Source organism: Suricata suricatta, chromosome 5 (genome assembly GCF_006229205.1).
Source record: "Suricata suricatta isolate VVHF042 chromosome 5, meerkat_22Aug2017_6uvM2_HiC, whole genome shotgun sequence".
NCBI classification, from domain to species: Eukaryota; Metazoa; Chordata; class Mammalia; order Carnivora; family Herpestidae; genus Suricata; species Suricata suricatta.
In genome coordinates this window covers 96,677,018-96,802,603 of record NC_043704.1, presented here as the reverse complement: position 1 = coordinate 96,802,603, position 125,586 = coordinate 96,677,018, and the positions used below count along the sequence as shown (strand labels likewise).

Here is a 125,586-nt window from a genome sequence, read left to right as displayed (position 1 = left end):
AAGATCATTCACTGTAACATTTTCTGTAATTTTGCTAAATATTGACAACCACTTGAATGCCCAAGCATTGCAGATTGATTGGATAAAACGAAGTACCTCTCACACAATGGAATGCAAGGCCACAACAAAGAGAGAGAGAGAGAGAGAGAGAGAGAGAGAGAGAGAGAGAAATCTTTATGAACTTACACTGAGTGACTTCAGGCCATGTTAAGTGAAAAAGCAGAGAGAGAGAGAGAGAGAGAGAGAGAGAGAGAGAGAGAGAGAGAGGGAATCTTTATGAACTTACACACAGTGACTTCAGGCCATGTTAAGTGAAAAAGCAAAGTCCGTAAGAGCATATGTGAAATAGCTAATAAGCAAATAAAAAGATGCTCAACTTTGTCATTAGGGAAATGCAAATTTAAACATGAAATACCACTTTGAATCTATAAGAACATCTGTGATAAAAAATTAGTCATTAACAAATGGTGGTGAAGATGTGGAGAAACGGGAACCCTCTTACATTGCTGGTGGGAATGTAAAATGGTACAACCACTTAGAAAACAGTATGCTGGTTTCTTAAAAGTTAAATATAAATTAATCACACACCCAGCAAATTCTACTCTCAGGTATTTACCCCAATGAAAACCAAAGACAACAAAAAGACTGGCACATGATCTCGGCAGCACTTATGCATCAGGCCCAAAAAGGAAGAAACTCAAATGTCCATTAACTATTAAAAGAATAAACAAAACTTGAGTCCATAGAATCGAATACTACTTAGCAGTAAGAACACGGATAGAAATGCTGACATACGCAATGACATGGATGAACGTAAAAACATGATGCTAATTAAAAGAAAGCCAGACTTAGGATAGTTTAGGGTTCTACTTACATGAAATGTCCAGGAAAGGAAAATCTAGACAAAGAAAGTAGCTAGGGGTAGCCTGGAACAGGAAAGGAGGCACAGTGTGGTGGGAATGGAGTAACTGTAACCAGGCATGATAAAGCTTCTTAGAATGATGAAAATGTTCTAAAACTGAAGTTTGGTCAAGTTGCACAATTCTTTAAAATGAGTTAATTTTGTGACATTATACCTCAACAAAGTTGTTAACAATACATACGTGAATTTTAGAATATGTAAGGTATGCATCAATGAGTTTTTTGGTTTGTTTTCTTTTTTAGAGCCAGTAAACAGAGTGGTCAGCCTTCCCAGTTTGCCTGACTCTCCCAGTTTCAGCCCTGCAAGTCCTGTGTACCCGGAAAGTTCATCTCGGGCCACAGGGCTCGTCTCTATATGTGCATGTTGAGGTAAGAAAGGGGGGGGGGGCAGGGGTAAGAAAACACATTTGTAATTTTTCTTCATAAAAAGAACCATGGGGGGAAAGCAGTGAAGCTGGATACTCATGAAGGGGCTGGAGAATGGGGCAGAAGGGATGTGAGAGAATAATACGTCTCAGTATCCCTTTGGTATAGTTCTTCTGGAAGCATGTTAATGTTTCATGTATTTTAAAAGTCAAATCAACAAGGATATGAAGTATGTGTGCATATGATTGGGGGACCTTAAACCTGGAAAAACCTGAAACAAATGGATCCAATTTATTTCAAACAAATGACATCATCACAGTGAGAGGGAAAAATGAATTAATCTAAGTAATTTATGAACACAGAATGTAATTATATATCCTTATTATTGGGCAGAGTACAAGTGGGGAGAGAACTGCAAACAAGCTTTTACGTGTTTCTGACACCGACGTGGGCAGAACAATTCTACGTACTCTTTTAGATGGACTGCAGGTTTGACCAAGTGAATAGGAGGACTTTTTGGAGTGCCTGGATGCTGAAGAAAACAGAGACCGAGAAATATGGAATGGAGAAAGCAAGGACCTGAGGACAGCCTGGAACAGGAATTATCAGAGTGAACTCATGATTCCTGAAGTCAAACACGATGTGTACATACACCCCTGTGGAAGGTTCGTGGTGCCTTCGTATTCATGCTTACATATGTACACGCACATTTCCTATTTCCTGTCTGCTGAATAGGCCTAGAAACAGATGACACCCAGCAACTAGATTAGGTGTCTAATATCACTCCCCAGGGGTTTCTTAAAGAAATTACTAATTTCTGGAACATCTTTAAGAAAATGTGCTAAAAAAATTAAAACGTTTGCCACAAGGACATAGGAGCCAGATTAAAGGATCTCCCACTTAGCAAATTTAAAACAATTTAAGCACCAAAGTAAGTAATGAATTTTAAGCCACTGAAAAAATAGACAACCAGGAGTCCAGTTTAGTAAACCTAAAACTGCACGCAGATAAGCGTGGCTGAATGACCGGATGGCTGGGGGACAGAGGAAGCTCCTGCTTGTGGTAGAGGGCAGAAGGCTGGAGTTGGAAATCACCAAAGGCTGCTAAATCCTGGTGGAAAATGGTGATGTTAGCATGGACTTAAAAAGAGTCTCCCTCAGATTGTTTACTAGACACAAGGTAAAAAATAGCAACTATATATTGGAGAAACTGAAAAACACCTGACCAGGTGGCCAAACCTGACATCACCAACGGCAGACGGACACTCCTGAGACTAGCTGGATGGATACTCTGACGACTGGGTTCCAACGATGGAGTTTTCTGAGAGCACATAGCCGGAATCTAATGGGGAAAACTCAAATGAGGAACTTTCTATGAAGGTAGGGGTGGGGGGCAAAGGACTGCGTTCTTCAAAAACACGTCATACCAATGTCGTAAAGACAAAGGCACACACGGAAATGATCTAACGGGGACCTGAGGGCAAATGAACAACCATATGACAAAAAACGCTAAGCTCTAAATAACAGGTGAGTCTGGATAAAAGATGTATTGGTGTTCTTTGTATTATTCTAAGTCTTGCCAATTTTTGGTAAATTGAAAATCCCTTCCACATAGAAAGATAATTAAAAATAACAATTAGAAGGGATTGTGATCCTGGGTTGTGAACTTCATGTTTTGCTAATAAGGTTATTTAAACTGCAATCACTTAAAACAAAACAAAACCTACGATCTACTATTGTATCATTGTGTTTGAAAAGTGTGAAGAGGGGCCATTTTAAACCTCTAAAACATAGCAGTAAAAAAAAAAAAAAAAAAAAGAATGGCCCTATAAAATGCAGAAATTGAAGTTTAAAACTTCTCACACTGTCTCAAGTTCTCTCATTTCCCTGTGGAGGAACAGTGCTTTGTCAGGTGGTGTTAGGGAATTCATATTCTAAACCAGATGGGTTTTCAGCAATGAATGAAGTACAGATCAGTGGAAAGATCATGGAGGCAAACACTGAACTCAAACCCCTGCGCCAGCAGTGACTGGCTCTGTAATTTTAAGTTCCCTTCATCAGTTTTCTTAACTGCAAGGCAGACAGCTAGGTCACAGGACTGTTAAGAAAATTAAATTATGAATGTATCTAGAATAGTGCTTGGCAAAGAGATGGGTCCTCAACAAATGTCTTCTCCTCCTTTTTTTCCTGTTCTCTGGAGCTGAATCTGGGACCATACTGGGGCTTTCCTCACTGACCCAAACACAGCCCCATTAGGATCAACGTATGAAACTGCACTATCCTGAGAACAAACCTCCCTCTGAGCAATCGTCCTGGTAAACTTCACGTAAATGGAAGCTAGAGATATTGGACAGTGAGATGGAAAGACAGATGGCTTATAAAACAGATGATTTAGGGAATGGCTGGTAACTGGTGAGTTCTGTTAAAGAGGTCACGACAACTGGAAGGAATATAGTATTAGTTTATGTTACAAAAGTCTGCTGCTCAGAAAAAGATAAAGCGGTGTATTTTTTCTTCATATATTTACAAGTCTATTTTGCAAGCAACCATCTGTCTACTTCTGAGAGTGAATAACTGATATCAAAAATAAATAGTATTAAAATCACCAATTCCATTTCTTTTACTATGAACTTTTGGAAAAAAAAAAAACAATTCAGTAAAATGTCCATAAATTAAGAGATTTCATCCAATTGTCTATATTTTTTTTGCTTCTTTCCATAGATTTCCTGTTATCTAATAGGACAATTTCCTCTTATGTTGCCAAAGATAGCAATTCTTTAAAAATCTATTTTTAGAAAAGAAAAGTTAAAAAAAACTAAATTGCATTATAGCGAAGAAATTTATATTGCCAAACAAATTTAGCTTAACATTTAAAATCTTTATAAAAGATAAACAAATCCTGAGTTTGCCTTTATCATAACTGAAAAATTAAATCACTTAATATGATCACCTGATACAGAATTTCCGTAAAACTTCTCTATGATGAAACAAAGCTCTATATATTTAAAAAGTGTGTATAACATTTATAACTCATGACAATTGCAAACCAACTAGCATTGGTTTAGCTTCAAATTACTATTAGTTGTGGCTGTTTTTGGAAGAAAAGGATACAAAGCTTATTAGGGCCCAGCATACCGGAAAAACTTAATTTTACATTGTCACAGAGTTCAAGAAATGACATTACAGTGTGAAGACACTATAAACTGCCATTTCTTTCTCATATGTTTCTTAAAACAGGCTGCAAAAATATTCAGTACCTCTATATAATAACTAACAAAAATATCTCTATTGACTACCATTTTCCTAGAGTGATTAAGGACCAAAAAATAGAATTCTTGTTGCTTTATTATCTGATAAACTACTAGTAAGCTCCCGTTAGAAGTTCTTTAGACATTACACCAAGTTGTCTTGGTCTTCTGATCATATATATATATATATGTTCATATATATATATGTATTTTTTCAAGTAAAGAAATGTTTAACAGATGTAAACTATTTATTGAATATTTGCCACCAAATATTGTTAAATACATTATCTTGCAGCATATCGCTTTCAAGTTAAAATGTCAAACAAACACCAATATTTACAATTCTTTTAAGGAATGTTATATAATGACACATTAAGGCGTAAATTCTTTTGGCTTATAATTCTTAAAAGAATGATAATAGCAAAAGTGATGCAAAATCTTCAGTGTGAGATTATGATTAAGCTACATTTTACAAAAATATGGTGTAAGATGGCAATAATCCCATTCAACATCCTGGATTAGATCCCTTCAGGAGGGACTGATAATTTATACAGTCAAACTTTAAAATTTACAGATAAAGGCAGTTCAATACTGCCACTGAGAAGTACATCTTTTAACATATACAACTTTCAGGCCACAGTTTTGAAGGTCTGAAGTATCAAGTTGGTTTGATGAATTAGTCGGTTGGCACTTATGAACACATTTATTGCCCTGTTTAGGAAAAAAAAAAAAAAAGCATTAATTTTATAAAAAAAATGATCCTTTAAAAATATTTATACTTGATACCATCTACTAACAATAGCAACAAAATAAATTTAGGGGAAAAAAAGAAAGGCAAGTTAGTCCTGAGGCTCCTATCCTTTATACCAGTTGGTACTGAATGGTCTTGCATCATTTGAAACTCTCCTAGGAATTAGTGCCCCCTAGTGGTTCTGGCTGGCAATAAAGTCTTGGGCTGCTAGTGACAGGTGGCGCCTCCACAACCAGATCTCATGGCGAGGCTGAACAAACAACTGGCCAAACAGGACTCGGTGTAGTCTCCAGCTCTGATTTCATGTAAGTTACTGAAATAAAATCTCCTCAAATGCTCTATGTCAATGGACATGATACTTAAGAAAAAAAGTTAATTACTTCAAATCTGATTTATCCCAATCTCTCTTACCTTCTTACCAAAAAAAAAAAAAAAAATTATGAGACTTCTAAACTACTTTTGGAATAAATCTACTTTTAAAATAATCATGTGGTGGGGTGCCGAGGTGGCTCAGTCGGTTAAGTGTCCAACTTAAGCTCAGGTCATAATCTTGGGGTTCATGTGTTCGAGCCCCGTACTGGGCTCTGTGCTGACAGCTCAGAGCCTGAAGCCTGCTTCTATTCTGTGTTTCCCTCTCTCTGTGCTCCTTCCCCGCTTCGTGTTCTCTCTCTCAAAAATAAATAAACATTAAAAAAAATAAAACAATCATGTGGTTTCAGTATTTGAAAGCTGACAATATGTAAATATATGTTCTTAGGAGTTACTTTGTGCCACACACATTTCTCCTATGTGAATGGGACAAAGAACGGAGGCCCTGGTCCCACTGTGTGGTCTTGTCAGTTCCTCAGTATCAGAGCTAAAACTTACATCTTCATCCTAGACATTTCTCAAAAAAGATGGACCAGGAAGAATTCATGGAATTACTGTGAATACATCCCCTCTATTGGAAGATGGCTCAAAGATCAAGTTCTATTAACAGTTTTCAGTTTTGAGAAAACAGGTACAAAACTTATGGCACATTATTCATACACAAATAATTGTAATTTACAGAAGCTACTGAATGGAGAAAAAGTAGGAGCAGGGGGCCTGAGTAATCCATATGCAGAGTGCATAACTTCAGATTAATGAAAATTAGGCTTTAAAGGAATCTCAACCTTTCAATGTGCTTATTTCATGATAGTTCTTAATTAGAATCAGAAATAATGATCCCATCATGTAAATTATTCTTTTAATGTGTTTTGGTTATTTGGGCTTAGCAGTGGAGACCAAGGAAAAACAGATGTAAGGTTATTTTCAGAACACACCTGCAAGCTTATTAAACTAAGTCATCAAGGAACATTTTCCCTAGACTCTCTAAACAGCGGTATGGAGTAACACAAAACCATTAATAAAATGTAGTTCAATATCTTCATAATATAAATGTAAAGATTTCAACGTATTTGAACTGCTAAAAAATAACTGAAAATTAACAGACCATTCTAATGTATTTTTTTTAAATATTACTATAATGATATTGTAATGGTTTGATCTGGCTTTTAGGGATCTTTAAATTTCAAACGGTAGGATAAAATGTTAGAGATCCCTGCCAGTTATAAATGAAATAATCACTATTTAAATGATTTTTCTGACTTTAAGCACTGTCAGAAAGTGGTCTTGTCCATAGAATTTCTAGTATGCTGCCTGAGGTACAAAGAAATCATGATGAGGTGCGATGCTGCAGATGACATAACCTCCCTGCTTATATATTATACGTGTGTGTAAAATACCTACATCTTCCTAGTGTTCTGGAGTGTTCCATAGACAATTGTATATAAATTTAAAAACAATGTCCAATTTACCTTTTTAGTATACTACTCATAGAACAAGTGCTCTTCCATGACAGTGAGTCCCAACCTTTGCAGCACTTTTAAATCACCTGGAATACTTTTTTTGTTTTTAAGTTTAATTATTTTGAGAGGGAGAGAGAGTGGAAGGGACACACAGAGAGAGAGGGAGAAAGAGAGAATCCCAGGTAGGCTCCGCACCGTCCGCACGGAGCCCAACACGGGACTCGATCTCACAAACTGTGAGATCACGACCTGAGCTGAAATAGAGTCAGAACACTTCACTAAGCCACCCAGGTGCCCCCTGGAATACTTTTTAAAAAGACTTACACTCTGGTCCCATTCCAAGCTAACTGAATCAGAACTTCTGAAATTGGAACCAAGGCACTGGAGTTTTCAAAAACCGAACCCAAGTGCTTCTAACATGCAAAGTGGATTAAGAACCACTGCTTTAACTTTAGTTCTCAAAAGACCTGGCAACATCAGTATCATCTGGAAACTTCTTAGAAATGCAAATTCTTCGGTGTGCTCCAGACCTACAGAGTGGACAATCTGTTCTTTAATGAGCCCTCCAGGTGATTCTGAGGCTACTAAAATTTAAGAACCACAGCTTCAGGGGCTGATAAAGTGGGCTAGTAAGCCAATCTCACTCCCCAGGCCGTCAAGCTAAGATTACTTTTATATTTTTAAATGGTTAAAAAAAAAGAAGAATATTATGTACAGGTGCAAATTATACAAAAGCCAAATTTCAGAGTCAGTAAATACAGTTTTATCAGAACCTGGCCATAATGCCACATGCTTCCACTGCTTCTGCACCACCACTACGGGGGGTGAAGCGGGTGGTTCTGACGAGCCCACCAGGCCAAAGTACTTGCCATGTGGCCTATTTCCGAAAAAGCCTGCCACCTGCTCTCAACTAGTTATGGCTGGATTGTCAACCGCACACTCCCTATTTTATAAACAGTCTATCTTTGTTACTAGTTAATTTGAGTATTAACAACATAGTAAAAGGGCTTAATTTATATGGTTTTAGTATCATATAAAACTACATAATTTAACTTTAAAAGACAAGGATGATAAATCACACTACTTACTTGCCATCTTTAAAATAGGTTTTCAGAGTATCACTGAAACTTTTGGAGTATTTTACAAATTCTTTCTTTTGGTGTTCAAGTGCCTATAGACATTAAACATAGTAAGAAAAATATTAAATAAAAAAAGAGAAATAAAAGCCAAAATCAAAGACAGAAAGATTACACAGAATATGGGATGGACTTTATATTATGGATTAGAATTTTGAGATTTACTTAAATATATGTGACAGCATATTTTAATTCAATAACAAAACCAGTGGTTAATGATACAAAACTATTTCCAATAACCAGACCATCTTCATATTTAATTCAATAAAACAAGTAAGTGTAAAGCAACATCTAGGGTGGGAGCTTACAAGGCTTCTACTCCACTTACCCTGCGGTTCTGGTACTGGTACTTCTTGAAGACATTATTCACTGTATCAAGAAGTTCTTTTATTGCACTAGCTATATCCCTGTTGGGTAAGGGAAAAAGAATCTTCTTTAAATCAGTTATGTTTGGAAGAGGTTTGTCTGTGTGTGTGCTTACTGTATATAATATATACAAATATACACACGTTTTACGGATTACTAGTCACGCTGTTAATGACCACACTAATCCTGCATCATGTGCAAACATCCGACTGGTAGGTTGCATGGAGCTTCTAGCTCGTATCCTTCTGTGACCCTGACCTCTCTGCACTGCTGACCGCTTTGTCAAGGTTTGTTCTACAATTAACTTCAACCTTCCTAAATCAGTAACATTTCATTCAGCATTACTTACTCAAATTTTTAAGAATTGTCTCTGCTTCCCACCTTTTCCAGTTATGATTTTTCCTTTCTCTGGCTAATGTAGCTAAATTCAAGCTACCATATTCTCCACTTTTGCTATCTCATGAACAATTATATAAAATTTTTACTTCACATGCAATTCACTCCTTTATTTACCAGCACTTCAAGTCACATACCTAAAAGTTGAACGTTGAAAATGAAAAGCATTTCAGACATCTCTTAAGACACATTTACCTTCTACTTAACAACTGCCTATCTTCCTCTTCCAAAACCTTTGTTGTTATTATTTCCCTTGGAAAATATATTGAAATTTGAGAAAGGCAGTATCAGAGTATTTTTCTACCTTAACCTTTTCAGCAATCATCCTTGGACTATATATGCATCAACACCTTCCTCTACTTTTAAGGATATAAAGAAAACAGTAATTCTCATGAGCTGAATGTTCTTCTTATCCATAACCCATTTTTTTTCTAAACTCTTATCTTTTACATCTATGCCCTTTTCAATTTTCATCTTCTAACTTCATAGCAATGTATTTGGTCAAACTGAACTTAAACTTCTGCTGTGCAAATGCAAGAGTGAAGATATGAATTAGTAACACATAAATCTACACCATTCCAAACATAATCTTTTACTACTGACTTTTTAATCACAAATGTCAGATTTCAGGTATTTCATACCTAAAACATTTCAGCTTTTTACTGAAGAAAAAAAAACCAAAGCGCTCTATGTCCGTATTTTGTGTGTGTGCGTGTATGTGTATTTCATAACATTTCTCATAAATAAGCAAGTGGGATGTCTAAGAATTACAAGTATGCAGGATATTGATATAAAAGAAGTATTTGTCTATTCTGAAATAGTAAAATATTTTAACAAATATTACTTATTACCTCCTGTATGTCAAACATTGATATCAGGCTGAAACACTAAAATATTAAATATGCAAGTAGGACAATGAATTTTAGATACAAATGGAACCTGTCCACTCATTTTTCCCCTTTTACCTCTAGTTTAAGAACAGCAGTTTTAACTTATATTAATGGTTCCTTTCATCTATAGTTTCAAGTAAGCGGACTCCTGTATTGCTGTGATGTGCATAAATTCGTTACTGCTTATTAATAAAGTAGTATCAAATGACCATGACATGAGAAAAATTACGATTTAGCAAATAAATATTTGGAAGATACTTCAAGTCCATAACAAGCCCATTTAAAACAGAACATAATAGAGCAAATTACAGAGTAATCAAACAGGTGTTTATATGCAAAAAACTTTGTAGAATACTTTAATATCCTACTTTAAAAGGGGGATTAGGGGAATCTGGGTGGCTCAGTCAGTTAAATGTCCGACTTCGGCTCAGGTCATGATCTCACGGTTTGTGAATTCGAGCCTACTTCAGATTCTGTGTCTCCCTCTCTCTCTGCCCTGCCCCACTCTTGCTATCTCGAAAATAAATGAACATTAAAAAATAAATAAATAAAAGGGATTATAGGGGCACCTGAGTGGCTTAGCTGGTAAAGCATCAATCAAACTCTTGATTTCAGCTCCAGTCATGACCTCACAGTCATCAGATTGGAGCCCTGCATTGGGCTCTGCACTGAGCATGGAGCCTGCTTGGGATTCTCTCTCTCTCCCTCTCTCTTTGCCCCTCCTCTCTCATGTGCTTTCTCTCTCTTCTCAAAGTAAATAAATAAAGCGGTGCCTGGGTGGCTCAGTCGGCTAACCATCCGACTCTGCCTCAGGTCATGATCTCACAGTTTGTGGGTTTGAGCTCCGCGTCGGGCTCTGTGCTGACAGCTCAGAGCCTGGAGCCTGGTTTGGATTCTGTCTCTCGTCCTCTCTCTGCTCCCCTCTGCTCATGCTTTCTCTCGCTTTCAAAAATAAACATTAGAAAAATGTTTTAAAAACAAAGATTTTTAAAAATAAAAATAAAAAATAAAAAAGGGATTACAAGAATGTGCTTTCAGGGTCAATCTGCAAGATGAATATATGCTCTATATATAATGATAATGGCTAGATTGTATAGGTCAAAAGAATAGTGAGTTCTCATTCACTCGCCTCTTAGATAAAGCGAGGGTTTACTGAATAGCACCCCAGGCTGACTAATGAATATTGGGAAACTGTCTATATTTAAAAAAAAAAAAAACACCTAAAAAATAACCCCCCAGGTAATTTTACTGATGAACCAACTTTGGAAACCAGTCTTTGGGAATCTAGAGCCTAGAACTAAAGTTAGATCTATTACTGATCACAGAGCTTTGTAAAGAACTCTACTGAATGATCAAGGCTGTTTATCTGTAGGCCTGCCTTTCTTTAAAAATAATCTGTGGTTGGGGCGCCTGGGTGGTTCAGTCAGTTAAGCATGCGGCTTTGGCTCAGGTCATGGTCTCACAGTTTGTGGGTTTGAGCTCCGCTTTGGGCTCTGTGAGCCTAGAGCCTGCCTCGGATTCTATGTCTCCCTCTCTCTATGATCCTCTCCCACTCGCACTGTCTCCTTCTCAAAAATAATAAACATTTAAAAAAAATTAAAAACAATTTGTGGCAATTTATGTCAAACATTAGATCATCTGTATGTACACAGAACAGTTTTTTCAGTTAAGGCACTAAGGTTTGCACCAGGGAAGCTAAATTGTATTAGTAATTAAGTCTCCATTTCCTACAACAAAAAATAATCAGAACTTCAAAAAATACTTCAGACAATGTAACAGATCAAGAATTGGAGAAAACCTGAGGATAAAATAACTTCCGCATTATTAGTCTGGAGTGAAGTGATTCTGTGAAAAGGGCCATGTAGCACAGTTACAGTGGGAAGAAATTTTAGCAATTTGTAGCTTTTTGTGGGCAATTTTGGGGAAACATACACTTGAAAGAGAGGATAACAGGCATCAGATGAAATGTAAACATACATCCTATCCAAAACTTGCATGGAACAGTAGAGCTTTTAATCATGTCACCCAAATTTATATAACGTATGTTTATGTGAACACTTTAAAGGAAAAAAATTCCTATCTGTATGTTTAGTTTCATCTAGACTGGACAACTCTGGAAAAGCTATTCTGAAACCATCTGAAAAACCAAACTCATGAATTGAGCATATGATTATGCAAATGCAGACTATAAAGAGTAAATAGATAAATACATGGCTTTCTGCTTTAAGAAGATACAAGTCTCTACTAATCATTCATTAGAATATATCAGACTTAAAAAAAAACCCTATTAGTTAATTTTATTAAATATTTGTATAAGCTTAACTGTAGTCAAACAGAAACATTCATTAATCAAAAGAACTTTTACCATATTTGTTTGCCAGATCATTTTCCCTCATTAACTTCTTGGAGAAAAGGGGGGAAGCCCTTGTTTTACCATGCTGGTATGTGCCGTGTGTGCAAGCTTCTGTGTGAGGTACGTTATGTGTGTCATTTCTTCCAATTCTTGCAACTTTTACCCCCGTCTTCATAGGCAGAAACTAGAATGGCAGAAGCTACTAATATACCCGAGATCATACCTCTAAATACTGGAATGGAAATTCAAATCTTGGTCTGCTAACATATACGTATACAAAACTGCCTGGGTATTTGTTAGTGGACAGAAGTCTTTTTTCTACTTTAATATAACCCATGAAATCAGATGCAGTGCTTGATAAAGTATTTGATACATGTTTATTGAAAAATATTGCTAAAGTAAAGATAAAACTACCTTAAATATAAAAAAGTAAAATATTTCAAAGAAAAAACAGTAACTACACAATATGTTGTACCTGAAGGATAAGCCATTTTTTTATTTTGGTGCGTTTTTATCCATGAACCATGGGAATGATATGTCCCAAAATGTACCAATCTGTATCCGTGATACAAATAATTACACCTTCCCTATCTATGTTCATTCATACATGGTTGAATTTTGGTCTCAGAAATAATATACATTATCAACACAAACTTTACATGGCCAATTATGCTTCCTCAAATGGTTAAGAAATAAATTTGAATTGCCAATATTCTTAATTCAGTCATGCTGAGTGCACTCCAGAAAACATAACTGAAATATTACTATTGCCCCACAAATGAGAAACAAGCCCCTGATTTGGCCTCTGTGAAGGACTATGGACAAGACTCTTAGGCTCCTGACTTCAATTCCCTTATAATTAAAAAGTGGTTGGTTGTAAAGTGTTTTTCAAACCTCTCTCTCCACAGCCACGAAGGGTTTAGCAGGGATGCTTTGGGGACTCCAGAGGGGAAGACGGTGTCAAAGCAGCAGGATGAGGGCTCTGGGGCGATCGCGTCTCCCCAGCTTCACCCACAGCACTGTTCTCGCTCTTACCGACTGAAATTCTACATTAAGATGTCCTTTATCACACCTCTTCTGAATGGTAGAAACCATTTTTGGATCACCAGGTTAGATCAGCATAATGCATCTCTGGGAAGCAGCAGAGAAGACCCTGGAGCAAGTTTGCCTGGGTTCGAAGCCAGATCTACCAACTTAACCAGCTCTGTGACCTTAAAACATTACTTAATTTCTTCCCTTGTTATAGCAGTGTTATAATAAGTTAATATATACAAAGCACATGAGAAAGCACTGAGAACATTATTGGAATGAGGGACTATTATTATCAAGAGGACACTGATTCTATAAACTTCTCCTTCAGTGACCTGAGGCAAGATCTGCTAAAAATATTATTTTTAAAATGTCATATATTCATAGAAGTGTAGAATAGATCATAAGCAAATATATGATCAAGATAAATTAAAATCTTATTAAATTATTTGAAAATGCCAAAAATAAGTTGTTTAAATAACTGTGCTTCAGATCACTGGCTTCAGATCCTTTTATGAGCTAAACGTGTTTACTTTATATTAGACTAAAAATAAAAATTCATGCACAGTTGATCATCTTCCTTTTTTACATATTAAAAATAGTTAAAGGAAGTTGTGGCTTTCCTATAAGGGTAAAATATTTACCTCAGGATTTGTTCCTGTGACATGAAATTTAGCTAGGCAATGAAAAATCTCTCATACTTTCAGGTTCTCAATTAGAAGACCTAAAAGAGGGGCGTCTGGGTGGCTCAGTCCCTTGAAAGTCTGACTTCGGGTCAGGTCATGATCTCACGGTTACTGGGTTTCAGCCCTGTGTGGGGCTCTGTGCTGACAGCTCAGGGCCTGAAGTCTGCTTCCAGATTCTGTGTCTCCCTCTCTCTGCCCCTCCCCGCTTGTGTCCTATCTCACTGCCTCTCAAAAATAAAAAACGTTTTAAAAAAAAAAAAGGGGAAAAGAAGACCTAAAAAAAGAGGGGCGCTCCCTGAAAGCTGGATTCGGTGGCCATCACAAACCATTATTTTCTAAAATGGGGTACTCCTCCCCCATACCACTCAAAATAGGTGCCCAAACTAGCTAAAATAGCATTTTGTAATGCGAATTACCAAGAATACTATTTCTAAGAGATGAATGTTAGTATTTACTCCCAGTGAACATCTTTACATTCTTTAAAGATACAATGTATGATGATGCAGCCTCTTCCAGAATAAACAAACATCTGAAAAATTTTCCTTTTCAGCATTTTCTACTTGTGGTTTCACCAAAAGGTCGCACTACTAATGCCACTCTAGTTATTCCCAATTTTCTTCATTTTATATCCAGTGAGGCTGAAGGAAATCATGAGACTCTACTCATCCAGAAATTATGTTTGGAACTTCCCCCTCATGCTCCCACCCCCCCACCTCCAAGGAGAGCGCCCGGGGTTGAGGACCACTGCTCAAGGATGGGCCTTCTTGCTGCTGCTGCCGGACAGCCTGCCGGCCTCACGCATATTCTCGGTCTTACTTAACCCGTGTCCCAAAGGTAAGGATTTAGAGGTTTACAATTTGGCTAATATTAAAAAATGCTATTCAACCCTAAGAATACATTACTTACCTTAAGGACTTCTGCCATTTCTGAAACAAAATAATACTGGTATCCTCTGTTACCAATACTATAATTTACCCAGCTTCTCTATTCACTTTAATCTGACACTGACATTTTTCCCTTATTTTTTATAGTTCAAACTACCTTCCAGTTTATGTACATTTCATTCACTTTTTATATTAACATTCTTTTTATTTTTAATTTTTTTTATGTTTTTTAATTTATTTTTGAGAGACAAACAGAGACAGCCTAAGCAGGGGAGGGTCAGAGAGAGAAGGAGACCCAGAATCCAAAGCAGGCTCCAGGCTCTGAGCTAGCTGCCAGCACAGAGCCCGATGCGGGGCTCGAACCCACCAACCGTGAGATCATGACCTGAGCCGAAGCCGGACACTTAACTGGCTGAGCCACCCAAGAGCCCCTATATTAACATTCTAAAAAATGTTATAGTCTAATGTCAAATACCACAGATTAGACGTTACTAATCAAGATGCAGTATTTAAAAATTTCAAGTTTTATTTCAAGTTAACATTTCAATTTAATATTAATGTCATACCAAAATAAAACACCTAGAATTAGTGGTTCCTTTGAAGTACTTTCAAGGAAAGAAGAACCAAAGCCCAAAGCTGCTTACTTGATTGTCTGCAGAAACCTCACTCGGTCATTGATCTCATCTGGGATCTTACTGAGAATCTGTTTAAGTGCTCGTGCCTTTTCATTTAGGTCCTGGAATTCTGGCTCTGGTCGTTCAATCATATACTCTGATAAAATACACAATAAAAAGCATCATGCAATTCCTTGCCAAATTCAAATTCAAGAATTCCCAATATTGGGTAAAGAGGGGGGCCAGACGGGGAGAGAAAGGCCAGATGATTAGGAAAGACAAGATTGCAAAGCAGATTTCATTCAAGTTCAGCTTAGTTCGGAAATCGTATTAGGGCCTTCTCCCAGTGACATTATCAAAAGATGAAAGACCAAACATTTTCTAATTTGGGAAAAATTGAAATCCCATGAAATCTTAAAATAAACAAATAAACAAAAGTCTAATTCAAGTTTATCAGGCTTCTAAAGCTACAGTCCACAAAGAAACTTTAAAGTAATGACATTCATAACAAATATAATGGCAACATATATCTGTCAATGGGGAAGATGACTTTAATAAAAACCTCTATATTTAATATGTAATTGGCCCATTATATCAAAACCCAAACAACCTACTAATGTCTTCAGCACGTTCTTGAAATCTCACTTAAAACACAAACAGTTTACATAGATTTTGTCCCCACTATCGTCATAGTGATGATAACAGTAAGGAAAGGGAGAAGGCCCTTCGTCAAATAAAGATTTGGAGGAAATGCTTTTCAACAAAGTAAGAAAACTAAATAAGACTCTGACTACCTTCTACATCGTCAGCTGCCATTCGAAGAAGGGACTCTGTGAAGTTAACCTCTACACTTTTCTTCTCTAAAATTTTCATGATGATGTCTTGCGTAAGTCCGGGATTTTCTTTTTCAGCCTGTAAGGAAGAGAAAGCTAGTTTTAAAATACAGAAGCTCAATCAGCATTTTAAGCCAAAACTTAATCATTTAGAACCTGCTGGGAATTTCTTACAGTGATCAACTTATGAGGGAAGAAATCTTTGTTTTTTAAATTTTTTTATTTTTGAGAGACAAAGAGAGACAGTGTGAGCTGGGGAGGGTCAGAGTTAGAGGGAGACACAGAATCTGAAGACAGGCTCCAGGCTCTGAGCTAGCTGTCAGCACAGAGCCTGATGCGGGGCTTGACCCACGAAATCGCAAGATCATGACCTGAGCTGAAGCTGGACGCTTAACCGACTGAGCCACCCAGGCGCCCCGGGAGAAATCTTTGTAAAGTAGGTGTCATGATGGATGGCATTCACTTTCCTCAGAGCTTATGCATGAGGCTCTTCATTACAGCCATGGCCCCCTTTGCCATTTGAATGTATTTATCACTTCCTATTTCTCCTCTACGCTCACTTGCAATCAAACTGGTAACAAAAATAGAAATAAACTTTATATGTATTTTGGTAATCCATCAATTACTCTTTTCAGTAGCTTCATATATTAAGGATACTTAGCTTTCTTTTCATTAGCTAATATTTCAACTTGAGGGTCAAATAATAAGTTATGTTACCAGTACTTTGCAGACTCTTGGCATTTAAATGAATACAATATCAAGAAAAAGAAAAATGAAACAAAAAACCAGGATTCCCTTTGCAGGTTTTATTTAAGCTATATAATCCCTTAACTACTTTCACACATGACAATTTTCATTTCCGGTTTTATTTTTGTAGCAAGAATAATTTACACAACAGCATTTAATCCTCTTGCTACCTCCTGAGTTTGTCTAGCTTGTCTCACTAGTGAGTTTGCACTGGTTCTATGTTACTTACATTCACCAGGGCACTAAATCTTCTAGCCGTTTCAGGAATGAACATAAGAGTTCTGCATTTACCAATGTTAATTTTCAGATTTAGGGTTTCCCCAGTAATTCTGTCCCGTTTTACTGTTCTTAAAAATTTTGAAATGACATTCTAAGTGTTTGTTTTAGGATGCCTGTCAATTTTAATCATTATGCTGATGATTTCCTATCATTTTTGCCTAATATTAAACGGCAAATAGAAACACAATTTATGATAATTGGACAGCGATCTATTTGCCTCCTTATGTGTCAAGCACACTTAACCTCTGCCTTTTCAATTTCATTCTGGTATCTGCAGCTCTAGCTTTCTTCTGTTCCTACTGCTCTTTCCATTACAACATCTTGTTTTTCATTAGGTTTCAAATACCAAAAACTGGAAGGCTTTGGGATGGAATGGGAAAAGAAAATATACACATTTATCTTGATCCTGGACCATTTTAACTTACTGTCATATGCTATTTAAGGAAATCATTTTGATAGATGAGTAATAACAATAAAGTGTATCATATGAATTCCATTCCCTTTATAACTTGTTTTGCTTTTTTCCTTCCATGAATATATTTAAGATAGAATCTATTTTCAAAATACAACAGTTACCTTTCAAAGAAAAGTTGTTTAATTTGGGTTAAGATGGTGTCAACATTAATTTGGTGAACCGCCACAAAATTATATGCACTATTTAAATAAGCCAGTATTTGATAACAGTGGTTTATCTTCTTCCTCTAAGTAGCAGTAAATTACTTATATAATCCATTGTCTTATGAGGCAGAGCATTCTCCATCTGCTTACAAGAAATGCCAACAGGAAGACCATCTCTGAGTAAGTTATAACTAAATGCGAACTAAATGCTCACAGTCTGAGAATAAGGTTTCCAATACCAAGGTGGTCTGGAGCCCCAAACTGCCCAAATTGGAGCATTACAGAAATCTTGCAGAAGTATTGAACTTTCTCAGCTCACAGGTGTTCTTTTTTTTTTTAATTTTTTTTATTTATTTTTGAGAGACAGAGACAGTGCAAGTAGGGGAGGGTCAGAGAGAGAGGGAGACACAGAATCTGAAGCAGGCTCCAGGCTCTGAGCTAGCCGTCAGCACAGAGCCCGATGCGGGGCTTGAACCCACGAACTGTGAGATCATGACCTGAGCTGAAGCCAGACACTTAACCGACTGAGCCACCCAGGCGCCCCAGCACACAGGTGTTCGTAAGTGCTAAGAAATATACCTTTATAGTGCTATGTATTCAAACAACTTAGTAAGTACTTGTATCTTCTTACAATGTAGTAGTCTTTAAAAAATACAAAACTTGAAAGAAAGATTTTCTTTCTTTCTTAAATGACCAAGATTACTTGCTATTGAGATGCATGCACCTGCTGGGCACTGTACAATTCTCAAATGTTGGAATCAGACTGGATCCTGCCACCCTCATTTCCTGTTGTACACTGATTTTCTGGTGGTACTTCCTTTTTATCATAGCAATGGCAAAAATCCAACTTCACAAAGAGATGACATCATTGAAAGATATAAATATATATATATATCTCAATCTAGAATGTTGGAGTTGCAAATTACCTCAAGCTAGCGTAGTTCAGTGTCAAACAGATGTTTAGCAGCACTATGTTCCTTTAAATGTTTAAAACAACTCATGGCACCCATCTGAGTTTGCTTTGGGGATGCAGGGTGCCTATGCACATAGCCTGGAAATAAAAGTCTTAGTGTCTTCTGGCTGAAATCCTAATTAAGCTACTTACTTTTAATTTTAAAAGCCTTCAATCTATCCAATTATTCTGCCTGACAAAAATAAATAAATCCATGCTTAAACTGGTGACTTTATCTATCTATACCTTCAGGTCTGCCCCCAGAATACAACCTTGAATTCTATGGTTGTCCAATTTTTTTTAATGATTTTTAAAAATTTTATTATTTTTGAAAGAGAGAGAGAGAAAGAGAAAGCATGTGAGTGGGGAAAGGGCAGAGAGGGGAAGGGAGAGGATCTGAAGCAGATTCTGTGCTGATAGCAGAGAGCCCAATGCGGGGCTCAAACTCACGAACCGTGAGTTCACGACCTGAGGTGAAGTTGGAAGCTTAACTGACTGAGCCACCCAAGTGCCCTAGTTGTCCAATTTTTATAAAGAACCCAACTATGAGAGAAGATTATCCCCAAAGGCAGTAACATTCACTCTTTTGTGATTCAGGGATTCTCAACAGCAAAACCTATCTGAACTTTTCAAAGGGGAGAAGAACCAAGAACAGATATCTTAAGAGATAATATTCATTAGTATTTCATCTTGCGAAAAAGTATTTTAATCCTTTTTCTTGTGATAATAAATATTAAACCTTGATAAATGACACTGTGTTGTGGTCAAAGAACCGGAAACAGAGGCATATACATTATGGATATTAATAGGGATATGTGGGTGTGAGAGAAGCTTTTAATATCTTTTTCAGGGACACCTGGAGGGCTCAGTCGGTTAAGCATCTGACTCTTGATTTGGGCCCAGGTCACGGTCTCGCAATTTGTTAAGTTTGAGCCCTGCATGGGGCTCTGCACTGTCAGTGTGGAGCTTGCTTGGGATTCTCTCTCTCTCAAAAATATTTTGTCAAATAAGTTTTAGTTTTAAAAACTCAAAATCTTCATCTTTTGAATGCATGCCCTTTTAATTCCATTTGAAATTTTAAAAATTAGGGGCACGTTGGTGGCTCGGTTGATTGTGTCTGACTTCGGCTCAGGTCATGATCTCAAAGTTCATGAGTTCAAGCCCCACCTCGGGCTCTGAGCTGACAGCTCAAGTCTGGAGGCCTGTTTCAGATTCTGTGTCTCCCTCTCTCTGCCCCTTTCCCACTCACACTGCCTCTGTCTCTGTTTCTCTCTCAAAAATAAACATTAAAATAATTAACAAATTAAATGATAATAACAATAAAATCAATGCAAACTGACTAATTTGTTTTCCTCTCAAAATAACTTCCACTTTCCCAAATTAAGAATCTGTGCCATGGCTATTAAAATTTATCCATGTGCTAAACCAGATCTATCCTAACTATATACTTTAAACACAATTTGCTTTTAAATTGTACTATAGTTTTAAAACATCAGATTATATGTAAATATATCAAAAGAAAAAGCTTAATGAAATTCATTATTTTGTCTCTTTTATAAATAACATTGAGGACATCACCTACTACTTCAGACAGAGTCCTCTTTATGATGAGCAAGAGAAATCTCTGTTCCTGCTACCAGAAAAGCTGAAAAATTGACTTTTGCCTTACCAATATTATATTGTAAATAAGTTGTCTTTCCTTCTTTTCTTTGGCCACAATGAAAATAATAAGAAAGCTTAAAACAGCTTTGCCTCACTAATGACTGAATATGCTATTCTAAAACTGCAACAAAGCTCAAAAAAAAACAAACAAATTGATGGTGTTACTTCATTCATTCTTGTCATGAACCCAATGATTTTCAGAACATACTTTAATTAAGCTACTATGTATGCATACACAGGCAGTGGATTTTAGAGTATTAACCACGTCAAAACAGCTCTAATCAAATATATACAATGTAAATTCTTATGGTGAGGTAAGAGAGCTGTCTAGTGACATTATCTATACTACCAGTTAAGAGTGGCATCAATAAACTAATCTTTGCCATAAAAAAAAAAATCAAGCTAGATGGCTTTATGGTTTTATTCCAATAAAACTTAACTAGACATTTTTTTCTAGATTTAAACATTAAAATACTTTACCTGAAATAGAAGTTATTTTAGCTACTGATAGAAACACATACATACCAAGTAAATAAAAATTAAAGTTTTGGGCACCCTGATATATACTGGGAAAGGAAGGAGGATGAATAAAGTTTTATATGAAAGACTGTACCCAAATATAGAATAGGGCTGTCCAAAAGAAATGTAACTCAAGCAACAAATGTCATTCATTGTAATTTTAAATTTCCTAGTGGACACATTTAGAAATGTAAAAAGAAACACATAAAATCTTTTGGGGAGTACACCAAAATATTATCATTTTAACATGTAATTATTATAAAATACTTACTACTGAGTTATTTTACATTTTTAAATTTTTTTTGATGTTTACTTATTATTGAGACCGAGAGAAACAGAGCATGAATGCGGGAGGTGCAGAGAGAGAGAGGGAGACAGAGAATCCGAAGCAGGCTCCAGGCTCTGAGCTGTCAGCACAGAGTCCCACATGAGGCTTGAACCTACGAATGTAAGATCATGACCTGAGCCAAGCCGGAGGCTTAACCAACCGAGCCACCCAGGTGCTCCTACATTCTTTTTCTTGTACTAAAGTCTTGGCAATCTGGTGTATATTTTATTCCCAGAGTACAACTTAATTTGAACCAGCCATATTTTAAGTATTCAATAGCAACACACGGCTAGTAATTATCAAATAGGTCAGGTCTAAAGACAATGAAAAGGTTCACTCAAGGGACTCGGCCATATAGGTACCCTTAATCTGATGTACACACAGTTCTTACTTTCCCATCAAAAATACTGTTTTACACTTAGGTTCTGTAATTAAGCGCTATGAAAAATATGTGTTCAAATTATAATTTTACAAAAAGTTTTTATCAAGCCAAATAATAGAAAAGGAAATTCAAATACATACTCTAGAACTAAAGAGAAGAGACTCCAAAAAATTTAGCTTCAAAAGCATAAAATGATAAAAAGATGAATGCCAAGGAAACAGCATTTGTATCAATTCATTTTGGAAGCGTTTTAAGCTTTACAGAGTACACTAAAACAGACCTGAGATGGCTGAGAGGTTTTCACTACAAGGAAATAAAGTGGCAAGTATCACATGGTATTCAGATTTATACAGAATATACATTTTAACCATAATAAATTGCGTGCACCTCACCTTAATGAAAGCTGCTCTCAGTGTCTGAGCTGCAGACAGGTTTACTCGTTCTAGCTGCAATAAAAATTAAATCACTGTTAATATCAAGTTTGTTAGAAAAAGCACATTTCTGATATTCCATACTATAGTAGTCACGTTGATACATCCATCATTCGATTAACAAAAACACCTGCTAATTATTCTAAGTCACCATTAATTCTTCAAATACAAAGGCTATCTAAAATTTTCATTAGAGACCATGAGAAATTAAGAAATGTATAGGAGTTCTTCATTTTAAAAAACAACAAAACAAAACAAAACACACTTGGGGCACCTGGGTGGCTCAGTTGGTTGAACTTCTGACTCTTGACTTTGGCTCAGGTCATGAAATCAAGCCCAGTGTAGGGCTCCTTGTTGGGCATGGAGCCTGCTTAGGATTCTTTTTCCCTCTCCCTGCTCTCTCTCAAAATAATAAAAACAAAAAACAAAAAGCAAAAATATAAAGACACACTCCACTCTACCTTAAAAGTAGATTTGAAAAAATAAGCATATAATACAAAATAGTATTAAGTCCCTATAGAAAGAATAAACATATTTACTTCAATTATTGAAAATAGGATTCAAGATCAATTCTCAATGCTCTGTTGCAAGTAGATGGCAAGTTGGGTGTGCACTGAATAGAAAATGACCAATACCAAGAAAACATTTATTATTTAAGATTCTTCGTATTTTACTCCTTTTTAATTATTTTACAATCCCTCAGCCAGGAATTAAGCTGATGTTAGTCTATTAACTAGCAAATAGCACTGATAAAAGGTTTGATTTAAGTAAAGACTGTGGATTATCTGTCCTCTAAAAAAGGTTACCTAAAATACTGAATCAAAAGTTCAATTCCAAAGCTTTAATTTTTAGTATCAAATATGTGAGGTTTACAATCGTGAAAGATAAGTGTCCTTATTATACACTTTATAGAATTCATTTTCCAGTGAGCCAAGAAAGACATAAAATTTTTTTAAATGCTATTTGTTAAGACTTATTAACTGCTAGGCTTAAAATTACTACCTTCGGTTAAACTCATATTCCATTGGTCCCCTTTTCAGTCCTTTGGGCCAATTAACTCAGTAAAACTCAATGACTGTGTTTGTGTATGTATATACTTATACATACACACGCATACATATGTGTATTTTTTAAGCTTTATGTTTAAAAAAATTTTTTTAATGTTTATTTCGGAGACAGAGTACAAATGGGGGAGAGGCAGACAGAGGGGGGACAGAAGAACTGAAGCGTCTCCACGACGACAGAAAACAGCCCAATGTAGGACTCAAACTCATGATCTAAGACAATACCTGAGCTGAAGTCAGATGAAATCAACTGACTAAGCCACCCAGATGCTCCAAAGTATATATATTTTTTACTGGGGACAATATTAAATGTTCAAAAACAATGCAACTTTGTAGATTTTTATGCAAGTGGAGCATTTTTACAAAAACTTTATGAACACATCATATCTTGCAGTAAATATTCCTTCCAATCCCTGAAGGCAATAAAATGTAACTTTTTCCTTTATAAACAATATATACATATATACATATGCATATATTTAAGAAATGGCCTATACTTTAAATTATTTTCTAAATAAGACAGAAATGCCAAGAACCTTATCTCCCTACAAGTTACGCACCTTAAACATAAGGCAAGGGCAACAAACTCTGCCAAGATAAACACTTTATCTCCAAAAATAAATAACAGACCATTTAATTCAGTATTTAGCTTGGCTTCCACAAATCCTGTAAAATCTAACATTGCCTTAGTAGGTAAAAGGGAAGACACAAGGGAACCACATAGGCAAATACAACAAAGAAGCAACTAAGCAATTTAAGATTAAAATAACAATACAGCTCTGCTCATCTCAAGTTCTAGTGTAAGGGAGGGAGAGGCAGACACACAGGATGAATGTTTCCATTCTGATAGGAACCATTTCCTTATTTGGGTTTAACCGCACTCTGACCTCTTTCAACAAGTCAAAGGTCTGAGTCAGATGTGTAGCTTCAAGTATCAGCACTATTATCTAGTTCTGTGCTGGCTGTTATGTGAAAGGGTCAAGGCAAGTAAAAGAGGCCCAGAAAAGTCAGCGAAGAAGTAACAAAATAAAGGTGCCAAGACAGACATCAGCATCTCCAGATTTCTAGATTAAGTTTACGAAAGTGCTACCTTAGAAAAGAAAAGGAAAAATCAGTCAAGCATATACTAAATCAAATCTGTGAGCTGTGAGGCACCTCACCAGAACTCTGCTGGGAGTCATCTCAGGATACATTACATACCCACATTCTTGTAATAAACCCACCAGGCTTTATTACTCATACGATAGCCACATTGCCCCGGAGTGCCAGGCATGCAGGCACATATATATTTTTTGAATTGAACTTAATCTCTCATCCATAAATTTATCTAAACTGTTCTTCAATCTATTTATAATTTCAGTCTATAATACTCAGGCAGCAAGATATGTTTTTATCTTCCCTAATAAAAAGTGCTTCCCGTTTAGAGCTTTCACTTTTGATAGAGGATTTGATTATAAAATCATGTTCATCTTACCTTTCAGGACACTGGAAGGTACTGTTGTATCCTAAGTTATCATTTACTTAGCACCTGTAATGAACTTTGCTATATAGAGTATGTTTATAGAGAGTATCTCATCCTCACAGTCTGTAGCTAGGGATCATCATCTCTATTTTAAAAGGCAGAAATTCGGGGCGCCTGGGTGGCTCAGTCAGTTAAGCCTCCGGCTTCGGCTCAGGTCAGATCTCACGTTTGTGGGTTCGAGCCCCGCGTCAGGCTCTGTGCTAACAGCTAGCTCAGAGCCTGGAGCTTGCTTCCAGTTCTGTGTCTCCTTCTCTCTCTGCCCCTCCCCCTCTCATGCTCTGTCTCTCTCTGTATTAAAAATAAATAAAACATTAAAAAAAAAATTTAAAAGGCAGAAATTCAGTTTGCATAAATTTACCCAATGTTCAGTAGCTAGTAAGTACAGAGGCAGAATTCATAACAGCTCTGTCTGGTTCCAAAACCTGTGCACAAGACACTAATGCTACCCTGCCTCCCTGAATTCACCCTTTCCAGACTAGCATCTGTCCTATGATTGAACCTCTTCAACTACCTAAAAACTAACAAATCCCTGAGTTTCTACCATGTGTAAGGAAGTCAGTGTGACAGATAAAAAGAAATAAATTATACTCCTGCAACCCCAGAAGATCAATTTAAGTAAGCCACTACATGAACCCTGATGGGATCACTGTCAGCTGAAGTAGGAAAAGATTTCTTTATGAAGGGGAGATCTGAACTGGTCCCTAAAGAGGGCATTCTCTTAAAATCATCTTTCTTGGCCATTCTCCCACTTCTGGATTTCTTCAGGGTTGGTAACACATAGGGGTATAAACATTTTATGTAAGTTTAGAGCAGTAAAGAATTTCCATTTTGTTTCTAATACTTGATTAATTAGCCCAACGGCTTTTTCTAGCTTTTGAGATAACAATTGTTGACTAGGGTATCTTTAATGAACCAACAACAATCATTTCTTAGCAGTAAATTGACAGCGCACAGACGATTTTTCAAATTCTAAGGAGGAGGAAGGAAAATATGATTACACCTAGATGAACAGATATCTGGAAAGGACTTTCCCTGGGCCTTCACCATCTAGGAATTCCGTATCACCAGCAGAAGTGTAAAAAAAGGGAACGAGCCCAAGAGAAAGGGGCACACAATATCTCATTTCACCAAAAACGTTAGGACAAGTGCCTCAAGTCCTACCTGAAGGGAAATGGTAGGCTGGGTGAACCTAAGAGCACGGCTCAGCTCACCAGCTCACGTCCTGCCTGCTCTCACTTCTGTGAGCTCCTCCCGGAACACATTTTTGATAGCAGAGCACTTACTACTAACTGCAAACTTTGCTCTAGAATGTTGATGAAAATATTTCAAAAGCTTACACATAATTTTGATTCCATAGAGAGCTCATTTATTACATTGGTCCCTCCAAAAGTTATTAGTTCTTTCCTATACTTCATTTTCTACTTATTAAGCCAGAATCTTACACCTATAATTAAAGGGAAAAAAAAAGAAAGAAAGAAAAAATCTGTTTAACCCTTTGGTTGCTCGAGTTTTACATGTCTTGCATAAAATTTTTTTTTTAATTTTGCTTCTTCAAAATCAGGCATGATTTCCCCATGCTGACATCTTTCTCCCTTCCCTACAAAGACTATTGATCCTATTCTTAAAGGAATCAAACAGGGCCAAGACACCAGAATAAAAGGTACATTTCTTATGATTCAAATGAGAATGAGGTCAATCAGGTTAAAAAAAAACATACCAAAACACAAAAAAAACCCTAGAACAAAAGTAGACAGAATCAAGAGGGCACCTATTAATTTTGTGCTGCCACAGAAAAGATAAATGCAATCATGTGTTTTATACATAATGAGTGCAGTTAACTGTTTCTGAATGAAACCATTCCTGGGGTTGCCAAGTTGTCCAGCAAAAAAAGTAAGCAGAGCCACCTTTTACAAAAATGTTTCATTAAAAATTGTCTACAGAAAATTACATGAAAGATTCCTGAATAACAGCTAATACTTTACTACATGCTTAGTACTATTAAATATATTCAGTCATTCATTTCACAAAGTTGTGAGAAATAAGTATATTACTGTTTATCATTATCTTATAAATAAGAAAGAAAGAAAAGATTATATAGCCCAGAGTAAGGGGCAGAGCAGTAATTCTTAGGCAAGACAGTAAGTATGATCACCTCTGGATGGTGGGATTTCAGGTAAAACTTGGGTCTTCACTGTGGACAAGTATGTTTACTATCCTCAAATTTGGAAGTCTGATTTTTTTCCCTTTCAATTAAAAAAAAGGGATAGTTAGGTATTCCCAGGTTTTGTCTGCTTATTGGAAAAAATTAAGAATTGCATATTCTGCTGAGTTGGCAGAAATAGTGAATCAGATGCTTCAGAATAGAATATTAATTATTTATTCAGAAGTGTCATATTTGCATGATTTATAAACAAACATATAAATCCTTGGTGATCTAAAATTCATACGTGGATGTAAAACTGTTTATTCCTGTCTCAAATACATATTTCTTCCAAAGTTATACTTCACCTTAAAACAATTCCTCTAAAAAGTCACAGGAAAAAACAATACGTGGTGCATCTTCTCCTGGAATGAGGAACTGAACCATACCTCTCTCCTCCTCCATACACAAAAAATCAGTACAGTACATGAGGCTCCAAGACTTGTCATGAGGCTTCTATAAACTCATTATTCCTAATGTAACCAGGAGACTGATTACACAGTACATTTACAACACATGCGATATACGTGGGACTCTGAACTCTGTAGCAGCTGATTAAATAAGAAGCCTACTCCTTTCTCAGCGGTCTTGGCATAGCTTCATTAAGTTTAGCAAGAATCAAACTCCCAGAATACCATAAATAACTTTGCTCTGTGAGCTGAAGTAATAGTATTAAAAATTCCCAGGTGTACGGATATCCTACTATCTAAAAATCTGTTCTACAAGATGACTTCCAGATTACCATTGTCACTACTATGGATGTCATGTCAAGGTGAGAATGTATCCATTTCTACACTTACAATACATTGTGTACAAAATTAGGTGCAGCTTTTAGCTTCAGAGGAAAACATTCATCCCTACTCTGATACTATTTTCTGTAAGATTACTTTGACAATCATTTTATCTTTAAATCCTCATAGCACAGAAAAACAGAGCCAAACTGAATTCTAATTTTCCCATTAGTAGACTATTGGAAAAAAAAATCTATGTTTGAACTACAGTTAAATATTAATGTTTAACTGATTCAGTATCTTATTTAAGATGTTACATTAATATACTGGAATGTCGGAGACCAATGCTAGTATTTTATTCTTTCCAACCAAACACTGTACACTTAATGGCACAATTATTTTATGCCATTCCTAAATCAAGCCCCAGATTTCATATCCCTCTCAGAGAAGAGACCTACTACCACTATTTCTAAAAGCCTTTATTTCTGAATACTTGTTTTTAAATAACACGACCAATAATTTTTATAAAAAGCTTGATACCATGGTGTAAGATCATAAATTCAAGAACTAGACCCTGACAATTTGATATAGTATCTCTCAGTCGGCTACATCTAGCCATTTCACTTTCAAATTCAGTTCTAACAATTAACTCTTGAACCAACTATGAATCATTTGTCAACATGTTCTAATTCTGGGCCCATTAACCCACATATTTTTCAGATATCATCTGGCAAGAATCACTGCCTTTATTTCTGGAAAAGATTTACCAGTCCATTCATAGCCATTTCTTTTTCATTCAAATTAATTTTTCTTACACATGAATAAATTAGAAAAGATAGATCAGTATTAATCCCAATAGTGCATGTTACCAGAATTTCGTATCTTATGTAACTATTTTCCAAAGTCAAGATTCAAATAAAATCCATTTTCCATATGTAGGAAAAGATCACTCTAATTGTTAGGAAAAAAAGCTTCTCTCATTCCTCTTCACTAACTGGAGGATGACACAGAAGCTCTACAATGCAAATTGCCCTTCCTTCAAGTAAAGACTCAAAATACTGCATGAATACAGAAATGTCCCAAAACAACTTGAGCCAATAGCCTACAGGGGTAGCTATACAGACCGGAAAAGAAGGAGCACCTCTGGGTAGAACTGTCATACTGGTTCTTGAAGTACCTGAGAAACTAAAACACTAGGCATCAATAAGGTTACTCAATAGCTTTCAGTGGCTTTTTATCTCCTACATGATACAAGGATAATGAAATAATGTATTTGCTTAAACATCTGTGTTCCCCACAATTCTTGAGAAGAGATATATTGCCTTTTTCTTCTCCACATCTCCAGGCCCAAGCAGACTACTTAGCAAATAAATGGTTGGCATTTAGTAAATATTTACAAAACAGAAATGAAGCATTTGCTTCTAACAATAGTCTTGTAATGAATGGATACTATTAGAACAAAATGGTGGAATTAATTACTAGAGTGTTGGCTATACCTGCAGAGATGGGTATAACAAAACCTAAAAAAGTGTCCTGAATGCTACCATGATATCAGTATAATAGGGACAGGTTTTTCAAAAGATGCCTCCTATTGTTTTCTCTTTAGTAATGAAGCTTCTAAATTTCCCAATATCCTCTGCAGCTAGGTGTGGTCATAAGACTAAGTCCTGCCAATGAGACATAAATGGAAATCTTGAAAAAGAATTTCAAAAAATTACTCTAAGGAAGCTGAATCAGCTGGAAGAAACACCCCACCTCCTGCTCCATTTTTTTGTACCTTCCAGACAATTTAGAACATGATGAATGGAGAATCGGCAGCCATCCCAATCCTGAGGTGACCTTGATAATGGAAAGCAAGCACTACGCTACTGAGTCATAATCATACTAGCACTGGACCACTTACTGCCACAGTTTTTTATGCAAGAGAAGTAACTTTTATCCAAGCCACTCTTTTTGCATTTTCTTTTATGTCACTGAACATAACACTATTTGAGAGCTAGCACCTGTAGTTCCAAAATGTAGGTCTGAAATGGCAACTAAGTCTATGGTTTCCAAGTTGAAGAGGATGAATCATTCTCTATTATTGCCAACACTTAAGACCATAAATGCATCAAATACATTATCATTAAACCTAATAATATGGGAGAAATGGCTCTGAAACGCAGAATCTTACTCTAATATAAATACTTTACAACAAGAAATAAAAAGTCCACGGAAATGGTTAGAGTTTCCAGGTTACAGTAGCAACAATAAAGTGAATGGTGTTGATAGCTTTATTAGTAATTAAAAGCAAAAACAAAAAAACAAAAACAAAAACAAAACACCCAAAAACAACAAAAAAAATCCCAAACACTAATAAATGGTCAGAAAGGCTGAAGCCACTGAAATTAGTCCCAGGTAATTTCAGAAACACAATGGTATGTATTAGGAACTTGGTTTACTATTAAAAAGAGGGCTGATTAAATTATCTCTAAGGAACTTCCAGCTCTATAATTCTCTAAAATCTTTACCATACTAATACTAAATTAAAAAAAAGTGAAAATGTACTATTATTAAGTTCTAGAAAATTCCTCAAATAAAAAAGCATCTTCCCTAGATACTAAGGCAATGGTATCTTCCATTTACTGGTAAAATGGAAGTAGTTCTGTAACTACTAACTAGAATTCATTAGGATATTTTTGTGCCTGCTCTTCTGCTACCTAAAATGTGCTTATCCCCAACTTTCCCGTTGTCTGACCCGTTACCTCTCTTCTTTCAAAGCGTATGCATCTCATCTTCACTAAGGCTGGTCCTGACCCTAAAGCAGGCCCCACCTGCTAGCAAACAGTTTTGTTTTTGTTTTTAACCTTCATAGCGCTTACTTACAACTTGCCATTTACTTAATTACTTGCATTCTTTGTTCAGTGTTTGTCTTTCTCTCTAAAGTAAAACTTCCAGATGGGAAGCAATATATCTAGGGTTTTTTCCCCCACTGTTTTTTAAAACAAATTTTCTTAATGTTTATTTTTGAGAGAGACAGAGCATGAGCACGGGAGGGGCAGAGAGTGGGGGAATAACAGAATTTGAAGCAGGCTCCAGGCAACTAGCTGTTAGCATAGAGCCCGATGCGAGGCTCAAACTCACAAACCGTGGGATCATAACCTGAGCTGAAGTCAGATGCGTAACTGACTGATCCACCCAGATGCCCCATTCCCTCTGTTTTATGTCTAGTGCTGGTACAATGTCTAACCCACAGATGAAATTCATTTATGTACTTGTCATATAAAAGAACAAATAAACGAATAAATGAAGCAGGCACTGAGAATTGCAAAGACCATATGAGGGAATGTTTACAGGCTTACCTCATTAAACACAGGATACATGACTGCATAGAGGGGCATAGAAACCATGGAAGTGGTCTCAGCTTCATTCTTCATCTCTTCCATTGTCATCCTCATTCAAAAGCCAACTACAGTAGAAACGGCAGTGCTAAAATGCAGAGGAATCTTCATTCACTGCAGTGTTTCTTCTCTTTTTTGTGACAAAAGAATAGGGCACAAAACATATACTGACCTGGTTAAAAGGGAAGAACGAATAGAGGTTTACTATATTAAGGGAAAATTAAAAACACCAGTAACTTTCTTTTCCAGTGTTCCTATCTTATGAACAACTGATTTGTTAATATATCTTACTTATGAAGGTACCCCGGATCTGTAAGACATCTCTTTTCCTCTTTAGACTCAAGAACTTGCCCTTTCTTACAACGAATTTCCCTTATTAAGCACTAATTCGCAAAGCTGTGATTCATGAACACACTCATCTTCAACTGAGAGACTGCTTTCTGAAGCACCATGGAATAATGATGTATCTAATTCCACTATAACAACCAAAAAGTTAACACAGAAAAGCATCTACAAAATGTATAACATTTATATGTAATATAAAACTATAACTATGAAATATATAAAGCATAAGTGTTTATAGAGAACCACATTAAAGAACTAAGAATAAAGAATTAAGGTGTTTAGATTAAAATATTTTTTTGCTAATAGTTCAAATTCATTGATTTTGTCACCTAAATATAACAAAGCACCAAAGATTTAAGACTAATTTTAAAAGTGGGAAAATCCTATCAAGTGCGGTCTCTTTGGGGGAAAAAAATGTTTATTTAATTTTGCCAGTGGTATTTTGCAAATCTTTGTCCAAATCTGGCACAAAAACTAAGTACAGAGATCCAGACACTGATAATTTGGAATTAAAATACTGAGGGGCTCCTGGGTGGCTCAGTCAGTTAAGTGTCTGACTTCAGCTTAGGTCATGATTTCACAGCTTGTGAGTTTGAGCCCTGTGTCAGGCTCTATGCTGACAGCTCATAGCCTGGTGCCTGCTTAGGATTCTGTTTCTCTCTCTCTCTCTGCTCCATCCCCATTCACGCTCTTGTGTGTCTCTCTCTTTCTCAAAAATAAACATTAAAAAATTAAAAAAAAATACTGAGAATTTGGGGTGCCTGAGTAGCTCAGTTGGTTGGGAGTCCAACTCTTGGTTTCAGCTCAGGTCAGATCTCATGGTTTCATGAGTGCAAGGCCTGCACTGGGCTCCATGCTGACAGCACGGAGCCTGCTTGGGATTCCCTGTCTCTCTCAAAATAAATAAAGAAAAACTTCTAAAAGAAATACTGAGAATTTAACAATATAACAGAGAAATATTGCCCTGAAGAGCTGAGAAATACATCGATTTTTAAGAGAAAGCAAGTGTATTTATTTCCTAGGCTACAAAATGAGCCTAATTATAAAGTGAAAGAGTAATATTAGTGACATACTTATATTTAAAACAATATATATTAATTTATGTATTTAAAAAAACATCAATTTTGAATAATTTCTACCATTTATACAGCATTTTTCAGATTATAAGACATTTTTCACATGATTTTAGTCCTCACAATGTAACTTACATTATGGCAACTGCCATTCTAATTTTACAGATGGAAAAGCCGTTTCTGAGATGGTAAATGACTTGACCAAGAACACACATACAGAGGCACAGACTGAACCATATTTAAAAAAATGTTTTTTAATGTTTTATTTATTTTTGAGAGAGAGAGACACAGCATTTGCAGGGGAGGGTCAGAGAGAGAGGGGGATACAGAATCCGAAGACAGGCTCTAGGCTCTGAGCTAGCTGTCAGCACAGAGCCCAAAGTGGGGCTCAAACCCACAAACTGCGAGATCAGGACCTGAGTCGAAGTTGGACACTCAACCACCTGAACCACCCACGCGCCCCAATGAATTGTAATACTTTCAATCCAGATCTGATAATTCCACATTAATAAAACTAAGTCTGGGCTGGAAACAAAGAACCTCAGTGCATCTACCCAGGAAAATATCCAGAAGTTATTCATTCACTGAAAAAATTCATTTATTTACACACTCTCTCAAAATAAACATTATAAAAATAAATTGTGAATATTGTTTGATATAAAACTTGGAAAAAAAAAGGGGCTGAAATGTATAAAATGTAGTGGGGAGTGATTAAGATGTGATCCTAATCATTAAAAACTTACCTGGGCCAGACTGTGGAAGACCTAAGCAGTTTGAAAACTAAAATCAAAGGCCTGGAGTATGTATAACTTCAAAAAGCTCTAATAATCTGTCCCATTTGAGAACTGCTTACTCTCTATCCCTCCATATCCCTACAGTGAAGGGATACACACACCTGTGTGTGAAGTGAAGTAGAACACAACACCTACTGAAACAGTTTAGTCCCATTTCTGCTAGTTCTAAATACAGAAGTTCTTTTGTTTTTGAGCTAAAGGCTGCTTCCCTGACCTCACAGAACCAAATAAATAAACAAAAATAAAAAGGCCAATTCTTAAGTTTTATTTCCTAGGGTAACAGAAAAACCATTAACTGATGAGATCATTTATTTAAGCAGACTGCTTTGGTCATACTAATAAGAATAGAATGGAGGAACACAAACTGAAGGGAAAAATTAAAAGACTAGCATATTTATATAGAAGACCAACCAGACCTGAGCAAGTAACAAGAGGAAGTAGGTAAATATCAATTGTGGCCCTGTTGTTTCTGTTTAACTAGGTAATTAGCCATCTGGTATTCTACTTTTCCACTTTAGAAATAAATTGTGGGGGTGCCTGGGTGGCTCAGTCAGTTAAGCTTCCGACTCCTGATTTTGGCTCAGGTCAAGATCTCACGGTTGGTGAGTTCAAACCCTGTGGTGGGCTCTGCGCTGACAGTGAGAAAAGCCTGCTGGCAATTATCTCTCTCCTTCTCTCCCTGACCCTCCCCCATTCTCACGCACACACTCTCTCAAAATAAACATTATAAAAATAAATTGTGAATACTGTTTGATATTAAACTTGGAAAAAAAAAGGGGCTGAAATGCAAGTAAAGTAGTCAAAATGAAAATGATGGATAGTGGATACATAATAATAATAAAAGACAGTAACTGAAGGCATCAGTATCAATGAAAAGGTCAAGTGACAAAGAGCAGAACAGGGCCAACAGCAGAACTTGGAGAGCTATCTTATTACCTATGCAGTATTAGACCTGGGACTAAATACAGAGCAGTGAACAAGACAGCCTCTGCCCTCATGGAGTTTACACTGCGAAAGGAAAGCCCGAAAACAAACAAGGGAGAAGTCAGGATGCTGTATTGCTATGGGAGAACTGAGGGAGAGAACCAGGATCACAGAAACCAGGTGTTTCAAAAAGGTGGTTAAAAGTTTTAAATGCTCCTGAGCATGGACAATAACAAAAAAAAATATTTTAAATTTTTTTAATGTTTATTTTCAAGAGAGAAAGAGAGTGCAAGTGGGGCGAGGAGCAGAGAGAGAGGGAGGCACAGAATCTGAAGCAGGCTCTAGGCTCTGAGCTGTCTCAGGACTCAAACTGACATGAGACCATGACCAGAGCTGAACTCAGACACTTAACTGACTGAGCCACACAGGTGCCCCAACATTATCTGATTTCTGGATGAGCGCACGAGTAACAAAGAATAGTGTCACTTGTATACTGGGGAACCACCTACAGGAGCGGACAGTGAGCTGGTGAGAAGAGTCGAATGATGTCAGTAAAAAGGAAGTGAAATACTAACGAAGGCTCAATTGGATCATTTTTCTTTTACTCTTTTGAACATACGTGTATCCCTGCATATATAAAGGCAGACAAAAGTGAAGGAATCAGTAATAGTGGCTAGAGTCACTTTCAGGATTCCTACTGGCATCCACCCATCCACCCCACTAAGCCTGTTCACTTAATTTTTTACCTTTTGTAAACAGCCACATTGATTTTTTTTTCATTGTGTTTAATCAGTAGTATTGTCCCATGTCGGGAAATTCTCACTTCAGATATTTATGATTCAAATTTAAGAAAACACAAACATGTATGTATATTTCTCACCTCTAAAACGGTGTGCTACCGTGGCTACTATTTATCGTCACAAAGAAAGTATTACAGCAATATTATAAGTTAAAGAGGTGACTAAAAATGAGGAACACACATTCATAACCTGGTGCCCCTCATGGTTTCATTAGTGTTTACATGAGATTAAAAGTCAACAATTTCAATAAGGCTTCTGAAATATTAAATTAAATTTTCTGCCATTTTTAGTTCAAGTTAAATAATGCTGTCGTTCCTTCTACATGCTTCTTTATTTGAAAACATTCAACGAACAACCTGCAATTCTCCTATCAACAAAGAGCCTGTTACCTAAATAGCTAAGGCACTAAGCTGATGCAGGGCCTGCCCCTTCGAGGATCCCTCCTTTCATGATGGGTGTGATCAGGCCCTAAGCAGCTGGGCAGCACAGGTAAGTTTCGACTCTCTAAGGGATACTGGTGTCTGAGGTGAGTGCTGATCACGCATGCACTGTCAACTGAAGATTAATACCTCCAAATCCCAAATCTGTAAAGGCCTTAAGAAGTTACCTCATCCACCATTAGGACAGCAGAAACCACAGTCCAAAAAAAAAATGATTTGGGATGTTTGCAATTGCTAACAATAAATAATTTATTGTGGGTATGCTGGCCACACAGCAACTGCTTTGTTTCCCACTTTGAATGTGTTGCGTTAGGGGAAAAGTTTTGATTTCCAAGTAAGCTTTGTTTCACAAGGAACTAGTATCTCACACACACACACAACAACAACAACAACAACAACCAAAAAAACAAGAACCAGAACTACAGAGACCAGTAATTTAAGACAAAAGGTATACTTTTTTAAAAAGTATATGCATTCATTTTGAGAGAGAGGTAAAGAGCACATAGGGGAGGGGCAGAGAGAGAGGGAGAGAGAGATCCCAAGCAGACTGCATGGAATCAGCACTGAGCCTAACGTGGGGCCCAATAATCACAAACCAGTGCGATTATGACCTGAGCTGAGACCAAGAGTTGGACACGTAACTGAGCCACTGAGGTGCCCCCGAAAGGTATACTTCTAAGCAAATTCTTCTTCAAAAATATCCTCTGTGATACAGGGATACTGATACAAACAGAATATAAGCAACCAATTCATTTATACTTTTCTCATTTCTTTGAGTGTTCAAAATAGCACTGCTAATCTCTAACACAAGATGAATACGTATTAAATATCTCCATACAGTTAAGAACATTATTATTTGTTAGAAGGGGAAAAAAAAATAAGTTCTTGTCCATTCCACTGCAGAACTCCTAGTCTTAGAGGAGCTTCTGCCCTATCCTGCCCAAAGCACCAACAGGAGTCTGTTCATTTAAAGAACTACACTCAGATAGATCTCCATGTTCAGAATCAGCAGTTCCTGAAAGAGCCTCATTTTACTCCATCTGGGGCTCGACTTAACTCTAGAGCTAAAGTATATATATATAAGGATTGAATAAATGGAAGTCCCTGGTACTGAAATACAAAGTTCTTAGGGAGAAAAAGAAGGTTCCTAAATAAATTCTACACTTAAGACATCTGTAAGCAGGGGGTGCCTGCGTGACTCTGTCAGTTGATTATCTGACTCTGAATTGATTTTGGCTCAAGTCATGATCCCAGGGTTGTGGGATACATCAAGCCCCACATCTGGGCTCTGTACTGAGCATGGAGCCTGCTTGAGATTCTGTCTCTCTCCCTGGCTTGCACTCTCTCTCTAAAATAAAATTAAAAAAAAAAAACAAAAACATTTGTAGGTAGGTCTATTTGCTTTGTGGTTCTCTACAGGCAATTCCAGGACTTAGTCCCGTCACCTGGTCTTAAATTCTTATAATTCCTGGGGCGCCTGGGTGGCTCGGTTGGTTAGGCATCCGACTTCAGCTCAGGTCATGATCTCACGGCTGGTGAGTTTGAGGCCCGCATCGGGCTCTATGCTGACAGCTCAGAGCTTGGAGCCTGCTTCGGATTCTGTGCCTGCCTCCCTCCCTCCCCCACCCGTGCTCTATCTTAGTCTCTCTCACAAGAATAAATAAACATTAAAAATAAATTTTAAAAAAATTAGGTAGGCATCTTGTTTAAAAGAATAAAAAAATAAATTCTTATAATTCCTTTAATTTCCCTCCTTAAAGAGGAAAAATTAATTTATTTTGCTTGGATCTCCAGTCTCCTCATTAACACCTAGCTCAAAGAAGTTTATTCATTCTAGCAAGAAGCAGAGTCATGTTTCTGTTACCATTTATATTTCTTTTTCCCAATACAGACCTTAGTTAGTGCAGCAGACACATCGCAGATACTAATAAATGTTTGTTGAATGAACAAAATAATGAGATAAGAGAGGGTCAATTTTATAAGTTAAATCAGCCTGGCTAATACTTTCCAAATATCAAGCCTAGCTAAACAAAAACATCAAAGAAATCTAATTAATTCTATTAGCAAAGATTTTCATTTACCAGTCACATTTACCAGTTTTCACTACTCCTCTCTATCCCGAGATCTTCCTCGTATAGTAAGCTATGAGAATATTAGCATCAGATGATTGCAACTAAAATCAGAATTCCAAAAGAAATTTACATGAAAATCAAACTAGAGAAACAAAACAGTTGCAGATTATAAATTCTAATGTCTCATTTTTGTTAAGGCTGAATGTCTTTTAGACCATGGAATGTAATTGGCAAGTAATTTAATAGTTCAAAAATTCACAAAGTGCAAGAATTTCCAACATAGATTAGCCTTGCTTAACATATGAGCAAGAACTGGTAGTTCCCAAATGTTGGACGACTTAAGCCATCGGTCACTTCAGTGCTTATAAAAAACATTCCCAAGATGACTCCATCAGACTCTCCAAGAAAGGGTCCAGGAGGCTGTTAGTAGACAACCCAGATGATTCCCACAAACAGGACAAGCTGGAAACCACTGGTATAGAAAGAACAGTGCCCAGAAAGTCAGAAAAACTAGTTGCCAAGGCCAGTGTCAGGGACACAGGTAAAACTAAGTACCTGAGACCAGGCTTCCTTTTGGTTCTGACTTTGTTTCACTTTGTCACTGGCTTGTTTTCCCAAGAGAAACAAAGGGGATAAAACTACATAATTTTAAAGGCTTTGAAGCTCCAATTTCAGTGATAATAAAATTTTATGACTGTGATCTACCAGAGGTTCAAAATTAATCTCATGGGAAACTAAAATTTTTTTTTATCAGATTATAAAAAGTATTTACGAATTCTAGTAAAGAGATCCTCCCCAATAGCTGACGGATTTCAATGGCTGGTTTCAAATACATGACTCTTTTGACTCTACTTTCTCTCAAGCACCTGGCAACATGAGTCATATCCATCAGGCTCCTGGAGAAACTAAATTTATTTTAAGCCTGTGTAGCTCAATCTGGCCATTTTGCACAGCTGAAAAGGTGAGTCTTTGATATCACAATCTACCTTTTAGGGCCCACTCATCTCAAAATGTTGTAACCACTTTTAAAGAAGAGACAAAAGGTTAGAGGAGAAAGCTAGGAAAAGGGGGGGCAGAGGAATAGGGGTAAGTAGATCCTACTTAGATAAAAATACACTTGAAGCCTTCAAGATAAACCTATATCTCTGTCCTTCCTTTGCAAATTATACTGTCTATAATTCACTCTCTTCCATATATAGAGTGCTTTTTAATAAGGTTACGTGGAACTCAACTTCTCTGAACATGTACTACGATCAGTTCAGTTTTTGCTGAATTTTGCATTTAGGGACATCTAGAAATAATCTCTTTTGTTTTGGTTTTTAATGTTTGTTTATTTTGAGAGTGAGAGAGCACATGTATGCTTGTGCACACATGCAGGGGAAGAGGCAGAGAGAGAATCCCAAGCAGGCTCTGTACTGAGAGTGTACTATTAGCACAGAGCCTGATGTGGGGCTCCATCTCACCAACCACCATGAGTGGAAATCAAAAGTCGTACACTTAACCAAGTGAGCCACCCTAGTGCCCCCAATCTCTTGTTAATGGTAAGTGTAACATATGGCACTTTGCCACCATATTTGTTTACATGTATCAATTATTTTTCTGGACATTTTCAAAATTTCAATGGAGAATTTGTTCATAGCTATGGGGAAAAAGTGTAAGTATTTTTTATTAATGTTTTTTATTTATTTTTGAGAGACAGAGAGAGACAGCATGAGCAGGGGAGGGTCAGAGAGAGAGGGAGTTACAGAATCTGAAGCAGGCTCCAGGCTCTGAGCTAGCTGTCAGCACAGAGCCCAACACGGGGCTCAATCCCACAAACCATAAGATCATGACCTGAGCCGAAGTCAGACGCTTAACCGACTGAGCCACCTAGGCACCCCAAAAGTGTAAGTATTAAAGTCTGAAAACAGGGGCTCAGATTCTGGTACTATTATAAACCATCTTAGCTCCAAGCAAGTCACTTTATAATCTCCATGCTTTAGTTTCTTCTTTAAAAACCTGAGCTGCACACTTGAAAGAGCTGTAGTTAGAATAAAGACAAAGTAATTTCTAAATCAAACCATAAATTCTCTAATATTAAATACCTGTAATGTACTAAATACTGTGTTTTTGCACTTTTAAGTAACTGTTCAAAGAAAGTACACATTCCACAATGAACTATCGCTTCAATCAAATTTTTAAAGGCACCCGCTCTATCATAACACAATTTCCAAATGTCTGATACCACTATCTAGATGAAGGACTCCAGCTACAGTTTTCTTAAAAATAAGATAAAAAAGATAAGTGTTCCATATCTCTGTAAACATGACTGACCAAACAAGCATTTGCTGAGCCATTAATTAAGAAGAGAGGTTCCAACTAAAACATCATCTGAAAGTGAAGAAGTCTTTGAAAACAGGTTAACACTGGCAAATTAGAATACAATGACCCCTGAAGGAAAAATGCAAAATGTGAAAGTGCTCCTAATTTAACTCTATTACCTTTATCATTCTTTGTTAATTTCCATATGTCTGTCACAGATAGGTATTCCTTAAGTAATAAGCAAACTTATTTCTAAACATACTTACAAATCAGTCACTTAAAACTTACAATTTATTTTTCTGTAGAGAATTAAGGTTCTAAGAAACACTTCAAAAGCCACAATGCTACCTAAAGAAAAATAGGAATAAGTCTGTTTCCATTATACTTAGGTGACATTAAGAGCACTGTCATTGGAAAGGGGAATAATAAGCATAGTGATTCTAGAACCAGACTCACCTAGATTCAATCCTGGATCTGCCACTTACTAGATGGAGTGAACTGGGGCCAGTTATCTAACTTCTCTGAGCTACGGTTTTCTCATCTATGAGATGGGAATAATATAATAGTCTCCTTCTTTTAAGGTAGATGTGAAGATTCAACAAGTTATTACAGATAACAGTGTTTAGAACAGTGCATGGCACATAGTAATTATTCAGTATTAGCTATTACGATTACATTTTTATCTCAGATGAAATAACAGATCTCTTTCTAGAAATCAGGTCTCTGCACAATCATCGAGCCGGGAGAATCAAGGACTCCTGAAAGCCAGATAGACAGTGAAGGATAAGTGATTCGAAGCCTCTTTAAAACAGCAGAACTGTTGTTTGTTTTTCAAATAAAGTATTTTACCGAGAGGTAAGACACACTAAACTGTTCATTCACCCAATAAATGTATGCGGTAACTACCTAGTTTCCTAGCCCCTCAGCCCCTCCCTCTCAGAGGAGCTCTCTAACAACTCTCCCACTGGAAAACCACTGCTCGAGGACTATCAGGACACAAGCATTATAAACCAGGCGTTATGAAGAACAAAGGGGAATGGTCCCAAAAGTAAGGGTTAAGTGTTGGCAAAAGCCTTTCTAGGTCCACAGTTTTCCATAATTCAGTTCTAGATCTCAAACCCTCACCAGTAAATTTACTCTTACTCATCATATGCTTATGCATTTAAGAAACTTAAACATTAAGACCCTCAAATTTTAAAGCAAAACCAGCCATTATATATTATCTAGTCCAATTTCCAAATTTTACAACTTAGAAAGAAATACACATCAAAATTAACATTAAGAAACAAAACAGTGACAGACATTTCAAACAAATCTGCCACTGGGCTACTCCAGCTTATTGTACAGGGCACGTTAGTCTGCCAAATGAACTACCTCTAGACTAACCTGCCCTGCTCCTTATGTCATCCATGGGTCAATCTGCTTACAGCCAAGACCCCCCAGACTCTGCGAAGAGTGTTTGAAGACTGAAGCCAGCAGGAATGGCACTCTGATTGAAAGTCGCTCTAAGTGGTACAAAGCAGCACAAATTTGTGGATCTTCAATTTGGCACTGCTGAGACCTCTGACTCACTCACCTTACAAGTTAACCGTGTCGTGTCAGTGAACGCACTGTGTAGATTTTGGAGCGGATTGTTTCTTTTGTGCGGGAAATACTGTTTCTTAATACAGAAATCTATACGGACAAGAATTAAATATTTCTATACACGGACAGTGTAGAGCAGTAGGCAAAGCTCTCAAATGCGAAACAAAGATCTGAGTTTCAATTTTTGTTCAGCTGGATGTTATTATTTAGTAATCTCTATATTCAGTGAGAAATTCATGAAAATACTGACTTTAGTACTCGGCTTACTGGTTATTAAGAGTAAAAATGCATCAGGAAGCACTTAATACAGTAGCTGACACACAACATGCATTCAATTCATACTGTTATTGATATCTTAGATAAAATTCCATGCACTTAACATGGCATCTGGACTGGAACTAAGGTGAAGCAAACTATGTACATAAGAGCACAAAATTTAGCTCTGACTTGCATGATAGAGTAAGTGCCTCAAATTTTATACCCTAGGCCCCTCCTTTACCTCAGCCTAATCTACACCTGCATAATACACACAGTGACAACCTCATATTGGTATCACAATTTATATAGCCTACTTTACATAGCATATTTTTAAAACTTTTTCTCCCCCATTTGCCAAAATAGAGACATAAATTACTTGGATCACCAGAAAAAAAGTTACACATCACCAAAAGCAAGTTACAGTTTTAGAACACTTAAAAGAATTTGGTCAATAAATAAATTTTAAAATTACTTGTGAAGCCTACATTAAAACTACTACTTATTCTCTCAATGTAAATAGATCAACTTAATAAAGAAAACTGTTGCCCAGAAGCAGTCTGGGTAACGGAGTAAAATCAAGATGTAGTCAAAGACTTCAGGATAATGAATAACTGACAACAAAATCAAAGGGCTCGTTACCTCTGAGTTACCTGATGGGAAATGGGAACAACAGAAATAGCGACAACTGGCTTCTAAGATATTTCTGCACAACTAATTAGGGAGAAAAAATACACATCTTTTTAGCTGTGACAATCCTCAATTTTTTTCCTACTGCACTGCCTAAGTTTTTCTTAAATCCTGGTCTGAACAAAATTTAAATGAATCATTTGTTATAGGACAGGAAACAAAGTTGTCCCCTTGAATATGTTTATCTTTTGCTTATAAAGCTCTTAACCTAGTGTCTCATCAATCAAATAATGCCTGAGAAGCCATCAAGTGTCCAAGGGACATCTTTCTATTTTCCTTTTTATTAATATTTGTGATCTCCTGTTTTAATTTCTCCATTATGTTAAAGCTTTCCTTTAAAATACCTTACAAATTGAACTAAACTCAAAGGCTCACACTGTTCCAATGTTCTCTTTGCTTAAAGGTACAATTTAAGGAGTCTGCACCACATGAGTTAGGCCTACCAGCTCTGTATCACTTATAATCTTAGTTATCTATGATTTATCTTAAAGACTCTTAATTGCCTAAGGTCCTCTACCAAATGCATTGTGTATTTTCTTTGCCTTACCTCACAAAACTTGTTTTTACCAAAGCACTGCCACAAGGCACTCAAAAGTTGATAAAATTGTTAGCTCCAGATAAGAAACTGAGTGGGTCATTTGCTTAAAACTAGGTGCTAATAAAGACAAAGTTCTATCTTGATAGCAGTTAACATCACTTTTAGCTCCTAACTGATCTCAAATACAAATGCCATGCATGAGTCACAAAAAGAAATGGCGGGATTTGCTAATATATATACTTCCTCTTGTGCCTTTCCTTTGCTAACTGTAATTAATCTTTTAAGGAGGGACACCAAAATTAATGTAGGACCTCAGAAATCTGGTGTTTTGACAACACTGCCAAAATGCCAATTTTATTATGGATAAAGAAGATATCCAGAAAGCATATATATTTCTGAACAAAAAGATCACAGCAAAATTCCAAGTTCTTTAGGATTAAATTAAACCTTGCAACAACGTGAACTAGTATGGGGAGCAGTTGCAGCCTAGAGGCCAGGTCTGACTCATTTGTCATTCCCAACTGGCTTTTGTTGTAACAACCTTATATAAGTCTAAGGACGCAGCTGGGGTGTGACATCTTAGGGTTTGGTCATTCCTTAACTCCCATTGCCACTGGAGTTCCGGTTCATCCAGAACCCAGGGTGGCTGAATAAGGCAGTAAGGCACATTTCAGTTACCTAGGACCAAATGGCAAAGTTAGAGAAACTGTAGTATTTTCCCCCTTTCTATCAGCTCTGACCCCAAATTTCCAAATGAATGGATGCATTCAAAAAGTACATAATAAAAGGAGTAAAAGAGGTCAAAGACAAAAAGGAAAAATTAGAAAAAAAAAATTAGAAAGACTAAATGCTCATCTAACAGTCTTTCCATCCCCTTCCCCTAAAGAGAAGTTTTATTCCTTTCTCAGTCATAGCAGCTAGTACAGTAGCTGGCATAGTCAGGCTACGTCAGCAAGTGTTAGTGGGATATGTGGTGATGAAGTCAGAAAGGTCCGTGTCCTTGAGGGTGCTGCAGTATGGCAGGGAAGAGGAACAACAAAGAAATACAACCTCATGTGAGGCTGTGCTCTGCATACCTCCGTGAGCATCCCTGCCTCACGTTATACAGATACTCACCGAGCAAGTTCAACACCACATGCTTAACATTTTTTGAAGACAATAAAGAAATGTAACTATTGAAATACATAGATGTTCATAATTCCATTCCAGGCACATAAGCCCCCGAAGGAAAGACAGAACAGACATGGATCATGCTATTCCCCCCGCCAGACTCCCAGACACACTGCCTTTCACAATGAGCAGCGCACCACACTGCGTGTGATTCCTGTATTATATGTACTACTTTCCCAACATGGCTCTGAGTAACAATCAAAAAACGTCACCTACTACTCAAAGGCAAAGTAATTCTATTCCAGTGCTAAAGAAAACAGGCTGGGTTAAAGTTATGTTAGTCTCCAAGGTGGTAACTCACTAAGAGATTTTTTTTAGAGTAAGTTTGAATGTAAGTAATTTTTGCCTGCTATACTGACTGACCTTACCATCTAATATAAAAAGTTCTCTGTGACTGCAACTCTAAATCTAACTGCCCTCCAACAGGGCTCAATCATTAACATAATTTTTATGACAATGATTTAAAATATGGTCTCTTGAGTGAGGCAGCCTGGATTCAAATCCTAATTCCAAGCAATTACTGGTTGTATAACCTTGGGCACGTTGCTTAACCTCACTGTACTTTAATTTTCTCATTTAAATTGGGGATAATAGTGCTCCTACCTCTACTGTCGCAAGGATTATATGACATCATGTGAAATGCTTAGTGTGAAGCCTGGCACTGAGTTACTGCTCAATAAATTCTGGCTATCAGATTATATGGCAGTTTATTCTAAACACTTACGGCAATTTCACATATAATATATATTCAATAAATATTTGATAAATGAATGAACCAAAGTATTATTGTGTAATCTATACTTACTTCTGGTAAACTTATTTCCAAGGGACTGGCCTCAGCAAACAATAGTGACTACCCTTTAACACGTTCCATTGCTGTTGCCAAGTAATTCACAAGCTTGCTGATAAAATCCCCTTTTTTCTTTTAAATAGTAATACTTCATTCTAAGCAACTACAGTAAGGAGTGAGATTGAGACTGAATAGATTCAACTCACTTTTTGGATAGTTAAAGAAAAAAGTTACTCAAACCAAAAATATGAATGATCTTGAAAAATAAGATTGTAACATTATATTATACCGAAGATGCAATTAATTTTATGGCTAAAATTACAAAAACTGAATTTTTCATCTTCCGACAGACAAAAATGGGCCATCAACTACATTATTTACCTTTCTGCAAATAATTTCTACTTGCTGTAATAAAAGTGCTTCCATTGGTTACACTGTGTATGCACACTAAAAGTACAGTATCTAAGACTGCAACTTTCAATAACATTTCAAATGAATATACACTAACAATTACACTTTTTAACTTCTGAATCTCTTTTACAGTTTATTTACAATGAAATTAGCTTAATAATCTTTAAAAAAACTTTTTTAAGTCTGTTTATTGAGACAGAGACAGTCTGACTGGGAAAGGGACAGAGAGAGAGAGGGAGAGAGCAAATCCCAAGCAGGCTCCCTGCTGCCAGTGCAGAGTAGGACATGGGGCCCGAACTCAACCAAACTGAGTCAAAACCAAGAGTCAGATGCTTAACCGAGTCACCCACCCAAGTACCCTTAGCTTAATATTCTTCCTAATGTTACCTATTATGACCTTACTAATCTTAAAACATGTAAGAAGCAGTACTTCAGACTTACCCTCCACATATTGGTTATGCTAGGTAAATATGAATTTCTTTTAAATCCAAGATTCGAATAACATAAAAATTGACTTTTTAAAAAGTAAGTTTAGGACTTATCAAAGACTTGTACTTATTTATAAAAACTGAGAGCATTATCAAATTTTAAAGCCAAATATCAGCAATTAGTTTTTGGCAATATGTTGGAGGACAGGGAATTGGCAAATTCATGAAAGCATATAAGGTTACAGCAACTCAGAGCTGTTCAATGTATTCTGAGCGATTAGAACAGTACTGAAAGGGTTAGGGAACTTGTTTTCACAACCAAAACCTAACACAAATTTATCCCTGAAATTTACTTTGCATGTTTTTAAAGTAATGATCTTTTTACTCCCTTAAGTATCTAGGTTTAAAGTAAATAAGATATTACCTTAAGACCCAGTGAAATATGAAAATTTTCAAGAAGCTTTGAAACAAGCACTACTCATTTTTACAAAGTCACCTTGTCTAAAGCAGGTGATATTAAAAGTAAAATTCAAAAGAAGATATCATGGTTAAAAAAACCAAATGAAACAACAAAGGAAAAGGCAGCATGCATTCTGCTGAGTATAAAATGAGATCACATTAGGGAAGCATAGAATCCACTAAAAGTTAGTTTCCTCCACATCTGTATTTTGTTATAATGAATGTTGCTTGCAAAAACCAGGACAGTGATAAGGTCTCCAAAATGCTCTGTTGTACAGAAAGTATACTGTAACAGAATATGACTCCTTTGTCATTTTGCTATAGATAGAAAACTACCTATTCTGAGGTTAGAGACCTCAAAAAAAATCCTTCTACGTTTATTTTTTTTATGTTTATTTATTTTTGAGGGAAGAAAGAGACAGAGCACGAGTGGAGGCAGGGCAGAAAGAAGGAGACACAGAATTCAAAGCAGGCTCCAGGTTCTGAGCTGTGAGCACAGAGGCTGATACAGGGCTCGAACTCACAAACTATGAGACGTGACCTGAGGGGAAGTCGTACACACTTAACCGACCGCGCCACTCACACAACCCTTTCTACAATTTATATTATAAAACTTCTGTCATAAGTCCTTTCATCTAAGGATAGAAAGCAAGTCTGTTTTACTTATTTCTATATTTCTGTCCCTAGTAGAGTGCTGGAGGCACTGTACATGAAGGCACTCCTCCATTCAATCATTTATTCATTCATTCACCGAGTCTTTATTGAAAACTGACTTTGTGCCAGATACTGTGTAAGTAGTAAGGTAAGGCACATGACAAACGACAGGGCCCTACCTAGGTACCTTATAATCTAATGAAGGAGACAAACATCTATGAAGTAAATTACAGAAATGATTAAGTTCCTACTGTGATGATGCTACAAAGGAGAAGTACAGAGTATGATGAAGATACAGTGGAAACTTACTATAGCGAAGTTCTAATTTTAGGAAGGAGGAGTCAAAGAAGGTCGGGAAAGGTTCCCCTGAGGAATGACTTTTAAACTGAGATCTGCAAATTAACCAGGAGTTGGCCAGATTTGGGAAGGGGAGGGAAAGCAGACCAGCAGGGAGAGGGCACAGGTATACAAAGGCTCCGGAGTCAGGAAGGAACTTAGGTAGGTAGTAAATGAAAGGTGCAATAAGTAAGAAAGGCTGGGAACAAGAATGGAGAGCTAGAAAGGAGGCAAAGAATAAACCTACAGCATTAAATAGAGTAAGAAGGCAAGAGTATTTGAATATTTAAGTAATTTTAAGTCTTTTTCTCACATAAAATAAATAATTTTAGGCACTGAGTCTTTATTCTATCATAGTAGGGGTCTACAATCAAAAGACCTGGATTAGGCCTTAGTCCCACCAGTCACTAGTTAAATGACCTTACACTTAACCAATGTGAATGTTTTCATTCTCTGTGTAAACAGGTACTCGATTATTTTACCTACTGGGACTACAATGATAATACAGAGTCCTGTTCTCATGACTTTGCATACTTAAAGATAGATGCACGTGGGACATAGCCTAAGTCCCGTAAGAGGTGATGTCCAAAAGTGGACTCTCAGGCTCCTGAAAAACCAAAAATGAGAACAAATGTGGATACTGGGGAACCGCAAACCACTATAAAAATAGAAGTAAACACGCGACTCTGTGAACCCTAAATTCTTCAATGTGCAGAGATCCCAAAGGACCACAGTACTCTAGCATGTGACTGAAAGATGATAAATGCAAGAAAAACATTATTCCATCACTGCAATATAGATGGAATACCAAAACTATAATGGACCTCAGAGAGGAAGAGTAACGATAGGACTGAAACAAGGAGAAAAACTAACACACATTGAACAACTGCATTACGTTAATTTTACTTATTTCCAAATTGTCCTGACTTTCAGGTCAAAAGCTCATTCCACAACCTCATAGTTGCATGCCGAAGTTAGAGAACTCACTTCACACTTCCACCAACAAAAACCAAGATCTACGTTGCCATCTAGAAAATATATTAATACTCTAGCTTTACTATCACTACTAACTCATGTTCAAAGTCTATGTAAACTGCCATATCTTTCCAAAATAGCATAGTTATCCTCACATATTTGTTCAGCTGATCTTCCTTCCTTTCCTGCATTACTCAGGGTGCTACGTTATTCCTCTACTTCCTACTTCATTCTCTAGTATCAAACCTCCATTTTATTTTAACGATTATTCTTAAATTCCAGACTATCTTAACTTAAATCATAGAGAACAATATTCTCTGATCCTACAAAGTGTTTTTGCTTTCAAAAGTATAAGTGTTGATAATATTTGCAGAGTACACTCAAAACCCAGCTATTTCAATGTTCAACTTATACAGTAGTAAACCATGATTAACTACTAGCTAGACACCTAAGTACTGTAAATAAACTCATCAAAAGAAATTCTGATGTCAAAAAACATACACCTAAAAGTCTATTAAAGAACTACCCAATAATTAATATTCACTACTAACAATTATAAAGGATAACTGTTATAAGCATACCTCTGTTTAGTATAAGATATAAATGTTCAATTTTCCCATTCTTTAACATAAAATAGTGAATTAAGCCGTAAACAATGCCAAGAAAAATAAAATACGTAAGAGCCTGACGTTTTTACACACATGCGGTGCACATACACACACCAGGGTCAAGAAAACACAAGGAAAAGTAGAGATCAACAAAAATGTGATGTTACTTCCAAAAAATGCAATGTATATTCTTTTCTAATGTGCACACTAAATTCTCTTGATGCTGTTATTATTTGAAAACAAGTGTAAAATGAGTTTTGTGAAAGAATTCCTACACTACTGTTGTCAGTTTTACAAAATGAGAGTAAAAACAATCAGTCCTACAGTAGGAAGGGAAAGGAAAACCTTGTAACTATAAGGATGTGATGTATTTTTTTTTTTTTTTACATTCTCCTATCTCATGATCTACTGTTTAAAATGGTGGTACAGGGGCACCTGGGTGGCTCAGGAGGTTAAGGGACAGACTCTTGGTTTCAGCTATGGTCATGATCTCAAGGTTCGTGGGTTCAAGCCTCACAGCTCAGTTTGCTTGGGATTCTGTCTCCCTCTCTCTGTGCCTCCCCCACTCACTTCTTTCTCTCAAAAATAAAATAAGTAAATATTGAAAAAAATAAAATGGTACAGCTCATCACTTAACATACTTCTTTCTAATAAGTCAGTCGGAACTCAATTCTTATTTTTCCAAAAAGTTAGACTGTGCCCTTCTTTAAATGAGAAATTTCTCCAACTCAAAAAACTCTTTACTTCACAAACGGCTTCTTAGAAATACATAAAATGCATTACTTTCCAATTTTCCCCACTCACTTCGAAAGACCACCAACCTCTCTACTCCTTTTCTTGCTGGTGCAGCAGCTGATTCAGAAACTGGATTACAACTGGATAGAATCAGATATGTCCCTATGTGTGTGACCTTGGGCACGTCATTTATCCCTTCAGTTTCTCATCAGCATCTCTGAAACGGTATCTTTGAAAACAGAACGAGTGTAAAAATACCTTAGGAATTATATCTAGGAAGGTTAAGGGTTTCTAATCAGAGGCAAAATTGCCTCCTTCGAAGGGCCACATCATGAAACTGGAACTAAATCGGTAGGTCTCTCTCAACATTTGACTCTTCCTGCTACAGTTCTCCTCTTCTAAGGGCATAACCTGAGTCACCTCAAGAGCAGACTCCCAAACGCCCCTTCCCTCCTCCACTCCTTCCCTATTCCTACTTCTAAAGCGGGGGGAGGGGGGGGGGGAATCAGCAGCCACATCTCCCCGCCCCAAGCCACACCTTCAGAGGACCCCACCCCAGACACATCCGCCTTCTCCCTTCTCCGGGGGCACCAAAGGCCAACCTCGCCCTTCCCCTCCCGCCCCCACCTAAAGGAGACTTCCTGGAGGCGTTCAGGCCCGAGTAGGGCAAGCAGCATTTACAGACCCGCTTTACGCCACTCGCGTAGGGTAACCTCGCTTACGCCCATAGGGCCCCGTTCCCAGCCCCGTCCGCTCCGCCTGCCAGAACCAAGCCCAAGTGCCTCAGCCACGGCCCCTGTGTGACCCCAGACGTCTTCTGTTCCGCTCGGGGCTACAGAGACTGGGACAGAACAGCCACACCTTACCGGCAACTGAGGCACTGACTTCACTTCCCACCTTTGGAGCCCTCTTCAACTCCCGGATCAATTCACTCCGGCGACGCCGGAAGGACCCGAGAGGAACCAGGCGTTGTCCGGAATCCTGCCCAGCCGGAGTCGCGCAGGGGCCTATGGGGACTCGTAGTCCTACTCGCCGGCGTCGTTTGCAATTCCTGCGCAAGTAAGACTACAACTCCCGGCAGGCCAAGCGGTAGAGCCTACGGCGATGGGTGGGAACACCTCTACCCAATAATAGAACAGTTCCCTGCCTTTGCGGGAGGAGGTGAGACGGATAGAGAGGGTGCTTGAAAGGAGGAGGAAGGGAGGGGTTAGCTCTCACCTGCGCCAATCAGGGTGCTGGGTCGGCCCTGCAAGCGACTCACCCATTGTGGGGGCGGGCTAGCGGAGCAGAGGAAGGAAGGGGGTTGGGGAGAGAGCTTGAGGAGGGGAACGAGGGGCGGCTGAGCTGTGGACACTGCATCTGGGGGAGGAAGCCACGGGGGGGGGGGGGGGGGGGGGGGGGGGGGGGGGGGGGGGGGGGGGGGGGGGGGGGGGGGGGGGGGGGGGGATCGCCGGCAGAGTGGGAGGGAACTCTGTGAGGATGCGCTCTGGCCGCAGGAGCAGCTTCCCCGAAAGCGGTAGAGTCCCAAGCACACCAGGCGGCCAGACTTGCGGGTCGCGGAGGGATAGAGCGAGCCTGGGCTCCTCGAGGAGGCTCCCGGGCTCGGGAGGCAGCTCCAGGTGTGAGGCCACTGACTGAGGAGAGAGGGGTCCCCAGGGGAAGGGAAGTGGCAGGACAGCGGCAGAAGCGCGGGGAGCGGGAAGGTACTAGAGCAGCAGCTTCCCGCCGCCACCAGCCGGGGCAGCAGCCGGAACAGCAGGGGGAGGAGCAACAGCTGCCGAATTCACCAACTAGAGGAGGGGGAGGCGGAGCTTGGGTCCCTGTAGCAGCCGGAGGCGCAGTCTGGACTGTAGTTTCCCGGGAGAGACGGGAGCAGGAACACGAGCGGAGCGGAGCGCAGTCCTCCGAGCATCAGCTCCAGCATCCCACCAGGGGTTGCAGGTGTGCGGGAGGTAAGCGTGGGTGCCTCTTCTGGGCGTCCTCACACTGCCCAGGAGAAAGCGTCTTCCAGTAGGAATTCTGGCAAGGCACAGCTAGAGTCTCTGTCTCGGGTTAGGGAACGGGTACGAACCCTTTTAGATGAAATACGTACATTTTGGACTTTGGAGGGGGGAAGAAAAGCAAAAGGTGGCTTGATTCTGGGTTTAAAGGGCGTGGTTAAGTGATTTTGGCATGAGTTACACCATCAAAACTGTTCTGGGAGATCTTAAGATTGAGGGAAATCCTGGTAATTGAGGATGAGACGGATGGTATCTGGATAGGTGCGTAGCTGGTAAAAAAAAAATGTCATTGATATAGAATTACTTCAGAACTCTTTCACTAGGAAAATAACTTTGCATTCTTCTTCAGTGTCTCCCGTTTATCAGATTGTCCTGCTACCGACCTGTTTTCCAGGGTGGTTTACTGCAGGTTCCTAAAATTGAAAGAGAACTGTATTGAAGCAAATGCAGGGAATAATAAAGATGACTAAACCTATGAGAAGTATAACTTTGCCAGCGATAAAGTAAAAATGTTTTAATGGATGGGTATTTAGCTTTCCTTCCAGTGGCTCTAGAATATTGGAACAAAGACCAAGACTCAGCCTACAGTGGAAACATATGGTGTATTTCATTGCTGCTCCTTATTCTCTCATTTGGGTCTGATAATATTTGTACATTAAAAAAAACTAAAGTACAGGAAAAGCTGTGTGAGGATCTTTTCTGTTAAGGGAGTATGTGCTAAATGATTATTACCCTTACTGTGTGTTGTGATGGGTTCAGGCTTAAAGCACATGTAATAGTATCATAAAAAAATATTTTATTCTTGGTGTTAAACCATGTGCAATTTCTTTGAATGTTATTAAATGCATGTAGATGGAAATATGTTTTAATACTAGGTAAAGGTGAAAGCTATGCCTACCTTTGTGCAGCTATGACAAAATTGCAGGCTTTCTTTTTAGAAAAGTATGTAAATAGCTGTTTTCCGAGTCATTTTCATTTTGTTTCCGAGGCTCTCCAGATTACATGGCTTTTAATCATAGTATCATATTGCAGCACGTTTTCCTTTGAAATGATTTCATTGTGACAGTTGTGTATTCCAGGGTCTTGGGTGAATAATCTGGATTTTTTGCTAACTAGGGTCAATACAATGGAATAATTGTCTTTTATTTTTTGGCTTTCATGCTTTCCTCATTTACTTAGGATTTTGGGATTTTGTTTTTGTAAAGCACACACAGTTCCTTTTTGAAGAGAAATGGCCAGAAGGAATTTTCTTTATAGATTAAAGTTCTGTACTATGGAGTGTTACTACTGATAAGCCTAAATGACTTATCAGTGTATTTACTCCTCCCCTCCAGCACCTCCTGCCACATTCTTACACACCAGAGAAATAAATATATGGACAGATCTTAGAAAAGCAGCTGTGTTTAGATTGTCCCCTAGCAGATCAGGTATTAGAAGCAGCAAAGAGCTTTGAAAAAAGAAAAAGCAACAGTGGCCACTAAACTTAGCAGTCATGGTAAGGATCTGAGTTTATCTTTGCTGTATCACAGGAGAGTCTATTAATCCATGTAGCTGATAAGATGCTATATAAATGATTTCAGGAGAAAAAAATGAGTACTAGGATATAGTGAGGATTGGAAGAGATTATATTTATCCTTGTTATTTGTCATTATGTGGATTGTTCTGAATCCGAGTCTTAGAACCTTTCTAAGACTGATTGATTTTGTGAAATTGAATACTTGCTGTCACTGATTTATTTACCCCATGTAATTATAACAATTAATAATAATACTGGCAATGAAGTTCTTTCAAAGCCTATATCAAAAGATCTTTTGAAAGAGTTTGGTTGGGAATCAGTTAATAATCAAGTAAACGGGATAGAAAAAAATATCAAAACAGTTGGAATTCAGATGTACTTTGAATCCCGACTATTTCTAGGTCTTCTGTGAGGTATCATAAAGGACAGAATGACTGAGTTTGTAGTATTAAAGTACTGGATTTTTCACCTGCTTCTAAGATTTGGATCCTTTTTATTATGTCAGTGAAGGAGATTGGGTTCCTATATCATTTGGAAGTAAGACCATGTTTTTATAAGGGAGAAAATCTTTAGCAATATGTAGTATTTAGGTATTTGTTACCTTGAACTTGTGTCAAGAGATTTTAAATTGGTGTTCACATTAAATCTCATATAATATGAAGTCTTCTTGACTGCATGTTACTGGTGTTGAGATGATTCTTTTCTGTCACAGTTTATAATTTTATGTGAAGCACTACCTAGGTAAAAAGCATATTATTTCTTCTACTCTTGATTTTTACTATTTGTGTATGGCTGTTAGTATATGATGGGAAAGAAAAACCAACAGAGTGAAGAATGTCTCTCTGGAATGGACAGTGCTCTGGAAATCACTGTATTTTTAGCCAAAAGACTTGGCAAATTTCAAATTGCAATATATTTTGAACCTTTTTTTAATACAAGATTCTGACTGTAAGTTTACTGAGTGAAGATAATTGAGTAGCATAGATTTCTCTTTCTAACAGGAGGATTCACTGATGCATGCAGCACAAAAGAGGGAGACTTAAAGGTTCAGGATCAAATGGTTTTGGTGTGTTGGGACGGTGATTTATAGAGGGGATAGATCTGAAAAATGCCATTTGATAAACAGCTTGAGACACTGCCCTTAGCAAGAGAGAAAAGAGATTTTATCTGTATTGTTAAATGCCTAGAAGTGATTTCATGGCCTTTTCTCTCCCCAGTCATCGCTGGAAGCCTGTACCCATAGGGAGAAACAGTACTTTCCTATATTGCATTTTAAGCTGGAGTCAGACTGACAATAATTCATTAGCTACTGAGTAATCATGGGTCATTAAAGCAAAGCAAAAAAGATCCACTGCATATACATTCACTTCTAAGTGAATGAATTATTTGAACAAATATTAAGAATAGTAAAAACCTAAAAGGTGTTTTCCTCTGAAAGATGAGCACCCTTCCCCCTTTTTACATCAAATTTCAAAGGTTAATTACTGCTTTGGGAGATCAGGATTAATTATAAAATGGTAAGGATTTGTTTTGTTTTGTTTTCAATCTAATGTTTTCAACATTTAGTCCTTAAAGTTTGGTAAGTGTGTTTTAACTAGAGTATTAGCTCCTAAAGACTACAGACTTTATCATCTGCTCATTCTGAGCATCTTGTGTCATTCTCAGCTTAAAGTGGCCCTGTAATCACCTACTGAATTAGAACAACTGGCTAAGACTTTTTTAATGTACACATGGAGACATTTTACATGTGTCCATGTGTACATTTTAATAGACAAGGGTTAAGTTGACCTCGGTATAATTACTATACATTAATTAGCGTTTCTGAGTATGTCTTTGTGCCGGTTGACCTTTGCAAAAGTGTTCATTGAGCCCAATTTCATTCACACTGTGTGGGCTGCAAAGACTGAGCTACAACTTTGTGTGGTAACATTTCTAAATTCATCCCAGAGATAGGGAATGTGGACGAGGGAAAAGGGCTCTCCCACTGGTGGCAACCAAAGTTGACATTTCCAGCCAGGGAAGCCTATGGATCAACACAATTTTACCTAAGTAAAATACCTTTGTCTAAGCTTATCCATGAAATGCACATTTCATTCTGTAAAACCTGAATTCTTCCATTTTTATAATCATTTGTTAAAAACAAAAGGTGAAGAAAGGAAGTCAGACTGTGTTTAAATATATGTGGAGTTGGGCATTTATTGTCTTTTGCATTCAACCTTCCAGAAACAGATTAATCTGATTAGTATTAGAATGAAGAATTCAAATGTGATTTTTCTTCTACTTTTCCAAAACCTGGAGAATTCAAGTTAGTTGAAAATAGTTCTTATGTAGTAAATTTAATAATAACAGATATTTAACTGCCTTTTCTTTCCATTTTAACATGGCTTTACTACCATGCAAATAGATACAAATTGCCTAGAAACAATGATTGATTAACCTTCCTTCGTCGTGTTCCTTTGGCATTACTCTTCATGCTTTGCATTGTGCCTTGTGTAGAATTAGCTGAGTTTGTAACTGTCTTCCTCACCAGATGCTGAGTAACTTCAGAACTGAATTTCATTCACCTTTTTATTTAAGAGTCTTATATAAAGTCTATACTTGGTAACGATTTATTTAAATATTTGATTACCTATAGTGAAATGTCATTTTACTTTTTTCACAGACAAATACAACTAAAAAAGTGAATGTTGCTTAGACTTCTGTTTTAGCACCAAATACAGCCCACTGCCCACAAGAGTTGCTTCTATCAAGCTAAATGTAAATATTGATGTCTAATGTTGACATTGTGAATGAACAGAGCGAGCATTGCTCTTAATTTCAACATTGCATAGGAGTGTACTTTAGATATAAATTTATTAATTGGATGCCTTTTGGAATTCTGTCTCTATTTGCTTCTAAGATTTGCTGACTTAAAGATGTACTTAACAGTCCCCACACATTCATACACACACTGTCTATGACTTTTTTTCTTGACACATAAAAATAGAGACTTAGAGAGAAACAGATAAATATAACATGAGGCTTTATCTTAACTGAAATTTAACTGGTCTTGAATGTTCAATTTTTAGTGAAATGGTTGCATTGGGAGGTCTTATTCAGGCTTATTAACCTAAATTATACAGGATTTTGTCATCTGTGAGCCAGAAAGGGAAGGGATGAATTTGGCATTCACAGTGCTCTGGGCTAGCCTTCTGTACATCATAGCTACTGAAGTGTTCATGGTACCTCCAGCCCCAGCCACTACTTCAAGACCCCTTCCGGTTCAGCCTAGGAAAGAAGCCTTCTGAGCTCCTCCCAGCTTCTAGTTTAGTGTGGGAAGGAAGGTATAGAGAATTTACTTTAATTTAATAATCTCCTTTTCCTAAGTATACTGTTTTTCCCAGATATATCTCATACCAGAGTTCTCAATAATGGTAACTGAAGGTTCACAGAGTGATTTCTGTGGCACAAACTAGCAATTCAATGACTACCTAACAACTTGAAATCCATTTCCCTCCCACCATATTGGCTTCTTTTGAATGTGACCACAACAGTTTCCTGGAATACTTTTGATATGTTACCCACATTGGATTGCTTCTGTCATTTTCTTTCTTTCTTTCTTTCTTTTTTTTATGTTTATTATTGAGACAGAGAGAAACAGAGCATGAATAGGGTAGGGACAGAGGGAGAGGAAGACACAGAATCCGAAGCAGGCTCCAGGCTCTGAGCTGTTAGCACAGAGCCTGATGTGGGACTCATGATCATGAGATCATGACCTGAGTGAAGCTGGATGCCACCCAGGTGCCCCACTTCTGTCATTTTCTTGATGACTTAAATTTTGCTTTGAAAAATTAGTTTTATTTGAGGTCTTTAGCCCTACGTAACTTGAAGTGTTAGTTAACTGTACTTTTTCCACCTTTAATGGTGTGCTATACACACTGTATTATGATGTATAATTTTGCCATTCATTTAATTGTGTACTTCAAAAAGCAATTGAAAATCATTGAAGCAATTAATGTTTTTTAGATACAGTCAGCCTTCTAGTTAAGAAAACTGTACAAAGTATCTTAAATTGCTTATGGATATGAAATCACTTGTTCTATGGTCAAAGTAGGTTAAACTGTATTTTATATCATAAATCATTTGACATCTCTTACTGGATAAAATTTTAATAATACCTGTAACCTGACATCCACATAACAATGGTATAATTTTTGTTTTTGCTAAGTCAAAGAACTTTTTAAAAATTATATTAAAAATAAAATGCTGGAGTGCCTGGGTGGCTCAGTCAGTTAAGCGTCCACCTTCAGCTCAGGTCATGATCTCACAACTTATGGGTTTGAGCTCCGCATCAGGCTGTGTGCTGGCAAATCAGAGCCTTGGAGCCTGGTTCAGATTCTCCATCTCCCTGCCTCTCTGCCCCTCCCCAACTTGTGCTCTGTCCCTCTCCCTCTCCCTCTCTCAAAAATAAACATTAAAAAAAAATAAAAATGCCAATAATCTAAAATTATAAAGGCCTAATAATAACTATTTATGTTTTATAAATATACAAAACAGATTTAGTTAATAATTACTAATATAAAGTTAAATATTTTGGAGAAAGAAATCTATCAAGATTATTAAAAAGCAAATTCTTACTCATATGGCCCAAAAGTAATTGACAATTTAAAAAATAGTTTTACAGTATGTATCAATTAGAAATGCTGTCAACTTCAAGTTTTATGTACAATTAACATAAAACAATAGAGATTTATTATTCTAGAACAAGAAGTCTAGAATTAGTTGTTTATTTTTTGTTTAGAAACTCAGTGTTGTCAAAATTTTGTGCTCATGCTTTTTCTCGCACTTGTTGCAAGATGGTTTTCCTCCTGATCCAGAAATCGTATTCTAGTTCAAGGCAAGAAGAATAAGGAATGGCTGTACCTATTGGGTCTTTCTCTTTTAGTCAGGAAATAAAAGCTTTCCCAACAACCTCTTCCTGCTAATGTCTACTGTGGACATACTGGCACATAACATGTGGATGCCCGTAGCTTTAAGGGAAGCTGAGGTATCACAGACTTTTGGCCTTCGTGGTGGATAAAGCAGGGAACAGTAGTTTGAGAATAATTTGGGGGTAACCAGTCAATAGTGGCAGCTGTAGTCTGATAATTAAGACCATATTAACTTTAAATTGTATTTCTTCTCATTCTAACTGACTCTGCCTCCTGTTTATTTGTTGTTTCCCCCAGGCTAGAAAAAGCTAACTTTCTTATACCAAGTTTTCACGTCTATAACTACTAAACTTCAAGTCTCTGGGCCAAGGCATTCCTCAGAGACTGATGGTATCTCTGGTTAAAAGGTCATCTGGCCCACACAAGATTTAATACTTGTCCTATACTTTTTATCACAGAAGTAATAACACCTGAAAATATGATTCTATTATAAATCTACTTTAAACTTCAAGGTATCAATGAACCTACATATAGACTGTAGTTGAGAATATAGGTATAATGCAAATGAAAGAACAATTGAATATTAGATCCTTTTTAAAGATTTGTTTAGCTGCCTGAAAAAAAGTAAAATAAGCCATTGTTTCATAGAGAGGAACTCACTCTGATTTTAACCCTGGGGGTGGCTGGGTGGCTCAATTGGTTAAGCCTCTGATTTCGGCTGGCCTAGGAATGTCATGATCTCGCATTCCCGAGTTCAAGCCCTGCGTTGGGCTCTGTGCTGAGCGCTCAGATCCTGAAGCCTGTTTCAGATTCTGTGTCTCCTTCTCTCTCTGCCCCTCTTCTCCTCATAATCTGTCCCTCTCTCTCTCTCTCAAAAATAAATAAACATTAGACATTTTTTTATAATAAAGATTTTAATCCTGGAGATGGTGTTATTACTCATTGCTAAAATGTGAAACATATCAAAATCCATATAGTAATTATTACCTAAATTTTAACTGGTTCTTACAATGACACATCTTTGACTTATGGTTTTGATAAACTGTGATTCCTTGAGGTTATGAAAGTCTGAGGAAAGAACTGAAACAGAAAATGGAAACAAATACATAGTTTTTCTACAGTAAAAAAAAAAAAAAACCCTCATAATTAAAGATGTTGACCACAGAGTCTTTATTATATAGCAGTTGTCTGAATTTCTATATCAACATCTTTTTCAGTTTTTACATTTCTATCATTTGATTTCAGGTGAGTAGGTTTATTGGGTCAAAATACTCCAGAAAGGAGCACCTGGGTGGCTCTGTCAGTTAAGCATCTGATTCTTGATTTCGTGTCAGGTCATGATCTCACAGTTCGTGGGAGTGAGCCCTGCCTGCACATCAAGCTCTGTTCTGATGTGAACCTGCTTGGGATTCTCTCTCCCTATCTCTCAGCCCCTCCCCACCAGTCATGCTCACTCTTTCTCTCTCTCAAAATAAATAAATATTTTTTAAAAACCTCTCTAGATATAGTCACATGTAAATTTCTAAACTACTTTTATAATCTGTAGTATTGGGTTTGTGCCTTAGAGAGATACAACAAAATGTATAAAGTCACTTTTTCCTTGGCATAATCTTTTGTCAATAAAGTTAACAAAAGAAGACATTGTGAAACATTTATATAAAACCAAAGATATGTGATGTAGGACTAGTATTACAACAGCTACTAAGTCTAGAAGAAATTGATCTAATGTGGCAATCAAGGAAGACTTTGAGAAACACATAGGGCAGTGTGTTTTGTTGGTTAAGAGCACAGGGTGGCACACCACAGCCTGTAGGCACTACTTTTTTGGTAAATCAAATTTTATTGAAACACAGCTATGCCCATCATTTACATATTGTGAGTATTGCTTTCTTACTACAACAGCAGAGTTGAGTCATGATATAGACTATATGGCCAACAGCCTAAACTATTTCCTGTCTGGCCCTTTAAAAAAAAAAAAAGGATTGTCAACCACTGGTTAAGAATGTGGGCTCTGCAGGGGTACCTTAGTGGCTCAGTTGATGGAGTGTCTGACTCTTGATTTCAGCTCAGGTCATGATCCCAGGATGGTGGGATCGAGCTACAGATCTGGCTCCATGCTAAGTGTGGAGCCTGCTTGAGATGCTCGCTCTCTCGCTCTCTCTGCCTCTGCCCCTTTCCCCTGCTCACTCTTCTTTCTAAAAAAAGAAAAAAAAGGACCCTCGGTCAAAACAGGGTTCAGATTTGGTTTTGTAATCTGTAACTTGAATTCAAGGATGTTTATGTTGATATAATGAGGTTTCACACAAAGTGCATTGCAGAATACCTGGCATGCCCATAAATGTTATTTTATCAAACGTTAGATTTATTTTGTTATGATATGTTATTTTAAGTGAACTATAACTTGTAATTAAATAAGAAGTAGAAACTCTAAATTTAAGTATTCCCTAATGCTAAAATACATGTGCAGGAAACTGGGAAGGATGTCATCTAATTGTAAAAAAATTTCAGGTATTGCACAAAATATTGTATGGAGACAATGAGATTGATATAGAACTGAAACAATCTCAATCCATGGAAAAGTAAAGCCCAGACTTTCAAATACAATTAAGACTGAAGAGCGTATTAAATATTGAAGGCAGCCATGTCAGTCAATTAAGAAAGAAGTTAAGATACTTGGGGCACCTGAATGGCTCAGTTGGTTAAGCGTCCAACTTCAGCTCAGGTCATGATTTCCCAGTCTGCGAGTTTGAGCCCCACATCAGGCTCTGTGCTGACAGCTCAGAGCCTGGAGCCTGCTTCAGATTCTGTTTCTCCCTCTCTCTCTGCTCCTCCCCTGCTTGTGCTCTTTCTTTCTGTCTAGCAAAAATAAAAATAAAACATTTTTTAAAAAGGTAAGATAGCTACTTAGAATTTAGAAGAAAATGAGACTTAAAAGTGAATATACTACAGAAGAGACATCACTACCAATCTTATAGAAATAAAAGATTATTATGGAATACTATGAACAATTACATGGTACAATTATATGGTACCAAAACACAAACTACCAAAACAGAAGAATAAATAGAAAATATGAATATATACTCAGAAATCCCTCACAGAATACTAGCAAATCAAATCTGGCAACAAATAAAAGTTATATACCATGATCAAGTGGGATTTATTCCAGGAATTCATTCCAGGTTGGTTTAACATGAAAATCAACCAGTATAATATACCATATTAATAGAATAAAAGGCACATGATCACCCAATAGATCATGTTGAAAATATTCAACAAACTAGGTAATAGAAAAGAATCTCCTAACCTGATAAAAGACATACAAAACCCCAACCCCTAACATCATACTTAATGGTGAAAGACTGAATATTTATTTCAATATCAGGAATAAGAAGAACGTTTGCCCTCACCTTCTATTCAACATTGTTCTAGAGGTTCTAGCCAGGGTAGTTAGGCAAGAAAGAGAAATAAAAAACATCCAGATTGGAACGGAAGAAGTAAATCTATCTTTATTCACAGATGAAATGATCTTGTATATAGTCAACCCTAAGAAGTACACATACACACCTAAAATGATTAGAACTAAAAAATAAGTTCATCAAGGTTGCATGATATAAGATCAAGATAAAGATCTCAATTGTATGTTTATATACTAGCAGTGAACATCCAAAAAAATTTTTTAAATAGTACAATTAAAATAGCATCAAAAAAATTTAGTGCTTAGGAAGTACAAGACTTGTACACCAAAAATGTAAAATGATGTACAAAATATCACTAAAGGATATTGAAGAAGATCTAAATAAATTGAAAGGTATCTCATGTTTATCGATTGAAACACTCATTGTTAAGATTATGCTTATTTCTTAAATTTATCTGCAGATCCAAAGCATTAAAATAGATCTTGGAAAAATTGGCAAGGTCATCTTAAAACTTATGTGGAAATGCAGTGTACCCAAACATATGTTTATCAGTGGAGTAGCATTGAGAGTCCAGAAACAAACTTACATTTGTGGCCCATTGATTTTTGACAAGAGAAAGGATAGTCTACAACAAATGGTGCTGAAACAAGTGGATGTCCGTATGCAAAAGAATGATATTGAACACTACCTCACACCATGTTCTGTGACACAAAATGGATCACAGACCTAAACATACAAGCTAAAATTATAAAATGCTTAGAAGAAAACATAGGAGGAAATTGTCATCACCTTGTATTAGTTTTCTTAGATATGACTAAAAGTACAAGTGACCAAAGAAAATATAAATTGGACTTCATCAAATTTAAAACTTTTGTGTTTCAAAGGACACAATCAAGAAAATGAGAACACAAACCACAGAAAGGGATTAAATATTTTCAAACCAAATATTTGGGAAGAGACTTCTAGCCAAGTGACATAAAGAGCTTTTTTAAAATTCAAAAATAAAAGACAGCCCAACTAAAATAAGCAAAGGAATTGACATTTATTTCTCCAAATAAGATATACAAATGCCCAATAAGTACATGAAAAGATACAAAACAGTGGGCACTGGAAAAAGGCAAATCAAAACCACAAATGAGGTACTACTTCGCATCCATTAGACAGCCAAAATAAAAGACAGACAATAACAAGTATTAGGATGTGGAAAAATGGAACCTTATAATGGTGGAATTATAAAGTAGTGCAGCCACTTTGAAAAATAATTTAGCTCGTACTCAAAATGTTAAACATATAATTAGCATATGACCTAGCAGTTCTACTCTAGCATTTGCCTAATAGAATTGAAAACAATATGTCCACACAAAAACTTGTACACAAATGTTCATAGCAGCATTATTTATAGTCAAAAAGCAGGGGTGCTTGGCTTGCTCCGTAGAGCACGCTACTGTTTATCTCAGGGTCATGAGTTCAAGCCCCACATTGGGTGTGGAGCCTTCTTTAAAAAAATTTGTCAAAAAGCAGAAACAGCCCACTGCCCCTCAATGAAGGAATAAAATGGATAGCCATACAATAGAGTATTATTTGACCATAAAAAGGATTGAAGAACCGATAAATGCTACAACATGAATGTCTCCTGAAAACAGTAGGCTAAACAGAAAAATCAAGACACAACACGGTATGTTTGTATAAAACATTCAGAATAGGCAAATCCATAAAGACAGAGAATAGGTTAGTGCCAAGAGACATGGGAAACGTAGAGTGATTTCTAATGGTTATGCGGTTTCTTCCTGAGATGATGAAGTGTTCTTAAATTAAATAGTAGTGAGGGTACAGCTTAATGAATACATTAAAAACCACTAAATTGTATACTTTAAAAGTGTACTTGTGAAAGTGTGAGTGAGTACAGTTGACCCTTGAACATAGCACCATAAGTCTATTTTCCTTATGATTTTCTTAATATTTTCTTTTCTCTAGCTTTATTGAATTGAGTATATATATTGTATATATATATATGTATATATATATATACACAAAATATGTATTAATTTACTTTCCTCTATTTTTGGTTTGAGTATTTGATGCAGAATATTTACTCTTTTCTACCACAGGTAGAATCTAATAAAAATTTTGACATCTTGTTTTAAAACAATAGCAGCAACTATATAACTGTCATTTGTTTCAGTATTTCATAGTCTCAATCCTGAATTCTTGATTGTCATTATGTTGCAAGTATGCATTTTTTGTTGTTGGAGGTGATGGTGGTGGTGGTGGTATGTGTGTCTGCCTTTACATGATTGAGAAGATTGTTGTTTTGTTTCTCGTAGGTACACTGAATCAGAGCTCGGCTGGATAAGCAGTTTTAGTCATAAGCTTATATACAATTCTGTATACATGTGTCTATTACCTTCCATTCATAATTATTAAGTGCTACAAAAAAGCAGCAAGGTTTTATCAGTAAGGCTTTCAGTCAGCAGTGGACTACTAGTTAGTAAATTTTAGAGGACTCAAAAGTTATATGCAGATTTTCAACTGCACCAAGGTCATAGCCCCTAACTCCCGCATTGTTCAAAGGTGAATTGTACATCATAAAATTGAAGAGAAAATAGGGAAGATTTGTGGAAGACTGAACAATAAGGAACCCAGAGTAGGAGATGAAATTGAAGGAAATATTCTCATTTTTTAATAATTTAGTCTCAGAATACCAGGCAAAATTAATGAACAGAGACCAAGATCTAGCCATATTTTGTTGAAGTTGTTGTTTCTTTTTATTTTATAATGAAGGGGAAAGAGAACCTAAAGGAACTACAAACAAAAATAAAGGGAGTGGAAACCAGCTTGTCATCAGACTTTTCTGCAAGACTGAATAGTGGAAGGTAATAGACTAATACATACAGAATTGTATATAAGTTCATGACTCAAAGCTGCTTATCCGGCTGAGCTCTGAGTCGGCGTGCGTGAGGAAGAAACCAGCCTTCTCAAAGTATGTGTATACAGAGTCCTACACACACACACACACCACCTCCACCATCACCTCCAACCACAAAAAATGCATACTTACTTGCAACATAATGACAATCAAGAATTCAAGATTGGGACTATGAAATAATGGAACAAATGACATTTAAATAGTTGTTGCTATTGTTTTAAAACAAGATGTTAAGAATTTTATTAGATTCTACCTATGGTAGAAAAAAGTTAATAATATTCTGCATCAAATACTCAAAACACTGAAGAAGCTGTGTAAGAAAGCATATTAAAATGCCTTATTGTATAAATCATGGATTCAAAAGATGTTTTGTTCTCCACATTCATAGAAAACATATGTTTCAGAACATAGGAAAGAAATGTGATCAATGAAGAAAAAAGATAAGCATGACAGAATGCTAAACAAATATATTACAATAACTAATAGATTTAGTCTTTTGTTGAAAGGTAGAAATTCCCATGCTGGGTGAAAAACAAAATCAAACCATTTAGTTTTTTAAAAAGGCAAAGCTAAACAATACAATACCAGTTTAAAGTAACAAGTTGGCAAAGCAATAATAAAAAATAATTTAAAATATAGGATGGCCATATTTTTAAGACAAAACAATTCAAGGCAAAGGCTTTAATCTGGTGAAAAAAGATAATTTATGTTGCTAAAGATGTAATCCATACTGAACATTTAACAGCCATGAGCCTATTTATACTGATTGTGTAGAATTAAAATACATAAAACAATCTGGAAAAGAGAATATGGCCTTGGTAGGGAAACAATAAACATACAAAGCGCTGAATAAAGAGAAAAAAATGGACTTGGGAAGAAGTAGAGACAGAGGCGATATGCTGGCTCAGAGGGTCAGTAATGATGATCTACATCAAATTTTCAAGGAAAATTTAGGGTACACAATTGACAATTTTTGTCACTGTGTTAGCTAAGGTAGAGTTTACAAAACAAGTCTGAAGTCAGCCCACAGGTAAGTTGTGTGTGTGTCTGTTTACTGTGTTTGAATACCGGTTTTCCACAATCCCCACCACTCTTTTTTTGTCTTCTGTGGAGCTTTACATTATGCCCCTGGCCTCTGTCAGCATTTCACTTTGTGACTCTGGCATGAGGTTAGGGAAATGGCTAAGGAAGAATGCCTATGAAAGTGGTGAGTCTGAGCAATAAGAGAATAATTATAGTTCAAAAAGTAATAATTGTATACACTTAAAAAGGTTAAGATGGAAAATTTTTAATATATTTTTTACCACATTAAAATATAAGGTTAGAAACCTAAAAAAGAAAAGCGTAAGAATTGTGAATCTACTGAAGCATTTAAATCTGTCTCAAGGGGACTGTATTCATCTGCGTTCAGTTTGGTTCATGTTATAAGCAATGGCTTATGGAGACATTTATACGTCACTATGTAAAAATTTCCTTTTGCTTTTAGAGTGAAGAAGTCAACTAATTAAAATACTGTCTCATTTCCTCTTTTCAGTCTTGAAATTTTTGTTATTGCTGTAGTTTATGCTGATATCACCTTCATTTTATGTTACCCTAATTTAGTTTTTGGTTAGTTACCTGCTTCTTAGGTGCTACAAAACATAATAATTATGTATTTTACCGTTATAGAAACATAACATTCAACTAGCTAACTAGCATGAATAATCCATCACTGAGAATCAGTAACCATATTTAACAAACCAGAGTAATTATTGTCTTGATACAAGCGAAGACAAGCATTTGATTGTAAGGCTGACGACTTAAAACCACAAGTTTGTTTCACTGTGTAGTATGATAGTACACCAGCTGACATGTTAAGAAATGTTTTCTCCTTTTTCCACTTTAGCGTAACTTGTAAATGAAAACCTTTAACAGGAAGATCTCATTTATCACATGGATCCAGAATTCCTACCAAAACACCAAACCTTAGAACCCAGGAAGTAAGCTTAACAAGTCAGCCGACTTCGTTGCTGTGAAAGTCACTTTATTTGTTAGGCCCTTATGCTCTATTCAGAGCCTGTTTACTTTTAATAAACTGTTTAATTGGCTGTTTGTTTACTATTTAATTTGTAAGTATAGATGAATCAAAAATAATTCAATGACATAAACCCTCTCTGATATAAATGAAAGGAAAAATATAAAACTAAAAAAAAAAAAAGCATAGCTGTGAGAAGGGCACATGCCTTGACAACTCAGTGAAGAGATTTCTCTTAAGCCAGACGGAAAATTGGAGATGTGTGAAATTGCAAGTGCCTTCCCTGCCGAATGTGCTTACCAGGAAACGGTGTTACTGGGGTTATCAACAGTCAGAACATGGTGATAGGTTGTCAATGGCATTTTCAGGCTGTCAGCTTGATTGTCAGGGTAGAACTAATTGGTAAATGGTATGTAGCATTAGTGTGTGTGATTTTTTAAAATACTTTCAGCTTATCTAAGGTAATAGAGGAGACTGTAATGTTAACAACAGATTACTTTTCACATGTGAAAGAGCAACATTTTAGTACTATGTGCTGTACCATAAATTAAATTTTGTTCTAAATTGTGTTGTGCTAGGCTGCACTTCATGAAACATGAAATTGCCAAGATTTGACTGTTTTTGATCTACCAAAAAAAAAAGAAAAAAAAGAAAAGACAAAAGAGAGAGAGAGAGACACTTCACATGATTCAGATGAATACATCAGCTCTTCCAGCCTACATAGTATTGTTCCAAACTGGGAAAGTGTTTTTCAACAGAAACTAAAATATAATTTTGTTTCTAAGTGAGTAATAAACATGCCTTGTGTCCCTTCTTTCTGCCAGGCCCACATGGACGATAATTTTCTCTATCCTCCCAAGTCTCACATGTATTAGAATTTCCTAGAGCTTGGCCATAGGCCATCTCCCCCAGACTCCCCAGAATCTCATCCATTTTGATAGTCTTAAATATGCTGACAATTCCCAATACATCTCTATCCCAGACCTGTACTTTGAACTCTAACCTTATTTATCTAACAGCTTCCTTAACTCCCGAAGTGGATGTCATGTAGGTATTGCAGATTTATCTATCCAAAGCAAAAGTCCTTATGACCTTCTCTTAGTCCTCTCTGTTTTTGATCCAAACTTATCTATCTAGACCACCTGCACCCACCCAGTTGGTCTAGGAGAACCCTGGAACTCATCCTTCTTTTCTGTTACCTATGTCTTATCCAGTCTCTTAATAAGCATGTCCAGAATCTGTCTGCTCCTTTCCTACCTACATCAATACAGCTACTATCTCCTTTCAGCCAGATTCACCTATTCATTATAATAACCACTCAATTTGTCCTTAGGCTTCTACTCTGCACTCCCTATAATCCATTCTGTAAACATCAGCTTCTTACACTGTTCTACATTGAGGAGAAAATACAGCATCCTTGCTGTCAATAAGATCCTATATGATCTGGCCCCTGCCTACTTAGGCCAGCCTCCTCTTTGCCTTTTGTTCATTGATTTCTGTTAATTCCTCATAGTCACAAAGCTCTTTACTGCCCTTGGGCTTTCACAAGTTGTTCCCTCTGTCTGGAATATACTTCCCTTTTCAACTCTTACTTAGCTTTCAGCCTTCAGCCTGAATGATCTTTGCCCAGAGAGGCCTTCCCTATCCCCTCTCCAATATGAAGTAGGCCCCCATGAATCTTTCCTACAGCACATTCTGTTTTATTCATTAACACAGTTTGCATTAGATATTTGCACATAAAGTTATTTGTTTGGTGTAAACTCCATGAGACAGGGCCCTTGTCTTCTGTGTTCACCAGTGTGAGGGCCCAGAATGTAGTAGATGCCACCTGCTTAAAGTGAAAAGCGGTCTATTTTGGGTGTTTTTGCTTGAAAACTAAAAACAAGATTGTTCAGACGAGGTCGTGATAGGGGAGTCCTCTGGAAATACGGTATACAGCACGTGGAAGATGGGTTGTTCCCAAACATCATCTTCATTTGATGTGAGTTCACCCAACTGTCCTGAGCCCCTAAATTGTAAGTTTCTGAAAGCAGATACTCTGTTTTGTTCACTGTTGTATCCCCAACACCTAGAAAAGTGCTTGGCAAAAATTAATAAATATTGATTGAATGAATGAACTGTTTCGTCTTTTGCAAAGTTCTTCTCTCATGACACAAAGATTGAGAATGAGGGGCAGTGAGGTGAGTGCATTAGGATAACTATGAGGCTTTTTTCAAACTACCTAAACTTCACTCTCCTCACCTCTACTACCTATTACAGAGTGGCTATTCTTGAATATATTCTGTTCCTCAGGTGTGCTGAAGCAAAGAGTAAGAAACACCTGTCTAGAACCAATGTCAGTGGAATAACAGCTGATAAATAAGGACTGTGTGTCAGAGACTGTTAATGTTGTTAGTCAAAAGTGGGGGGGAGGCAGGGGAACTACATCTATATGGAACCACATATATCTAAATGGCAATATATGGTACTTCTGTTGTCTTTCTGTTGGTGAGAAATACCAGAATGTGTGCTTGATAGAGTATACCTCTGGGTCTGTTACCTTGGATTTAATTCTAAAGACAGTTGCTAGCCCATAATTTTTTTTTAAAGGGAGGGTAGGGGGACAGGAAAGTAGATTTCTTTCTCTCTGAAATCATGTATTAACCTTACTTCGGGGTGCCGGGTGGCTCAGTTGGTTGAGCGTCCAGCTTCAGCTCAGGTCATGATCTCACGGTTCATGGGTTTGAGCCCCGCATCAGGCTCTGTGCTGACAGCTAGCTCAGAGCCTGGAGCCTGCTTCGGATTCAGTGTCTCCCTCTCTCTGACCCTCCCCTCCTCATGCTGTCTCTCTGTCTCTCAGAAATAAATAAAAAACATTAAAAAAAATTTAACCTTACTTCAAGCTCCTTTTTTAAGGGAACTATTTATACTTTCAATGACGGTGATCAGAAGAGACTCCATTATGCCATATTTACCTTTGTTTTATGTCAGTTTAAGCATTTGTGAGCTCTGCAATCATTTTTATATCACTTAATTAGGCATGAAATCCAGGCAGGAGAGAGGGATGAGGGTTAGAATCACCATAGCATGTCCACAAATCCCAGAAATTGGGGCAGTGGGAATTCATCAACGAACAGAACCACATACCCTGGCCAGACCACTACCTACGGAGACACAGCTTCAGCAATTGGAATAGATGAAAGTGCTTCTTAAAGCCCTCTACTAGTCTATAATTGTAAAATGTTTACGTGCATTTGGATTATTTATGCAATTGAAATATTTAAGCAATTCAAAGTGCACTACTTCTGTGGAGCATATATTTTCATAAGTTGCAGTTTCTAGCATAAATCTGTTCATTCCATAGTATATGGAGGCAGTTCAAATTGGAATATTTTAAATGTCAACGTAGAATAACATTGAGTTTTATGACCCGGCTTTAAGAAAATACACAGTTCAGGGCGCCTGGGTGGCTCAGTCGGTTATGCATCCGACTTTGGATCAGGTCATGATGTCATGGTTTGTGGGTTCGAGCCCTTCGTTGGAATCTGTGCTCACAGTGCAGAGCCTGGAGCCTGCTTCAGATTCTGTGTCTCTCTCTCTTTCTGCCCCTCCCCCACTCATGCTGTGTCTCTGTCTCTCAAAAATAAATAAGCTTTAATTTAAAAAATTAAAAATAAAAAAATCCATAGTGCAAAACTGAATTTACACATCTTTGGGACACACTGGGAGTGTCACTAACCAGATGAACTCAGAAGCCAAACTACTGCTAGAGCTGTACTCTATATAGAGATGCGAAGTTAATTGAACATACTCTTATGATCTGGCTTAGTTGTAGCAAGTTGTAGCATCTGTCATTTTCCTGCTGTGGCTCTATAGTGCTCCCAGATTTGAACAGCTAATTCCTTTCATTTCCTTCCACTTTAGGATTTCTCAGTCTTTCACTGCCTGTCTGCATGCCCACTCATGGATTCCGAGGTCAAACTGACCTTGTCCTGTCCCCAGCCTCCACCCCCAGACCCCAGGAGGTGTGTGCTTCGTGGATTCTCTCTAGCACTTCTTTCCCTGTGACTGACTACCTGACCTAGTTGGCCTTCCCGAGTTACTTCTCTTCCTTTCCTGCTGTCCACAAACATCTTTATAAGTTCCCTGCAGCTTCAGGCTGCACAGTGAGCCATTCTGTTGCCTGAGCTGATATTTCCAAAATATATTCCATCAGTAAATCTAATCCCTGATCCACTTTTACTTTAATCTTTCAAGTCCAGCAGGTTACTAGGTTATACCTCTCACTATGAGCATTACACATAGAACCCACATCTTTCATAAGTGTATCTGTAAAGGGGAAAATGATACATTTTAATCCCAGGTATGTTTCAGGACAGTAGTTTGGAAGCACTGAAAGAAAACACGTGGTATTGTGATGATACCACTAACCTCAACTCCTTTTGGAGTCAGTTAAGATTTTTTTTATCTACAGCACATCTTCACCTCTAATTTGGAGTAGGCAAGTAACCAAGGACTCATAGATGCAATATTTTAAAATCAATTTTCATGTGAACACAAGTTCTTTTTAGAAAATATCTAAAAAGTCTTTTTAGAAAATATCTTTTTTTTTAATTTTTTTAATGTTTTATTTATTTTTGAGAGAGAGAGACAGATCATGATACGGGCAGAGAGACAGGGCCTGAGACAGGCAGAGAGACAGGGAGTCACAGAATCCAAAGTAGGCTCCAGGCTCTGAGCTAGCTTTCAGCACAGAGCCCAACGTGGGGTTTGAACCCACAAACGTTGAGATCATGACCTGAGTCGAAGTCAGAGGCTTAACTGATTGAGCCACCCAGGTGCCCCAGAAATATCTTGGCCTTTATCTGTTTTTTACTTTTCTGTTCTGTAACCTCTGAGATTATAGTACCAGCCATTATTAGCTATTAAAGCAAGTAGTTGTTGCTGTTTTTCTGATTTTTTTAATGTTTGTTTATTTTTGTGAGAGTAAGAGGCAGAGCATGAGCAGGGGAGGGGCAGAGAGGGCAACAAAGAATTCAAAGCAGGCCTCAGGCTCTGAGCTGGCAGCACAGAGCCTGATGTGGGGCTCAAACCCATGAACTGCGATATCAGTGACCTGAGCCAAAATCAGATGGCTTAACTGAATGAGCTACTGAGGCGCCCCTCTAATTTTTTAAAACTTAAACATCCATATAAGTGTATCTGGTCATTAGTCATAAGATAAGGCATCTTTCTGATTTGGGAAGAGATAGATAAGCAAATACCCCGAATTAATATGGCAGTCAGAGCCATGAAAGCAATTTCTAGCCTACCACTATAATTATTTAGATTAGCTATTTGATTTCCATTAATCAAAAGAAGAAAACCAAGTAACCGCAATATGCAACCAACTGTCTGCCACTGACTTTAAAAATAATGTATTCTGAGTCTCCGCTGAGTCTTCATTATGTCACGAGTCTAAACCTCTGTGTGAAAAATAGAGTTCGGGGACTGTATGTAAATGGGGTTTTCACCCATAGGGGATCAGCTCTGTGAGATTCAGTAAGTATTTAAACAGCTACAAAGGATTTATTAAATAGAAAAGTGCATTTATTACTGATTTGGATATTTTCAGAGAAAGGCACATTAAACAGCAATTTTTAAATAATCAAGTTAGTGAATCACAGTAGAAAATGAATTTAATGCTGAAAAGAATCTTAAAGATCAAAGACTAACCCTCCCATTTTATAATGAAGCCGAAAGCTTTTTCTATGACCACCTGGAACATTTCAGCTTTTTGAAAAGACCTCAGTTCTACTGAACTCAAGGTCACTGTAGACAGTATTTAATTGTTGCTTATATCCATGGTGTTTGCACAGTGTTAGGGACGTATTAAACATTCAAAGTATAAGTCTGTGTGATGAATTAGTAAGTGATTTTATGAACAAACACAATCACCTGTCTGTTGCACAGTAATTTATGTTATACAAATCATAACTCAAGGTGGGCTTTAGCTGTTTTCAAGAAGTTCTCATCTGAGTAGCCTAAACTGGTGATAATCAATCGGTCTCTCATGCACCATAAGATATAGCTATTGAACTTTTAATTAATTTGTTTAGGTTTATTTATTTTTGAGAGAGAGCATAAATTGGGAGGGGCAGAGAGAGAGAGGGAGAAAGAATGTCAAGCAGGCTCTGCACCCCCAGCACAGAGTCTGATTCAGGGCTACAACTCACGAAAACATGAGATCATGACCTGAGCCGAAACTGAGTCAGACGCCGAACCGATTGAGCCACCCAGGTGTCCTGAAGTAATACTTCTTGCCAGCCTCTGTATAGTCAGATGAACCAGGTATACAAATGTCCCTAAACACCCTTCTTACCAGTTGCCAGATGGGTAAATCTTCAGCCAGAGGATAAATGTCAAGGGTATTCAGTACCCTGAACTTTTATATCCTTATAGGATTTTTGTCTTCATTTTTAGAACTGCTAGTGTCTGGATCACCGTGTCCTTGATACTCCAGGCATTTTTTTCCAGCTATACATTTTAATTTTTTCTCATATGCCACATCTCCAAACAGGCATTTCTTGAGCTAGATTGATTTTTGGCAAGGCATTGATTTGTGTGAGTTGAACCATCTAAAAAGGCCATAGCACATCCAGGACAATTCGAGAAGCAAAATAAATACTGATAGTAATGGACTATATAACCCATAAAATACAATAAATACCTATGGATCCATACTGATGCAAATAAATAATTTGAATAAATAAGTAAATGAGAGAAAAGTGATAGCTCCTTCTTGAAGTAGACTTCCTATTAATGAATGTACAAGGATAATGGAAGAAAAATCACCATTTGGCAAGCACTGTGCTAATTGCTACAGATAAGAATAATCAGTGGATTTTAGAATTAGTGACCATAACATGATGAGAAATAGGATGATATATCCACCCATAGATACTTTTTTTAAAAAACAGTGGAAAAGACTAAGGAGATATGACAACTAAATGCAGTGTGAAATCCTGGATATACTCAAGGACCAGGAAAATTGTGGAACAATTGGAAAAAAATTGAATAAAGTCTCTACATCAGCTAATAGTAATACATCAAAGTTATTTTCACAGTTTTGGTGATTGTGCATCAGTTATATGTAACATGGTAACATCCAGGATAACTATGTAAAGGGTATATGGGAACTCTGTTTTTTCAACATCCTTGCTAAGTCTAAAATTATTTCAAAATTAAAATTAAAAAATATTTTTAAGAATAAATTTTAAAAGGGCCACAGCACTTTCTGATATTTGAATGGCCCTTTATAAAAGAAGCCTAAGAGATGGGGAAGGTTTTTGATCCACACTTGACATAGAAAACAGATGGCAGCCATTGCAGAAATTTACCCAAGGCTACCCATTATGGGTCCAGGTGTTCTGTTAGATCCCATTTTTCTCACTTTAGCCCCTTTGTTCTCCTAACTACTTTACAAAGAATATGGAGAAGGCATTATTTTTCTCACTTAATAGAATTGGAAACAGCAAGAGTAAAAGATTTGCTGCTTAGTGAGCGGTGAAGTTAGAACTCAAGTTCAAGATTTCTCACCCTTCATCCAGTTTCTTTTCATTCATATTCCATAAATGTAACTATTTCTCTGTTACTGTCTTTCATTCAACAAACATTTGTTTAGAATCTTCTAGTCAAAACACTGAACTGAGAACCATACAAACAAATGTGGAAATAACTTTTGGGTGGATGACTTCACTGCAGTGAGTTATGAAAGAGAAATGGAAGTTAACCAGGTGGAAAGGGCTAGGAATATCCTTCTAAGCAGGAATGGTAGTAGCTCAGCCTCCAAAGATGGGAGCAAGGGCAATAGAATTGGCCTTGAAGTCCAGCATCCTTGAGGTCCTGTTTATTACTTCTCTGCAAACATTCAGTGCACATCCACCAGTGAAAGGCCACTTACAGACTGTTTAAAAGTAAACTTTTTGTGTGTGTGTTAACTGTGCTCTGGGGATTGTTTTAGAATCTACTTATATCCTGCTTCAACTGGCAAGCTTAAGTTAACCATGCTGCCGGAATACCCCTGTGGTCCAGCTGGCTAGCCTCACCAATTCCTCTGGGTGGTGCCCTCAGTCAGATCTTGCTAAAGTCATAATGGTTCTGGTAGGAGAAGGGGCAGCCACCAGCTAGATAACTGAAGTCAAGAGAAGATGCACCTACCTGGCTTCGGAACTCCACAAGCTATCCTGGCACCAGGGCAGTGGAAGGCAACTGGCCAGAGAAGAACCCAGGCCTCCAGTCCTCCCACACTGGGCCCCTGGGTTGAACATACCACTTCCGCTCAAATTCATAAGCTGGCAGCAGGAGATTCTTCAGTTCTGGTAGGCTTGCTCCAACTGGTGTAGGGTGTGTGTGTGTGTGTGTGTGTGTGTGTGTGTGTGTATGTGTGTGTGCGCACGCGCGCGTACGCTTGTATGCACACGTGTGGTCTTGACTGCTTTACAATCCTTAATCTGCTTAAAGTCTATGGATTATTAAAGTGGAACATCTCTTCTGAATTTATCTAATCTGAACAAAGATTACACAGTTCAAAGGATCTGAATCTGCCTTTCCTTCATTGGCTTCACACATGTGTTCTCAACAGCCTGTGTAGGGGGATGAGTCCCACATCATGATGATTTAAAGTTTTAACTCTTAAGTTTTATACATAACAATTCTGCAAATAACAGTGGCCAAGTCCAGGGAGAATAAGAGCAGATGATTATTCTCTGAATGTGGGTAGTCTTGAATCCTTAACTTTGGAATGCCATTGTTTTGGTAGCATTTGGGATATATGCATCTGTATTTGAGCAAGATTTAATAATAGTACAGTAGTTACTCCTGATATACAATTAGTGCAGATGAACCCTTTGCTTATACAAAAGCCCTCTTCAGCCTAACCTGGAGGGGGAGAAAACAATGCTGCTTAAATGGTTTACTCAGGTATGATATTATTGTTCCAAGCCTGACTTCAGATATTCGAAAAATAGACTTTTGGGATCACAGTTTTGTTATAAGTTTATTCATCACTTGCTTAGCGACTGAGTTGCAACACCTTTTTTTTTTCTTTAATGTTTACTTCGTTTTTGAGGGTGAGAATGAGCTGGGGAGGGCAAGGAGAGAGAGAGAGATGGAGGGTCTGAAGCAGGCTGTGTGCTGACACAGCACAAGAGAGCCCTGTGTGGGGTCAGACTCACGAACATGAGATCATGACCTGAGCCAAAGTCAGACACAACCAACTGAGCCACTCAGGTGCCCCAAGGATTTTAACATCTTTAAGTCTTAAAGAGCTGCAAGTTCAGTGGTAGCCATTTCAGTTTGTTAAACCATGCATTGGCCCCAGATTAAAGTCTTTGTGGGCCTCTACTTAATGGGGAGGAGTTTGCCCAGATTTTCAAAAAAAAAAATTAAGTTCCCAATTAAATTAGCTTCCAACTGTATCATCATTTGTATTAGTATAAAACCTCTAGGCCATGTTAGCCTTACAAATTAATTAACATGGTAGAGTGGAGGAGTGGTGAGTAATGCCTGTATTATCTGACTTATGTTTGTCTTTAAATAGTGCGCTTTCAGCCAAAATTACTTGATCTACATTAACCCTCTAACACTTATATATTCTACTGATGCCCTAATTTTATAAGACATTAGAGTGATTTCTGTTGCATCAATGATAGCTTTCATTGCTTATAAAATGTGCTTAGACACACTCAATAATGTTTTCTTCAAACTTGTATTGCATTGATTACATCTGGCAGTCCCATATGGTGAAAGTTAGTTACAACCCTTCCAATTAAATTACGGTTGGAAACCCACTTCTGGGGTGCAGCTCAGCGATCTACTAAATTCCTCAATGACATTCAGAACATGAAATAATTTTGAGAGAATAAATTTACAGTACAAGTGGGAGCAGAGAAGAAGGTTTTCAATGTGTATTAATTTATTTTTCAAAATTCATTACTTGCATAGTTTACTTTCCAAGCTAATTCTAACCAAAGATGAGTAACACTGCTTTGGCAAGGGTATGTGCGTAAAATATTTCCATATGTTTAAGCAGATAGACCAAGTGCAGTGCTTACATATGAGAAAACACAGTGAAAAATGTTCTGAAGGCAGGTTCTCTAGCACCTGTTCCCTGGCTTGTTCTTAGTTAATGATCTAGCATCCTATTTTGTGAAGAAAAGGGGACTCATTAAAAAATGTCCACAGTCTGGGCACCTGGATAGCTCAGTCAGTTATGCATCTGACTCTTGATCTCAGCTTGGTTCATGATCTCATGGTTTGTGGGATCTAGCTCTGCAATGGGCTCTGTCCTGACAGTGTGAAGTCTGCTTGGGATTCCCTCTCTCTCCTTCTCTTTCTACACCCTTCCCCCTTTTTCTCTCTCACATGCTCGCTCGCGCTCTGTCTCTATCTCTCAAAGTAAATAAATTTAAAAAACAACATTCCACAGCTCCTGCTACCACGGCTCCCCACCTGAAAGCATCTATACCACATACTTTGCCTTTTCTTCTGTGTCTATAGATGAATGATCTGGGCTTCTATGTTAGGCCACCCCTTCCTGTGCACAGTTCTCATCCTCTCTCCTCGCAATCTCTCACCCCTGCAATGCCCTCCCCTGAGTCATCAACCTCCCTTCTCTCAATGCATGGCTACTAGGAGACAAGCGTCCTGTTCTGTACCTCAAATAAGCAAGCAAACAAAGAAGACCCTCTCCTGACTACGGTCTCCATCCAGCTACTGCTAGATTTCTCTGTTCTTCAAAAGGGCTGTCTTTGCTTAGTTCCTGCACTGTCGTTTTCCATTCCTCCACTGCTCACTCTGCTTAGGCTTTCACCCACTCTCTTCTTGGCCCTCTCCATTCCGTCAGGGTCAGGGTCGGCTGATCTTGGGATTAAACAGACACACTCCTTCCTCAGGCATTGGCTCTTGCTAATCCCTGGCCTCTGGTTCCAGTCATCAGATGCATGGTTCTTCCTTAAAGCTTGTGTTCAGAAATCACCTATTCAGGAAAGCCTGCCTAATCTTTTTCATTCAAACTGCAATACTCTGTCGCACGTTCTCTCTCTTACCCCTTTTGCTGAGTGGTCCCCACCCTCCCTACCCCAGGATATTTACAAACGCCTCATGACAAAGTGGACTGTCTAGGGAAAGCAGCCTGGGCTCTGGCACCAGCCCTGAGTCTCTGCTCACAAACTGGGTGCTCTTCGGCTACCTGCCCTCTGCAAGTCTCAATTTGCTCATCTGTAAGCGCAGATAATATAAATCATTCATTAAGCAAATATAGAGGTCAGACAGGCCAAGCAATGTGCTAGGCCCAGATAGTCCTGAAGGAGACAGATATGATTCCGCCCTCACGGAGCTTGCAGTCTGGGGAACAGGTCAATAATATTCAGCAATCATCCTGGAAACAAACGTGAACATCACAGCCCACCACACTGAAAAGGGATAAATGAGCCAACTTGTGAGGTGCCTCATTTTAATTAGCACTCGCTCTATTTTCCTCCCCGTCCTCTCACACCACAACTGCATTATTTTTACCTCAGTTCTACCGACAGGCATATCCTAGTTGGTATCTACACTTGAGTACATCAAACAATCCCCCGAAAGATCTCTTAAAAACACTAGGGCCCAGGTCTGGAATTTCTTGATTCAAGAGGTTGGTGATGTGGCCCCTACGCTGTGTTCTCATCGTGTCCTAGGAAGTTCTGAAGCAGACGTCCCCAGACCTTACGCTGAGAAGTGCTGATTTAGGGAAATAGTTTTATTATTTTTTTTTAATATTAGGTTATAAAAACATTTTAAAGTCATGTCGTTCTGAATAAATTACACTTCCCAAGAAGCCATTTAGTCTGGGACTTTTGCCTCACATTAATGATATTAATGATCCTTAGAGGCTACACACACACTATCTAATCATACTAGATTCTCAGTCTTAAAGTAACTCGCCCCTCTGAGGACACTTTTTGTTGCCTAGTAACTTTATCATTAACAAATTGAGTTTTAAAATGCCATCCATGTTCGTTGTGAAGAACAGCAAAGAAAACCACAAGCAAAAAGAAAATTGACCAGAGAGCCTCCCTGCCTGAGACCCCGAGGAGAGCCGTCAACAGATGACGCTGACTGCCGCCACTACGCAGCCATGCAGATTCAAACATGACCCCGTAATTTCGCTTCATTAACATAATTACGTTACGGCAAGTAATTTTGAAATATGACCTGTTCCACAATAAGGTCATAAACCCACAAAGCTATTCCTTATGTAAGTAATTACAAGGTAAGTTAGGTATTATTCCATTCAGAATTATTGAAGCCTGGAAAAGCTGACTTGTGGGTAAAAAACAAAAGCACACCAATGAGAATTTATTATTTCTCGTTTAAACTAGAGTGGTATCACAGTTAGTTGTGTCCAAGGAGGGATATGCACAATTGAGTTTTCTAGACAAATAAAATGTATCTTGGTAAATATCCCAAGATTTTGTTTCTGATGGCTTATGGGTAGTTTATCTAACATATACCTCCCTCCATATGTACTGAACAGAGTAAAAATTATTTTTGAGATGGATGAAGGGCATCCATGAATATCTAACACTAGATGCTGTAGTGATGCCATGAGTCTCGTAGGAAATGTGCCTATAGTAAGTTGTCCTAAGCTTTAAGTCTTTGTATTAGATCTACATAGTTTTTCATTTGCTGTAGACCAACATTTTTTTGTGGCTTCTTCCTAAAGTCAATATGCCTGTCTCCAGCAAACCTTCTCTCTCTCTCTCTTTTTTTTTCTTGTAATTACTAAAGGTGAGAAACCAAATCAAAACAAAAATTTATGTTAGGACTGTATATAGAGTAAAAGTAAGCATTCTGAAGTAGGGACCTCCAAGTCAAGTGTACAAGTATTAATACAAAGTGTGTATCTTTATGGATTTTTATTTTTGACTATTTTTAAAAACTTAAAGACTTTATTTGCTCTAGTTTTTCCATGGCATTCTGGATTAGAGGGATCATCTGATGCTGTGACCTTTGCATAAGTGAGTTAGAACTATAACATAGGCTAAAGATTACAGGAATGTTCTGTAGCTTCTAGAAAGTTATTGCTTTTTTGCTCCAATCATTTTTTTCTACAAGTCAGATGGCCTTAAATAATTCTTAAATAATTAAGAATTTAGGCCTTAATATTACTTTTATCATTCTGATATGTAACTAATGGTACCTCAGTGTAGTTTTAATTAGTAATCATCAAAAGATTTGACCATATTCTTATGTGTTTAAGAGCTTTTTAAATATATTTTTAGTGAAAGATCTATTCATGTCCTTTGTCTAATTTTCTATAGGATTTTTGATTTTCTAGATTTATAGAGGTCTTGTATAAAGTAGGAAAATTATCCTTTTATCTGTAATTTAAGATTTTTCAGTTTGTCACTTCTCTTTGACTTCACTCTGTGATTTTTGCTGTACAGATTTTTTATTTCCCCTATAGTCATATTAATCATTTCTTTAATGGCTCCTGGGTCATTGTATGTTCCTAGGATTTCTCCCTGGAATTTTAAAGCTTCAATTTTCACTTTTAAAGTTTGACCCATCTAAGATTTATTTTGATTTAAAGTACAAAGTGCTCATCTTCTTTATTTTTTAATATATGGATATTCTGTTCTTAGCACGTACTGAATAATCTCTTACCTCACCGATTGGACATGCCAAATTTTATCATATACCAAATTATATTTCCCTCCACCCTCTTATAATTATTATATGTTGAAATGCATTTTAGTATTTCATCAGTATTATTTTTTCCCGATTTTTTTTCTTTTGCTATTTTTGCTTCGTTTTTTTTTCTATGTAAACTTTAGAATGGCTTGTCTAATTTTTAAAGGTTGCTATTTTTATTGAAATTACACTATTGGTAAGAAAAAAACTCAGATCAGAAAAAAAAGAAATTACACTAAATGTACAGAGTAGTATAGAGAGAACTGATATCTTTATGGTATTGAATATTCCTGTCTAAGAACAAGGTGTACATTTCCATTTATTTTAGGCATTTCCCCTATTGTCTCTTAATACCAGACGTCATTTTAAAGTTTGCTCATTTCAACCAGCGCCCAAACAAAGGTCAGGCATCCCAACCTATCGCTGTATCTCTCAAGAGTCTTCAAAGCCACTGGCTTCCTGCCTCCCCAACTCCGGCCTTTATTCCTGCATTTTATTTGTTGAAACTGAAAAAGTTGTCCTGTGGAGTTTCTCACGACCTGGATCTTGCTGACTGTACCCCTATGGTGTCATTCAACATGTTCATCTGTCCTTATTTTAGGAAGATGACATAGGAGATGAAACATTCTAGTCTTTTTGTGCCAACCTTTTAGCAATATTTCAACTTTTCTTCTGTATAGATTTTTTTTTAATTTTTTTAATGTTTTATTTATTTTTGATACGGAGAGAGACAGAGCATGAGAGGGGGAGGGGCAGAGAGAGAGAAGGAGACACAGAACCAGAAGCAGGCTCCAGGCTCTGAGCTAGCTGTCAGCACAGAGCCTGACGTGGGGCCTGAACCCACAAACGCGAGATCTGACCTGAGCCGAAGCTGGAGGCCCAACCGACTGAGCCACCCAGGCGCCCCTGTCTAGGTCTTTCTTATTTCTTTCTAAGTATATTCCTAGGGTTTTTAATGATGTAATTTCAATGGAGGGTGGTTAGGCAATATTTATCAAAATTACAAGTGCTTGGGTTTTTTGACCTAGTGAGTTAACTTCGAGGAACTTATCCTGCATTGCACACCTGTGAAATGATATATTTCTTACATTACTCCTTACCTCATTATTTGTAATAGCAAGAGATTGCAATAATCTAAATTCCCATTGGTAGGAGACTAATTTTTTATGGCATATCCATACAGTAAAATACTGTGAAGCTGCTAAAAAAAAAAAATGAGGAAGCCTTTTATGTAATGATAACAAATAGTTTCCAAGATGTGTTGCTGAATGAAAGAATGAGGTTCCAAATCAGCGTGTATAGGATGCATATTATGTTATTATTCCTATAAGAAAAGATGAAATGTATATGCTATACATATGTAAGGGATCTCTGGATGATAATATTGGTTGGTTCCACCCAGAGAAACTGGCTAACTAGGGGCTAGGAGATAGAAGATCTTCACTATAAACCTTTTCATATGTTTTGAATTTTGTTGTCTGTTAAGGTTTTACCAATACAGCTTTCTCTAGTTAAGAAAGTTGAATTATTATAATGTATAATATGTAGCATGTTAAGATACTAATCAATATTTTTTTACTTAAAGCCTATTGTATCATTATTTGGCAAACATAAGATCAGTATGTTAAAAGGAGTGAGATTTCACCTAAACTATGAGATACTTTCCCAGCATGGGATCCAATTAAAAACTGAGAGGTCCCTCCTCGCCCCTCCATACATATACATACACAAACACAAAGCTGATACACACACTCAAGGAATTTGAACAGAGTTGGTCTTGTGGAGTTCCTGCATTCAATACGAGAAGTGGACCAAGTGACCTCTAAGTCTTATCCAGCTGGGGCATGGGTAGTAAAAATAGCATGGGATTTGGAGCCTTCAGATGAAAGCTCAGATCCGCTTTTGACTCCTTAGTAAACCATGTGAACATGGTAAAAATATCTTAAACTCACTAACTTTCAGTTTCTGGGCTCACCTTCCAACTTATTTTGAGGATTAGCAATGATTTGTTATTATGTATAGATGAGTAGCCCATTACATTATTATTTTGGCTCTAGAATACCATGAGTTAATTGGTCTCTGGGGAGAAAACTGATGTCAGAGGATCTATTTTATAGGGAGAATTTCTCTTTTCATTTTGAAACTTAGATATTCCTGTCATATTCTTCAAGTTTATTAACAATTCCCTAGTCTTCAAGCTTCCCAGACACTCACATGTAGACTCTCAAGCAATGAGAACATTTCAACACTAGAAATGAGAAAATATGACAGCATATCCCATCCTATGTGAGTAGACTCTCTTGAGCATAACTCAAGTTGAGCTTTGACTCACATCCTTTTTCTTACTGGGAGTATAACTGTATATTTAAAATATAGATCTATAGATCTATTTCACTGTAAAATCTATGAGGCTGATACCATCCTGATGCCCATCATTCAGTCATTCTCTGCAGGGCCAATTATCTGTATGTATTTTTTAAAAAGTTAACTTGAGAGAACTATTTCATTTTATTCTAATTTATTTATAGGCAAGTCATTTGCAGGATAGATCCTAACACCTATCTTGGAGTCCTAAAAATATTCTCTGAAATTTCTCTGACACAACTAGCTTTATCTTAAATAATGCTTGGGACATGTAAGAAGCAGCCCCAAGTTAGGAAAATGAAAAACCAACATCCCTGCCTTCATTTCACCACGTCTCTTGTGCGATTTTTCAGTGGTTGACTGAGGAGAGCAACACACTCTCATGGTGTGCCAGGGCAGCGGGCACTGGTGCTCAATATAATATCCCTCCCATCTTACCTGCCCACCATGGGAAAGCCTTGAGCTGCTGTGTAAGAAGTTTGATAAGGGACCATTTCCTGTCAGAGCGAACTGTAAAACTTAGAAGACTCAGAAGAAAATAATTAAATTCATGTCTCTCCAGATCTATGGGGGTTGATTTTTATTTAGATTGCTTTAAACTCTGTCTTGTGGAGAAGTCCACTGACACCCCAAACTTCTTCTTCTTCCTCTCTCTCTTTTTTTGCCTATTCAACATTAACATTGGCTGATCTCCTAATCATCTTTCTACACACTTCCTACAGCTGTTACTATATTGTAAATGCGGTTCTGAAATTTACAGGGAAATGTAACCAGACTACTTTCATGGAGCCTTTTTATATCTACTTAATGTTTCACTTGTTTGCCCACACCATGCAATAAAAATTACTAGTTGCCTTTTCAGACACTGACAGTGATGAACAGGAAGAGGAAACCGAACTTCTTTTAGAAATGCCCCTGTTACAGTGCGTGCGGCAGGTTTATAAATAGAGATAACAGGTGGATATTTTCAGGCAGCATTAATGTATTAGTCAATATCAGGGTAATTTTGTATTTATAGTTTATAGGAGTATTAAAAAAACAAAGCAGTAAAATTAGTTTTTCACATTCTTTTTCACTTTCATTTTCCCCATGGTCTGTAGTCCTGGAAAAGACCGTCTAGAAAATAATGCCTGGAACTTAATTTCCCCAGGGTACAGTGAGTAAGCCACAAGTATTTTTTATTTGTTTGTTTTTTTCTTTTCATGAAAGAGCCACCTAATTTAGGTTGGTGTTTTGGGTCTGTTAGAGAGTTCTTTCTGTCAGTTTCTAGCATTTCTGTAGCACAAGGTGAAAGAATTTTTAGAGAAAATCATAATAAATATTTTCCAGCTTTCTCAATTAGTATGCATTTTAAAAATGTGAGATATTATGACTTTTCAAAATCCTGAAGCAACTGCATGAAATAAAAAGTAGCGAAAGAGCAAATGAAAGTTCTAATCTTCAGCCTGCCCTACAGCAAATTCTCAGTAAAGAGTAGGTTGAAGCGTATGAAGATGCCACTATTTGACCACTTTGACTAACAAAAATGGCAATTTCACAAAATTCAAACTAAGATTAATATCCTTCTGTAATCATCTTGGTGTCAGAAACCCATGAGCCCACACTATTTTACTAAAAGAGCACTCGGGTGTTGAGAACATTATAGTTATTAGCCAAGATAAGAATAGTTTGTGTGGTCTCAACAGACACTGATGCAAAGTGAATCTAAGCAGTTCACCTCAGAAGCGTTTAGGGATGTCCTCAAACCCTCACACGAAATAAGGCAAGAGGTAAAAGCCAAAAGAGAAAAACAACCCCAGCCAAAAGATAAAATAGTAAAACGAAGGGGAGAGACAGAGATTTCGTAAAATAAGACAGGAATACTAAATATAACCCAAATATAATTTAGTATAAATACTAGTATAAATACCTTGTATCTGGGAAGCCTTGGTATGTGTGGCTAACAGCCCAGAGTACTGTCCTCTACTAGGGTGTCATGATATTTCTATACTGTATTTACAGTTCTGACTGTGCATTAAGGTCAGTTTAAAAATGGCTTTGAACACTCTGAAAGTCCTTCTATGAGAATTTTTTCTTGACATAATTTCTCTGGATATTTTACCTCAATTCCCAGCCCTTCAGGATACCCTCAAGCATTAGTGAATGATTTTTTTAAAGCTCTGAATAAAAAGCTGGAGATCTCCTTAAAGAACGTATCCCTCATACATGAAGGGAAATACCACAAAAGCATATATCTTATATCATCGTGTTATCCTCTGTATCCCTAGCACCTTGCACAGGACCTGACATGCAGTTATCAAGAATAAGTATTTATTGAACGACTGACTGAGTGAGTGAATTAAATTCTAGAGATTGCATTCACATTTAAAACTTATATATATTTTTAGCATCTATCGTAGCTCACTAAACATCCTTTGTATATAAGAAGCTGTTCAGTACAAATGACTCCATTTCTCATGTATAAAATGAGGGTCTATCTAGTCAAGGTGTTTCCAGCAGGAACATTCTGCAGTCTTTCAAACAGCTAAGCCCATAGGCTGGGGGAGAGCAATCAGTAGGGACTTCTTAAAGTATTAATGGGTAGGCTAAAACCATTAATGCCTGGCTTAGTTTCAAAATGGCCTTGAGCCACACATGACCTTGATTGATGATGACTTTTTAACCCATCTCTCTGAAATGACTCCCTGAATCTTGCCTTAGGGCTTGCATGTCACTTTAGCTCTCCTGACTGTATTCCAAAGAAAGTCATTCACTGGCAAGGACAAAGTCTCCCTGCTTGTGCGAAACAGGATTATTCATTACCACTTTATGGAAAGTCCAAGTCACATTTCCAGGAGGGCTGGGATCTGCCAGCTCACTGGTGCTTGTTGGCATTGATTTTATTTTTCCCAGTTGTCACCCACTTTAATCAAAAGCCTTTGGAATTCTCAATGGAGCCTCTTTATCAATTGAGATCTCTTGAAGAAAAGGAGTATGTTTATAAACAAAATAAAAAATCTTATTAAGGAGACATGTTTTGTGGACTTCATTCTAATTGTTCTGTGTTTATTTTAAACACTTGTATTATTGGCTAGTTGGTCAAGAACCAATGTTATGAAGACTAAATATATTTGGCCTCACTCTAGTGCTGCATTATCAAATATGATACCCACTAGCCACATGTGGCTATTGAATTAATTAAAATTAAATAAAATTAAATTTCTCAGTTGTACTGGCCACACCACAAGGACCCAATAGCCACAGTGGCAAATGGGTAGCTTATTGAATAAGTATACAGATGCAATATTTATGTCATTGCAGAAAGTTCTGTCCGACTGCATTTTTCTCACTTTCCAAAGGACACAGAGTAACTGAGCATTTTGGGTTTTGATTTTAGAAATTTCTTATAGCTTAACAAGGGAAAATATTTGTATTCATAATCTATTTATGAAGTTAAACAATTTCCCAAGAGGTTATCTTTGTTGTGAAGTATTCTTGAAAGTTTATAACCTTACCTCCTACTAGTTAGAGGATGTTTGGTACCAAAATACTCCCAAACTCCTTGGGAGCCTTGGGTATCAGCAAAGAAAGGAACTAAGTCACATTCATCTTTATTCCAATTAGCTTCCTCTTGATGCTATGGAATTCAGACTTAATATATTCATATATACCAAAGCACTTTAGAAATTTTGGGGAGGGTTAGTACATTTTCCCTTCATTTCTCAGTATTTCCAGTACTAAATGAGCAGACCACCATAGACTCTTACAGGACTAACCTTCTACTTGGGTGTATGGAAAATACCCAAGAATTTTAAACTTATAGCACTAGCCAGCTCAGTGCCAGCTGCTACATGATCAGTAATTCCAAGCCACAGAGTTCTACAAAATCATTTTGGGGAACCACTGATATAGCACTAATTCAACCAATAATTAAGGAATATTCAGTGATAAAGAAAAAAACTAATATTCTTTCCCACTCTGATTATTGGAGTATCCCATAAAAATATTTTTGGAAAGAAAATTTTCCAACTGTAAGGATTTTTAAAATTAGTAAAACGATAATTATTTTTAAAAGGTTATAATCTTGACTCTCAGACAAATATAAAATGAACAAATCTCAAAGATTTTCTTTAACTCATTAACTAATAAGAGAATCAGTAAGTTAGTACCACCAATTTATTAGAGAATCCAAAAAGCAAATGAATGTATAGATGCATGAGGAATACTGAAACACATTTGCATAATAGATGTAAAACTAGTCAATATCCACAGGGCAATAATCAATTGCATTCAATCTTACAGGTATACTAAGCAATTTTTATATACAAGAATTATTTGCATCACTATCAATTATCTTTATCTTAGAGAGCTGTAACATTGTTCAAAGAAGACGAAGGGCTCCAAACTCATAGTCAGATATCCTGGAAAGGTATGTTCATAGTTTTTCACTCTGGGTAATCATATGGGTCCATTTTCAAGTCTTTCATAATTTTTTCTGGTAAATTACATATCTGTAGCTTACTCTTTACGTAGTTCTGCCCTGTTGATTTTACCTGGCCATTTTCCCCTACTTTCAGAGATAGCTGATAAGCTTTCCTTTTTGCTTAATTCAGTAGAATAGGAAAAAACATAAAGATGTGATTTTTTGGGGCAAAATGTAAGAGAGCATGGAAAGAACCACAGTGGACTAGATAGCTGGGGGGAGAAGCAGAAGAAAGATGGAAGGATCATAATTTCATAGATGTTGTGATTACAGAATTAAACCTCCTGCCTTCCTTTCCTTGGTTCTGGTCTCTTGGTTTTAAAATACATCGCAATTTAATAACATCTTTTTGGAGGAGAAAGAATGTACAATTGTTTAAGGAGAAAAAAGTAAGCTCTTTTAAGAATAGCACAATGGTGTATATTTATTTGTACCCTACCTAGCATATTATGCTCTTAATAGGTGAGATTTTAAGTCAGAGCCTTCTTTTCATTATTCGGAATCACTTCTGGCCATCATTTATGAGGCACATGACATGGTACTCTTCATAATCCATTTTCTGACCAAAACTTTTAGCACCTTTGTGATTAAAAATATCATCTTAAAGCATTTTAAAGAACACCAGTGTGTTCTCTCCATTTCCATCTGATTAGACTAGTCTACCCCCACACCCCTCCACAGATTGATACAACTAATTTGAAAGTTATCAGGAAGCTATGGACAGAATAGCACCCGAGCAACAGTCCTCCACAAAGCATGCGTGTGTCATCCACCTTCTCTGCCATTGAAAATGCTATGATTTATACTGAGAGATTTGGCACATTCTTCTGCCTCTAATTGTGCCGCTTGGCACCCAATAGACAGTTCTTTTGTATATATCCCAAGGACAAGAGATATATCTACTTGCACAAATTCATTTAATTACATGGGTCTTATATTCATGAATCCTTTGTAAGACATTTGGCTGCTGTTTCACAAGAAAATCAGTCAGTTCATTTCTCAGGTGGTAAATGCTTGCATCACTTGTAGTAAATCTACATCCTCCTCTCTGTTCTCTGCCTCTGTGGCTTTTTTCTTTTTAGTGCCGCCATAGAGTACAGTGGTATAGAGGATAATTCTGGATCTAAGTCTAAGCAAAAACTTAACTGTGGGCGTCAGCACCAATGAAAACACGCTGACTGAGAAAGCAAGGATAAGAAAGTAGCCAAAAGTTTACACTTACTCAGGCGATGACACTTAGGCAGGAAATGACCACGGTGACACAGCTTTGCATCTGAGGACTGGCTGGTTTCTCTTTGTACACTGTTTTCAGAAGAGTTAAAATTGGGGGTGGAGAGGAACATTATGCATGTTACAGTTGAGGAAATTTGCTAAATTATAGGTTGCTAAAATAAAGATTGTTTCACAAGGTAATAACTCCTTTTTTGAGTGTGATAGATTCTTTCACAAATTTTCCAGCTTCATTGCTGTTGATCTAGGACAACCCTTTATCTTAGTGAATCAGAGAACAATTCCAAATTTCCATTCCAAATTTCACCAGGTGAACTAGTACTAAGCAAACTTAGAGCAATGGTTTCCAAATACCCAGTGCTAACCCTCGTGGCGGGGCAGTGGGGGTGAGGAGGAAGAAAAGAAAAAGTAGTGAAACCATAAATTCAAACATACCCACTTTGAAGAACTGCCTTCTTTTCATGATGAAATATTTATTCCTGTAGGTGACTGATACATTCATTCTTTTATGTGATTGTAAGACATATTATTTTTATAAAACAGTTTTGCCCCCATCGCAGTGTAATATGGTGACAGGTGGGGTGCCTGGGTGGCTCAGGTGGTTAAGTACCCGTTCTTGATTTCTGCTCAGGTGTCATGATCGCATGATTGTGGGATCAGTCCCCACACATCCGGCTCCAACACTGAGTATGAAGCCTGCTTGGGACACTCTCTCTCCCTCTCTCTCTGCCCCTCCCCTGTTCAGGTGTGCTCTCTCTCTCTCTCTCTCTCTCTCTCTCTCTCAAAATAAATACATAAAAACATTTAAAAAAATAACTACATACAAAAATATGAAAATTAATAGGCCAAAGTGCTTCAAGACAGTTCTTTGCTTTAGGTATTTTTTTTCCTTAGTTCTTTTCTTTTCTTTTCTTTATTTTTATTTCAGAGAGAGAGAGAGAGACAGACAGACAGACAGAGTGCGAGTGGGGGAGGGGCAGAGAGAGGAAGACACAGAATCTAGAGCAGGATCCAGGCTCTGATCTGTCAGCACAGAGCCAACACAGGCCTCGAACCCGCAAACTGTGAGATTATGACCTGAGCTGAAGTCGGACACTTAACCAACTGAGCCATCCAGGCACCTCTTCTGTAGTTATTTTCTGACTGTTTTTTTTTTTTGTTGTTGTTGGAGAAATGATCTTCCTCAGCAATTGTTTTCACCATCAAAAAAATACTTTCGTTTTTTTCTCAGTTCATAATTATGAAAGCATTTTTTAAATTTTCAAATAATTGGGTTATCCAAAAAAGGCAATAAGTTGCATTTATGAATAATCCATCTTTCTATAAATACCATTAACTACCGCGACAGTTTTTTTTAAAGTCTTTCTTACTGTGCTAGCTTTTAGCTCTGTGATCACTCATCTCTTAATTCTCTGACCTGTTTGAACACAGTGTTTTCTAAAGCAGAATACACACATGTACATGCCCACAACCTATGTGGCCACTGGTAACATAAAGGAGAGATGCAAGAGTTAATGGTAATTTATTCATAGCTCAACTACTTCTGCCTTTTCTAGCAATAGTACAATCTACTACTATTCCGGTACCGCAGCCCCTTGTTTTTTATGTAAAGCCATTTTATTCAGTAGCTTGAAAATAATGAATCTATGAAGTAATGCTCCTTGTAATAGTAATTCATTTTAGAATGTGTTGATTATGATTAATGGTGGGGGCCCGGCATTTTGTAGACGAATGTTAATACAGTAACATTTGGGCGGCACCTTTTGTGATTTTTCAAGGTGGTGCTCTTGTTTGGTAATGCATCCCATGTCCAGCAATTGCATTATGCCAGCATTGGTGACAGTGCCACTTTGTCAGTCTGGAAAGACCATCTCAGACTCGATAAGGAAGCACTTTATCAAAGGGAATAAAAAATGGAAATGAGCTCCTACCTGTGGACTAAGATTAAATTAGCTTTGAGAATTCAGAAACAGCAGCTACTCTTACTTTTCCTTCTAATGCAGCATGTGTGAGCCTTTACACCTCAAGTTATATTAGTTCAACATATATTTGGTACCTACTATGTGTAATGCATTAAGTGCCTATTCCGATTCTTTTAAGATTCACAATGATGAATGCACTCCCATCTGTGCCTTCAAAAAAAAACCCAAGAAAAGAGATGGCTCATGTACGGAATTATCTGTAGAAGGAACCAGTGGTATGTGCTATTGGAGAGGTAGAGATAAAACGTGCCAACATTTCAGAGGAGGGGGAAATTGCTGTTGTAACTGAAGAACCAGGAGGGTATTCATGAAGGAAATGGAAGTAGAGTAGAACCTTGAGGATTTGAACATATGGAGCCAGGTTGAAGTAGTTCCAGAAAGAGAATTACACAAGCCAGCAACAGGAGAGAGAAATTCTGGGATATGTATTGCAAAAGGGAGTCTGGCAAGAATTGCAGGATCCCTGAAGGGGAGTAGTGGATAGAAACAAGTTGGATCACAGTACAGTGAGACTAAAGATTTTGGGCTTTACTCTAATGGGCATGAGGAAAATTGTGAGGTTTTGTAAATATAGAAATACCTGTTCATATGGTGCATCAAAACGATTCATCTGGAGGTTATGCATATGTTGGATTAAAGAGGGCAGTAACCCGGACTTCAGAGAATGGCTGAAAATCACTGGTGGGATCCTTGAGAATGCATTAAGAGGAACTGCCACTATGGCCGTGGGAATGGTCGTGGGATAATGGATAGAAGGATCAAGAGTGCAGTATGGAATAAGTGTTGACAGCTCATTGAACATAGGGAAAGGGAGATGGAAAGAAGTCAAAGACTTTGATGTTGAAAGAAGAAAAAAAGAGGGGCATGTGGGTGGCCTAGTTGGTTAAGTGGCCGACTTCTACTCAGGTCATGTTCTCGTGGTTCATGGGTTTGAACCCTGCATCGGGCTCTGTACTGACAGCTGGGAGCCTGGAGCCTGCTTCAGATTCTGTGTCTCCCTCTCTCTCTGTCCCTCCCCTGCTGGTGCTCTCTCTCTCAAAAATAAATAAACATTAAAAAAAAAAAAAGGAACGAACGAACAAAGGAAGAAAAGAATGGCTTTGATTGATACGACAGTCCTGTTTGAGCCACCTTGAATTTGAAGTGCCGGTAAGAGTCAAAGACTAAGACTATCCCAAGATAATTTGCAATGCACATCAGAAATTAAGATAAAAATAAAGCCAAACCTAGCCTTTTATTTATTTGAGAATAATATGAAGAGGGATAATAGTTGAAATATTTTTGCTTTGAGAGAAGTTCACCAGCAGACAGGAGAAGAACATTACACAGAAGAGAAGAGGGCCAGTAATAGATCCTTGGAGAACACTCCCCACTCTGAAGGTAGAAGAAGGGGAGATTTTGGGGTGGGGAAATCCTCAAAAAGAGTAGTTCCCCCAAAGACCAGGGAGTGCGGTAAGCAGCATCAGAAAGACTGGAGCAGGCTAGCAGAAGTCATTTTTCTTGCACATTGGAAATTTGCCTTTAAAAGAAGGAAAGATCACTTACCTATAGAGTTACCGGAACAGAGTTCTTTAAATCTTTACTAAAGAGTTTCCTGATTTAAGTCACATGAAGATCAGTGGCTGCAGCTCGCTGCCCTGGGAAGAGCCCTCTCTCACAGACACACGGCTGTTCTTTCCAGGACACCTCTAGAAGCCTAGTGGCTTGGCCATCTCTTTCCCCCATAAGGACACACCATGGAGCGGCAGGTCCACCATACACTGCTTCTTTCTGCATCTGGTCCATCCGCCATATAGATCAGGGGTCCCTGAGGCCAGTGGGTATCCTGGTCAGTGAAAGTAATGTTCTGTTATCCACAGGCATGCATTTTCTGAAAAGGTTATTTATCCTACTCCGAATTCTTAAAAGAATCTCTTTTCTTAAAAAGAGAAGAACTATAATTGATTATATGCTTTTGTACAATGATGTGAGTTCCTTGAGGACAAGATCCCATACTTATAAATTTTGGTAATTTCATGGTGCTTCCTTCAATCGTGGCTGAATGAATGGCTAATGGCGCTACATTGGATGAGCCAGCAGCAATGATAAAATACTCATTTTGGCTCCAAAGCCTCTTCATTGACTTAGAAAATATACAAACTTAGGAAACATATTTTCTAATGATAATGTTATTTATTAGTATAACTTGTAGCTTAAAATGAGTGCTTTAAACACACACTATCTCATTTATTTCTTCAGTAACAGTGTGGAGTAGGGATTGGCATCTTAATTTCATGAAAGAGGAAGCTAAGATTGAGAGAAGGCATGTGATTTGCCAAAGGTCATACATCATGTGTCAGCTTATTTACTTCATGGTACATTCACTTGGAAATAAAAATGCTCATGAATATAATTGATTTGGGCTTGTTTTCTGGATTGCGTGTTGGTTGGCAATGGGTTGGTTTTTGTTTTACATGAATGAAAAATTTTTATTAACCTAAAATTTGATATTCATGTTCAATGCAGTGGTTTCCAAATAGCTGTGTTATTGAAGGACAGATACTACTACCATATAGTGACTCTAACCTCTTGGTCTTACACTAGATAACATAAATGAGAGTTGACGAGACCCAGGTTTGGGTTTGCAGGGTATGTCACACAGCAGTGTAGTGTTCTCATTAACAGCACGTGCCTTTAAGTCTGATTTCTATTTCCAAGTTCTACTAAACAGTCATCCATCCTAAGTATTATATACCATATATGTCTTAAGGTCTCTTTCAACTAAGAAAGGTACCTGCTAAATTTTCATCCAAATCTAGAGATTGAGAAAGTTCCCCTATTCTACTTCCACCTTTTCTTGGAGTCCCCTAGAGGACAGAAGGAAGGGAGGATGCCACGGCAGCCTCCCACTGATGGCCCAAGTCCATAGGCGAGCAGGGGAGCCGTGTTCTCTGCCCCCGGCTCCAGTCTCTGAGCCACAGGCACCCCGGACGCTGTTCTGCAACAGTGCACTTGACCTCCCACAGGCAGCCATCCTGTCTCCCACAGTGTGAGTTGTGAGTGTCCATTACATACAGGCTGGGCCTTACCTTCCTAAGCAAAGGAGAATGATCTAAACCTTCACCCAAAAGCAGGGGTTGAGGGGTAGGGGTGGCAACAGGGCTTGGGATTTCTCAGACAAAAAAATGATACCTAAAACTGAGCCCCAAGACATGAAAAACTTACAAACTAAGTGGGCAGTTCTCTGAAGTTGGAATTAAAACACTACTGGGGGCACCTGGGTGGCTCAGTCAATTTAGCATCCGACGTCAGCTCAGGTCATGTTCTCACGGTTTGTGAGTTCGAGCCCCGCAGCAGGCTCTTTGCTGACAGCTCAGAGCCTGGAGCCCATTTCAGATTCTGTGTCTCCTTCTCTCTCTGCACCTCCCCTGTTTGTGCTCTGTCTCTCTTTCTCTCTCTCAAAAATAAACAAACTTTAAAAATATAAAATAAAAAAAAAAACAACTACAGGAGGGATGAGGTCACTGTGACTTACAAACCTGGCAGAAGCACACTGCTCTTAGGTGAATGTGTGTGCATCTGTTAGCTGAGTAAAGGGACCGTTAATGCTCCTGCTAATTGAAATACAATTTTCCAAATGTGTTTGCTCAGTATCACTTTACACGTTGTTTTAGTGTTTGTTTTTTTTTTTTAAAGATCATGAACAAGTAAGCTACTTAATTGTCTGAGTAGGCAGTGCAGGTCTTAGATGCCTGCAGTGACAAAGCAGGAAAGAGGAAATTCTGTTCCCAGTGTGTGCTGGTCAGTGTGTGCAGTTTGTGGGGAGACAGGGCAGCAGGAACACTGGTGCGCCAAAGGGCAGAAATATTATCTAGAGACCTCTGAGGAACTGACACTTCCTCTCCTCGAGAGAACGTGGTTCACGAACCAGATAAGCCTGAGAGTTAGAAATACACATTTAAGTAGAAGCATCAGTTTGTTGCTATAAGCTGAAATGGTCATGTTGACCTGAGTGTAAAAGACAGTATTACAGCAGGCTCCTCTGCCCTCGGATCGTCGCTGGGAGCCGCCATCTGACCCGCCGGTGTATAAGGGAAACGTGCACAAGGATGTGCTGACCCTGCTTTTTCTCTGGGTTACCACTTCCCGAGGGCTCTACAGCCTGCGCTGCATAAACTGGGGCTCATGGCAGGTGTGTCTGATCTTTTCCTGCCAGTTCGCAACCCAGTTGCATGGTGCATTAATTTTACAAATTATAGTAAATGGATAAAGCGATATTTTCAGATGCCTGACTTCACTGGTTCATTTTAAACCCTGTAAATATCTTTTTGGTTTCCATTATTTTTTTTCCTGGACCTATGTAGTTTACTGTAAGCTAGAGTAAACTCTTTCTTTTCTTTTTTCTTTTTTCTATTCTTTTCTCTTTTCTTTCTTTTCTTTCTTTCCTACCTTCCTTCCTTCTCTTTCTTTGCAATAATAATGTAATTTTTTGTTGGCATTATCTCCAGGGATCAGGAATGTCATCTTATGACTGGGCTAAACTTGTCCTTCTGTAGATGGAATGTTAATTCTCCAGAGATTTTAGATGCTACACACTCAAAACACACATACACAAACTGGCACACACACATACTTCTATGTTTTATAGCTTAATAATTAATGAGCTTTCCATCCAATTTAAAAACTATAACTAAAATCCTTTTTTTATAAATTAATTTTTTGTCAAGTTGGCCAACATACAGTATGTAAAGTGTGCTCTTGGTTTTTGGGGGTAGATTCCTGTGGTTCATCGCTTACATACAACACCCAGTTCCCTCTTCAGTGCCCATCACCCATTTCCCCCCCCCACTCCCCCCCCAGCCACCCTCAGTTTGTCCTCTGTATTTAAAAGTCTCTAATGGTTTGCCTTCCACCCTCTCTGTAACTGTTTTTTCCCCTTCCATTCCCCCTTGGACTTCTGTTAAGTTTCTCAAGATCCATATATGAATGAAAACATATGATATCTGTCCTTCTCTGACTGATTTCACAGCATAATCCCTTCCAGTTTCATCCACGTTGCTGCAAATGGCAGGATCTCCTTCCTTCTCATCGCCAAGTAGTATTCCATTGTATATATAAACCACACCTTCTTTATCTATTCATCAGCTGATGGACGTTCCATGATTTGGCTATTCTTGAAAACGCCGCTATAAACATTGGGGTATATGTGCCCCTATGCATCAGCACTCCTGTATTGCTTGGGTAAATTTCTTGTAGTGCTATTGCTGGGTCATAAAGTAGTTGTATTTTTACTTTTTTGAGGAACCTCCATACTGTTTTCCAGAGTGACTGCACCAGTTTACATTCCCACCAACAGTGGAAGAGGGTTCCAATTTCTCCACATCCTTGCCAGAGCCTGCAGTTTCCTGAGTTGTTCATTTTAGCCATAGAGTAAACTGTTTCAAAATCATGACCAAAATATATATGGTGAAGATATGAAACAGTGATAAATCCGACTCACCAAATATGATCTGTAATAACTCGTTATATACAGATCTGTATACACTTTTAACCCCATGAAGGTGGGGACCAGGAAATATCTTCTTCCTGGAAATATCCTCAGAATTAGCAATATTATTTGTTCATTTGACTACCAATTGCCTTTTTAAAAATAGTATTTTCCAGCATACCTTTGAAAGGATTTTGTTATGAGAGATTAACACTGTTTATGTTTAAATACTTGGTTTGCTTTATAACTTTCCAAGAAATAATTTTTTCTTTTTTTTTTACCTTTCACTCCATTTCTCAGAGATAATTAATGATTAATACAAAATTATTGTTTTTCAGGCTTGAACTCTCCCATCATGGCTTTCCTTGGACTCTTGACTTTGCTGGTTCTACAAAGTTTGGCTTTAGGGGCCACTTTCCCTGATGAAACCATTGCTGAGTTGTCAGTGAATATGTATAACCATCTTCGAGCCACTGGGGAAGATGAAAATATTCTTTTCTCTCCGTTGAGTGTTACCTTTGCCATGGGAATGATGGAACTTGGGGCTCAAGGGTCTACCCTGAAAGAAATCCGTCATTCGATGGGATATGACAGCCTGAAAGATGGTGAGTGTGCTTAGGTTTAATTTTTCAAGGTGGTTTGACTTGAAGTGTCAACTCAGTTATGCTGTCTTAATGCTACAGGCTGCAGTATTTACATGATGTGAGAAAGTGAGGTCACTGAGATGGTATGGCTTGGGGAACCATTAGGAAACCCAAGAAAGTTATTAATTCCTGGCTCCATCTTTTGCTGAATTAATCTAAGGAACCTGTACATTTTATTAGTGTTATTTCAATAAGCCTCATTGTGATAAAGAAAAGCAAACATGATTCTTACCGAGTTTCCAGTCAAGAAGGAAAGGTGTGTATTAATCAATTATCACTCAAATAAATGAAAATTTATACCTATGAGAATTCCCATTCTAAGAATATCAGAAATTTTTGCTTAAAACCAATTACACCATTTTTAAAGAAGCATCGGTGAATTCGTTGAAATGTTTTATTGTTATGAAAATGTTACATATTGGCAAAAGTTTCTTAGCCAAAAGGTGTTTTGAAATCACTTTGACAGGATGTATGATTTTCATATTTTTAATATACATGAGAACTGACTCATTAAAAAGTTGAGGACTCAATTTCTATTAGATTTTTCTAGTTATTATGTAAAAAAAATGTCTAGTGAAAGTAAAATTTCAAGGACTATTTTAATTTTTAAATTAGGTAATTAAACTTAATCCTTATTCCTGATAATTATAAAATGAATACCAATTTAATGAAAATAACCTAAGTACTTTGAAAGGAAATAACCAAAAAGTATCTATAGTTTCTACCAAAGTATCAATTAAAATGAAAACTGATACCAGTTGGTAATACTAAATGTTTGTTTGAAAATCTGGAAGTAGCACAAATATCGGAGCCTCCGAATCATGTCCGTGTAGGAACAAGTTAGTCCCCTCAGGCTCCAGTTCCATCAATCTCCCTTGCTGGGGTTAGTGCTTCTCTGCTCCCTGTGATGGTTCACTGTGCTTGTTCCAATAATGAACTTCTCCTTTGTCATTTTGCAGGTGACGAATTTTCTTTCTTGAAGGATTTTTCTAACATGGTCACTGCTAAAGAGAGCCAGTATGTGATGAAAATGGCCAATTCCCTCTTTGTGCAAAATGGATTTCATGTCAATGAGGAATTTTTGCAAATACTGAAAAAGTACTTTAATGCAGAAGTAAATCATGTGGACTTCAGTCAAAATATCGCCGTGGCCAACCATATCAATAAGTGGGTGGAGAATAACACAAATAGTATGTCACTTGGCTCCTTTCCTTCTCTAATAGCTTAGTTTTAACTCTCTTTTACTTCTGAAATTACTCCATTTGAATTTTTAAAAGTTAGATAGCATTTAGTTGAGTACTGATAATTATTTCATATAGATTACAACCTTTTTAGCAGCATTGCCTATGAATAAGCTTTTATGAAAGAACTTAAATCTTTTGGCATGTAAAAAATTTGGGCACTACTGATAAATCAGTCTGAAGTCTGTATTCTCCAATAATGGGTTTCCTCTGTATGGTAATCCTAACTGCTGTATGGAACTTTGCTTGAGCTGATGTATTTAATAAGTTAGATATCAGTTAGGATGGCAGTTGGTGGCCTTTTTAAGAATATACTTAAATTAGTATATAAGTGAGTTAAAAATCAAAGTTTGGCTTTTAAATGACAGAACTATAGGATTTCTTTTTAAAAGAGCAGCCCATTTTAAGCCCAAATAAATGTGGAATTAGAGAGAGATATATTTATTTTAAAATTTGTTTCTAATTTTGGAGCATCTGGCTGGCTCAGCTGGAATAGCATGTGACTTTTGATCTTGGGGTTGTGAATTTGAGCCCTGTGTTGGGTATACAGGTTACTTGGAAAATAATCTTTAAAATAATAAAAAAAAAGTTGGGGCACCTGGGTGGCTCAGTTGGTTAGGCATCCAACTTTGTCTCAGGTCATGATCTCACAGTTGGTGGGTTCGAGCCCCACCTTGGACTATGTGCTGACAGCCTTCTTCAGATTCTGTGTCTCCCTCTCTCCCTTCCCCTCCCCTGCTCACACTCTATATCCCTCTTTCTCAAAAATAAAGATTTAAAAAATTTTAAAATAATAATAAAAACATATTTCTAATCTACACTTTAAAAATGTATTTAAGCTTTCCAAATGTTTTATATTTTATTATTGTATTTTCTAATTTTACCATCAAAATAATTGAAATTAGAACTTAAAAAAATGAGACCAAACTGAAAGTAGATTACAGATGTTCATGAGAGTAATTCATACTGTCAAAACCCCCCAAACAATATCAATCCAATAAATTTTATGTTGGAAAAACAAAAAAAACCTTGACCACATGCCCTATGTCCTCTAATCCCCAAATTCTGAGGCAACTTTGTAAGGACCTAGAGAAATTCTATAATTAATAAAATGAGAGAATATCAATTTTGGTCTTATCTTTTTCCACTATGACATTAAAATGTAAGATAAAAGAAACATGTTTGTATTTTAACATTCGAAGAATAAGTCAAGAATAATAGTCCACTTGGAATAGATTGAATTATATTTTTTTATGTTTTTTTAATTTTATTTTTGAGAGACAGAGACAGCACAAGCAGGGGAGGGTCAGAGAGACACGGAAACACTGAATCTGAAGCAGGCTCCAGGCTCTGAGCTAGCTGTCAGCACAGAGCACGATGCGGGGCTTGAACCCACGAACAGTGAGATCATGACCTGAGCTGAAGCCAGTCGCTTAACCGATTGAGCCACCCAAGTGCCCCTAGATTGAATTATTAATAGCTATTTCCAAAGTCTTTTTAGACATTTTTACCTATCAACAAAAACTCAATGTCTTTGAAAATATATTTTCTAAAGAAACATTTCAAATGATAGATAATAAGGCATCACGAGTCAAACTGGTTTTCACTCCTCTGTTTTCACCTAGTTGAATGTAGCTGTTACATTTGGTAGAAAGATATCCAGTGCTTATGGGGAAAATTTTGAATTGAATGATATTTTAATGATGTTATGTTGTTTAAGAATAAACTCTGAAATGATTATTGAGTGTTTTACCCCATGTTAGGAGGTGTACATGCATCATGCAACTAGAAAGTGCATGTGCACACACGCGCGCGCGCACACACACACACACACACACACACACACAGTTACAGATTAATGGTATCTAAAACATGCCACCTAAAATAACACTGGTAGGATCCTGACACTTAAAGAAACTACAGAACCACATACAATGGCTTTACCACTTTCTAGTTGCACCTTTGAAAGCAAGATACTTCCTTCTTATTTTAATGTTTATTTGTTTTGAGAGAGAGAGAGAGAGAGAGAGAGCAAGCGGGGGCAGAGACAGAAAGCGAGAGTCCCAGGTTCTGCTGGCAGTGCAGATTCTGATGCAGGGCTCAAACTCATGAACCATGAGATCATCACCTGAGCGGAAATCAAGAGTCAGATGCTTAACTGACTGAGCCAACCAGGCATCCCAAATGCAAGGTACTTTCAATTTGTATTGTAAATTTGGTAATGGTATTCAGTTTTCCTGGATTACTCTCTGAGACGGTAGTTTAATCTTTCAGTCCCCTTTCACCTTCAAATTTAATATGAATTTTTATCTCCCCACTTTTTCCTTCAAAGATCTGCTGAAAGATTTGGTATCCCCAAGGGATTTCGATGCTGGCACTCATCTGGCACTCATCAATGCTGTCTACTTCAAGGGGAACTGGAAGTCACAATTTAGACCTGAAAATACTAGGACCTTTTCCTTCACTAAGGATGATGAAAGTGAAGTCCAAATTCCAATGATGTATCAACAAGGAGAATTTTATTATGGTAAGATCTTTTGGCTTTTATTTTTCTTGTCTTGCTGTATATTAACAAATTCTTAAGAAAGAACATGAAATATTTATTACTCAAATGTCAATCTAATTTGGACTACAATTCAATTTCCTTGGCTCCATTTTCAAGGGCCTCTAATTAGATTCTGAGTGATTATTATATGCACTGGCAGTTTTCCAATATGTTTCCTTAACTTACAGAGTTGGTTACACCTGCAGAGTGGCTTTATTCATATGCAAACACCTGACCCGTGTAGGAACATTCTGAGTTGCTCCAAGAAGCCTTTGGCTTTGGGGTGGTTGTCAGGGACTCATGTGTTCCACTTTGTTCTTGCTTTGGATTCCTCACCACTTTTTGAATTATAAGCATTTCTTTAAAATTTTGCCTTCAGACTTGTGTATGTATAGTGAGACATAATTATTCATTTATAGTTTTATTCATTGTGAGTCTATGATTTGTGATACAACTCAATATCATTGGCATTATTTTCAAAGATATTTTATTGGACTTCTCAAAAGGTTAGGGTGTAAATCCTTCTTACACACTGTATAGAACTCTTATAATTTGTTGTTGTAGCAGAAATAAAATTGTAAGCAAAGTACATATTGGAACTAATAGTTTATGCTATTTAGAAGTACGATGTAAAATTAAAAGATAATAATCATAGTTAATCAAATTAACAGTCAAAATAAGAAAGCAAAATGCCCATTTTTTTTTGAGAACCAAAATGTTTAATGGGATGTTTAAAGGACCTAGATCAGTTATAGGAAAATATTCATAACAAAAGCATTACATTTTCTTTTTGAAAATGACGGAAATTTTAAGGTAGTAGTGGGACCATTTGTTTTAAAGACTTCTTTATTCTTTTTTATGGAAGCCTGGTGAATTTAGCTGTTATTAGAACAAAAAGCCAATTACCTAATTAAGCTAATTACCTAATTTGGAGGTCTTAATCACCACAAATACACTAGATAACTACTGTAGAATGTAATAGATTTCATTTGGACTGTGCTACTCTGGCCTCAAGACTTTTAGCTGTGGTGATAATAGAGTCCCAGATATTATGTGGCCAACCTTCCCTTTGTTTGATCAGGTGGATTGTATCTGACTTGGATCCCGGTCCTCATTTTTCTGACAAGGACTTATTGTTGTTTCTAAAAATATCCCTTAAATATATATTCACTTGAAGTACTTCATTTAAAAATAAAAAGTAAGTCTAGAGCACATATTATGACAAATATGATGTAATTCTTAAGATTCTAAAATCAAATAATTTTTTCAGGGCTACAGAGTCACTTGAATTTCAGGGTTTATTTTTTTTTAAACCCTCTTTCTCTCAGATGCCTGAATTTCTTATACTCTATGTGGCATTATGGAAGAAAGTTATTCCACATTAAACCTTTTGTTTGAACTTGGATACAAGCCTTTAATCACCTTTCTTTTCCTTTCAGGAGAATTTAGTGATGGTTCCAATGAAGCTGGTGGTATCTACCAAGTCCTAGAAATACCATATGAGGGAGAGGAGATCAGTATGATGCTGGTGTTGTCCAGACAGGAAGTTCCGCTGGCCACTCTGGAGCCGTTGGTCAAAGCGCAGCTGATTGAAGAATGGGCAAACTCTGTGAAGAAGCAGAAAGTGGAAGTGTACCTGCCTAGGTGAGAGCTCCTGTGTGCTCTGAGCTGTGTCAGAGGGGGAGACAGCAACGGAGGTTCTGATTCGGAAAAACCCTTGCCACTGCTTCTGAATTTTAAGTTTTGCTACTCTCTTCCACGCCCCCTCCCCCTTCATCCTCCCCTCCTCTTCCCCTCCTCATCTGCGCTTCCTTCTCCTTTTTTTCTTTAAAGTATTCTCTCGTACTCATGAGGTCCTGCCCCGAGACACAAGCTCACTTAGTGATTCATTCAGGGCTGTTTATCAAGACCTAGTTTCAGATGCTAGTCAATATTCTTAGCTTCATTTTAGAAGATTTCTCGATAGATTGTCTCTGAATATCATTTGCATTGGCAGTCTTCTGTATTTCATTAATATTTAAAGTTGATTATAGCTGGAGAGAAAATAATCTCCGATGTTGTTAGAAGAAGCACAAGCAAGTTACTGTGCTGGGTGCCAAGATGCAGCCATAAATAAGCAAGAAGCAGCTTAAAATTCTCCCTGTGGCTGAAATAATAAAATCTATGCAGAGCCCTGATGTTCTTCTCAACCCTGCCTCTGGCCACACACCACAACAAACAGTCGGTGGCACAAACTATGCATGTGCTTGTTCTTAGGCTACAGACAGCCTGCTCTTGGCCTGCCTCTGGGTCTCTGTGCATGTTTTTGCATTGGCCTAAAATGCCCTTCTCAGGCTTCTTCGCCTGATATTGATGTTGTGTATTTTGCCTTATGTTTTTAAAGAAATTCTTCTTGATAACATGAGAAATTCAGCACAGTGTTAATGCTTCCCTTATTAAATTCCACGAATTAAGTGCAGCATCTCCAAATGGTTCAATTCTGTGAGGATGCAAAGTTATTTAGGGGTGTTTTAACAGAATTCTAAATGAATGCTTAATAAGAATCACATATCCTAATTCGACCATATTCACTAGAAAATGTGGCCTCCAGGTCCTGTCCACTGAGAAATTGAACATGGCAACAGAAGAAAATTAAATTTTCATTTTCTAAGAGATACTCTTCAATTATGGAAGAGTTTAGCTTGCTTGCTCATATTAATGCCTGATACGAAACTGGGCGCAGTTAATTACCATGCATCCATTTCTCTACAAGTTCTAGGAACTCTTCCTCTCCGTGGCTAATGCATAGAGAGCGAGGTTAAATACCAGATAAGATGAATGTGGTTTCCCTTTTTTAAGAAATTGACTGTTTTCAAACAATCCACCACTTCCATTTTACAGCATTAGGATCCACTAAATGTTCAGTGAAGGTGATGATTTTTGTGCCCTCATTTTAGCAAATGTAAACATTTTCTGGTAGCCATTTTCTAGGTTTACCCAAGTGTCTGTTTTAAATGGTTTGTACAGTTCTTTTCACATGGAGATATTACTTTGAAAATGCAACTTCGAGTTTCTGTAATTTGACCACATTCTTGTCCTGCTTGGCAGGTACTTTTACTTTCCATCCTATTAGATTGTATACATACAGGTTTTAAATGCTTTTCTTAAAGAGTATAAAGGTATATGGTATTTTTAAAAATTTTTTAATAGTTTATTTATTTTTGAGACAGAGAAAGACAGAGCATGATTGGGGGAGGGCCAGAGAGAGAGGGAGACACAGAATCTGAAATAGGCTCCAGGCTCTGAGCTAGCTGTCAGCACAGAGCCCGACGTGGGGCTCGAACCCACGAACCATGAGATCTGACCTGAGCCGAAGCCGGACACTTAACCGACTGAGCCACCCAGGCGCCTCTAAAGGTATATGGTATTTTGAGGAGGAGAAGGGGCAACTACTTTTGCATTTCTATTCTATTTCCCCCTGAACAGAAAGTCCTACAGGAATCAGATGCTGAGTTGAAATTGTATTTTTATTCAAAATACAAAACTCTATTCAGGAGAAGGTAAAATGGTTATATCTATGTGATATAACTAAATCCAGGGAAATATCAAAAGGTTTATGCACAGTCATACATTGCTAAGATTTAAATGAGATTACCTGGCATTCTTGAAATTTATCCATGGTAGCAAAAATAGTTTGGCTAATACATATAAAAGTATATGGGAAATATTTAATACACTTTAGAATAATGCCTGGCACATATAATATAAGCATCATATAATTATTATCACTATTATTATTTATTTTTCAGTGTACATTTTAACTCCTAATATTCATCTTGTGTTAATCTATGGGTAGCTTCATATATACTTTGCTTTCAGTAGGATTTTTTAAAACCCTTGTTCTGATATTACTTTCTTCATTATATAAGGTGCAAGGAGATTTTTCTAAAATGAAAATCAAATATCTTAATACTTGGAATACAGATTCACCTGGTTGTTGTATCTTTTCACTCTAACTTTTGTAGTCTCAGATTTGTCATTTTTTAAAAAAAGTGCATTTATTTATTTATTTATTTATTTAAAGAGAAAGCATGCACATGAGTGGAGGAGGGGCAAGGAGACAGAGACAGAGAGAATCTCCAGCAGGCTCCACGCTGTCAGGGCAGAGCCTGGTGCGGGGCTTGATCCCCCAAACCATGAGACTGTGACCTGCGCCAAAACCAAGAGTCTGAGGCTCAACCGGCTGAGATAGCCAAGTGCCCCTCAGATTTGTCACTTGTGATCAGAGTGCTAGAAATCAATGGACATAAAGTGGTTTGCTATTTTGTAAACAGAGACCTTCCTGTTATTTTGAAATGATTGCCTTAGAAATATAGCACTTACAAGGATCAAACACTAGTTCGATGTTTGTAAAAGAAAACAAATATATAAGCCATCTGATTTTGTTCTTTAACGTGAGTGCTTTTTATTAGGTTTTTCTACAGAAATTTTCTTGACTAGTTCCTTAATGGGTTGTAAATTTTCTAAATCTCCTTAATTGTAATATATATTTCTTCTTTCCTAACACTAGCTCTACACAGCTCAGTCTCCAACACTTCTGTCTCCTACATACATCTTCAGCTTACTCAGAACGTTGCAAATGCATGATTACATTATCAAAAGAGCGTGCCCTTTGGGTTTAAAAGAGCAGTATTGTGGCTTCTTATTTTTAAATTCAGTGGGTAAAATGTAAAAATCTGTCTGTAGGTTGATTGCTTTTAAATAGCCATTGTTGGAACTCTAGTTATTAGTAGTAGGGGGCCTTGCAATCAAACAATTTAGCTCATGTCCTCATTCCACCACCGACTAGCGGTGTGACTAGGGCAAGTTGCTTAGCTTGCCCGAACTTCAGTTTGTTTTTCTGTGGAAAAGAGATAACAATATATAATCTCATGGGATTCTGTGAGATTATCATAAGGAAGATTAAATGAGATACCATAAGTAAAAGGATTTGCGTCGTGTCTGGGACATAGTGAGCCCCAGTGTGTGGGAGGGGACAATGATGATTTATTTGAATATTGGGGTATGTATTAAGAGGAAAGGGATAGTAAATGGATAATAGTTATGTTTCAATAGCTTGATAAGGAAACAAAGATGAGAAATGGATAAGTGGAAATTGTTTACATCCTGTCTTCAACTTGGAACAAACACTCCTGGCCACCTAGACTTTTTTCACTTCAACCTTATTGCCCTATGCCAGATACTACAGATATTATAATGAAAAAGACACTAGATACACTAGATTTGACTAATTTACAGTTAAATTCAACAGCTGTTTAATTAAATTACTACACCACTACTGAAGTGCAAATATACAACATCTTAGCATCTATAATAATGTGAATGTTATACATAATTGCACTATCACAAGTGCTGTCAACACTATCTGCCCTTCACTGCATGCCTCCTATGTGCCAGCATCATTGTAGGACTTTCAGAAGCCTTATTCAATCCCCTCCACAATACTATGATGCAAGAATTATTAAGCCCATTTCCCACAGTCCAAAACCAAGGCTCAGAAATTAAGGAGCTTGCCTGAATTCAATCTGACTGAATTACCATCCTCTCCGGAAACCGCAAACCTCAGAAATGTGACACAAATCAAGTTGCTCTTAAGAAGTACAAAGATGGGGCACCTGGGTGGCTCAGTCAGTTCACTGTCTGGCTTCAGCTCAGGTCATGATCTCACGGTTCCTGGGTTCGAGCCCCGTGTTGGGCTTTGTGCTGACAGCTAGCTCAGAGCCTGGAGTCTACTACTTCAGATTCTGTATCTCTCTCTCTCTCTCTTGCTCTCTCTCTGACCCTCTCCTGCTCGCACTGTCTCTTTCTGTCTCTCAAAAATAAATTAAAAAAAAACAGTAAAAAAATCTTAAAAAAAAAAAAAAAAAGAAGTACAAAGAATCCTCTCCTGATCTCACTGTTCACTTTCCTATTTCAGGTGGATCAGGACACACAGAGTCCTACCTGGATCCATGTCCTTGCTCTGCCATTTATTAGCTGATGACCTTGGTCACCTTATCTCATCTTTCTGCTCCTCAGTTTCTTCTTCTATTAACTGAGGATAAGAATAATACCGGCCTCCAAGGGCATTGGTGATATTTAAATTGATCTGTTATAATCTTGGAATAGTTCTTGGTAATAATCTCCATGTAAGCGATCAATCAATCAATGGAATAATAAAAGTAAAGCAGACACACCAAACACCTTAATCAAGCCACTGAATGTATTCTTTGAGATATTCCATATTTCCCAACTCATCCTCCTTCTCTACTTTCATAACCAACAGCTGCTCTTTGAAGGAAATAAAAGAAACAATGCTAAGTCCAAGTTAAAGTGTAGGATACAGATAAAATTTAGTACTTGGTTTAATCTGTTTGGTATACATTTATGTGTCTATTTGTCACATTTTCCCCATAAACATGAACCTCCTAAAACTATTTCCCCCTGATTATTCCTCTTGATGTCTGAGTCTTGTTGACAGCAATCACTCTCTTGTCACTCTTGTTGAAACCAGACCTCAGAAATGATGTTAATGTGGGGCACCCGGGTGGCTCAGTCAGGTAAGTGTCCAACTTTGGCTCAGGTCATGATCTTGTGGTTTGTGGGTTCAAGCCCCACATCAGGCTGTGTGCTGACAGCTCAGAGCCTAGAGCCTGCTTTGGATTCTGTGTCTCCCTGTCTCTCTGCCCCTCCGCCAATCTCACTCTATCTCTTTCTCTCTCTCAAAAATAAACATTAAAAATATTTTTAAAAATTGATGCTAATGTAATGTGTTGTGGCTGTCACAGAGTTGGCTTTTTAAAGGACACAGCCTATTGCCTAAAAACTGGCATTTATGATCTTTATTGAACAAGAGCCAACACCTTAGGAAAAAAGGAAACATTTGGTTCTAACTAGTTGTTTTCACTTTTTATAAAAAAAACAATAAAAACCTTTGCTTTTTAAGAACTTCATTCATGTGTTAATGCAGCCATGTTTGCTCCATATTTTTCACTCGAATGATGGGTGATACAATTCATTGTTTTGGGAGAGACTCCATATCAGGACCAATCAAGCTTTCTGTGGAAACCATTTTTTAAAATTAATATTCTATTCATGACCACTGTATTTATATTTATTTCCATTTTAAGAGCTGTTTTATGTCTTCTTGCAAATGTGATGCACATTTACGTTTAAGAATTCAAAAAGTCCATCAGGACAAAAAATAAATATTTATTATTCTTTTGCTTGAAATAAGACCTCTAATATAATTTTAAAAGTGTGCACTTTTTAAAATGTAATATTTAACTTATTTTCATTGATTAATGTCTGTCCTATGATGCTACTAGGAAAAACAGGCTTGTGTCCTGGAGGTTAATAGAACCATGAAGATATAGATTTTTAACATGGTAGGTTTGATATCTCCTTCCTCTGAGTGTACAGAGTTGAAATGCTAGATGTATCCATTGTACAGCAATTGGCTCTCTTTTCCACACACAAGGAGTTGAGCAGGACACTAAAATGAGAATCAAATGTCTTGGGCAAACATTTGATTAGCCATTGACAGCTTAAAAAATCAAATCTATTACTAGGCTAAAGGATTTTGAAAGCTACTCATTTACAAGTTTTACATTCTTGATCTCAAAACGTTTATTCCACCATATCCATTACAGTTCGTGTCCTCATCAAATAGTTTTCCTACTTAATAATTTAATACTATTCTATTATTCTTTTTGCTGTCTCCTCTTTTTATAAGCACAAATACGACTTGCAGTCAAAAGCCAGTTTTAGCATAATTTACTGTTAAAATCAACATCTCTCACATTTTACTCCTGTGCCGTGTAACAGGACACTGTAACTGAAGACTTTAAAAGTACTGTAACTAAATGCTTTTCCCCCTATGTTTTTGTTCCCCAGGTTCACGGTGGAACAGGAAATTGATTTAAAAGATGTTTTGAAGGCTCTTGGGGTAACTGAAGTTTTCATCAAAGATGCAAATTTGACAGCTCTGTCCGGTAGGAAATAAACACCAATTTCTTTAATGTCATTATTTCATTAAAGCTTTAAAAGGGGATGATGTTGGACCCTCTATTTACTATGGAGTTCTGAGGTAAATTAAAATTACCATTTGCCAGATAAATGTAACAAATATATTTACCTTCTATAGGCAAAACTATAAAGCATGGTCATAACATTGTTTATGTTATTCTGTTCCATGTCTTATCTTCAATAGTATATATTCTCCAGAAGACCTGTCTTATACATCTTTAAATTCTCCATCCTACCTGTCACTATGCCTTATAGAGTAGATAATCAATAAACGTGTTGATTTAGTATCTCAATATGTTTGGTTACAGTAAATTATATAGAAAAGAAAGAAGAAAGGATAAATGCATGCCTGCTATAAGAACTAGACACTTAAATTTTTTTTAACATTTATTTATTTTTGAGAGACAGAACATGAATGGGGGAGAATCAGAGAGAGGGGGAGACACAGAACCCAAAGCAGGCTGAGGCTCTGAGCTGTCAGCACAAAGCCCAATGCGGTGCTCAAACCTACAAACTGAGATCATGACCTGAGCCGAAGTCAGACCCTTAACCACCTGAGCCACCGTGGTGCCCCGACACTTTTTAAAAGAATACCTAGTGAGATGATGTAAAGATGATCTTTAGTCTTCAATAAGAAAACAGTGGGGTTTTGTTTGTTTTTAGTGTTTGTTTATTTTTGAGAGAGAAAGAGAGAGACAGAGTGCGGGTGGGGGAGGGTCAGATAGAGAGGGAGACACGGAATCTGAAGCAGGCTCCAGGCTCTGAGCTGTCAGCCTAGAGCCTGATGTGGGGCTCAAACTCACAGTGTGAGATCATGACCTGAGGCAAAGTCAGACACCCAACCACCTGAGCCACCCAGATGCCCCAGAAAACCATGGTTTTGAAGTAGCTTCAAAGTAAACCCGGCATATCAGGTGTTGAGTAATTTATTTTAAATCAGGTGGGGGAAAACCCAGCTGAATTATTTGATTTAGATGCCCTAATTTGTTCAGGGTAAAAATCATTAACATATTAGCAACATTAGGTACTTAGAACATGTAAAATCCTTTTGGACATATTTTAAGCAGCTAACCCCAAGACATTTATCATAAAAGTAGGATACCTGTGAGCTTAAGACTAAGCTTGTATAATGTTGTTCTATCAGTTCTCTGGAATATGGAAACTATCATAGATAAGATAGCTAGAGACAGAAACAGATATATAATCAAGATTTTCAAAAACCCCGTGTGTAAGTCCTCTTTATATGCAATCTATTGGACCCAATTCTCCAACCAGAGAGAGCTGAGGCAATAGAAGTTTCCTTAGCAGTTCATGTGTTCAGGAGAGAATTAGTTTTCCACGAAGTAGCAGCCTATAGAAAATCCAGCTGACCGAATAATAGCTTCTAAACCGGGAGTACGAGGATCCATGGATTGAATTCAGTCAAGTGGATGCCTCTACCCCTGAAATTGCATATAAGTGCACACATACACACACGAAAGAGAAGAGAGCGGAGATAGGTTCATAGATTTCAGGAAATTCTTCTCAAGAAGGTTATAGTCAAAAAGGCCTTGCCCTCCCAGATTTAGAATTGAACAGATTGTCTTCTAAGCAGCAATCAGCCATGAGATGACGTTGATGTATCTGATACCACAACTTCTACCCCTCGATTAGAGAGTGTACATCTCAAAACACTCATAGAGTTTTTCTAGCTGTCTACTATATAAATGTTCCTGTCCACACCAGAGACATGTGAATTTTGCCCGAGTAAAGGTTTCTTGGCTCACATCCAAGCTCCTAGGGCTCGGAACTCTTCGGTGGGATTGTCAAGGAGGTAGGAATGCTGGAGATTCACAAGCTAATGGCTACTTCTGGGCTTGAGTCAGAAATATATCTGTGGCTCAAGCACAGTATAATTTAAGCTTCTTACTCTCCCTTCCTTAGGAATTGAGAGAATCTGTGTAATACACTGGCCAAATTCCAACTGGATAATTACATTCCGCTTTCTTACCGTGGCTCTATTTTCTGTTTTATTAGAGATTCCTCACTGTCTCACCCAAACATCGAGGCAGTTACTTCACAGTCATAGAATAGCTGCTGCTTTTCAGTCCTGAGGGAGCAGCACTGAAGTGGCAAATCAATTACCGTGGTCAGTGTAGCTTAAAACTTTGACATATCTGGGAGGTTTATGATGTAATATTTAATTGCCTTTAGTATGTACAGAGACAACAGAGAATAAGTATATATTATGAATGCAGATGGTTCGGAAATTTGAAATAACACTCAGCTCTTTCAGAGTTCACATAGTCTCTATGTGAAGTCTCTGTTCATTTGACCACTCTTCAGTCAGAACTGAATCCTTCCCAGAGGACTTGCAGCGGCATTCCCGCTACCTGGCACATGAGTGACACATAGTTGGTGCACAGCAGATGTCCACAAATGGATAAAATGAGGGAGGGAAGGAGAGAAGAGGTTTCTTCAGGGCCACCCTACAGATGACATTTCTTAGAACATTCAACTCCTTAAAGCATCATTAAGAAATCCAGAATTGTCCATCCTCAAACACTACCCAACTCGAGTCTTCAGGATAACGTGATGAAAGGTCAAAAGTCAACTTCTCAAGCTTTCAGTGGGAACTCTTTCATTCTAAACTCCTTAGTTTTGCCAGAGCCTCAGTAGCCTCTGCATGTTGGTATCCTTTTCACGTGTCCAGTTTTTTGCTTCTCCGAATGACATGGAAACCTGGGATGATTTAAGTGTCTGTTGGGGCACCTGGGTCGCTCAGTCCATTGAGCGTCTGACTCTTGGTTTTGGCTCAGGTCATGATCTCATGATTGGCAAAATGGAGCCCACTTGAGATTCTCTTTCCCTCTCCTGCTGCCCCTCCCCTAGTCTCTCACACACATGCATGCACATATTCAACTCTCTCTCTCTCAAAAAAGAAATTAAAGTTTCGGTGACACTTAGTAATACCTGCAAGTACCCGGGAAAATTATTAGTGTGTATTTGATTATTACTTTCTACCTTAATGAATTTCATGGTGAGAATTTCATGGAGTTTAAGATATACAACATTAATTACACTCAATGTCATGTCTATTCATTTCATTTAATAACTCTTTGTGAGGGAGATGGTGTGAGCACAGAATTATGTCGTAAAAATGAAGCAATGACTAAGATGGTATACCTACTCTGAAAAAGGATACAGACTTGTGGGGAGAAGGACATAAAGAGTAGATTTAATAAAAGGAGGAGTGGTAGAAATACTTCAATGGAGCAGTGGTTCTCAACCAGGACAATTTTGTCCTCCGGGGAACATTTAGCAATAACTGGAGACCTTTTGGGTTGTCATACCCAGGGAGTGCTATCGACGTCTATCCAACAGATGGTCAGGGATGCTTCTACATCCCAGTGATCTACACTGCATAGGACAGTCCCCACAATAGAGAATAATCTGGTCCCAAATGCCAAGAAGCCCTATACTAGTGAAAGCATTGTGGAAGCAGAGAGGGAAAAGAAAGTCAATGGGCAGAATAGGAACATATTGGTTTAAAAGATGGAGGATGATGAGGTGCCTGTGTGACTCAGATGGTTGAGTGACCATCTCTTGATTTTGGATCAGGTCAAGGTCCCAGGGTCATGGGATCGAGCCCTGTGTCAGGCTCTCTCTCTCTCTCCCTCTCTCTCTGCCCCTCTCTCCTTGCATGTGTGCGCTCTAACATAATAATTAAAAGAAAGATGGAGGTGGAGAATATAGGTATGCATTACAGCTTTTAAATGGATTGAACATTTTTGAATAACGTCTTAGAAGATGATAGCAATGGTTACCTCTAGAATACAAGACTGGGGCTCTTAGATGAGAGTGGAGATGTTTCATATACCACTGTGTATTATTTAGGATTTTGCCTGGTGTATGTACTACAAAATGCTATATTGGAAACTGGGAAAAACTTTTAAAAATTGTATTAGTAGAATTTATAAATTCAAAAGCACCCAGAAAACAATTCAGTACTATTGTGATACTACTAATTCTTAAATTATGCAATGAAATTTTATCTTCCTTGAAAAATAGCAAATATGATTTAGCAGGGGGACAAACAACAACAACAAAAACAAAACAGCCTGCTCCACATTCTCTTGCTTGTGGAAAAACTGAGTGGCTTGAGAGTCCTTTGCTAAGACCTCTTGAATCCAGTCTTTAATTTTCTATTCCATGGCATCCACCTTTATTTCAGATTCTCATTACCACTGCCCCAGACTATTCCAATAGCCTCCTAAATGGTTTGCAATCTCTCTTCTGTCTAATCTGTCTTATCTCCCACTGCCAAGATTAATCACCTTAAAGCCCGCCCTCAGATCATCCCAGCTCCTGCTCAGAGCCTCCCTTGTTCAGTCTGCAGTGCACTGTCCGCTGCTTGGCAGGACGTTCAGACCTCAGCCCCCTCCACCCTTAACTCCGGCGGAGCCTCCCATACAGCTTCTGCCAGCCTAGCTGCATGCTCGCTCTGCACCTTGGATCTCCCCAGGCCCCATCATTGTAATCTCCCTCCCACCCGAAGTATCTCTTGAATGCATCTTCAGCTTAGCTCTCCCCAACTTCATCAAGCCACATGATTGCACCAACCACAAGTAATTACTTCTTCGTAAATTCTACAGTATTCTGTACTTTTCCTTCTGCTGCATATCACACCCGATCTCAGATTATCATTATTTATATATCGGATATCCTCTGCTAGAATTTAAACCTCTCCAAGATTGATCCTTATGTGTGCTTAGGAAGCACGCAGTTCAGTGCTTTCTGCCTAGTATTCACTGAATGAAGAAATGAATAAGATGAGATGCTCTGTATTTATTGTGCTTATTTTTTTTTAATCTCAATTTGATGTCCATTGCTTTTGACGCTAAACTCCATTAACATAAAACATCGTAAAGACTCATACAATAAACATGGAATCTAGAGAGTGCTGAGAATCATTTTCTTCTCAGGCTCAATTTAAAATTCTCATTTAGGGGCAGCGAGGATCCTGTTATAGAGTAGGGCTATTTCTGTAATGGAAATGAATGACTGTCAGCATTTGGATTAATAGATAATCCTCTTGGAAGGTGGAAGGGGAAGGAGAAAGAGAGTACTAAATCCTTCAGCACCAAGTACAGGCTTTAATAAAGGAGCCAATAAAATAAAGGAATTAAGAAGACACAGCAAAAGCCACATTCCGGTCAGACTCAAGTGCTGAGATTTATGCCGGACCGACGCTCACATCCTGCCCTGGTTTGTTCTTCTTCTCCTTGCACCTGTAAGTCAGAGGGCTGCGTCTCTCTTGCTGTGCCCTCCCTCCACTCTGCCTCCTACAGTTTTTGCCTAGACTGTTGTAACAGCTAGAGAATTGAACTTCCTGCCCCTAGCTGTTTGCTCATCTGATTCACGCTTTAGCCTCCTGCCGCAGGTTCTCTTCTAAAATCAAAGCAGTAGTGCCCTATTACTTCTGGGTGAAGCCCAGGCTCTCCGGCCTCATGATCCAAACTGAAAATCGGGGGCACACCCTGCCTGCTCGTTGCCCAGGATCCCAAAGGACCATCAAGCCTTTGCCGAGGCTTGTCTCGTTTGCGATATACTCCTGTGCTAGGAAGGTCCTTGCCCTATTCTCTCACCTTTTCGGCTTATCCTTCAAGAACCAGCCCAAATGGCACCACCTTCAAGAAGCTTTCCCTCACGTCGTCTCTCCCTTTCCCTCACCTGGACCGTCACAGTGCAAAGTGCTATCACTGGTTCTACCTTTTCCTTACATTGTTCACATACCTGTCTCTGACCTTGGAACTCCTCAGAGCAAGGGCTGCGTCATAGACGACTTTTGTCCTCAGAGCCCAGCATGGCGTGGAGAGCAGGACAGTTGCTGGTGGCGGGGGGGTGCGTGCGGGAGGAAGTGGTGCTGGGTCCGCCTCGCTCCAAATGTGGAGGCTTCTCTCAAACCTCCGGCCCTCCTCACTCTGTGCTCCAGCCACGCAGCCTTCTTGCGGGTCCTTGAGCACACCTGACTCCTATCTGCCTCTGCACCAGCTTGGCCCTCTGCTGGAAACTCCCTTCAGGTGTTCCCGCGGCCGGCTGCCTTGCGTTCGCTAGGTCTCAGTCAAGTCCGCCTTCTCAGATAGCCTTTCCCAGCACTTGGAGTCAGCAGCTCCCCTTCCCTGCCCTTGCCCCCAGCCTACACATCACCGGTCCTGTTTCTTGTTGACCCTCACCACACCCTGAAATGGTGGCCAGTTATTGGTTTCCTTTTTTATTGTTGTTATTTAATGTCTGCCTGCCTCCCGTTAGGAAGGAACTTTTTAGTTCACCATAGTATATCCAGCGTATCAACAATGGCACATGGGAGGTGCTTAGCGCCTGGTCTATAACAAAATTTCTCCAGGAAGACAAAGAAACACAGAGGCACTCAAATTCTACAAACCTTTCCAAAGTTCATAGGTGGGGCTGAAGCTAAAAATATTTTAGCGACTCAAGTACAGAGACGCTTTTGATATTCTTGGGTTCTGTTATGGAACGCTCTTCATTTTGTTATTTTAAGCATGTCCTTGGTGACGCAGAAAGCTATTTAAATTGGCTGTGTTTAGGAACAGTGCCACAAGGGAACTAGTGGCATCCACTCGCATGATGGCCATCCTGCCAGCATTATGTTAATCACAGATACTTAGAGCCTTTGGTGCCCTGCACAATATCTCCTACTAACAGAGCACTTGATAAATATTTGCTCAGTGACTGAATGAATGCCTTAGTATTTTGCCCTGCTTTCTGCAGAAGAGCTTGAATTATTGCCCAGCTCTTCTCTGGGAAACCTAGGGCTTGCTGGCCCCTTTCCCATCTTCTCCTTTGTGAAAAGCCCGGCTCCACGCTGCCCAGAGGAAAGCAGGACTAGTTATTTGGCAGCAATGTCCGCTGCGGCCAGAAGGGGAGGACTGCTTCGGGCCGGCGTATGGAATGCTTTTTTGCATGTAGCTTTGTTTGCCTTTGATTTATTTATTCTCCTTTTCTAGAGAACAGTGAACTTTTCTGTAGTCAGTAAGACGGGCTCATCAGTGTAAATCTCCTTAATCCCCCTTACATTCTGATTCACCAAATATCAGAGTGCCTACTTGATGCCTGGCAGTGTGCAAAGCATTGCAGGTAGCAGATACGTTGAACAGCAAGGTCCAGACCCTTAAGGAATATGTGTATGGCCTCTCCAGAAAGATGGCCTTGATTGACACATAATTAAATGAGGATGAGCAATATTGGAGGCAAACATGGGAAGCTATGAACTTGCCTCATAGGCGCCTACATGACCAGATTGGGTGGGGGCGGTCACGTTCGTGTTGAAACCACTTTCGGCTTATATTTTTAAGGTGACTGCTTGAAGTTTGTCCGAAGAGAAGAGTGTTTCATTTTCTTCTCCTCCCCACTACTTGTGCTGTGATTTATCTGTTGCATTTTTTCCTACTGGTACATCTAATGGGGTGGTGTGTTTCTAAAAGTTAGGTGTCCCGAGGTCTCACATACATCTGCAGACACTTGCTGTCCGTTGTGTAGCAGCTAATCGCCCCTGGGAGTTGGAACGTCAGATTCAATCTTTATTTTGCTGTCTTTGAAATATACATGAGGCCACCGGTCTGTTGGATCCCGTTCCTTAGTTCCTTCTACTTGACTGTGGATTTTTAAGTTTTTAGTCTGCATGTGGTCCTTGCATTCTCTCCCTCTCTAGTGCTGTTGTCCATCAATTTCCCTAGAGCGTCCACTTTGGATGAATGTTATGTTTTACTTATTACAAAAATAGACTTTGTAGCCATACTTGTGAACAGAATTGTGGTCATGGCTCCCATACAGTGACATATCCAAAGTCTTACAGTAGGAAATAGCTAATCCCTTTCATTCAACAATTCAGTAATTCAACAGGAATTACTAAATTCCTGTTCATGCTAGGTTAAGTACTGGAGACTCATTACCAGGAAAGTCTCTTTTCTTAATGTTAGTTCAGTCATTAGGCCCATGAAACGTCAGAAGCCAGGGACACAAAGTCCTTGCCTTAAGGGATTTGACAGCTCAGGAAGAGAGAAATATTGCAAATATAAAGGCTTCAGCCAGCAGAATAAGAGCCTGGGTTCAGTGGGAAAGAGAGGTTACTTCTACCTTAGTGGAGAATCACAGTCAGAGGAGAGCAGAAAGCCTGGCAGGGCTCAAAGCTGAGCCTTAGAAGTAGATTAGGTATTTGACTGTACAGGGGTAAGGGAGTTTCTGGGAAAACACACAGAAGGGATCAAGTGTGGTACGTTTAGGTTATTGCAATGCAAATCATCTGGAGCACAGTGCCTGGCGAGAAGCATGCTCAGTGAATGGCACAGAAACAATCTCCTGGAGACCCCCATGTTTCACAAGACTCGCTGGTACACAATATACCAAAGGCGAGGGGGGAGGACAGCCGGCAGGAATGGGTGGAAAGTGTTTTCAGTTGGGTAGTAGTGGCATAAACTGGTTTGTGTTTGATAAGATCATCCCAGAGGAAGCCTTAATGTGAAATGGGGTCAGTCAGAGCAGTTCTCAACCGCTGTGTCATTACACACGGGGACATCCCTTGAAAACTCACGTGAAAAAAGTATTTGAATATGTTGCTGGGTTTAATTTTCTGACTTTTAAAAGAACTTTTACCTCTATGTTAACAGGTGAGGTTGCCCTATGATTTTCTTTTCTTAGACTGCCCTGGTTCAATTTTAATATCAAGGTAAAACTAGCCACAGTTGACTCTCTTTCTAGAGTTTAAAATGGTCTTGTAACAGAGAATCCTATCTGGGTTGGGAAGATTGGTTAAATTACTTAGAAAACCATTCAGGCTTGGAGTCTTTAATTTTGAGGAGGGAGAAAGCTTTTGTCTGCTTATTCAACTACTTTAATGGTTACTGGATTATTCAGATATTCATTTTTTCCTTTGTTCAATTTTATAGTTTATATATTTCTATAAATTGTCTAGTTGATGACCAGTCTCTCTACTTTCAAAACTATCTGCATAAAGAAGCACAAGAATCTTTTAGGGGAGATAGAAATATTCTGTATCTTATTTGTGGAGATGGGTTCACAGATATGTCAAAACTTACCAAATTGTGGTGTTGTTTTGTAAAAACATATTTTTGTTTTCGTGCATTTTAATTATTGAATTGTTAATATACACAGTTCATGGTAAAGAAATTATTATACCTCATAAAGCTGATTCACATTTTTCTGCAGAAAATTATACAAAATATTTTTTGTGATTTTTAAAAATTCTCCTATCTTTAGCCATGTTCTTTTTTGTCTTAATATTGTTTATTTGGGTAATTTGTCATCTTTGTGAATCTTGGTAAAGGTTTGTCTATTTCATTATCTTTTAAATAACTCACTCTGTGAGAAGAACCCTCAGCATCCTTGCTTTCTTGATCTTTCTGCCACGGTGTCTTGCAGTATTCCCTCCTCTCCATTCTGTGTGGGTAAATGAGGACATATAAGAGGTTTGGTGACTGGAGGAGAATACTCTTGTGGCAGAAGCCAGAGTGAAAGGGATGAAATTCCATCTTTCAAAGTGTCTAGCGCAGTCAACAGCTCAGACTCAGGAGCTAGGAAGCATCTTCCTCTGTGCAAATTGATGTGGCTACAGTATCACTCAGTTCCTTTGAATCCCCTCCTCAGAATATTTAAAGAGAGCTTCACTGGCAATGTGAACACTCATTACCCTTTAGGAACTATGTCCTGTCACTTTTATATCCAGGCCATGATACTGGCTTGATGCATGACCCTACCTTCACTGACAGACCGAAGAAAATGGGTAGCAGAATCTGAAACTATTTACTATTAACTATTAAATAGTTAATATATTTTACTCTCTTGGAATTCATGCATTTTTTGCCAGCTAAATATATCTGACTAGTTGCTTCATGCAATTTTATATTGTTCTTTTTATTTGTGGGGGGAAAATGAGTCTTCTGGATTTGAGGGGGCTAATTATACTTAATTGTTTAATGTAAAAGCTCTATTGCTTTTTATTTTTCTTCTAGTTATCGAATGCATTCTAGAAGGAAATATCATAATATGTGAGACTATTTCATAATGCAGTGTTTATATCTTAATACCAAATATGAGCTGAGGAAGTAATATCCCTATTAAAAATATATTCAGAGTTGCCACTCAGTTGTCTTGGGGCTTATTCAGAATAAGCAGGTGCTGTGTGAAAGATGTACCAAAAATGTCATTGAATATTATTCCCTATCAGTATAATTATGGGCTTTTGAAACCTTGATAGGAAAATGTATGCTGTAGGTAGGACTTGGTCACTTACAAAGTCTTACCAAGCAGCCTAATGGGAAATCCACTGTGCTTTCACTGCATCAGCAACAAGATTATCTTAAATTTGAATTAGACCTCCTGGAATGGAAAAAGGGGGTGGGGGGGGCAGAAACTTGAGTCATCTTCTATCTTGCTTCCTTGTGCTGTATTTCTTTTTATGGATTTGAGCTATCTTTTGTTCATTTTGTTTTACCTTTGGGGACAACTGTTGGAAACCCAAGACTGAAAGCTGGGACTGTCATAACGCAGTCCCACAGGCTGAGTAGGTTCAAACAGACACTAGTTTTCTCACAGTTCTGGAGGCTGGACATCTGAGATCAACATGTCTTCAGGGCTGGGTTCTTCTCAGGCCTCTCTCCTTGGCTCATAGGTGGCTGTCTTCTCATACTGTATTAATGTTCTCCAGATAAAGAAGACGAACAGGATGTGTGTGTGGGGGGGGTGTATGCACGCACGCGGTGCACATGCGTGTGTTTGGAGAGAGCTATCTGTATCTATACAGAAAAAGAGACAGCTATCTGTATCTATACAGAAAAAGAGACAGCTATCTGTATCTATACAGACAGAGACTTACTAAGGAATTGCCTTGCACACTTGCGGTGGGTTTGGAAATTTAAAATCTTTAGAGTGGACTGGCAGGCTGGAGATTCAGGGAAAAGTCCAAAGACAGTCTTTGTTCCTCTAAAGCCTTCAGCTGATTGGATAACGCCACCCACATCACAAGGGCAGTCTGCTTTACCCCAAAGTCCACCAATTCAAATGTTAATCTCATACATACACACACACAAAACATCTGTGCAGAAACATCCAGAATAATCTTTGACCAACTATCTTGGCACAGATACCTTGGCCCAGCCAAGTTGACACATAAAATTAGCCATTGTGTGTGGTCTTCCCTCACTATCTGTGTCCAAATTTCCTCTTCTTACAAGGACATGAGTTCATACTGGATTAGGGCCCAGGCTAATGAACTCATTTTAAGACTTGATCTCTAAATACAGTCATAGTCTCAAGTCAAACACATGAACTTTGAGAGAACACCATTGAGACCATAATAGCCATTAATTTAAAAGTAAGCATAAATAGAAAGACCTCCTAATGCTAAAATGTGTTATTTCCTCAGACTTTAGGATAAAGCATGCTTGTAAATCCTCAGATAAACCAGTTAACTGGAATGGGAAGTAACTTTTTTACGTATTCACATTTCTACAATCTAGAATTCAATTTTGCTTTACTTTGCCAAGGATATTTCTATTATCACCATAATTAGAGGTTAGATTTATAAGCATTTCGTATTCTGGCTATATCTGGATTTCTACCTGTTTTCATTTTGTGCTTTAAAATTTCACATTAGAGTGTAATGTGTGAGATGTTTTTATCTTGAATTATGAACTCATTTGAAGTTGCTATTAAAATCAGAGCCACTTTCCTGCTTCCTCTGGCAATATAAGGCATAAACAATGGGAAAATTACCAATACCAATGAAAGGAAACACGAACAAGAGAATATAAAATAAGGACAAATCTGAAAAGGCTTCTCTGAAATCATAATATAATCTTACAACATGATCTCTTGTGTTTACATCAACCAGTATCTTAAGTCACTTATATTTCCCAAATCTGTTTAAATAAAGGGTAAGATGCTTCTCTCTTTCTGATACTGAAGAAATGCCTCTCTTCCCTTTTTTTGTTTTGTTTTTTTGTTTTGCAGATAACAAAGATATTTTTCTTTCCAAAGCAATTCACAAGTCCTTCATAGAGGTTAACGAAGAAGGCTCAGAAGCTGCTGCCGCCTCAGGTGCCAAGATACAGTTTTCTAAAATCTTCTCGTTTCTTTTAGATGTGTGTTTTAAAAATCATCTTGGATAGGGGGTGGGGGTCATTTTTAGAATCAAGCTAAAAAAAACTGACTCTGTAGTGCCTGGGTGGCTCGGTAGGTTGAGGCTCCAACTTCAGCTCAGGTCCTGATCTCACAGTTCATGGGTTCAAGCCCCGCTTCGGGCTCTGTGCTGACAGCTCAGAGCCTGGAGCCTGTTTCATGTTCTGTGTGTGTCTCTCTCGCACTGCTCCTCCCCTGGTTGCACTCTGTCTCTTACCAATAAATAAAGTTAAAAAAACACAACTGACTCTGCTGTAACTCAGAAGTCCAGCTGATGCTGAATCAGCTAGAATTTTCTAAATAGAATATGAAGCACGCACTTCCTCCAGTACCCTGATACTGAGTAACTCCCACCTGTAGTGAGAGGCAGGAGGACATTGGCAGCTCTGTAGAAGACATTTCCCTGCTATGCTGCCTCTCTCAATATTTTAAATATTTTCTTGCTGTCCATTTAAGCACTTCTCTTCTTACCTAATTACTTGTGGAAACTAATTCTTCATTTTGTCAAAACTCTTGATTTAAAAGATTTTTTAAATGTTTGTTTATTTTTGAGATGGAGAGAGACAGAGTGCAAACAAGGGAGGCGCAGAAAGAGAGGGAGACACAGAATCTGAAACAGGCTTCAGGCTCTGAGCTCTCAGCACAGAGCCTGAAGCAGGGCTTGAACCCATGAACCGTGAGATCATGACCTGAGCCAAAGTCAGACGCTTAACTGACTGAGCCACCCAGGCACCCCTAAAAGTCTTGATTTTTTAAAAGCACATCCATAAACAAGATATAATAAACCATTTTAAATAATTTTAACTAAATAATGTTAATAAGCGAAATGTTAAATGTCCTTGGCTTGTTTTGAATGTTCTGATTTCCCTAGTTAAATGAGAATAATTTTTCCACTGACTTTTTTTTAATTAGTTTTTTTGGAATTTGTTTCAATCTTATATTCAATAGACATATTCAAATTTTAGTAGGATTTTTCCTTCCTTTGGCAAAATGTAATATATCATTTTTGAACTTCTTCATAAATTTGACCACTACAAGGATATCATCCGTTAAGACTGTTTCCAGGAGGAAATAGAAACACAGTAGTCTTAGGCACTAAGAAAGCTTAAAATCTCACATAATTTAATCTTGACCTTTCCCTGACAGCCGATCACCCTGCAGCAAGTATAACGCCATTATCCCGTAATAAGAACCTCAGGGGACTTCGGTTTCCCAGCCGGAGGAAGCACCGTGCTTCTCTGACTGCCCTGTGCCCCTTTAGTCCCTGCCATTCTAGCCACAGCCTGGTGACTTGCTACATAAAAATCCCCATTTTAGACAGAAGAAATAATGATTTGAGGATATTAAGAAGCTTGATTTTTTTGGTTGGGGTGTCTGTTTCTTCTCCGTTTCTTAATTCAAAGGTCATTTTAGTAAAGCTGTATGTATTTATCTGAAATGAGCATGAATATTTTGTAAGAGGCAGAATAAATTTTTCTGGTATTTTGGTGGAGTGGAGATAGGAAACTGTGTGTGTGCGTGGTGTGTATTTAAAGATCAAGTAAAAATGTTAGCACCTTTACAATTTTTCCTCTCTTTAAGCCTTTAAAAACCTTGTTTTCCTGTAAATTGTTGCCTTTGCATTATACATAGATGGTTTGGAGAAATTGCTCATTAGTCTCCGCACATCCACAGACATGTAATTACTTTCTCTCTGCACTGTAGGAATGATTGCAATTAGTAGGATGGCTGTGCTGTATCCTCAAGTTATTGTCGACCATCCATTTTTCTTTCTTATCAGGAACAGGAGAACAGGTAAGTCGGGTGTGAGCACAGAATTGTATCTAGAGGCCAAAAAGAGCTAATTTTTAAAACTTGGGAGCATTTCTGCCACATTCTTTATGAGATAATTTTCCATGGTCAAATTTTTTAAAAAGAGAATTATTGATATTTTTTATTCTTAGAGTACTGCTAATTATAAGCCAGAAGGAAAGTAAATATCCCATTCCTTTGTTCACACTCTGTTCTGTCCACTTCCAACCCAACACAGGCACAGTCCTATTCATGGGCCGAGTCATGCATCCTGAGACAATGAACACCAGTGGACATGATTTTGAGGAACTTTAAATCGTTTCAGATGTAAAATAGTAACTAAACACATTATGTTTGCAACTGAAAAACAGTTAAGAGTCGTGTTTTACAGTGTATCTTATGATAATATTTAAAAATAGCTCCAGATAAAAACAATGTACGTAAATTATAAATCAACTCGTCTAGGAATGTTATCAGTCTCCTTGAGGTAATGGTCCTGTGGCGTCACTGTGTTTGTTGTGCTGCTATTTAAAATAAAAGTACATATCGATCATGTGAACAGCTCCATTTTCATTTCACAAATTGTAGTACAAGGATACTTCTAGGTAAAACGTGGAAACTGATTTTTTGGACACATGAAATCTTTCATATTCATGCAAAAGCAAAGCGCCAAAGTAAATTAGCACTATTACACTTCCATAATAGGCAATAACAAGTCAGATGAAGACAGGTTCTCCACAAAAATCCTAATTGTTATATCTCTGAAGATGGTATATAGTGTAGTATAAAAGAATATAAACTGAACATTTTCTCTAGGCTCTATGACAAAATTTAGTAGAAAAAAATAGGACTATGCAAACCCCCAGGTTACAGCGATAGCAGATTTACTATGTCATTAAAAACCCACTGGGCTTCAGAGGCCTGATACAGATTCAAAACCTGGTATATCACTATGTTTCGCTGCTGCAAGGAAAATCCAAATTACAAGAAAGTTCCCAAAAGTCCCCAAATAAGCCATATGAGCAAATTAATAACAAAAATATGGCCCTTTGATAGGTCACCAGAAGATTAACTAGAAAAACCATGCTAGTGCAGATACTGGAAACTGGTAGGTCAAGGGATGGCTGGTGCCCGCAGAGATGTTCTTGTGTATTCTATGTGGAAGGTTTTTATGTTTTGCAATGGAATGTCTATAGTGGGGGTATCACATTCCGGGTTTCTCATCACATTCCATGAATGGAACCAGGCCCATTTAACACCAATTTTTGATTCTATGATTAATCATTGCAGAAAAAGTTTTAAACAGTTTCAAAACTTCAGCGCAGCAATTTGCATGTGACTTTCTTGTGTGTTAGGTATTTATTTTGCTCTGATTTGGAGCTGTCAACAAGAATTGATATCATCCTCAGCTTTAATTTCATTCAAGGAGCAATGGTTTGAGGAAACCAGGCTTGACCCTAGAACTGCTGAGGTCTAAACTCTGGGGAAAAACTTGAAAATTTGTTTTTAACAAGTTCCGCACAGTGATTTTGTTACATACCAAATCTTAAATATTGCCCGCCCTCCCCAAAAGGATACACATGGAATACATATGTAGTAGTTGTTCAGATATAGTATATTTATAGAACATTAGATCAATCTATTAAGTATCCTAAAGTATCAGCGCTTTTCAAACCTTATGTGTAAGGGAGTAACCTGGGGATCTTATTAAAAATGCAGACTCTCCTTTAGAAGGTCTGGGGTGTGACCTGACATTCTGCATTTCTAACAAGCTCCCAGGGGGTGTGATTGCTATGGGTACATGCACCCAGGTTGGTATCAAAACTCCACTTAACGTAAGGTTTGCATGTTTGGTACTTTTATATGTGGGAACAGAAAAACTGCATAATATTCATACAGCTTGGAGAGATTCGGGGCATGGGGTAGTTGTCTACATTAAAAATGCAATGTGCTTACTTTACAAAAAGAGAAAAAATGGTTTTCCTCTGCAATTGCTTTTTTCATATACATACTACGGAAAAATGCAGACCTCCTCTGCATATTGGGACCCTTGAGATATATTGTTTAACAATATGGAGACATTTATAGGCAGTGCGCACAGAAAAATGTATGAATACCCAGGAACACAATACTTAACACTGAAACTTTTACAGCTTATGTTTTCAGAAGACTTATAGTTTATTCATAAAGCTGAGGTTATATTATAAAACAGTGCTCTTGTTTTCATTTATAATGTACACAGATCGGGCTAACTGGTGTTGATTCAGTATTGATATTCTGAGTTTGTAATATTCCTCATTACCAAATTACTACTTGTTAAGCATTAAATATACTGCTATATCTGTTAAGTCCATCAGTCAACTAAATGAGTTATCTATAAGGAAAAGTAAATATCATTAAACAAGCATGAGAATGTTACAAAGTCCCAAATGCAATTTTTATTAGCTGATATAAGATTAACTCTACCATTCAGAATGTTTACCTTAAAATAATTCAATACAATTTAGATGTCCCTTACATGAAAATGGATTCTGCCTTGATTTTAGCATGTCTACGGAGTGCTGAAAAATACAGTACTTGGTAGTACCAAGTTTTTCCTATCATTTGACTGTTTATAATTTCTTCAATATCTTCCTTTCTATTGAAAAGGTAACTTGTCATAGTTCAGTTCCATTTCCTTAAAAATGTATAATTCTCTCTCTCTCTCTCTGTCTCTCTCTCTCTCTCTCACACACACACACACACACACACACACACACACACATTGTGCACAGCTTATGGAAACTTCTTTCTCTTTGAATATATATTTTGGGAAGAAAAACAGCAATTCTATATCTTTTGCTTTTATTTTAAACCTTTCCAGCTTTATTGAAGTATAATTGACAAACAAAATTATGTATATTTAAAGTACACAATGAAATTTCATAAACATAGACATTGTGAAATGATTACCAAAATCAGATTAACACATCCATTATCTCACATAACTACCTTTGTGTGTGTTGATGAGGTTTACACTCTTCGCAAATTTCAAGCATACAATATGATACTCTTTTTGATTTTTAAAGTTTATTTATTTATTTTGAGAGAGAGAGAGAGAAAGAGCATGCGCACACACAACTGGTGAGGGAGAAGGGTAGAGAGAGAGAGACAGGGAGACAGAGAATCCCAAGCAGGTTCCGCACTGTCAGTGCAGAGCCTGATGCGGGACATGATCTCATGAACTGTGAGATCATGACCTGAGCTAAAATCAAAAGTCAGACACAACCAACTGAGCCACCCAGGTGCCCTCAATATGGTCCTCTGCATATCGCCACCACGCTGTGGCTCGGAATCCCAGCACTTGCTCCTCTTACAACTTGTGCTCCTTTGACCAATGGCTCTCCATTTCTCCCACCCCATGGTCCCAGGCAACAACCAGTCTGCTTTATTTCAATGAGTTCCACTTAAGATTCCACATTATGAATGAGATCTTACCATCTTTGACTTTCTTTGTTTGGCTTATTTCACTTAGCATAATGTCCTGCGGATTCATCCATGTTTTTGCAAATGGCAGGATTTCCTTCTTTTTCATGGCTGAACAATATTCTTGTGTGTGCGTGTGTGTGTGTGTGTGTACATATATATACACACTTGTGTAC

General features: G+C 37.8%; 2 protein-coding genes and 2 long non-coding RNA genes across 6 annotated transcripts; 1 reads left to right on the top strand and 3 right to left on the bottom strand.

The window, feature by feature from the left end:
- Positions 1–4,613: 4,613 nt before the first annotated feature.
- PDCD10 (programmed cell death 10) lies at positions 4,614–50,485 on the bottom strand. 3 transcript variants are annotated; one of them, XM_029939947.1, is made up of 9 exons: positions 50,365–50,485; positions 49,568–49,727; positions 31,078–31,288; positions 22,181–22,234; positions 16,263–16,380; positions 15,499–15,625; positions 8,579–8,657; positions 8,203–8,285; positions 4,614–5,245 (listed from the first exon to the last, which is right to left on the bottom strand). In XM_029939947.1, the coding sequence occupies exons 3-9, from the start codon at positions 31,171–31,173 to the stop codon at positions 5,164–5,166; spliced, it is 639 nt and encodes a 212-aa protein (XP_029795807.1). In that variant the 5' UTR covers positions 31,174–31,288; positions 49,568–49,727; positions 50,365–50,485; the 3' UTR covers positions 4,614–5,163. The 3 variants fall into 3 exon arrangements, with proteins under 3 accessions (XP_029795807.1, XP_029795806.1, XP_029795805.1); XM_029939946.1 differs by having other exon boundaries at positions 49,585–49,727; XM_029939945.1 differs by lacking the exon at positions 49,568–49,727.
- Positions 50,486–50,965: 480 nt separating this feature from the next.
- On the top strand, positions 50,966–122,504 carry SERPINI1 (serpin family I member 1). Its single transcript, XM_029939944.1, has 9 exons — positions 50,966–51,450; positions 95,822–96,088; positions 97,087–97,317; positions 99,701–99,895; positions 101,353–101,557; positions 107,828–107,925; positions 119,987–120,073; positions 121,859–121,948; positions 122,184–122,504. The coding sequence occupies exons 2-9, from the start codon at positions 95,839–95,841 to the stop codon at positions 122,258–122,260; spliced, it is 1,233 nt and encodes a 410-aa protein (XP_029795804.1). The 5' UTR covers positions 50,966–51,450; positions 95,822–95,838; the 3' UTR covers positions 122,261–122,504.
- LOC115292048 lies at positions 51,752–88,081 on the bottom strand. Its single transcript, XR_003908772.1, has 3 exons — positions 88,027–88,081; positions 51,882–51,911; positions 51,752–51,767 (listed from the first exon to the last, which is right to left on the bottom strand). It is a non-coding gene; the product is annotated as an uncharacterized LOC115292048 (long non-coding RNA).
- Positions 113,075–113,731, bottom strand: LOC115292047. Its single transcript, XR_003908771.1, has 2 exons — positions 113,587–113,731; positions 113,075–113,229 (listed from the first exon to the last, which is right to left on the bottom strand). It is a non-coding gene; the product is annotated as an uncharacterized LOC115292047 (long non-coding RNA).
- Positions 122,505–125,586: the final 3,082 nt, after the last annotated feature.

Excerpts from the sequence above, each read along its gene's own strand:
- PDCD10 (XM_029939947.1), bottom strand. The coding sequence starts at position 31,173 with ATGAGGATGACAATGGAAGAGATGAAGAATGAAGCTGAGACCACTTCC. Across the intron at positions 8,286-8,578 it reads ACCAGTACCAGAACCGCAGG|GCACTTGAACACCAAAAGAA; the intron begins GTAAGTGGAGTA and ends TAATGTCTATAG. Across the intron at positions 5,246-8,202 it reads ACCTATTTTAAAGATGGCAA|GGCAATAAATGTGTTCATAA; the intron begins GTAAGTAGTGTG and ends TTTCCTAAACAG.
- SERPINI1 (XM_029939944.1), top strand. The coding sequence starts at position 95,839 with ATGGCTTTCCTTGGACTCTTGACTTTGCTGGTTCTACAAAGTTTGGCT. Across the intron at positions 99,896-101,352 it reads ACAAGGAGAATTTTATTATG|GAGAATTTAGTGATGGTTCC; the intron begins GTAAGATCTTTT and ends TTTTCCTTTCAG. Across the intron at positions 101,558-107,827 it reads GTGGAAGTGTACCTGCCTAG|GTTCACGGTGGAACAGGAAA; the intron begins GTGAGAGCTCCT and ends TTTGTTCCCCAG.